This window comes from Furipterus horrens, unplaced genomic scaffold (assembly GCF_987537825.1).
Source record: "Furipterus horrens unplaced genomic scaffold, mFurHor1.1.pri manual_scaffold_6, whole genome shotgun sequence".
Classification (NCBI taxonomy): domain Eukaryota; kingdom Metazoa; phylum Chordata; class Mammalia; order Chiroptera; family Furipteridae; genus Furipterus; species Furipterus horrens.
The window spans coordinates 90819082-90943896 of record NW_028327176.1 but is presented as its reverse complement, the minus strand read 5'-3'; the positions used below and the strand labels follow the sequence as shown (position 1 = coordinate 90943896).

At 43.1% G+C, this 124815-nt stretch overlaps 1 protein-coding gene across 2 annotated transcripts; it reads right to left on the bottom strand.

The window, feature by feature from the left end:
• Window positions 1–19908: 19908 nt before the first annotated feature.
• TBC1D22B (TBC1 domain family member 22B) lies at window positions 19909–117478 on the bottom strand. Of its 2 annotated transcripts, none has more exons than XM_090282329.1 (13): window positions 117269–117478; window positions 83338–83394; window positions 74689–74996; window positions 72120–72299; window positions 71508–71578; window positions 69979–70107; window positions 68642–68707; window positions 65212–65326; window positions 47688–47794; window positions 47166–47241; window positions 44766–44893; window positions 44380–44475; window positions 19909–22385 (listed from the first exon to the last, which is right to left on the bottom strand). In XM_090282329.1, the coding sequence occupies exons 1-13, from the start codon at window positions 117322–117324 to the stop codon at window positions 22257–22259; spliced, it is 1518 nt and encodes a 505-aa protein (XP_090138455.1). In that variant the 5' UTR covers window positions 117325–117478; the 3' UTR covers window positions 19909–22256. The 2 variants fall into 2 exon arrangements, with proteins under 2 accessions (XP_090138455.1, XP_090138456.1); XM_090282330.1 differs by having other exon boundaries at window positions 47688–47832; window positions 65277–65326.
• Between the last annotated feature and the right edge of the window lie 7337 nt (window positions 117479–124815).

Sequence of the window (124815 nt, the reverse complement as noted above, 5' to 3'; positions counted from 1 at the left end):
TTTGCATGACCTTTTATTACTGGATTTTTTTTTTTTAATTAAATTTAGACTAGGCACCGGTTGGGTTCAGTAAGAGATGTGCTTGTAGCCAGCGGAATGTTGTTGCTTCTAGGCTCTCTCAGCTGACAATTCAAGGAAAAATATGTATGAATGAATATCTATGAATATGTATGTATGAATGTATATTATATGTATGTATGCAATAACATATACATACACACCTATTTCATTAAGTTAAATGTATGCATACTGACGTCTTACAACTCTAATGCACCTGGCACCCGGATCATTCTCGTCATTCCCCACCCCACCCCCATCCCATGCCCCCTTGCTTATCTGTAATCTTTCAGTCCAAGAGTGAGAAACCTGGCTGTCACCATCAGCCATACATTTACTTAACCATCATTTCCAGTATACGTGTATACGTAGTGGCTTTATAATTGTTAACCCGCACACCTGTGGGAAACAACTTTAACAACTGGAGTAGACTCTTATACGATCTTTTTTGCCTTTAGTCTTACAGAGCTCACTCCAGAGTTATTTAGGTCAGCACCCTTTTCCCCACCCCCTTCAGAGACGTTGTTTCATACCGTTAGATTCTTTTATCAAACTGTTGCATTCTGCGAGCGGCAGGACCCGCCCGCCCCCCACTACAGAGAATGGCGACTCCGCTGGGACCCTAGCCCCTGGTAGCAGGTTGACCTCCGTAAGAAGTGGGACTGTGCCCAGTTGCTGGGAAATCCTCTGCTTGACCACTAGGGGCATCAGCCGCTTAAACACACCTGGCAGGTGGGAAGGAAATGGGTCTGGGAAGGGGATAAACTCAGAAGGGGGAAGGATCACTTGAGTTTTGGGGCTGCGAACCATGGTATAGTGAGGACTGGCCAAGGAAGCCTATGTAGCTAGGATTGAGTGGGGAGCACCTGAGGTTTGGAGACCACAATTTGCAGCACCGGTTGGCAGAAGATAGGATCCCAAAACCTGCTTGTGAGATGGAGTTGTGGGTTTGAGTTTTGCTTGTATGTTCAGTTTGCCTGCATTCTTTTGGTCATAGCTTTAGGCCTATACATCCGGGCCAAAAAGGGCAGTTCTGTGCTGGCTCCTGGAGGGAGCCCACTGGGTAGGATTTTGGCAGATTGGAGCATGTACCGCCATAATCCAATGTCCAAGGAGGTATTGATTTGTTATTGTAATACTCGGTGGCCTGTGTATATTTTGGGTTGTGGGGAAAGGTGGCCCATGGATGGTTCCCTAGATTATTGTCATGCACTTGGAACAGTATTGCCAATGGTTGGGTAGATGGGATGAAATCTGTTACATCAATGCATTTGTGTCATTGCATAATAGGGTTTTGCCAGGGACAGAGAACTGCTTGATGGCACAGAGAAGGGAAATTGCCTCAAAACACATCCCGGACAGTAAGACACAAGAAGAAAAGAAGAATGAGAAAATAAACATTATTAATGCCCCGAACCCTAGAGACTCACGGCTGGTGGCAGGAGGACCTCCCCCATCACCACCCCCTCTGCTAGCTACTCCTGGAGTGGGGCTCACAGAGCCAACTCCTCCACCCCTGTATGATGAAGGACAAATCTACCCCTGAAGACCCATCAGGGCACCCAATTTGGCCAGGGAGCATCCCTACCCAGAGCAAGGCAGCTTCCTCTGAGGCATTATCACAGAGGTGGAGTAACTCAGCAAGGCCAGCCCGCTGGCTACTATTGGGCCCATACTCTCTTCTCCACTTCAGACTTACAGAATTGGAAGAATTCCAACCCTTCATATAGGGATGATCCTCAGAGAATGACAGATCTTATCACCTTCATTTATGCCACTCATCATCCAAACTGGGCAGATGTACAGGCTCTCCTTAACACCTTGTTAACTGCAGATTAAGAGCCGGCTGGTTATAAATAGGGCTAATGAAGTGGCCCAGCTTCTCCACCAAGAGAATCCTGATAGGACCCCCAACCCAGCTGGGGCAATTCCCTTGCCAGAGCCTTACTGGAACCCAAACGGAGGAGGCCTAGCCTTCCTGGAACACTGCAGAAAGTGTATGTATACTGGAAGGGCTAAAGAAAGGGATGCCCAGGCAAAAGAGCCTGAATATGCTACAGGCCCTTCAGTAAAAGCCAGATGAGGACACTTCTGGATTTTTAGAGAGGATCTACCAGGCATATAGGAAGCACACCGAAGCTGATCCGCAGGCACTGGAGAATGTGCGAGTGGTGAACACGACCTTTATTGGACAAAGTGACCCAGATATTAGAAGGAAAATCCAGAATTTAGATGGGCATTGGGAATGAATCCCTCTCAGCTGGTGGACAAAGCCTCTAAAGACTTCAACACCTGGGAAGCAAAGAAAAAGCAGGTCATGGTGTTCTTAGAAATAGGGTGATGAGACCAGAAAAAGAGGCGGGGCCCTAAAGGGAAAAAGAGAGGTCCACTAGGCCTGCCTATTGCAAGGAGGTGGGCCATTGGAGAAAGGAGTGCTCGAAGTTCAACAAGGAAAACAGAAATTAAAATCTTCACCAAGAAATGTTAATAAGGTGAGGGGAGCCTGATGATGAATGAGGAGGCCCAGGGGCTCCTTTGGAAAGATCCTGACCTATTACTATTTCTCCACAGGAGCCCTGGATACATTTAACAGTGGGGAACAAACCAATTGACTTCCTTGTAGATACAGGAGCTACATATTTGGTGTTGAATATGAAATTAACTAAGAAAAGTTCAGATGCAGTAATGGTTACTGGAGTGACTGAACAATTACAAAAACAGGTGTTCCTTCAACCCGTAGAGTGCCAGCTTAGGGACCAGAGGATTGTACCTAGTTTTCTCTACATGCCAGATTGTCCCATTCCATTGCTGGGCTGAGATTTACTCTGCAAATTGCATGCACAAATAACCTGAAAAGTAACAACTGTGTACAGAGGTCCGACTGGAACTTGTTCTCCAGCTCCAGGTGCTCCTGACTTGCCCCAAAGGTCCCAGACGTGAACTCTTCCAACCTGAGATCTATGAACAGGCTCAACTACTGTTCACCTTTGAAAGGCAGGACCCAGAAAAAAAAGCCATGCTTCACTGCTGCTGGACTGTGCTGCCACAAGGATTTAAGAACTCCCCAACTATATTTGGTGAAGTATTAGCCAAGGACTTAAGGGATATTCAGTTGAGATCAGAAGTTCTTCTGCAATATATAAATGACATATTGATAGCTAGCAACACCTACGGTGACTGTTCGTTCACCACCATCACTGTACTAAATCATAGGGCAAAGGGGGATATAAAGTGTCACCACGCAAGGCCCAGATTTGCAAACGGGGTGGCATACCTGGGATTTCCACTGCAAGAGGGCACTAGGAGCTTGAAGGCAGATAGAAAGCAAGCCATTGCTACACTAAAAATCCCAGAGAATCTAAGGCAGCTTCACGGGTTCTTGGGGATTACAGGTTCTGCCGAATTTGGATTCCAAACTTTGGATTTACAGCAAAACCATTGTGTGCTTCCTTGAAAGGCCTGGACTCTGAATCTTTCAAATGGACAAGATTGTCAGGCAGCATTTGATACCTTGAAGGAAAAGCTAGTTTTGGCTCCCACACTAGGATTGACCAATTTACAGAAGCCTTTCAAACTGTACAATCATGAAAGGTGGGGGATTGGACTGAGGTTACTAACTCAGACTCTGGGAAACATTCCCCTACCCACAGCCTATCTTTCAAAGAAGTAGCGGCTATCTGTGACATCTTACAGGAGACTGAGAAGTATACTTTCGGACAGCCTACTATGGCATTAATACCAGCCAGGTCCTAACGCTAGGAACAGAATGGAGGGTATTGGCTGATAGCAGGATGCATAGGGAAAAACCAGGCCATTCTGTTGGACAGCCCAAAGGTTACCTTGCAGACTACTACAACCTTGAATCTGGTTACTCTGCTCCCAGACACGGAGGGAAACTCAGCCCTCCAGCATGGCTGCTTGGAAATTTTTGAGCATTTATTGAAGCAGGCCGGATCTATTGGACTCACCTTTGGCAGCACCAGACTGGGCGCTGTACACAGATGGGAGCAGCTTCATGAACAATGGCCAATGATGAGCTGGGTACGCAGTAGACACCGTAGACAAGGTAATAGAAGCTCAAGCCCTTGCAGGGGGAACCTCAGCATAGAAGGCTGCCATTATGAGAGCCTTAGTACTACCCCATTGTCCTGGCTGGTTTTGGCTCAGTGGATTGAGCGTCGGCCTGCGAGCTAAGTGTCACTGGTTCGATCTTCCAGTCAGGGCACATCAGAGAAGGAAAACTCTGACTCCAAAAAACCTCCGCTGCCTTGTGGCATACCTCTTCAGGGGAACGGCTAAGGGAGTAAACCCCGACAGAAAATCCGGAGCCGGAGTCCCTAAGGCGGTTTGACGTTGTAGTCAACACCGGCAACTCCTGCGGCGCACCTGAAACCAAGCTGTATTGACTCCGTCTTTCCCTTGGACCCTTCAGCTGCGAAGAGAGGGGGAGTCTGCTGCATGGGCAACAGCAGACCCTCCATATCACCCTGCCCAGGCTCTGTAGCTTCAGCTTCACTGGAGAGGACACTCCAGCGTCATCGCAAGATGTCGATTCAACACGGGAGGAGACAGATACCGTGTCACTCCCGAGTCGGACTGCACAGCCATTCTCGGCGGTGCAGATAGAGTCTTAAGAAGCTACACCATCGTCTCTCAAGACGGACGGCTGCCGACGAGGGGATGAGTACTACCCCAGGGAGAGAAAATTAACATCCACACGGACTCCAAATATACCGCTCCCTTGGAGCGGTATGGAAAGAGAAAGTGTTACAGAACCCCTGGGCTGCTCCAATTGAAAACAAAACCCACAGGCTCTTTAGTTAGGGGCCGATTGCCGCCAAGACCAGAACTCTCAATACCAGAGTTTAGTGAAAAGAAAAAGAATTGTTTATTTAACAGTTATATAGATTTAGTTATTTGCGGATTTCTGTTGTTAAGTCTTATGTTCTTTAAAACACCCATAAACACATATCCTTGCCTCGCCCCTTACCAAACCAGGCTAGTTTTAGAAAAGTCAGAGAAACCCTTTCCCTACTTTCCAAACACAGTTCAGCTTTACCAGTAGCTGCCAGTTATTCAATCCTGACTGGGGAGACCTCGTCTGTGTTATGGGGTCCACCAGCTTTTAATCCAGAACCTCGTGGATTCTCAGCCTCCTTGTAAACTGTATAGTTAGTCCTTTTGTAATCCGCACAGTCAGTCTCAGCCTCAGTCAAATGCACATAGTCAGCCTCAGCCTCAGTCAAATCCACACAGTCCGCCTGGCTAAAATGTCTGCCGCTTATTTTTAAATCCCTGACTACGTCCTCTGATGCAGTGGGTGCGGTAACCAGTTCTGACCATTCACAGAACCTCACGCAGGCTCTGTGTGCTTTCTTCATATCATCCCCTGGTCCAAGTCTCCTCCCATCTACCTGAGGCTTTGGATGCCTTAAAGCCATTTTGCATAAAAAAGACAGTAGCCACCAGCCTCAGGCATGTGGAGGCATTCCAAAAGCTGCTTCCTTCTCCCCATCCCCCAGCTGCAAGCTCTGGGGTTTTTTTGGACTCCCCTGTTTCTGTAACAAAAGGACTCTTAACCTCCTCTTGCAGAGGAGATTTTACAATTGCTAGAGGCAGTGAATCGACTGGACCAGGTTGTCTTAATGCACTGCCCAAGACCATGAAGGGACTGTTCCCAAACAAGCCAGGGAAACCAAACTGCTGATAAAACAGCGAGACAAGCAGCTGGAGGGCTGCCACTCTCGGGGTTTTGATCCCCTGCTTGGACTCCTCAAAATTTAAACCTCATTACACTGAATGAGACGAGGAATGGGCCCATAGATGGGGATTCACTAACAATGATCCCAATTCCATAGGGAAGATCAACTCCCATGGTATATGATCTCACTCCCCAAAGCTCGGGAGTATCCCATCCACAAACACCTACATGAAGGAACTCATTATGGAAGGGGTGCTTTGATGGACCTCATTAGTGAAGAACCATTCAGAGGATCACCCAAGCCTGTCAGATAAGTGCCAGAAGCAATCCTAGGATGGAACACACCACAGTACAAAAGGGAGTAAATATTAAGGGTTATGCCCATATGAGGACTGACAGGTGGATTTTACACAAATGCCTAAAACAAAAGGAATTTCACATTTCTGTTAGTTTTTGTTGACACTTTTCTTGGATGAACAGAGGCATACCCTGCTAGAACTGAGAAGGTGACTGAAGCAGCAAGACTTTTACTTAAAGTGGTTCCTAGGTTTGGACTTCCTCACAGCATTCGAAGTGACAGTGACCATTGTTCACTTTGGAGATCTCCCAGAAGGTTGGACAGGCCCTGCAAATACAATGGAAACCACATGCACCTTGGAGACCTCAATCTACTATGGGAAAGACTGAGAAAATTAATCACACAATAAAGAAGACCGTGGCAAAAATATGCCAGGAAACACATTTGAAATGGGACCAGGCATTCCCAATTGCTTTGCTCCAAATTAGGGTGGCATCCAGAAGTGGGCTTAAGTTAAGCCCTTTTGAAATAGTGTATGGGAGACCCAGCACCCTTTTTAGATTTGGACTACAAGTCAAAAACTAAGCAATATGTGTAACATTTAGGACAAACACTAACCGTTCAGCACAAGTTTGCTCATTGCAGGTCTACCTACTATCTGACAAGACCTTGTACCTGTTCAGCCGGGAGACCAAGCCTTACTAAAATCTTGAAAGACTCAAGGCCCTGAACAGCAGCTAGCCGAACGATGGACTGGTCCCCATGACGTCCTACTGACAATGCACTCTTCTCTAAAGCCCGTGGGCATTAAGGCTTGGCTCTACCACACATGGATAAAGCGGGCACTGCCTGAGGAGGGTTTGAATCCTGCTGCTGTGGTGGCTGCTGAAAAGGACAGCTGGACCTGCACGCTGGCAGATTTGAAATTTCTCTTTGGGAGGAAACAGCGACCCCCAATGCAAAGTAACAATTTTCCTTAATTTATGTGCTTACAAATCTAGGGACTTCCGGTTGCTTGATACTGAGTTAGGGTATGGTCCTTCCCATTATTAAAAAGTACAAGAATATTGAAAGAGAGTTATATTTCTGATGAAAGTTGTAAAAGTTTCAAACTTGAAGAGAAACCTCAGTTCCTAGTTATTTTTTGCTTTCTGATCTTGAGGGAACTTGTTATTTTGTGTACATTGAGAATCCTGTCTCTACCTTTAGGCTGATGGGTAAGAGAATGCCTCTGCCATCTGGACCTAGGAAGGTCATCTGGGGCCAGTTAAGAGTCTGGCTGAAGCGAGAGAATGTCTCTACCACTGGGGCTTTGTGTTGTTTGGACCCTGTCAGGGTCGTTTGCAGTACCATTTGACTTGAGATAACATCTCTGCCATTTGGGCTTCCTGACATCTGGACCTAAGAAAGGTCATTTGTAGTACCAGTGGTCATCAGGTGCCAGTTAAGAGTCCAGCTGGGGTGAGAGAGCATGTTTCTGCCATGAGACCAGTTGCTGAGAGATCATGTCTCTGCGAAGAGACCAGTAGATGCTCTGGTAGGCAAGAGAATGCCTCTAACATTGGATCTTACTGCCATTTGGGACCTGGGAAAGGTTGTCTGTGTGGCCAGTTAAGTTAGTAAGACTGGTTGGTGTGAGACAAGGATCTAAAGCTAGTTCTAGTCCCTCATTTTTTTCTTCCTGCTGTTTTATTTCAGCTTTGAAAAGAAACTGAGGTTTCCAAGGGTTAAAACTTCACAGTAAGTTAGAATGTAAAGTACCTCAGCATCTGATGACATCACCAGAGGTGTTTAATTTGTAGACATGAAGTCAAATTGTCACTGCTTGATATCATTCCAGCAAAGGGCATGCAGCTGAATGTCTTCTCAAAAGACAGTCTTGCAGACTCAGAGATGGTGTAGGCCCCACTGGAGAAGCCCACCTGCATCGCTGCCTCCTAAGACTCAACAGTATGACTGAACTACATGTTGAATTGGTGAAGTATGGGGCAGCCTATTGGCTTCGTTTTGGAATTGCCCCCTAATGGTTTGGAAAGAAAAGGTCCAGAAGTGTTTAAGGGGGGAGTTGTAACAGTCCCTACTTTGGTTATTTAGTTAATGTGGTTCTGATTGTGCCTTCTCTCCTTCTTGTCAAATTTGTTGTCTCTGGAATACAACAAGATTGTCAACCTGTCCAGCAATGCCATCCTTTGGACATCATGTGCACCGCTTTCTAAGGACAAACAACAGACGTGAAACTTGCGAGATCCTCCCTCATGTGACTTCTCCAGACCCCCTTTTGTTAAGGACCTCTGGACAAAAGGATAGGTAGGACTACACCCTTGTCCAGCAGGAAGTAGTTACAGAAGAACAAGACCTTTGCCCATTTGCCCTTGCAAAACTACAAGTGTCCGGGAGGGAGGGGCACACCCCCCCGGAAATGGGGGAGGGGTTTGAACTGTGCATGTGTGCATCGACCCAGCAATGGCACTTGAGTTGCGTGATTGAAAAAAAAAAAGTGCATGGAAACTTGGCTCCTCCTTCTGAGGTCCCCTCCTTCCCAGCTGGGGCTGAAGGCCCTGGGCCCCAGACATTAGGGATGATAAGAGGGGAGGGAAGGAGGCTCCGGCCTGTTAGTGGTAGGCCTCATGCCTCAAAATTTACAATACAGTGAGGACCTGTCAGCTACAGGCCCTGAGCCCTTCTCCCAGTGGGGGCCTGTCAACGATCACCGGCACAGGCCTGTGCGTGGAAGTAGGAAGAGAACAGCCTGCCATGAGTAGGGGACCTGGAAACAGACTCCAAAAGATGCCCGAAACTAGACAGTGACTAAAGAGCAGCTAAGTCACCTACGTTTATGATACTTTTGGGTGGGAGAACAGGTTCCTGGTGCAACCTTAAACTGAGCTATCAGAGTGACAAACTGATTTTTCTTTGGATGTCTAAGAGGAAATGGACTTAGAGGCAGAAACTAGCCATTATTTCAAATTATATGAGTGTTACAAATATTTAAATAGCTATTTTTGTTTTTTTCCCTTTACCTTTGTTATGATTGTTAAATCAAAGATTCCTTTTTTTTCCACCAGACTCTGTCTCTGGAGATTTGCCTGGTAGGTGGCAAGCAGTAGGAACCCCCACCCCCTGCCCCACCGGTTGGGTTCAGTAAGAGGTGTGCTTGTAGCCAGTGGAATGTTGTTGCTTCTAGGCTCTCTCAGCTGACAATTCAAGGAAAAATATGTGTGAATGAATACTAACACCTCTCGTCGTCGTCGTCGTCGTCGTCGTCGGCAGCCGTCTGTCTCGAGAGACGATGGTGTAGCTTCTTAAGAGTCTATCTGCACGGCCGAGAATGGCTGTGCAGTCCGACTCGGGAGTGACATGGTATCTGTCTCCTCCCGTGTTGAATCGACATCTTGCGGTGACGCTGAAGCTACAGAGCCTGGGCAGGGTGATATGGAGGGCCAGCTGTTGCCCATGCAGCAGACCCCCCCTCTCTTCGCAGCTGAAGGGTCCAAGGGAAAGACGGAGTCAATACAGCTTGGCTTCAGGTGCGCCGCAGGAGTTGCCGGTGTTGACTACAACGTCGAACCGCCTTAGGGACTCTGGCTCCGGATTTTCTGTCGGGGTTTACTCCCTTAGCCTTTCCCCTGAAGAGGTATGCCGCAAGGCAGCGGAGGTTTTTTGGAGTCAGAGTTTTCCTTCTCTGACTAACACCTCTACATCTATGAATATTCATGTATGCACATACATGTATGCAATAACATACACATACACATATCTATTTCAATGAGTAAGTTAAATGTATGCATACTGACGTCTTACAACTCTAATGCACCTGGCACCCGGATCATTCTCGTCATTCCCCACCCCACCCCATTCCATGCCCCCTTGCTTATATATAATCTTTCAGTCCAAGAGTGAGAAACCTGACTGTCACCATCAGCCATACAGTTACTTAGCCATCATTTCCAGTATACATGTATACGTAGTGGCTTTATAATTGTTAACCCACACACTTGTGGGAAACAACTTTAACAACTGGAGTGGACTTCTTACGTGCAGGTCTTTTGCCTTTAGTGTTACAGAGCTCACTCAGTTCCAGAGTTCCTTAGGTCAGCACCCTTTTCCTAACCCCCTTCAGAGATGTTGTTTCATAGTTAGATTCTTTTGTCAAAGCCTGCATTCTATCTGGACCCCTTGACCTCTTAGATAATTTTTAAAATTTATTTATGCACATTAAGGTTCACTCTTCCTAATGTAAAGTTCTATGAGTTTTGGCATACGTGTAGTGTCAAGCATTATACTATCATAGAGAATCGTTCCAAGGCCCTAAAAAAATCCCTTGTGTTTCAACCAATTCAACCCCACCTCTAACCCACTCCCATATCTTGCTTGTTTTATTTAACAATATATCCTGGAGGTCATTCCATAGCAGTATATACATACATTCCTCCTTCCTCTTTACAGTTCTATATTACTCCATTGAGCAGATGTACCGTTGTTTTTAATCAGTCCTGTATTGATAAACAATTTGGTTCTTTCCAGTCTTTTGCTATCACAAATAGTCCTACAATGAGTTAGTAGGTACCAATTTTGAGTACCTACTATATGCTTTTTATATATTATCTTACGTAATCCTCACTACCATCCTGCAAAACATCCCTATTTACCTAAGAGAAACCTGAGATTACTGGGTTGCCCCAGGTCTCCTTACCATGAGCTTCTTAACGCTTATGTCTTGTTTTCTATAGTATTCCTGACATTTGTATTGAATGAATGAATGAAACTCTACTAGTAACTGGTAGTGCAGGGAACCAAAGCAAGGGTTCTGAGCCTGGGTCTACCCAGCCCCAAAGGCAGCACTCATTACCGTCTAACGGTTGTCTCTAAGCTGGAATGGCCATGCCCCAGGGAAAAAGAACAGGATGCAGAACAGGAAGTAGGGCGTTGCCCTATCTGTGGATTTGACACATGTCTCATTGCTTATACTCAACGAAAGTTAATTGAACAGAGCTAAGGAACGTGAGAAAGAGTTGGGAAGTGGGAAAGGAAAACAAGAGGAGGAAGCACAGGATGAGAAGGGAAGAGGGAGAGAAATATGGAAAGAAAATGTGGCAGATTATTTTCCAAGATGAGTACAACAAGATCACCCATCCCACATGCTCTTACAATGTGCCTTGACACTCCTCACGTTGTAAGATGGTGTCTATATTTCCTTCCCTTAAATCTAGGTAAGTATGAGACTCCAGTAGAAGTGATGCTATGTCATTCATTAAAGGTGATATAGCTGCCCTGGTTGGTGTGGTTTCAGTGGACTGAGCAATGGCCTGCAAACGAAAGGTCATTGGTTCAATTTTCAGTCAGGGCACGTGCCTGAGTTACGGGCCAGGTCTCTGGTTGGGGTACATGCGAGAGGTAACCGATTGGTTTTTCTTGCACGCTTACGTTTCTCACTCTTTCTCCCTCCTTACCTCCCCTAAAAATAAATAAAAACTTTAAAATAGCATTTCATTAAAAAAAAAAAAAAAAAAAGGATACAACTTCCACCTGGCCTTTTTGGGATGCTCTTGGAACCCAGGCACCATGAAGAAGTGAACACATGAAGAGGCCACATGTAGATATTCCAGCCAACAGCTCCAGCTGTGGCCTCAACTTCCTCCAGCATCATGCCAGACACAGGAATGAAGGTGCCCCTAGAAGATATTAGCAGCCTGATCATGAGTCACCCCAGCCTTTGAGTCTTTCCAGCTGATGAGGCCCAGACACTGTGGAGTAGATGCAGGTCACCCCTGTTGTGCCCCATCTGAGTTTCTGACCCACAGAGTCTGTGAGCATGATACAATGGTTGTGTTAAACCACTGTCTGGGGATAGTTTGTTGTGTAGCAATAAAGAACTGGAACAGGAAAAGTGGGGTGGGGGGCTTTTGAACAGTCATTGGTTGTCTGCTTTAATATTAGGGTTATACTAGCTGCTGTAATGTACAAACTCCACATTTCAATGGTTAACACAGTCGAAGTCTAGTTCTTACTCATGTAACGATTCATACAGTGTTTCTGGTTGGTGGACAGCCTTCCATGAAGTCATTTAGGAACTTGGACTACTGTCATCCTGTGGTTCCTCTGTTCTCCAGTGCCTAGAGTCTTTTGCATCCAGAAAGCAAAACAGGGAAGAGGCGCACTTGCTTGTCCTGGAAGTGACTTATGTTCCTACTCCTCACAGTTTATTGGCAAGAACTGGTCACACAGCCCCACCTAGATCCAGGGAAGGTTGGGAAATGTAGTCCCAGGCTGGCCAGCCAGTTCCCAGAAACAACTCTATACATACTATGGAAAAGGAAGCATGAATTTTGGCGGACAATTAGCTATCTCTGGAAGACTTTAGAACCCAAGTTAAAGAATTAAAATGATGGTCGTGACAAAGCTTTCCCTCCCTGGAATAGAGGTGGGGTAAAAGGATGAAGTACAAGTGATCACATTTTGCTCTCTGTGTGGTTTTGTGTGAGGCCTGCCCTTACGCAAGGCAGTGGTAAAACTAGAGGCCTCTGTAGCACGCACGGTAGTGAGGTGCGTGGGGTCTGGAGCCAGGGTGCCTGAGCTCAGATCCTTGCTCTGCTACTTACTAGATATGAGACCTTGAGCAAGTTACTTGACCTCTCCAAGCCTCAGTTTCCCCATCTGTAAGATGAGGGTGATGATAAAGATAGTGCTTAACTTATAGGATTGTTATGAGACTAATTTGGTTAATTCTATACTTGGTACATGGTAAGCACCCAATAATTGTTAGCTACTGTTGTAGAAGAATGGAGTGTCAGCTCCTGCAGAAGCCACCTCCCGTTGGCATCGACTCTCATCTTCCTACGCCTTTTTTATGTTCTCTTGTTGAAGAGACGTGAGTACAAGATGTTTTCTCTTCTTTAAACTGGCAAAGTTATAAAGTAGAAATCCCTTCAATCAATTTTAGATTCTCTTATTACCCATCTCTGAGCAAGATGGGTTTTTCAAAATGTGTAAACCAATTTCCTCGGTGAGCAAGGGTTGATCCACTTTGGGGGCATAGCTCTGCCAGTTGATTTGGAGTGTGACTTCCTCCTGTGTGAGGTTCAATAAGAGTGAGGCAGAACTTTTCATTGTTTTCAAAAGATTGAGCAGAGAGAAAGGGGTCTTGATGTAGCATCTCAAGCAGTTCTGTTGTTTTCCCTTAAGTACTCTCTAATCTTGAGATCACAGGGCAATTTCTAAGTACATTGTTGCACTGAGTCACCTTTGGGGTAGGGTGGGCAGCGAGGTATAGATGGAGTCTCCAGGCTCCGGGGTGATTGGTAGGAGGTAAAATCCCATATGAGGTGATGGGGGGGGCGGGGAGTGAGTGTGTTACAGAGAGAGGGATAGGGGATGGGGGATGGGGGATGGGGGAGGGGAGGTGGGGCTCATGGCTCCACATTCTCATTCATTCTACCTTTCTCTTACTCATTTATTCTATGACTATCTCTTCTCCACCCACACCCAAATTAAGACTCTATGCTGAAGTAATCAGGGAAAAAAAGATGTCTTTTATTTAACAGGAAATGTTTTAGAAAAACGGAAGGAAGTAGGTGAGGAGGGGAAAAAGGACCATCTGCTGTAGACAGATTTTGTGTTAAATGATATTTTATGGAAACATAGGGTTTCAAGTATAGAGTCAGAAAGATATTTCTTGTACCTTTAATCAAGTTTATTATATTTTAGAAGTACCTATAATGACTCATCAAGTTGATTATATTCTGGAGGTATCTGTAATCAGTAATTAAGGCAAATGTTTTAGAGGTACTTGAAATTAGTACTGTAGGAAACCACCTCATTTCTTTTTGGTTGGGGCCCTAGCTGTTTCTTTAGGCATTCACATCCTTTAACTTGCCAAGGATCAGCATCCAGTTCAAATATTTATTACCCATCAGATTTTATTGAGGAGCGGGAGGAGGAAGGAGGGAAGGCAAAAGGAAGAGAAAGCAGGCAGTAGGAATTAGACATCAATAATTACTTGTTTTCTTCTCACTGCAGAGTTAGCTTCGGGCTGTTTATATTTATATATAATACATGGAACCAAGTGCCTCATATAAAATTAGGCTTGGGGTGACTTACAATCGAACCACACCACTCTGAATTGGCTATTTTTAGACTATAAACACCAAAAACATCCCTAACTCAACTTACCTTTGTCCAGGACTAAGGAAAGGGGGTGGGGATGGGGGTGAGGGTGGGGGTGGGGGGTGGGAGTGTTTCTTACATGGAGAACCTTGAGTTCTATAACCTAGGTTTAATGCAATTCTCATCACATTTTGTGGACTCACATATACTGCACTGTCAGCTCTGGTATTTATTATTCAGGATTTGTTGAAATGTGCTTAAGTTTATTCCAGCTAGTAGCAGGCTTCTCTCTCCCATTTCAGTAATAATGTTTAGAGCTGTGTTTTTCAAACTCAGGTTAACATGCAGTAGAGTAAGTGTTGACCACACTTCTGAAAAATGGAGTGCAACAGAGCAGGTCAGTCAGGGGTCATCGCACACAGTGAGGGTTACACTGTCTGTGCACCGTTGCTCCTATTTGTGTGTGTGTGTTTGTTTGCTGTGCTCAATGCAAAATGTGGTTTTCTGCTGTAGGCTGGAGGATCCCTGATGCTAGACGAGATGGAGTGATCCCACTGCAGCCTCTCTCTGCCACTAAATACAACTAAAAATTCTGGTCAAAATACCACTATCTGATAACTCTGAAAAATAAACAAGCAGGCAAATGTGGGCGGGGGGGAAGAAGCTATCTGTATAGGGTGACTTTCTCAAATGTTTTTCTTCTTTTTCTCACAGCTTTTACCTGAGAGTGGCCCAGTTGGGGAGCTTCACAGTAGTCGAGGCAGCAAAAACTGAGGGACAAACCTGAAAGAAAACAACTCTTGTTTCCTCTCCTCTCCTCACAACACTCCCGACACCACATGTGTGTGTGTTTCCACACCAACCAACTCTCTAACTCTCCAGACACCAACTGTCCTACAGCTCAGTTCTGACACTAACCAGTGCAGACTCCACAGGTCAGCCCCACAAGACTCCCCCAACCCCCTTTCAAGGCCAGACACAAGTCTCAGGGTGTCACCTGTACTTCTGACCAACTGGCTACAAATTGGGGGTTCCCATAACCCCTTCCTCAGGTTGGATGATTTCCTATAACAGCTTACAGAACTCAGGGAAACAGTTATGGTTTGTTAGCAGGATGGAGAGGAACACAGCGCGTGGCCTAGAAGGTCTGAGCACAGCAGCTCTGTGCCTGTGGGGTCGACATGCAAGCCCCTCCATGCACATGGGGGTGTTCACCAACACAGATGCTCTCGGAACCTCCTTGGTAAGGGCTTTTTCATGGCGGCTTCATTATGTAGGCATCATTGGTTATTAACTCAATTCCCAACCTATCTCTCCTCCTCAGAGGATGGGGGGGGGTGACCTTTTTCTGATCATGGCTTGGTCTTTCACGGACCACCCTTATTCTGAAACAATCCAGGAGGTCGCCAAGAGTCCCCTCCTAGCATTCAGGGAATCCCAAGGGTTCAGGGAGTTTTATGTAAGGAGCTGAGGGCAGAGACCAAGTATATACTTCTTATTATGTCACAAATCCATCTCTCTGACTAGAGGACTTGGGAGTAAGAGTCCATGCAAGCCAGAGAGTTGGGACGGGGGGATTACAATTAAAATTTTTTTCTCTCTCCCAGACCTGTCCCAAGGGCAGGCCTGAATTATGGAGCTGTGGGTAGCAATACAGGCAAATTTTCAAGAGAAACCTGTCATTCTGGCTCACTGATGAGGAAACACAGCATCTATGAGCCAGAGTGCAGGGGGAATCCCAGAGAGAAGTCAGCAAGAGGAGGGGGTGCCCTAATTCTATGTAGGGCATGGCACAAGTTTTGCATGGTCAAAACAAACCCAAAGAGGCATGGCAAAACCTCTGAAAACTAAAATGGCATTGGAACAGTGGCTCACAGAAGATGAGACTGAACCTGCAGTTTGAACAGACTGCCTGCTAAAACAAAACAAAATCAACACTTTTTAGAGCAGGGGTCAGTAAAGATTTCATTAAGAGTCAGAGAGTAAATATAAAGCCACACACTCTATCACAACTATTCATTTCACTGTTGTGCCAAAGCAGCCATAAATGATATGTAAGTAAACAGGCATGGCAGTGTTCCAATAAAACTTTTTTTTTAATGCCAAAACCTGGGGAAATGAAACTTTATTTATAAAAACAGCAGGAAGGTTGGATTTGGCCCAAAGGCCACAGTTTGCTGACCTCTGCTCTAGAGGGTTTTAGTAAGACTCAGAGTCTCAGCCATTATATTCAAAATGTCCAGGATACACTCCAAAATTAACATACAAAGACCTAGGAAAATGTGATCAATTTTTATGAGACAAGATGATAGAAAGATGCCAACCCCAATATGATCAAGACTGGAATTACCAGACAAAGATTTAAAACATGTATTATAACTATACTTCATGAGGTAAAAGTAAACACACTTGAAATGAAGGGAAATGGAAATGGAAATGTTAGAACAATATCTAAAATTTAAAAAATCACTATAGGGGCTTAACAGTAAATGAAAATGACAGAAAAGGAGTTAATGAACTTGAAGATAAATGAAGAGAAAATAATCTAAAGAATGGGAAAAAAAAAAGACTGAAGAAATAAGTGAACAGAGACTTAGGGACTGTGGGGCCAACTTTCATATCATTGGAATCCCAAGGGAGCAATAAGAGATTGATGCAGGAAAAAAGAAGTATTTGAAGGAATAATAGCTAAAAGCCTCTCAAATTTGGTAAAAGACAAAAAATTATACATTTAATAAACTCAGTGAACCCCAAACAGTTAAATGCAAAAACAAACAAAAAATCTCCAAAACACACACACACACACACAAACAATATAATGCATACTCAGACATAAAATTAAACTTCTGAAACCCAAAGAAAAAAAATTCTTAATAGCAGTCTGAGAAACAATATGGTGGTTCTTCAGAATATTAAAAATAGAATTACCATATGATTCAACAAGAAGACTTCACGGTATAGACCCAAAAGAATTGAAAGCAGGGTCTCAAAAAGATATTTATATACTCACAGTCATAGCAGCATTGTTCACAACAGCCAAACATGGAAGTAAGCCAACTGACCATGAATAAATAAGTGGAAAACCAAAATGTGATGTGTACATACAATGGAATATTATCTAACCTTAAAAAAGGAAGAAAATTCTGATATACATGACAACATGGATGAACCTTGAGAACATATGCTAAATGAAATAAGCCAGACACAAAAAGACAAATACTATAGGATTCCATTTTATATGAGAGACCTAAAGTGGTCAAATTTTTGGAGACAGAAAGTAGAACGGCCACTGTCAAGGCTGGGGGGAGGGGAGAATAAGGAGCTGCCGTTCAATTGGTCCAGTTTCAGTTTTGCAAGATGAAGAGCTCTGGAGGGGGTGGTGATAGTTGCAAACAATGTGAATCTACTTAACATTACTGAACTGTATACTTAAAAATGATTACAATGGCAAATTTTGCCACAACTTCTTTAGAAAAGCAGTCTTAAGAAAAATGATGAACATGGAACAATGATTTTGATGACTCTGGATTTCTCATCAGAAACTGTCGAAGCAGGAAGACAGTGGAACATCTTTAAAGTGCCAGAAGAAAATAACTATATCCAGAAAAAATATATACAGGGATAAAGACAAAGTAAAGACAATTCTCAGATGAGGGAAAATCAAGAGAATGGTTAGCACACCTGCTCTGTGAGAAATACTCAAGAAAGTTTTTTTTAGGCTGAAGAGAAATAATAACATTGGAAAACTTAGGAAATGAAGGAGAAATCTAAGTGGTAAATGTATCCTCTTAAGTTCTTTTAAATATGTGTAACTACTGAGAGCAAAAATTGTAACAGTATCTGGTCAGATTTTCAATGTACGTCCACATAATTCATGTAAGAACTATAATATAAAAGAGGGTAAAATTTTCTATATGGTTGTAAGGCTTCTCCATTTTACTTGAAGAGATAAAATATTAGCTGTACATAGACTAACTGTTCTGATTCTGTGTTACTTTCATCTTTTTCATCAAGAGCCTACCAACCTCCAGACTGTCTCTGCAGAGCTGTAACTGTAGATGTAAGCAAAGCTGACCCTGCCCTTGTATGCCCCCTGGTTTCTTCGGAATTTCCATGTTCTGAACCTGACCTAACTAGTCTCAGCCAGCACCAAAACCTCATAATGATTAGTTGTATCCTGTAAATTTACGCAATGTAACCATAGAGAGTCCTATCAGTAAAAAGCCAGACTGGCAAAGCAACTGAGATAAATACCAAACTAGGTGCTAGAATTAATTGTAAGCAATTCCATTATAAGATCGCCAGGAGGTATCATCTCTTTGTCTTGTGGATCATTTGTAGTTCAGCTATACTATAAAACATTTACTCTATCATAAGTAACTTAATCTATAATAAATTGTTATAATTCTGGGTTGCCTATAATTGACTGCCTTGTTTTCTAGTCTCAAGATACCTCCTTGGTTCAGTGGTCACCATACCTTCACTCTTTCTTCAGAGAATCTCCAGCTGGAAATTGACCGTTGGAAGTCCCAAGAAGAGGTATCAAGGCCTCAGTTACTGGACTTTAATTTCTGACTCCAATTCTTAAAGCTTTACAAAGATGCTGGACATGCGAAGTCCAATCCAAGACAAGCCAAATGCTGTAAGCAAGAGGCAATTGCCTCAAGAAGCAAATGAGGTCACTATTTGAGTAATTTACCACTGTCATTTCACAGATGAGTACAAGCTGATGTGGGGCCTATTTAACTGGAACTGTAGAGATTTAGATTTGGATCCACTGTAGGGCAGAGTATGCCAGAATTTGTTTGCTAGCTGTTTTTTAAATCAATTTTATAATCATGATCAAGCATAATTCAGAAAAATGGTTGACTTCCTACATAAATGAAAAACAGAATTTTGAATGGATACTAATTCAGATTAGTTATTTTTTTCTACCAGCCTCAGGAACAATTAATGGCCTCAAGTCCAAATAATATCAAGTAGAAATACTGCCTGTGTTATGACAATGGTTGAATTCCAAGGTAAACTGTGAACAGTCACTCACATTTCAAAGTCAAATCCCCTCTATATGCTTACAGGAAAGTCTGGACTCTAATTTTCGACTCATTTCTTAAGTTCTTATTGTAGAGACTGCTGCCTGAATCCTAATATCTGTTCTCCCCTTTCTCCATAGTAATAGAATCCTGACTTTGAGCCAGGTATATGACTGCTTGGAACTGACTAGTCCTTCAGCCTCCCTTGCAACTAGGGGTGACCTCCCACGGGACTGAGCTTTGACTGTGAGGTGTAAGAGGAGGTGTTACAGGGCAGCTTCCTGGGACCTTCTTTACTGCACTGCTGGCACATGTCCTTTGTTCTTTTCTCTGTCCGGTCTTTAAAGCATCCTGTTGCTTGGAAAGTGGATGTAGCAGCTAGAGTGCTAGTTGTCATCTTGACCATGAAGACCTAGAGAAGTCCAGGCTCCTAAAGGTTTTGTGAAACACTCATCATACTAGCTCTGGGTCATCTACTTTTGGACATTTACGCGACGGAGAAGTAAATTCCCATGTTGTGTAAGCCAGTTATTTCTGGTTTCTGTTACATGTGTGGAATTTAATCCTAATGACTGAAACCAAGAAACACTCAAATGAATCCTAGGAAGCAGTTCCACATGAAGAAACCATTCCAACCTATACTGTATATAAAAATGCAGCCAGTTGCCTCTCTTGAGTCAGGTTGCTAAGAGAAAAACCAACCAAGAACCAAAACAAACAAACAAAATCTTTAATGAGGACCCTAAATGGAGGGCTAGTCTTCAAAGACTAGTTCTACATGGTTTGGTGGGAAAAGTGCGGTGCAGGCAAGCCAGAGGCCCATCCGCTGGATTTAGCCTCGGGTCGGACACTGAGGGTGTTGAACTAGATATCTTGTCCAGCACTAAATTCTCGTCCATCTTCTAACTCCATTCCATTATATACTCCTTTAAAATACATGAATCCATGTAACGTGCTTACCCCAGTGTCTGGCACACAGCAAGATCCTCTGTCAGCCACTAGGAACCACGTTACCACTCATTTTCATAGTTTCTAGTTCCGTTCCCAGGTGATGCTCCAGGAGGGTTGCTGATGTCCTCTGAGACTGCCTTTTGACCTTCTGCTGATGACCTCTCGCCTTACAGAAGAAGGCTCATCCCCCACACCTACTAGTACTAACAGGAAAAACCCAAGAAAAGGAGATGCCTCAGGTTCCAGGTTGCACAAATCCATGGGAGAAAAGCCAGCAGTGGAGGAGGAAATACACTATTTATTTACAATTCTTTCACTTTATCCACAATTTCCCATAAAACATAAAAACTAAAAAAATAAAACCACCACTTGGGAACACAAGTGTTTTTCTTCAGTCCAGCGGAGGACGGGCCACGAGCCCTCTCTGTGGAGGAGACTGAGGCACATGGAAGGGGAGGCGCAGGGTTAGGAAGAAGGCCTGAGAAACAGCTCCCGATGAGAAATGTAACATGCCTGCATGGAGGGGCCCCACTGGCAGGGAATCAAGGGTGTCACCCACTGGCGACACTGCTTGGCTTCCCAAGAAGATGACAGCTGCTTGCTACCATCCCCCACTTCTCCATTACCAAACACCAAAACTCAAACAAGGGTCACTCAGCTCATGAGCTGGGTGGGGTGTAGTTGTAACAGCGGGGACACTGGACGGATGTCTCTCTGAGAAGAGCCCAAAACCTCAGGGACCCACGAGAAACCGCTTTCCTTGGCACTGAGAGTCACAGCTTCTGTGTTGAATGCAATGCTGACTTAAAAATGTAAAAACAAAAGCCCTCCTCAGATTCTGGGGGATAGGCCGGTGCTAAAAACATGCAGAAGGTCTTCTGCCTCTGCGGTCCTCTCCCTGGGAGGCTGCTAGGGGTGAAAGGTGGGGAGCTTTGTCTGAAGACAGGAAGGAGCAGGGCAGATGCCCCACCAAGGGCCGGAGGGCAGTGGGAGGAGGGGGAAGAAAAACTCTGAGACACTGATGTTCGGGACGGCTGCCTCTGGTTTCAGAGCAGCTCCATCTGCTCAGTGATGCTCATGCTCGCAGACTCCCCGCTCACTTCCCTCCTAGGAGGGCACCCAGAAACCAACCTGGAAGTGCTGAAGCTGCCTCTCTGGCAACTTCACCTGTGCTAGTGACCTGGATTGCTTTCACATGTTGATGCACATTATAAATATAAAATCATATCTGCTACAAAGAGGACATATATTTGTACATCTTTACCCATATACATAATAACACAATTTACACATAATATCTTGGAGTGGGTCATCATGGAAAAAGGATTTGGAGAGGTAAAAAGTCCCTTCTCCCCCCCTGCCCTGATCCTTCTCAAGGGACGCTTGTATATTCAGTCACTGGGCCTTTCCCAGCTGACGGGGCTGGTCTGGACAAAGAAATACAGACAGGTAACTAAACATGGGGTGTGTATACCCACCCACGCACACAAACGCATGCTCACATACTGGTGACAAAAGGAAAAATAAAGTTCCTAGCCCTTGGGTGCAGGCCTCTCCCCAGAGTTATGAGCATCAGTGCCTCCTCCATCTGAATGATCTTAAAAGCTGCACCTCACTGGCTCAGTCCAGGGCAGAAGGTAAAAGGGCTAGGAACTGGGGACAGGGGAGAGGGGCCGGGAGTATTTTGAAATCATAAGGCGTTTTTTGACCTCTGATCAAATCAAACCAAGTCACAAAATGCAACAGTATCAGTTGGGGCTAGGAGGCAAGAGACAGCCAGTCCATGGAGGGACATATGAGTTAAGACCCTGAGCCTTCCCCTTCATTTGTCCAGTTTCTTTTAAAGGGGCAGACAACCCTGTACCTCCTTTTCAGTCCTCTCCCAGAGCTGGGCCCACCCGTGTGGCATGGAATACTGACAGAGGTCCAGGAGACCCATTCAGAGACATGAAGTGGTGGACAGGCACGCCAAAAAGTTAAGACCTGGGCGGCAGATGTGAGCTTTCTACAGCAGGAGTGGTTCCTGGTCGGGCTCCACGGCTTGCACAGTGGCCACAGTGATCAGATCGCCATCAGAGATGGGGCAGTCTGGGTCCCCAAGGGGAGACAGCACCTATCGGCGGTAGTGATTGGGGGCATCAGCAAACATGTACTTGAGTCTGTACGCCTCGGCGAGAAGCAGCCCGATCTCTTCGTTGCCCCAGTGTATCGTAGGTAGGTTTTGTAGCAGCATGAGGAGACCCTGGAAGGCAAGAAAGGACTTTCCTCATCCCAGGACTACAGAGCAAAGGAGCGGCAGGCCCTGGAAGAGCCCCCCCTTCTCTTGGGTCACACACCCCAAAGGTTGAGGCTCCTTCCTCCCAAGCAGTACATGGCCCTCGTTCACCTCCAGGAAGCCTTGAAAAGCCTCTGCTAATTCGCCAATCCATTAACACCTGCCTCTTAAAAAGCATTATAGAGAATGACAACAATAAATAAGGGTATTTAAAAAAGAAAAATAATCACTCATCATCAAATATCTCTAATTTTTAAGTATTCCTTTTTAGTCTTTTCACATGCAAATATCTTTAAATAGTTGTAATAATAATTAGAATTTTATGTGCTTTCAAATAATTTTTTACCAAATTTTCATGTTTTCCCATACAGCCTTCAAAAATTATATTCAATATTAGTATTCTGTCATGTGGCTATACCCTCATTTACTCAACCACTTCCCTTTTGTTAGTAACTTAATTTGCTTCCTTTAAAAAAACCCTTTACATCCTTCAGCATTTGACATTTTTCTCGCAATGCCAATGTTACTTGTAATCACCCTATTTATCCTCTGCTGTGTTCTCCAAAGTCCGTCCTCAAACTGCATGTCCAGCTTATTCCCACTGTTCCCAGCGTACATGCCTCATCCAGCCAGGTCCCTCTCAGCAAGATTTGCTTCTGCCTCCACGATTTAATTTACGTTGTTCCTTTCACTTGGAACACCTTCTCTTTTTCCTCCGCCTATCTAAATCCTATTCACTTTTCAAAGCACAGGTCCCTCAAACAGCTCCATGGAGACAGACTATTAAAAAGGATATTAGAATTAAAAATAAATGTGAGATTTTAGGTTCTCTTTGTCCTTTAGTTACCCATGCTACTATTGCCTCTGCTTCAACTTCTTTCTCTGTCTCTCTTCCTGAACTGGATATTCTTGCTATTTTTCTTATTATAAAAGTAATAGCAGCAAGACACAAACCCCAAAGGCATAAACAGACTGACAGATTGGATTACACATAATTCTGAAACCTTAATATATTGTCTTGGCTACAGGACACAAGTTTATATGATCTTAACCAATATAGGCCATGTCTATCAAAATCAGAAACACACTGGTGTGTGACCCAGGACTATGTCTGTGCCCCTCTCCTCAGGAAACAGTCACACTCCTGCACAAAGGTATTCACTGCATCACTGCTTCAAACAGTGGGAAGTGACACTAGAAAAGTCTCCGTCAGCATGGGAATCACTAGATAAACCATCGTTCTCTATGTCATGAAATATAAGGCAGCACCAATAACAAATAAAGTAGGACTCCATGTGCCAAGATGGAAGATAGCTATGACATTTTTTTAGGAGAAAAACAATATTAAGTTGCAGGAAAATACATATAATATGCTATCACTTAGGTAAATGGGAAAACACAATATACTTATAATTTATATATGCACACATGTACATAAAAACTTTAGGAGGCTAGGTGGTACACCGTTAATGGTGATTACTTTTCAGGATAGGGGACTTTCACTTTCTCATTATACTTCTCTTTCAATCCCTTTGTTTTCAATTTTTACAATAAAGTCTTTGTATATTACTTGTGACCGAACTCTTTCTTTTCCTGAGTAATATACATTCTGTGGAAGTGTTGCTTAGTAAAAAGTAAAAAAAGCAGAAAATAAGAACACTTATAACTTCATAATCAATAAGAAGCTATTTTTTAATGTCTTAGCGTATTTCCTTCTAGTCCTTTTTCTCTAGCTTTTACACAGTTAAAATATGTTCTTTATATAATTTTAATCTATTTGGCATTTATCATAAGCATGTCCTCTAATATTAAAAACTCCTTGTAGACTTCCGGCCAAGATGGAGGCCTAGACTGACACGTTCTCTCTCCCTCCACAACTAAGAAAGACTACAGTTAACACAAAACCAGAAATAACCAGAAGTTCCAGAAAACAAAGCTACATGGAAGTCTAATGTATGAAGTTATAAAGAAGTGGTGCTCGTCTGGACGGGTAGGTGGGGCGAAGTCGGGGCAGAGAGGTCAAGCTGTGCTGGCTGCAGCAGCAGCAGCGGTGACCAGCGGTAAGCACAGACACCTGTATTTAAGGGGAGGTGAGAAGCACTTGGGGAGCACCCCTAGCTACAGACCAAACCCATCAGCTTGTGATTCCAACACCGGGGAAGGCAGATCCCCATTGCCTTGGACTGTGAGGCCCAGAGGGCATGGGGACAGGGGAGGACGCTCGTGGTCTCTCAGTGGAGAGAGATCAGCAGGAATCCATCTCGGACCCTCGGACCCTCGCCCCCACGCATAGCGCCACAGTGTGGTGAGAAGGGTCGCCCAGTAGTGACGAGTGCACGGGGCTCTGCCCCCTATAGAATAGGAGGTGTGACAGCCCGGCCCAGGACGCAAAAAACTGCCAGGATGACAGGGATAATGATAGAGATCCCAATCACGCAGCTGACCAGGAAGCAAATACATGAATTAACGGATGAACAAACAGATAACCTTTCTGAGGCTCAGTTCAGAGCTATAGTTGTAAGGCAGCTTACAGAAATAACAGCGGGGCTTAATCAAGACAGGGAAGGAATGAAGACTAGTCCTGCTGAAATGAATGAAAACACATACAAAACAAGTGGTGAGGGAAGGAAAACCAGGGATCAAATCAACAAATCAGAACATAGGGAAGGAACAGTCAACCAGTGCAGAGAGAGGAAACAAAAAGTGAGGAAAATGAGGAAAAGCTCAGAAACCTCTGTGACAACTATAAGAGAGCGAACATTCGAATCATAGGGTTGCCAGAAGGTGAAGAAGAAGAACTAGAAATTGAAAAATTATGTGAAAAAATAATGAAGCAGAACTTCCCTAACTTGGGGAAGGAAATAGACTTACAGGTCCAGGAAGCACAGAGAGTGCCAAAAAAAAACTGGACCCAGAGAGAACCGCACCAAGACACATTATAGTCAAAATGTCAAAAATTAAAGATAAAAGAGAGAATCTTAAAAGCAGCAAGAGAGAAGAGAATTATGTACAAAGGGGTCCCAATTAGACTATCAGCTGATTTCTCAAAGGAGACTCTGCAGGCAAGAAGGGACTGGCAAGAAATATTCAAAGTAATGAAAAGCAAAAACCTACACCCACGATTACTCTATCCAGCGAAACTGTCATTCAGAATAGAAGGGCAGAGAAAGTGCTTCCAGGACAAAGTAAAACTGAAGGAGTTCATTAGATCCAAACCACTGCTATATGTGATGCTAAAGGGACTTGTTTAGAAGAAGGAGGACCAAAACTATGAACATTAAAATGAAAACTGCATCACGACAACCAAAACAGAAGCTAGGGAATAGAAACAAAGGCAGACTAAGTAGGCAACGAGAGTGGAAATAGAATTATGGGTATGGGGAACATTATGGGGGGAGGTCAGCAGGGAGGGGGAAAGGGAGAAAGGGAGGGAGATGATGCAGGAATTAAGAAGCATAGTAGGAGGGAGTGGAGTAGACAGGAAGATGTTGAGAAGAACTATATGTACAACCAATGGGCATGGACTAAGGGAGGGGGACAACTGGAGGGAGGGGGGGTCACTAGGTGGAGGGGAGCAGAGGGAAAAGAAATTGGGAAAACCGTAATAGCACAATCAATAAAACATTAAAAAAAAAAACCTCCTTGTAGACATTCTCAATGGCCAATTTTCCATGACGCAGATGTACCATAATTTATTCTACATCTTCCTGTTTTGAGCACTTAATTTTTTCTGGTTTTTCACTATAATGAAATTATAATGAACAGCCCTGTGCATAAAGCCATATTTTGAATTATTTCCTTGGGCAAAATTCCTAGGAATGAAATTACTGTGTCAAAGAGCATGAACATTTTAAAGTACTTAACACTCATCCAGAAAATGTGTTCCAGAAAAATGTTCATTTCCTGCCCTGACTGGCATGGCTCAGTTGGTTGAGCATCATCCTACAAAGCAAAAGGTCACCGGTTTGATTCCCAGTCAGGGCACATGCCTGTGTTGCAAGACAGGTCTCCGGTTGGGGGAATGCGAGAGACAACCAATCAATGTTTCTCTCCCTCTTAACCCTCCCATCCCCTCTCTTTAAAATAAAAAAATGAATGAATGAATTTTTTTTAAAAAAGCTCATTTCCCTACATCTCCACCAGCACTGAGTACTGTCATTAAACAAACTTTGTTAATTGTAACTCCTGTCCCTGCGATCTCTTAGTGACTAGGACTCAAAAGCCTTCAGTGAAAATGCTGGTGAACCCATCAAAGAACGTAAGAGAAAGCAAAATTCGACATGCTTCTCTATCCACCCATCTCTCCCATCATTTAAAAAAATGTTGTCCTTGGAAATATAATACCCTCCCTCATGAACTCTGATCTCTGGCCCCTTTGACTCCTCTTCTGCTTCCTGTGCCTTCCCCCAGATGCTCCCCAACCCCACCCAAACTGGAAAAGGTATCATCATTTTTTGCCAGCACCCTCTTCAGAGAGTCAGTCCACTTTTATTCTAACTTTGGCAGACTCTTTATTATAGAGGGCTAACCTTTTCTATACCTCGGACTCTGGCTATCTTAGAATAATGGTTTTAAATACATAAAATAAAATACATAGAATCACAAAGGAGACCAATTAAATTGAAATATAGTTATAAAAATATTTTTAAAACAAATGTGATATTACAATGTATGTACTTCATTTATTATTCTATAACAAGATCTAATGGCAAATTAAATAACTACCATAATTTCAAAGCAGTAATGAACATAATGTTACAATTAGTGACAAAGACAGGCACTACTAACATTACTGTATTTTGTTGCCTACACTCATTGTTGTAGAAAATGCTAACTTTGAATTAGGGGTCACTGAAAATAAAACTAATTGTTTTTTCCATTTACACCCAGGTTCTCCTGACGTCTAAATGTGGACACTAGGTCAAAACCCCTTGCTCTTTTTGTAGCTTGTCCTTCTCTTGATCTACACCATAAATAACAAAAACTCTTATATTCCCTCCAGAGTCTACTTTAACACTCAAGTGTCCACACTAACACTGTTATTAATTTTTTAAACTTAATTCATTCACTGGAAAACTTTCTCTTTTTCGCTTAAATCGCTTTTTGTTGGCATAGAATCTCATTCCCACTTTTAATAAACTCACTGGGTAAAGTCAAGTTGCTATCCTATTTCTTGACGACATACCTCACTGACTCAGAACCAGCCCCTGCCTTCCATAGTACGGGAGCTGAAGACATGACATTTGCTTAGACTCATCCAGAACATAAGTAAGATTTCAGGGCCCTGGAGACTCAATGAGATCCTTAAGGCTACAAGTGATCCCCTCACAGCCAGAGGTTCAGACCAGGCTGCAAGAGCTTAATCAAATGCAGGAGCTCTTAGAAACACATGGGCCCAACACTCTTTCCCGGAGTTTTGGTTTCTAAAGACTTGGGATGGAATCTGGCAACCCTCACCTTTCACAAACATCTCCAATGATTCCAACAGGCAACCTGGTTTGGGGTTACCACTGTAGGTATTAAAATGCTCTTGATGGAACAAAAGCACACTTGAGATCCCAAGGACACAGAGTGACCTTTCATTAGATAAGTTAAGGTAAATCTGTAAAACAAAATACCCTGCAACCAAGTTATTATTTTAATGTTTAAAAGTTTTTGCATAAGCATGTACTCATTGTAACATGTAAAAACTACAAAAGCAGGGGACATGATGTGTATCTATACTTTTTGACATTATAGAACATCCACCATATTTTGTAAAGTGATAGAGGTTACAAAACAAAGCATACAAAATGATTCCATGAACAATTACATATACACAATATTTATTTGTATTTATTCATATAGGTCTGCATAATGAAATGTCTGGAAGGAAATATATCACCTTTGGGACTTCTGGCCAAGATGGAGGTGTAGACAGACACACTGCATCCCCCTCCACAACCAAGAAGGAATACAACTACCTCAAAACTAGAAACAACCAGAAGTTCCAGAAAATCCAAGTGCATGGAAGTCCAGCAAACAAAGATATAAAGAAGAAATACTCATCCAGACAGGCAGGAGGGGTGGAGCCAGGGTGGAAAGGACATAATGTGGTGGAGAGAGCAGTGACAGCAGTGGCAGGCTGGCAGAAAGCACAGTCACACATTTTAAAAAGTCAGGAGGGACACCTGGGGAGCGTTCCCAGCTCCTCACTGGACCTCCCAGCTCACGGTCCCAGCACCATGGACAATAAAGCCTCATTGCTCCTGACTGTGCAAACCAGTGGGGGTTGGGGCGGAGGCAAAAACTGCTGGTCTCACAGCAAGTCCGCTTGTTTAAAGGGCCCCCATGGTCCTAGAATGTCCGCAGACCACTCACTCTGGGAACGACGGCCAGGGCAGCCACTAGAGGGGCACCAATCCAGTGCGGAAGTGGGAGAGGTGCCTGGAAAAGGGGCAAGTGCTGGGCAGGCAGCATTGTTCCCTCTCGGACCCCCTCCCCACATACAGCACCACAACGTGGTGAAACGGGTCACCCTGTACTGACGAATCCCTAAGGCTCCGCCCCTTACAATGTAACAGGAGCGACAGCTCTACCTGGAACGCAGAGACAAACAAAGGAGCCTGTCAGAATGAGGAGACAGAGAAGTATGGCCCGAAAAGGGGGAACGGATCAAGGTTCCAGTGGGAGAACTAAGTGATGAGATAGACAACATAACAGACGCAGAATTCAAAACACTGGTGATACAGATGCTCACAGGCTTGACAGATATGCTTGAGTATAGCAAACACATAAAAGAAGTGAAGGCTATGCTAAGTGAAACGAAGGAAAATCCACACAAAACCAGTGGTGAAGGGAAGAAAACCGGGGTTTCAAATCAATGACTTGGAATATAAGGAAGCAAAAAAGTCAATAAGCAAGAATTGAAAAAAACTTCCCAAATTTTGCGAAGGAGATGGACATACAGGTCCGGAAAGCATGAAGGGTCCCGGGCGAGCTGGACCCAGAGGGGACCACACTAGCATGCATCATGATTGAGATACCAAAGGTGAAAGATAAAGACAGAGTCCTAGGGGCAGCAACAGAGAGGCGGAGAATTGCTACAGGGGGGTTCCTATAGGACTATCAGCTGATTTCTCAGAGGACACTTTGCAGGCAGGAAGGGAAAGGCAACTTGCAACAAGGATTACTCTATCCAGCAAAGCTATCATTTGGAATGGAAGGGCAGATGAAGTGCTTCCCAGACAAGGTAAAGCTAAAGGAGTTCATCATTGCCAAGCCATTATTATATGAAATGTCAAAGGGACTTACTTAAGAAAAAGGAGATCAAAACTATGAACACTAAAATGACGACAAACTCACAACTATCAACAACTGAATCTAAAAAATAAAAACAAAATCCAACTAAGCAAACCAGAATAGGAACAGAATCATAAGTATGGGGATCATTTGGAGGGTTATCAGCTGGGAGAGGGGGGAGGAGGAGAAATGGAGAAATGGTGCAGGGATTAAGCAGCATAATCGGTTGGTATAAAATAGACAGGGGTAAGAATAATATAGGAAAGGGTGAAGCCAAAGGACTTATATGCATGACCCATGGACATGAACTAAGGGGGATGGGATTGCTGGAGGTAAGGGGGGTACTGGGCGGAGGGGAGCAAAGGGGAAAAAAATTGGAACTACTGCCAACAACATAATCAATAAAATATACTTAAAAATATATATATGTATCACCTTTGTGTGGTAAGATTTCAGGTACTGCCCTGGCTGGTGTGTTTCAATGGACTGAGTGCTGGCCTGGGAACTGAAAGGTCACTGGTTCAAATCCCTGTTGGGATACACGCCTGGGTTGTGGGCCGGGTCCCTGGTTGGGGGCATGGGAGAGGCAACCTACCAATGTTTTGCACATCAATGTTTCTCTCCCTCTTCCCTGCTTTCTAAAAATAAATAAATAAATAAATAAATAAATAAAATCTTTAAAAAAGAAAAAGATTTCAGGTATCTAATTTTCTTTCTACATATCGATATTTTCTAATTTTTCTATAATGGTGACACACACACAAAATTGATCTTTTTTTTCCACAAAGCAACAAAGGGATGATCTTTCTAGAAGAGAATATTCTTTGCTGGGATAGGGTCTACCTGTAATTTCCAATTCGAGCCTTGCTAGAAACCTCCCAGAATCCTGGAAATAATCTCCCTCTGGCCAAATTAACCTCCCCACCTTCCCCAAGGACAGTGAGGCTTAGGTATGAGGAACCACTCTGCCACCTGGTGGCTATGCCTAGGAATGCACCCACCATGGTCGGCAGCCGTCCGTCTCGAGAGACGATGGTGTAGCTTCTTAAGAGTCTATCTGCACCGCCGAGAATGGCTGTGCAGTCCGACTCGGGAGTGACACGGTATCTGTCTCCTCCCGTGTTGAATCGACATCTTGTGATGACGCTGGAGTGTCCTCTCCAGTGAAGCTGAAGCTACAGAGCCCGGGCAGGGTGATATGGAGGGTCTGCTGTTGCCCATGCAGCAGACCCCCCCTCTCTTCGCAGCTGAAGGGTCCAAGGGAAAGACGGAGTCAATACAGCTTGGCTTCAGGTGCGCCGCAGGAGTTGCCGGTGTTGACTACAACGTCAAACAGCTCCGGATTTTCTGTCGGGGTTTACTCCCTTAGCCTTTCCCCTGAAGAGGTATGCCGCAAGGCAGCGGAGGTTTTTTGGAGTCAGAGTTTTCCTTCTCTGATGTGCCCTGACTGGAAGATCGAACCAGCGACACTTAGCTCGCAGGCCCGACGCTCAATCCACTGAGCCAAACCAGCCAGGGGGACCCACCATGGTAGTGCTATAACAATGGAAAACCTGCCCAATATTGACAAATTTGAGAAAGAGATTAAGAGGTAGAAGCCAAATATTCATAGCTGAGAGAAGAAGGTGTTAGGCACAAATCAGGTGCTTTTATATAGAGGCAGAGAAGACACACTGCCTGGGCAGAGAATGATTGAACATTCATTACAAAGCCAGCGCACAGGAGCACTACGTAGGACACAGTCACATGAAACACAACAGCTTGTGGGGCAAGCAAAAGAGAGGGTTCCAAGTTAATGAAAAGGGGCAATGGCTCTCACAGAACAAAAGTTGGAAATGGTTGAAATAGTAAAATAGGACCTGGCAGGGGTACCTGCTGAAAACCCACAGATCACAAAGAAAAAGAAATATGGCAGAGGAGGAATTTGAGCTGTGTGTGCATGGGGCGGGGCGGGGGGGAGGGTACAATTAGATAAGGAGCAAAGGGAGAAGAAGGATAGTAGATAATAAGCAAAGAGACTTTGGTAAGGAAAAGGTTCAGGGAAAACCCATTAGAAAATGTCCAATAGAGGGAAGAATTGATAAAGAGTGAAGAGATCAAGGATAACAACCATTACAGTGGTAGTATCATTTACTAAGCGCTTAACTGCATACCAGACAAGCCCTAGATGCTTCACATTTAATTGTCACACCAACTCTAAGAGATACACATTAGGTCCATTTTACAGATGAGGAAACTGAGGCACAGAAGTTAAGAAAGTTGCCTAGGGTCAGTGAGTAGTGCTGGGCTGGGATTTGAACCCAGGCAATCTGTGAGTGAGAACTTGTACTCATAACCACTATTCTACATACTGCCTGCTTTGGAGTGAGAAGAAAACTAGGGCATAATGTAGAACGAACGAAAAGGAAAAAAAGTCATAGGAAAGGCTGTTTGAAGGAAATCTGAAAGAGTTGATTAATTTTACTCAGTGCTAAGAGTCAAGCACAACCAAAGATAGGACATATAATAACTGACAGCAAAATAACTTAAGGCCACATAAAATATATATTACTAAATAAGGTACTATGCGTAGAATCATTTAGTAATACTAGAACATTCTTTGAAAATGTAAAGTATATTCGGGCATGTAAAAATACTTTCTTATTTAAATAAATACTCTAAAACAAATCCTTCTTGTTTTGAGAATCAGTGAAAACGGAAAACAATTCCTCTGGTTTCAATTTTCAAAAACGTGTCCTTTAGGTAAACTTTTGAGAGTCACACCTCTTCATTGTTTCCCTAGCATCAAAGTACCCAGTGCATTTGGCAAGGTCCCCCTCAGAGAAAACCAATGGCCTTGATGGCTTGCTCTGTTTATGTGTCGAGGCATCATGTCCTCTCTCCCAGCAGCCTGCTTTCTGTAGATCTTCAGTTCTCAGGGCTCTCTGAACCCTTCTTCTGGGCAGGATTCAAATTGGCAATTTACTGGATATCTGTGAAGAGGGGGCCTGCATTTGGGCAGCATTCTACGATCTCACCCTTGAGTTCCTGCAAGAGTGGTGGGTGGATGCCATCTGGTTCAAGGGATGTATTTACATGTACAGGTATCCCCCATATAACACGGTGCTTCTATAACACGGTTTCGCTCTAACACGATATGACTACAGAAGATATCCAAGAATTGCTGGTAGAAGAAGAAACTGATGAAGCAGTTTTGGTGGAAATGACATCTGGAATGTGCCAAGATAACTTAGGGGACGATAGCACTGATGAAAATAAAGAAGTTAAACAGTTTACTCTAAAAAGCATAAAGAAAGACTTACTTAGCCAAACAGTTACAATCATATTTCTTAAATGAAGATCCTTGCACTGAAAGGAGCACAAAGTTTAAGAGAGAACTTCAGAAGTGTTTAGCACCATATAACGAAATTTATAAAGATATCTCAGCTAAAAGCAAGCAATCTAAAATAACAGATTTTTTGCAAAAGGTAGAGCATAGAAATCAAGATAATGCTGAAGAAAGTTCAGAGGATGAGGCTATCTTATCAAAAAGAAAACGCATTCAGTTAATGGAGCTTAGTAGTGACAAAGGAGCTTAGTGATGACAAAGAAAACATTACTTAATTCATATTAATATGTAATACTTTTGATGAAAATTGCTTTAATAAAGATATTTCTCTTAATTATAAAATAGTATGTTTTTTTTAATTTTTGGAACCTAACCCCCTTTTTGCACTAGTTCTTTGTTTCGTATAATACGGATTTACATAACGTGGCATTTGTTAGAAACCTAACAACCATGTTATATGAGGGTTACCTGTAGTTATTTAGGCTGGGAATATCCCACAGGCTTAGCACTGTTTCATTTAGTAACTCTGACCTGTCTCCTGCAAAAGACACTTTCAGAGTGGGAATCTCTCCAAGGTCGTCTTCAGTAATATGAAAGCAAAGGATTCTGAGGCCAGCTGCTACTTCGGTTTAGTCATCAGCTGGTCCCAATGACTTCCTTGTCAGTTTCCATTCTATGTAGTTAAAGGAATTTTGGTTATTGGTCCTTGGAGCCCCCTCGAAATCAGTTCTGAGACACCTGAGGCTTTGTTACCACCTGCCCTGGCATCTCTGTGGGGTCCCCTGCTCTTCTAGGCTCTCCCAGATGCTGTCCCAAGGTGACTTTTTAGACTGTAGGGTGATCAGGCATTTGCTCAGGCACCTGTTCTAATTTGGGCACACACTTTTCCTGGATGCATTGTTATAGTCAAATAGTTTCCAGGGTACCTGGGGGTTTCTTTATTCTATACAAATAGTTTTTATAAAATATAAACTAGGGATTTGTTATAAAATGCAAAATGTTAATTTCTCATCATCAGTGATTCAAGAAAAAACAATGGGTCCCTGGGTGGGGCTGGGGACTACAGCAGCTCCAGAGCGGGCCAACAGGCACGTTTGCAACCTCCAGCAGATGGCCATTCTGAGGGCAGCTGCCGCCTGCCCCTTATCTGTAAGCTTCTTGTTCACTGCATGCTTGGAGGCATGGGTCCCTGGGTAATGTGCATCTTGAAGTACTGGGGAAGGTTTCACAGAAGCTTGACCTTGACGGACAGGCCAGTAAGGGTGGCCATGCTGCAGCAAAGATGGTGGGTATGAAGGCTTTGGCCGCTGCGATCTCAGCTCGCTCACCTGAACCTGGACTTGCTCTACTACGTTCAGTTCTTCTGGCGTCAGTGGGTGCTCTGGGTCATCAACGGAGGAAATCAGATGGAAGAGCCCGTGCCTGTTCCAATGCTGCCAGGGACCCTCGCGCATGTGCTGGTGCTGCCAGGGCCCAGCTTGTGCCCATCACCCATGGTCACAGCCACTCCCTCAATGCTCAAGGATGAGCAGGTGAGCATTCTGCAGGGGGCCACCCACCCCCAGTCACAGAACCACTGCAAGCTGATACAAATTTCCCAGGCACTGTCTTCCTAAGTGCCTACAATTTGGCATAGCTTGTACTCTTCTAACTGTACGTTGAATTCTTGAGTTTTGGAGGTTATTTCCCTCCTCCCTCCCAGCAATCCCTTTTGTTTGGTTGTATTATGCGGTGGTGCACTGACCACAGAGGGCCTGCCACACTCACTCACAAACTCAATCACATTTCCTGTCCTGGGTTTGACACAGGGAAGTCTCCCCCAAAGTCTGAGTCCCACACTGGCTTCAATGGTGTACTCTGGGTGTTAGGAATAAAAACATGATTTCCAGTGACCTAGTTGTTTAGATTCCCTACCCTCATTTAACATTCCAGGCTTAGCCTTGGCCAGAGGGTGAAAGCTGCAACTCCACTCTCGTCGTCTATTTTTTTTTTTTATAATTTATTTATTTGTTTGTTTATTTTATTTTTAGAGAGAGGGAAAAGGAGAAAGAGAGGAAGAGAAACATCACTGTGTGGTTGCCTCTCACTCGCGCCCAAAACTGGGGACCTGACGTGCAACCCAGGCATGTGCCCTGACTGGGAATCGAACCAGCAACACTTGGCTCTCAGGCCAACGCTCAATCCACTGAGCCACAGCAGCCAGGGCTTGTTGCTTAGGTTTTGTTACTTGACCCTGGCATGTACACCCCTGAGAGGAGGCTGGATTCTGCAGTGGCACCAAGGCATCCCTCCTCATTCCATCTCCAAAGAGCTGGCAGTGCAGGTCCGGCCCGGACATCACTGGGGCAGGCTTTAGGGCTGGGGCTGTTGATGTGATAAATGAAGGGGGTACAAGTTTCCCTCTGTTTCAGAATCAAGCTCAATCTCCTCCCCATGGTCTTTTCCAATTCAGTCCAGGAAGCCCGTGCTCTCCCTTCACTCTTCTGACACTCCAGCCGCCCTGCCTTCTCCCTGCCTCCTTCCTCCCGGGCACCTCAGCCTCTTTCCCTTTCAGCGGCAAGGGGTGGCTCCTCTGTCAGGCTGGCCACAGCTGCAATGTCCTCTCCTCTAGCTCACCCTCAGAAAGCACCTAGCGAAGTGTGGGCCCAGGGCAAGGACTGAGAAGGCCTTGCTTTTGGGGGGTCCTACATCAGAGTGGGGACGGCAGGCCGCTCAGCTCTCACAGGCTCAGCCCCGCTCCCTTTGCTTGCCTCTCCTTTTAGGACCCACAGCAGCCCCAACAGGCTTCTTCAGGCTAAGCTGGGGGGAGAAGCCCCCTCCCTCTCTCCCTAGTGCACAACTGCACATGGAGGTCCTGATGTTATGAGTTAAAGTGCTTATTCCAAGGCCAGCATCGCTCTAGCTGGCCAGCACTGACGCTTCCCTTTAGCTAGGAAGATTGCCCACCATTACTGCTCCCATTCCCAGCACCCTCTGCAGCGTAACCCCTTGCACCGCCACCCCCACCCCCCACAGCCGATGGTTCTGTGACTGGCAGCTCTGAATCCTAGTGGTCACATGTTTCCCTTCAGACCCCCAAGTTGCCAATAATATCAAGACCCTCACTACCAAAACTCAAGTATTCAATACAGTCATTTACTCTTCAGCCTTTCCCTGTGAAAAAGAAGCTGTTATCCATTTTGATTTGGGTAACTTTTACAGGGTCAACTGTCTATTTCATAGGTGGGTTTCAGTGTTGTTGCACCCCCCCCCATCCACTTACTGAACCATGCGCCCTTCTATCATGCATCTTAAAAAACAAAACAAAACCTTTTAAATGCAAATAACATACAGTAGATCTTAATACAGCTGGATGACTTTTAAAAATATTTTATTTAGTTTTTAGAAAGAAGGGAAGGGAGGGAGAAAGAAAGGGAAAAAAACATCGATGTGTGAGAGAAACAATTGGTTGCCTCTTGCGTGCCCCCAGCTGGGGACCTGGCCCGCAACCCAGGCATGTGCCCTGACCGGGAATCAAACCAGTGACCTTTAGGTTCACAGGCCAGCGCTCAATCCACTGAGCCACACAAGCCAGGACTGGATGACTTTTTATATATGTAACCACCACCCAATCAAGATGAAGAACACTTCCTGTGCCATAGAAGACTCATGTTCCTCCCCAGTCAACATTCCCCAGCAACCACGGACCTGACCTAAACCATCAATTACTGTTGCCTGTTCTTGAACTTTACATACATGCTTTCCCACCACCTTATTTCCAAAGTTATCATAACACCTTTAAATATTTTTTAGTGGCAAAAATCTGGCTTAACCAGGGCTCCTTGGCGAAACAGCTAATACCAAGCCTAGAGTAAAGAAAATAACAAGATAAGCCTGGAACATCCCATGGTGCCAGAAAGTAAGGAAATACTTAAATATTCATTGGGGTCAAAAAGACACCAGAACCAACCTGAAGGAGCACTCAAGGCCTAAAGCTGGACAATCTGAATAGCAAAATAAATAATGACAGTGTTGGGAAACCCATAAAGTAAAATAAGTACTTATGAATCTTATATCGATGTAAATAAATACTTGAATAAGTAAATGGGAGAGAAGGAACATCTCTTCCTTAGAGTAGAATGCCAAGTAATGCGGAAGGAATGATGAAAATAGGAAATCACTATTAGGCAAACATCACAGTAATGACTGTTATAGGCAAGAGCCATTAACAGATGTTACGATTAGCAGGTAAAAAAATGATGGGAAACAGGGTAACTACATAGTCTCCAAGTGTCTCTCCAGAAGATATTTATTAATTACCAAGAAGAAAATACTAACTTTTCAGTGTGGGAAGCCCAGTAGACTGACCTAAACCAGTGATTTTCAAACTTTTTCAATGCGTGGCACACATAAATTAATTACTACAATTCTGGGACACACCAAAATATATTTTTGCCAATCTGACAAAAAAATAGGTATAATTTTGATTCATTCACACGAGACAGCTATACACCAAACGACCCTAAATTAAGAGGCATTCTACAAAATAATTAATCAGTACTCTTCAAACATGTTGAGAATTTTCTTTGTCATGAAAGACAAGGAAAGACTGAGGAACTATCCCAGATAAGGATCCTGGCCTAGAAAAAGGGCACTAATGCAAAAACTGGTAAAATCCAAACAAGGTCTGCAGATTAACAGCATTTTATCAATAACAACTGCTGGTTAATTTGAGGCACTGTATGTAAGATATAATATTCGGTTAATATGGGTGGGGTATATGGGAACTCTATTATTTTTGCAACATTTTTGTACTTGTAAAATCACCTCAAAATAAAAAGTTGAGAGACAGACAGACAGACAGAAGTCCTTTTAAAAACCTGGTGTGAGTGGAATCCCTCCTCCCCTGGCCCTTCCTAAATCTGATGTCCAGCCTTCAGCAGGCAGGTGGCTCTCTCAGGGCTGGGGCTAAGGACTTCGCAGACAGAGGCCCAGAGCCCCCGTCTGCCCCTGCGCCCTGCACTAGGTCCCAGTCAGCTGAGGTGATCATTAGAGCCCCTCCATTCCCAAAGATGTGTGCAGGGTGCTTTCGAGCCCCCTGGGCAGAAAGCACGAAAAGGCCTCAGAATGACACAGGCCCTCCTGGCAGTGGATGAAGAAAAACTCAGAGGCCAAAATGGTGGGAGATCAAAAGGAGAGCCTTAGAGGACTTTTTTTTCAGTTTTAAAACCACCCAATTCTGTTAAATATTTACTTTATGAAAAGAAGTCCTGCTAGCAATCGTCAGTAAGAAGGAAGGAGTGGTGAGAGGGTAGGGGAAATCTTGGGACGGGAAGGTGTGGGGGAGGGGAGACAGAGAGGAGAGGAGGAGGAGGAGGTGGAGGAGGAGGAGGAGGAAGAGGAGAACACAGATCCTTGCCTATGAGCAGCTACCAGGTAAGCACGGTTTCCTGGTCTCTACCACTTATTCCCTGGGTGACCTTGGCTTAGTTACTTAATCCTACCGTGACTCAATTTCCCCATATGTAAAATGGGGTATAATTATGGCCTACCTTGTGGGATTGTTCAAGCATTAAATGAATTAACACAGGTAAGCATTTAGAACAGTGCCTGGCACATTAAGTGTTAAGGATTAGTTATTATTAGCTTGAACCTTATGATATTGCCAATATTTGAACATTTTGACTTATAAAAACAATCTGATAAAATGTAATCTAACATGTGCCCTGGCTGCTGTGGCTCAGTGGATTGAGCGTCGGCCTGCGAGCCAAGTGTTGCTGGTTCGATTCCCAGTCAGGGCACATGACTAGGTTGCACGTCAGGTCCCCAGTTGGGGGCGCGAGTGAGATGCAACCACACAGTGAAAAAAAAAAAAATGTAACCTAACATTATCATCATTATTCTACGACACCAGCCCAGGCTGAGGGCCACAATTGCCGAGGCCTCCTCCACCATGGAACAGGATTGGCCCAGCTCTGCTGGAAGTTCTCATTTCAAGCAGCCCATGGCCCAGACGGCCAGGCCATTCTGCCCCTCCAGCAGCTGTGCACAGGCATGCCTCAGGTTCCCATGCCCAGAGGTCTCAGGAAGGAAGCCTGTTAATGTGATCCTCTTTTTGTCCATTTTGGTTGCCTCTCCCAGGCAACTGCTTTGTCAGGGAGAAGCAAGTGCCCATCCTGGGGGCTCTCGCCACAGCTGGGGCACTGCCTTTGCCCATGCACCCTCTGACTCCTCCTCTCCAGCCCCATTTGTTCATCCAGCGTGGCAGCTGCGCCCAGGGTTAGCCGAGCATGGTTTAGTCGGGTCAGCTAAAAAGCACTAAGAGTTGGGTTTCTAAATTCTGTCTTCACTTCACTGCTCCCCAGACTCAGGAGTATACTGCAGGGCTATTTGCACAGTACACCATTCTAACCAAGTCACATTGTAGTCATTTGTACAATCCCCATTATAGCCCTAGGAGGCAGGTAACTCTTAACCCCATTTAACAAGTAAGAAAACTGAGGTATCAAGTGCCAATTTACTTCTTAAGGTTGCACATCTAGAAAAGCAGCAAAACTAGGATTTGACCCTAAGCAGACCAGCTCCAGAGGCTGTGGCTTAATACTGCTGTTCTGCATAGTCCCCAGCTTTAGGAGAAGGCTCGCTGCTGCTTGGAGCTCTCCACTGGCTCCCCGCACAGCTGGCTCTTCCTGCTCTTTCCTGGTGATGAAGGGCTGGTCTGCTGAGACCGCCACAACTCTAACTTTCACCTCTGCAGCAACTTCATCTGTTTTCCTTTGAGCCACGGCAGCGTTCAGCACTGGCCTGTTTGGTTCTCTTGGATACTTATATTCATTCACAGCGCATCCTTTGCAGTGGTTTGATTACAGGAAGCCCTTTTCTCTGCAGAGGTCACAGGCCAGTATCTCACCATCTGACATGATGCTCTTGTGCCCTGTGCCATGCTTCTGTCTCCTCAAGAACACCTCCTGTCTATCCTAACACAGCTGGATCCATTTTTTTTCTTTTATTATTCACAGAATTATAGAGCTGTGGGGCTGGGAGGAGCTTTGCAGATTATCCAAGATTATCCAATTTCATTGTCTGTTCTATTTTGTCTATAAGAAAGAGGTGAGACTCCTCGTAGGACTGCAGTGTTACACACAGCAACAGACAAAAAGCTCCACTGTCATTCTGTAGGTTATTGCAGAAAGACCTTCAGTCCATCAGATAATCGAATATGCTACCCAGAAAGAACGTCACTATGTCTAACCCAGTTGTAAAGTCATAGACTATTATCCTATGCTCTGTCAATCCTGTGAATCGCTAAAAGCCATTCCAGGAAACCCCTCTACATCCCTGAGCTCATCTGAGAAACATTTTTATCACATATGACAAGGCCCTCTGAGCCTGGCTTATGGTAACTAAATTAGATCCCATGCTCTCAGTATGCTGCTCCACTTCAACCACGTTATCGAAGTTGATGGCTCACTGCAGCCCACGGCCGTGGCAGTGCCTTGTACTCACTTATACTGGGACATCACACGTGCTGCTTGTTGGCAGAGGCCATAGCTCTTTATCAGCTGCCTGCAGCCTTAGCACCACAGTTGGCATCTGCTCACAGAGGCCTGCTCTTTCCTTTTTCTTCCAAAGCTCTTACTTAGGCAGGTCGTTTCTGTCTTTCCATCTATTTGCTGAACAGGTTTCTGCCCACCTAACACCAGTCACGGAGTGGTCCTCCTCAGGGATCACATGGAGATGCTGCTGCTCTTGAGAACAGTTATCTTACTAGTTAGACCTTAGAAAAACACTCAGCCTTCCCTGGCTTTCTTCTGCCTGCTTTAAAAAAAATAGATGCCCAGGACTTCTGGCCAAGATGGAGGCGTAGACAGACAAGCTGTGTCTCCCTCCACAACTAAGAAAGAATAAAACTACCTCAAAACTAGAGGCAACTGAAGTTCCAGGGAATCGAGCTGCATGAAAGTCCAGCAAACAAGGGTGTGGGGAAGAAATACTCATCCAGACGGGTGGGAGGGGCAGGGCCAGGGCAGAGAGGACGCAGTGTGGTGGTGGCGGCAGCAGCAGCAGCAGGTTAGCGGAGAGCACAGTCACATGTTTTAAAAAGCCAGAGGCAGACCTGGGGAGCGTTCCTAGCTCCTCACCGGACCTCACAGCTCACGGTCCCAGCAACGGGGAAGGTCGAGCCTCATTGCTTCTGACTGTGCAGACCAGTGGGGGTTGGGGTGGAGGCAGAAACTGCTGGTCTCTCAGCAGAATCTGCTTGTTTAAAGGGCCCGCATGGTCCTAGAACACCCACAGACCCGCCCACTCTGGGAACCACGGCCAGGGCAGCAGCTGCAGAGGTGCCAGTCTGGTGCGGAAGCGGGAGAAGTGCCTAGAAAAGGGGCGAGTGCTGGGCAGGTGGCTTTGTTCCCTCTCGGGCCCCTCCACCACATACAGCGCCACAATATGGTGAAACAGGTCGCCCTGCACTGACGAATCCCTAAGGCTCAGCCCCTTACAATGTAACAGGAGCGACAGCTCTACCTGAAACACGGAGGCAAACAAACACAGGAGCCTGTCAGAACGAGGAGACAGAAAAGTACAGCACAAAAGGGGGAACGGATCCAGGTTCCAGTGGGAGCTAAGCGACAAGGAGATAGCCAGCCTCACAGATGAGGAGATATACGACCTAACAGACGCAGAATTCAAAACACTGGCTTGACAGATATGCTTGAGTTCGGCAAATGCATAAGGGAAGAAGTGAAGGCTATGCTAAGTGAAATGAAGAAAAATCCACAAGAAACCAATGGTAAAGGGAAGGAAACCGGGGTTCAAATCAATGATTTGGAACATAAGGAAGATAAAAACAATCAACCAGTGCAGAATGAGGAAGCAAGAATTGAAAAAAATGAGGAAAACTTCCCAAATTTTGCGAAGGAGATGGACATACAGGTCCGGGAAGCACAGAGGGTCCCGGGCAAGTTGGACCCAGAGGTGACCACACCAGGATGCATGATGACTGAGATGCCAAAGGTGAAAGATAAGACAGAGTCCTGGGGGCAGCAAGAGAGAGGCAGAGAGTTGCCTACAGGGGGGCGCCTATAGGACTATCAGCCAATTTCTCAGAGGACACTTTGCAGGCAGGAAGGGACTGGCAAGCAGTATTCAATGTGATGAAAGGCAGCCTGCAACCAGTATTACTCTATCCAGCAAAGCTATCATTTGGAATGGAAAGGCAGATGAAGTGCTTTCCAGACAAGGTAAAGCTAAAGGAGTTCACCATCACCAAGCCATTATTATATGAAATGTCAAAGGGACTTACTTAAGAAAAAGAAGATCAAAACTATGAACACTAAAATGACAACAAACTCACAACTATCAGCAACTGAATCTAAAAAATAAAAAGAAAACTCAACTAAGCAATCATAGGTATGGGGATCATTTGGAGGGTTATCATCTGGGAGGGGGCAGGGAGAGAAATGGGGATATGGTGCAGGGACTAAGAAGCATAATCAGTTGGTACAAAATAGACAGGGGGATGTTAAGAATAATATAGGAAAGGGTGAAGCCGAAGAACTTATATGCACAACCCATGGACAGGAACTAAGGGGGGTGTGATTGCTAGAGCGAAGGAGGGTACTGGGCAGAGGGGAGCAAAGGGGAAAAAAATTGGAACTACTGTAACAACATAATCAATAAAATATACTTTAAAAAATAAAAAAAAAGAAAGAAAAAAAAAATGGATGCCCATTTGGAAAAAACAACCCTCAGTCCAGAAATGTACAAAGCAGTAAAACAAAAGCTCACTACTGTCCCCAGAGATAACGACCATGAACAGCCTCTAGGCCTTTCTCTCTGCAGACTACAGAGTCTGGCAAGCTCTCTCCTCAGATCCATTTCCTATCCCCAAGCCTCTGGGAGCGGCTGCCTGGCATCCCACCACCTAACACGTGCCTCCCACCCTTCCCAGGCTTCCAGGATGCTGCACTCACAGGTCGCCCCCCTGCCTCCCTCGCTCTGTCTGTCTCTTCTCCCTGGCCTCTTCATGTAGCAGTGTGCCAGGGCTCAGGCTATCCCCGTCCCCTCCGCCTTAGCGATCTCAGCCACTATCTCGGCTTTAAGGAACATGGAGCTAAAGCTCCTAAACATGTATGCCCAGTCCAGAACTCTCTTTCAAATTCCAGACTCATGAGATTTATCTCTCTACCTTACAACTCCATCTGGATATCTAAATGGTAGTTAAAATTCAACATGCCTAAAACTGGACTCCAGATCTGCCTCCATAAACCTGCTCCTCCTGCAGCCTTCTTGTAAACTGTGCAGTCATACTGATTCATTCCTTTCTGTTATGCTTTATCCCCAATTCAAAAGGAATTCCTGTTGGCTCTACTTACAAAATATATCCAAGATCTAGCCACTTGTCACACCTCTATTGCCACCATCCAGATCCAAGCCACCCTCCTGCTCCCCCTGGAGGATTGCAGTAGTCTTCTGGGTAGTCTCCTGATTCCACCCTTGCCCCCACCCACAGTCTACATAGAAGCCAGAGCAATCTTTTAAAAATATGTCCGATAGTGCCCCTTTTCTGCTCAAGACCTTCTTATGGCTCTCCTTCCATTCAGAGAAAAAGTCAGAGTCCTTACATTGTCTACAAAGTCCTCTGTGATCTGGGTACCTTGTAAGTTTTCTGGCCTCGTCTCTTCCAACTCTTCTCCTGGACCAGTCTGCTCCAGGCCACACTGGCCCCCATCATGATTCCGCAAACAGCAGGCACGCTGCTGCTTTAAGGCCTTTGCACTGCGTGTTCCCTCTGCCTGGACTCTTCCCCAGATGACGGTGTGGCTGGCTCCCTCACCTTCCCCAAGCCTTTGCTCAAATGTCACCTTCATTTGGAACCGCAACCTACCCCTTCCCTACCACCTAATAATCCCTTTATCCTGCTCTACATTAGAAAATTTTTCTTATCATCCTCTAACATTCTTTTTAATTTCCTATGCTTTTATTTATTATAAATCTCTCCCCCAACTATTCAATAGAATATAAGCTCTATGAGGACAGAGACGTCTGTCTGTTTTACTTTCTAAATTTATCATGTGCTTTCAACAGTGTCCAGCACGTGGAAATGAACAAATGCTTGTCAGTGAATGGATGAGAGGCCTCTTGGGCCCGCCCAGCAGGTCTGCAGCAGCCTTTCAGGCACTAACACCCTTTCATACTGAAGAGCTCTGGGCTCCTAGGACTGCCTGCCAACTGGGAGTGGCAACCTCTACTGAGCACCCCTCTTCCCAGCCAGGTACCTGCTGTGGCACCTTCTGTCTGTTCTGCCTACTAATGAGTCAGCTCCCATTTTGATGCCCAGTCCCAGCCCAGGCTCAGCTCCTATCTACTCACCTGGAAGTCCTCCTCATCCAAGATCTCTTTCCTCCACTTGATCAAGAAAGCTGCACACACGTAGAGATGGAAGTGGGAGAACCCTTCTGGCTCAGACTGGGAAGGCAAAGAACAGAGTTAGGTCTCCGAGCCCCGACCAGCAGCTGGCTCCAGTCCTCTCGGGCCCAGTCCCTTTGCAAGGTGGGGATGCAGCACAGCACCCCTTTCACAGCTGGGCAAACACAGGCCTGGAAAGACTGAGCAGAGGCCCTGCCTGTGAGACCAAGGCAGACACAGAAGCAGAAAGGAGGTGGGGGGACTTCCAAGCAGTTGAACTCCACACCAGGGCAGGGAGAGGGCACCTCGGGGACAGCTTGGCGTGGAGGGGACAAGGGATCTCTTCGTACCTGGTATGTGTCCCACAGGCGGATGGTGCAGCGAAGGGGGAGCTCCCTCATAAGCAGGTTGTTCATCCAACGAAAGGCAAACTGTAGGTATTCAACCTCGTACCTCCTGAAGTGATTATGTACCTGCTCTGAAACGGGAAGCGTCATTGGCCCCGGGAGCACAACCTGGGGGATCAGACCCTGAAAAAGTCGCATGAGCTAAAAAGGCAGTTTCCGTTTCTTCCCCCCTAACCCTGGGGAAGCCAGAGGGGCCACACCAGCACTGACTGTCCTCCACGTTGGGTTCTACCATCTCACAGCAACGCTGCACACAGAACTATTTTTGTATCCCAGAGGAATGGTCTAGGCATCTCTTTTCCTTCACAGAGGTGCTGTAGCCACAAAACAGGGGACATAAGGCTCACTTGGCTGCCTGACCTTATTACTCATCAGAGAAGGAGCCAGAATGGAAAAGAACTGGGGGTCACCTAGGCCGCCCTCCTGACGGGGAGGACTTCCTCCTCAGCTACCCTGACAGATGGCAGTCAGCAGGGACTTCAACCCTGCCAGTGAAAGGGGTTCACTGACTCCACTCAAGGGCAGCCTCTCCCACAGAAGTATTGAGTGATTCACCAGAACGCGCTTCACTGTGTTCAATGGAAACTAGATCCCCTAGCTCCCACCCCTTGGTGTTTGCGTGGTATCCTGGAACAACCCCAAAACAAACCCCATCCCTGTTCTACTTTTGCCTTCCCAGACTGAACCAGAAGGGTTCTCCCACTTCCATCGCTGTGTGTGCAGTCTTTCAAATAATACTTAATAGAATTTCTTTATATCACTATCCTCCTCAGTTTCTAACCTATAAAATGGAGATAATGACTCACACCTTGGAAGGTTTGAGAGAAGATAAAATGAGAAAATAAAAGTGCTTACTTACAACAGCACCTGGCATGTGGTAAATACCTAATACAATTTTTGAAAGAATAACTATTAACAATGGTTATTTCTGGTGGGTAGAAATTAAAGAAGGGGAGGATTTTTACTTTGTATTTTGTGTTTTTCTGAACTGTTTAAATTTCTGCAATAACCATTACTTCTATAATTCAAAGGATAAAGATATACACACTGAAAAATCCACTGTGCTGAAGTTCTGTGCCTTTATTCATCAGGTACGTGTGAGGGCAGAAAACATGAGGCCAGGGCAGCCTGCGGCAGAAACCACAGCCTTTGGGGTGTCAGCCAGCTCAGCACCCCAGTCTGACAGCACGCACCCAGTACCGGAATCCAGGTGAGGGACGCCAGAGACCTAAATCAGGGCCCCGCCCTGAGGCTAACAGCTGTGTCAGGGTGATAAGAGAAAAAACATCCCACCTATCATGTAGAGGAAACAACTGAAAATAAGCAAATGAATGTGGAAGAGTGAAATCCTAAGTCATAAAAGGAAGCTGAAGTGAGCGGAACAAATCAGGGGAGGTTTCATGAAAAGAGAACCTGAGAAAAGAGAGAAAGATGTACAATTTCTGTATGGGAGGGAAGGCAAAGCTTAGCTAATGCAGAAAATCCACGATGGGGAAAACCAGGAAGTGAGATGTATTAGTTGGTGCAGTAGCTGCTGAAGTCCTAAGGAAGCCCTACAACTTAACTGGTGCTGCTGATCCCACGTAACGGACGTCGCTATTAGGCTCTATGTGTTCTTCATAACACCTAACTCTGACTTCTCTCCCTGGGCCTCAGTTTCTTCATTAGTCAAGCAGGGCTTCCTGAGTTGCCTTTTAGTTCTAACATTCCATGATTCCAAGCCAGAGCCAAGGAATTACTATAAGGCTCCCATTAACACAAAGACATTCTGTGCATGAAGAGACACCTGAGCAGGCCATGGGAGCTACGGGAAGTCCTGCTGGAGTATCAGCCAGACTTGAGGACCCTGTGTCAAGTCCAGGAGTCCCGAGTCCCATTCACCGCTTGAAGGACAAGGACAGGCTACCGAGTTGATGCTAAAAGCAATGGAGAGCCCCAGAAGGTTTGGGAGCAGAAGAGGGAGGTGCCCAGAACAACACTTTCAGAAAGATGCCGTTGTGTGGCAGGAGGCTGGAAGAGGAAAGGTTTGTAGGAGGCATGGCTGGCCCAGGGCAGTAGGTAGGAAAATGGAGAAGAAAGGGAGAATTTGAGGAGAGATGCTGAAAGAGAACTGATAGAACCTGGTGACAGAAAACTAAGGAGGAAAAATAATTTGAAATAACAGCAGAGTTCTCACCTCACCTCCTGTTGAGCGTTGGAAGGATACTGGTGCCACCAACAGCACAGAGTAAATCAGAAAGCATCAGTGCTTGGAAGGGGGCTGAGGGGCACCCACAGCATAACTTGCCCGCGTCAGAATCACACTGTGCTATTACTAGAGGACTCCCAGTCCTCCCAACCTACCATCAATCCGGCTGACAAGCTCTTCCAGCGCCTTGACCTTCTTCTGGATCCCTGGCTGTGCAAAGGTGTAGTTATCCTGCCAACAACACAGAGCTCAGGGTAAAAAGGGACTCAAAACAGTCATGCTACCACCTCATGAAGTCACAGAAACACGTTTACAAACACAAGCTGTTTTTCCGAAGCTGATGCCAGTATTTGGGGGAACAAAGAAATCTCCAGAACAGCAGAGTGTGGGAGAGCCGTCCTCTGCAGAGGCGAATGACATGACCCGTGTACACAGCAGCAGGAAGGAGCATGCTCTGATGACAAAGCCAGGGCAACACGGAGACTTCCCGAGACTCCAGGGGATGCTAGACCATTGCCTTTTGAAAGCTGTAAAGCTAACGAAAGAGTCAGAGATGGATGAACCAAAAAGGGGAGGTGCCATGCTAGGGGGCGGGGAGGCTGTCTGATGCAGTAAGGAACCCAAAGGCCTGCAGGAAGCCCTGGGCCTGGGCCACCCGCAGGGCAGAACCAGCTCACCTGGATGCCGTCCAGCAGCTTGCTCATGCACCAAAAGCTGTCAGCTTCAATACTTCGCAGCATGTCCTGAGACAAATTGGTCACATCAAAGTTCTCCACATCCTCTTCTGTAAAAGAAAAGGTGAAGAAAGTCCAGAGGTCTTCTCTAAAAAATGGAGAAAGACAGAGTCTTCAATTGGGCCCTTTAGGACAAGAGAGAGCCAGGCTAACCTGACGCCGAGGAACAGGGCCTGCCCTCCTCCCCTTGTCAGGGGAGCAAGCGAAACCCAGGAGAGTTCTTGAGAATCTCATTATAACACCGAACAGGCCATTTCTCACACCAAGTCTGCTGGGTCCAAAATATCTTTCTCTCCCTCTGCATTTGTTCATTCCATTTAAGAAAAAGATACTTCAGGTCTCATGTTCAATGAGCTATACACCCAGCCCCCTGGACATGGTCTGGAAAAATTATTTGATTTCAGAAATTCAGTGAGCTGTCTAGCACACTCATATGTAGTAAGAGCAACTGGGATCGGATAGCTCCCACAGCTCATTTTTAAAGGCAGAATCCCCAAATTCTGAGTAGGCAGGCCCACAGCCTCACCACACAGAAGTGGAGATGAGCGTGTGAAGGGAGACAGGCCAAACCTATGGTAACTGCTAGGGTTTAATTTCACTGAGCTGGTAGTTCCTAAGAAGGGGTGTGTAAAACATAAATCCTATAGGGTACTCAAGAAAAAAGGGGTTCCAGGGACAAACATGGTTAAGAAATGTTGCATTACATATCCTCACTTTGGAGATTCACAAAGGGCATAGCCAACAAAAAGATTTGAGATGCTAAAAAATTCTCCATTGAGTAAATCTGCTTAGGGGAAGGGACGGAGAAAGAGGGAGAGAAACGTCAATGTGAAACAGAAACATCGATTGGTTGCCTCTTGCATGCACCTCAACCGGGGACTGAACACACAATCCAGGCATGTGCCCTGATCGGGAATTGAACCCTCTTTATGGGACAACGCCCAACCAACCAAGTCACACCAGTCAGGGCATTGGACCTCTTTTAAAGAGGACCATCTATTAGCTCTCACAGAAACCCCATACTAAGTAACAGGAGTGAGAAGTCATCTGTCTGGTCTGAGATCCCAGTGGGAGAACATAAGGAGTCCTCTAGAAACCCGAAGAAGGAAAAGGCCATATGATGTTTCCTTCCTGTCGCAGAGGTGGAAGTACTAAGAAAGTCTCTCCTCACCTTACAGGACAGGCCACCCCAACACACAGGCTCCTGCATGCCTGTCAGAGGCCACATGTGCAAATGTTCAGGCCCTTCAGTTCTGCACCAAAGAGGCCTTCTCTCCTTAGACCCACAAGCCCTGTTTTGAAAACAGGAAATTCACTGCGATCCCTGGTGCTGCAGAGACACAGAGATCTGACAAAATGTATTCAGAATCCAGCACGTTCGTTTATGAGAATGATTACCAAGACCTACAACTGAATCTTCTTGAGACAACATGTAATAACAACTCTCAGATTCTCCTCTTGTATAAACAACATTTTAAAATGAACATGAAGGGCTGTAAAAACCCTTTTGGAGAAGGTGGGATGTTTTACCAGAAAAGCTATGACCCTGGAAACAATCTAAAATCCAACCTGAAGCAGAGACACATGTAAATGTATGTTAATACATGTAAAATGCTAACAAGGCCTGGCACACAGTAGGCACAATATAGTTTTAGATGTAGTTTATTAGGAATTTGTAATAACATGGAAAAGTATGTCACTGTGTTGAGGGAATAAACAAGGAATACATGTTTTATGGTACACTCTCAACTACCGTATATACAATACTTACGTGTGCTTACGTAAGCACAGTGGAAAGACAAACTATATCACGAGGTTTACAGGGCTCATTCCCGAGATGGTAGGTGACAGCCTTGGTTCCCACGCCATCCCCCCCTCCCCCCGCCCGCCTACAGCTGCCTGGGAGTTTCCCATGATAGTGGGGTGCATCAACTCAAGCTCTGTTTGGCCTTGATCAGCCCTAGACTTGCAGCTGCGAGATAACGACTGAATTCAATGGTTTCTTTTTTCTTCCTCCTATAAAACAGCCCCTCCTTCCCTAGGACCCCAGAGTCGGGCCATTCGCGGCACGGCTTCCTCCCCGCTTGCTAATTCCCTCAATAAACTTCTTTCCTTCTGCTCTCTGCCTCCTCATGGTTCTCTGAGTGACACCGTTCTTACAGTAGGGATCAAGGATTTTTATTTTCTTTAAGCTTTATTAGACTTTTCAAAATTTCTACAATAAGCATAATCTTTATAGTCAGGGAAAAAAGTTATATTATTTTAGAAAAAAATTGACTACACTTGCCTTTTATCACCAAAAAAACGAATAAAGATGATTTTCTAAAATAACACAAAGCTTGCAGAAACCAAGACTTCAGATAATAAATAAGGGTCCATTTAAGAAATTACACTGAGCAAAAAAAAGACCTTCTAAGAAATATCATCCTTCTTTTTCCCTAACTTAAACACTTTATTGTGTCATGTTTTCTGGGGATCTGGGGGACAGCCATATATATATATATACTATTAATTTAGTTAAATGATAGTGAGCTCTAAGACCCAACTCATAATCTTTCCTTTTCTTCTTGCTTTGTATTACTTCTCTAAGGCCCTTGCATGTGGCTGTACATACCTCGAGTTCACAGCCCCACACATGCCTCCCCCACTTGACGTACCTGCTCCCCAGGCACAGATGCCCAGGTGCCTTACTCCCACTGCCACAAACACACATCGAGAAAATGCTCCCTTCCACCAGGACGAGAACTGCTCTGGCCCACGGGCACTGCCAGACCACTCTCCAGGACCAGGCTCACAGCAGTGCATGAGGAAAGAGTGCCATTTCCTTTCTAGTGGCACAGCTGCTCACATGAACCGTCCCAGATGCTCCCTCATGAGAACAGCCTTGTAAGAAAAAAGTGAAACCCACAAGGCAGGTTCAGGGCAAAAACCACTCCCACTACTCAAGCATGTGCCCAAAGGAAAACCCAGTGCTCCATAATCACCTGAAGGGTCTTTTCCACCTTAGGTATTCTACAATTCCAGAACACTGCAGTGGAAATGTCACTGGAAAAGGACAGTAATAAAGAAAAGCCTGGGTCCCTGAGAACAATGGGGGAAACAGCTGCCATATCAGCCCTGGTGACCTGTGGTTTTTTGTCAGACAGAATAGTATGTGATTAGAAGCACAGACTCTGCAGCCAGACTGTATAGCTCAAATCCTGACTCCCTCAGTCACCAGTTATGTGGGCTTTGGGCAAATGGCTTTGCCTTCTGAGCCTCAATTCCTCATCTGTTAAAGAGGTAACTTCTTACCAGTGTCATAGGATAGTCCTGTATAAGGATTAAATAAGTTAATATATAAAAAAGCTAACCGGAGCTGGCACAAAATAAGCATTCAGTAAATGTCAGCTAGTGTTATTGTTATTAAATGAGGAATACATAAACTCCTAGCTTGTTTCAGCCTGTTTTTTAAACCAAATGTGCTGTGATGATATTGGTTAACAAGATTTATAGGTTTCAAGTGCAGACTTCTATGACACATGATCTGCATGTTGCACTGTGTGCCCATCCCCCAAAGTCACATCTCCATCACCATATATCCGGCCCCCTTTACCCTTTCCTGCCTGTCACCTTCCCTCCGGTAACCACTGCACTGTTGTCTGTGTCTGAGTTTTGCTTGTTTCTCTTGTTTGCTCATTTGTTACTTTCAGAGCCTCTGTTATTTTGGATTCCTGTTATCTGCAACCAAACCAAACCTAATTCCAGGATGTGCCTTAAAAATAAGTCAGTTTTTAAAGTTTCCATTTCCACCACGTGGTGTTAAGGAGAAGCTCTAACAACATGGGGTCTTAAGTTGGTTAAGGTGCCACCCTTGGTAGCTGTACCAATTTCAAACGTTTAGCTGCCTGTCCAGGGAGCAAGGGGACCCAGAGACAGGATGCTGAGCCCTCTCGGGGGCATCGATGTTCTGCCCTTACGCCAGGCCTGGCCTCGCTTTCGCAGACAGGGGGACAGCTTACCAGCACTTCAGAGAGTGGGGAGAGACTTTAGTTCTAGTGTTCTGCCTGCTGGGAGGATAAAATTCACCCGTCCAGTAAAAAAAAACTGTGAGCTGAGTGCAGCAGATAGGGAGGCCCAAATGCTCTCTGAAGGGCTTTATTCAGCATAAATAGTCTGTTCAGAAGGATCATTAAATGTTCCACTTGAGAAAATTCAACATATAATTGAGCTGGGATAGGAAACCATGCCAGCAACGTAGTCTCGAACGAGGAGTGTCTTCAGTTGTCCTTACAGACATGCAGCAGCCAGGACTCGGACTGGAGGGAAAGAGATTTTAGGGGTATTTTATGGCTATTTTAGGAGGCAAAACATCTAAAAAGAGAAAACCCAAAGCTCCTTATAAAATCAAATTGCCCACTCTGGGCTGGACAGAAATAAGCCCTTTTATTAGCTGACAAAATGGACTTGAGTTGTATCAAGTGTTTACTTTTCTGAGAACTCCAAGTCCTGGGTCTAAAATCAGCCTCATATATGCCTCAAGAACTTCTCAACAGCTTTGGGTTTTGCTTAAACTGACAAGAGTTACTTGTCCATTCATTGCTCTATGCATTTCCCGGGACTTGCTGGGTCAGAAAGACACGGCCTGCCTGGAAGTCACAGGAGGGTCCCAGGTACCAAACTGCAGATGGCTGTCTCTTATTCAAAGCTTCTGGCTTACCTGGTTCCTGTCTTTGCTTGACTGTTTGTTTTTTAAACTAAACTCATAGGAATACCTTACAGATTTTCTGAGCACAAAAGTAAATAAATTAAGAAAAGGAAAATATAATTTTTTTCAGCCACACATCTTAAGAACCTCATAAAACAGAAACGTAAATTTTTCATCCAAAAAACACAGTTTTAAGTATCAAGGAATTCATTTAACTACCTATATGTAATAATTTTTAAGTAGTTCAAGTGCCATAAAAATGTTTTGTTGGATATTAATCATTTAGTACTCTCAGGCAGGTATTTGATGGCAGCAGCTAAGACAAGGACCCCACTGAAAACCTTAGTCTGGAGGGCAGAGGGACATTGGCGAACCCCAGAAAAGTCACACCACCGCACAGAGAAGGGAGAGTAGCAGAGTTGGTCTCTCCCAGGGAGGAGGTCGCAGGAGACTTCTGAGGTTCCTACAGAGCAGAGACCCAGACAGCCCAAACTGTGTGAGAGGAGACGTGCTGTTTTAAAGACATAGAGCAGCAGCTGACCATGGAGCCCTTCCTGACACTGTGTCTGTCAATGAGGTCACTAATTAAAAGCGAAATATTAACTCAGAATGACACACAAACTCTCAGACTATCCACTACCCAGTGTGGGTAGCCTGGGTATTATGTGTGTCATGATACACTGGGTAAAATTAACTTAAAAAACCAACATACCACCATATTTTCCATATTTTCCACAGATTTCTGTATTACTTTTCTTTAGCAAACATTAGTGGCTGCTGGTTAACTTGGCCCCTTGGCACCGCCTGTAGGACCCCAGGTTATATGAGACCAAACTCTGTGAGTATTCAGGCTATGAGGGCAAGGAAAGGGCAGGTCCAGCACACACCTACCCTTCTAGGACGTGCCCAAGGACCACTCACCGAGGTAGGCAACATGTCATTGTGTTTGTGAAGCAGCTCTGGGAAGTCCAGGTCCCTCAATGCCAATGTCAGCTGCCCAGAAGGTCCTCATTCAGACATCTTGAATATGTTGGCTACCAGTTTCTTCCCTGTTATAATCTCTCACTTATTCTTGGGGTCAGATGAGAGTGAACAAGCAAGTGAGTAAGCATGCATATACCACCCGTGCCATGAGCCAGGGAGAGAGTGGGCTAGGTCTTATCTGAGAGGTGACAAGACCCTAGATAACTTACCTCCTACATGATAGGAAACTCAGCACTGGACATCCCACCAAATGCACACACGGCTCTCAAAAGTGTCAGCTGAAAGTAGCTTGCTCAGCACTCTGACTGGCTGTCTCCTTATATATGTCTACTGCTGGAAAGAGCCTCAGATTATCCTCAACTGCCTGTCACATATGAGGTTGCTTCATTGGTGAAGACGGGGGCCAGGAGGCATCTTGAGGAAAGGGTCAGAGTCCCCGGTAGGGTGAGCGCTAAAATATTCTGCATCAGCTCCACTCAGCAATTCCCTCCAAACCAATAGCACTAAAATAGAAAATGAAATATCCTTACTATATGATTCAATTTATATAAGGTTTAGAGATAGGTAAAACTAACTGACGTGTTAGAAGTCAGTGTAGTAGTTACCCTTGCTGGGGCAGAAGTGAGGGGCACTAGAAAGGGACCCGAGGGGACTTCTGCAATGCTGGAAATGTTCCATGCCCTGATACGGGCACCGGTTATTTAGGGGAAATTTACCAAGCTGTGCACAGTATGATATATGTACTTTTAAAAATATATATTTCACCCTGGCTGGTGTGGCTCAGTGGATTGAGTGCTGGCCTGTGAACCAAAAGGTCGCAGGTTCGATTCCTGGTCAGGGACCAGGGCATGTGTCTGGGTTGTGGGCCAGGTCCCCAGTTGAGGGTGTGTGAGAGGCGACTGATCACACATCATCAATGTTTCTCTTCCTCTCTTTCTCCCTCCCTTTCCCGCTCTCTGAAAATAAATAAATATTTTAAAAATATGTTATATTTCAATGTAAAGTTTACATTTATTTATTTTTATCCTCACCCAAGGACATGCTTATTGATTTTAGAGGGGGGAAAGGAGGAAGAAAGAGAGGGAGAGAAACATCAATGCAAGAGAGAAACATTGATTGGTTGCCTCTTGTACATGCCACAACCCAAGGACAGAATTTGCAACCTAAGTATGTGCCCTGGCCAGGAATCAAACCACAACCTTTCAGTTTATAGAACAATGCTTCAACCAACTGAGCCACACCAGCCAGGGATAAAGTTTACATTTTTAAAAGCAAAAAGGAATGTGCTCTTAAGACAATAATGAAACCCCACCATCAGTCTGTCCAATTTCATCTTTGGCCTCCACACCTCTCCAGACTAGGAAGAACAGGATGGCCAGGGCGGACACCACATGCAGAGTCAGATGCAAGAGAAGAATGAAGCCTCCTAGCAACTGAGAGCATGGAGCTGGAGCATAATCCACACCAGCCCAGGAGCAGACATGGCAGCAGGGCCATGATATCTGGGCATGTGGGTCTTTAATATTCCCTTCTTTCCTCTGAGAATGAGTGTTAACTATCCAAAGCTAACTGCACGGCCTGCCCCCTTGACTCAGTCAGGGCTCTGCTCAAAGATTGTCTTCTCAGGGTGACCCCAGCTCAGCACCCTGTTTAAAACCTGCTTATGTTCCCACTCCTGCTAACAGGGTACAGCTGTCCTATTTCCTGCTTCATTTTTCTCCATAGCACTTACCACAATCCAACAAATACCTATTTTTCTATTTATGTCTGTTTCTGCTCATCAGGATTTAAGCTGTAGGAAAGGCATTTCATTTTACATGTAATTTACACATAGTTGACTAAAGTGAACAGTTCTGTTTTGACACATGTATACATCTGTGCAAAAAATGGCCCCAGTCCAAATAGAGAACCTTTCCATCAACCCAGAGTTTCCATGCCTCTTCCCAGTCAATCTCCATCAGAATCAACCATTGTTCTGATTCTATTGCCATAGATAATTTTTAAACTATTTAAATGTAGTCATACAATGTGTACTTTTATTGTTCAACATAATGGTTTTTGAAGTGGTTTCTTTCATGCTGTTGCCTTTATCAGTAGTTTGTCCTTTCTTATTGCTGAGTACTTTTCCACTGTATGATTATCCATTCTCCTGTTAACAAATATTTAGATTGTTTACATTTTTTTTCTATATGAATATTCCTGCATAGCCTTTTAGGGAGCTAAGCTTTCAATTTTCCTTGAATAACTAGAAGCAAAAGGCACAGATTTTTGCCTACTCTGTTTATGGTCGTAACCCCAGTGCCTAGAGCAGTGCCTAAATACTTGCTGAGGAACGATGGTTCTCCATCTCCTTCCCTCAAAAGAGACAGAACTTTTGGCTGACTCAGCACAGTATCAGAACACTGTATGTAATTCACTGCCCTCCAGTGGCCAAGCCCAGTAAAGCCCTCATTCCTGGATATCTTGGAAGTTATCACAAGCTTTTCATTCACTTATCTAGATGTGTGGAATGCATATTTTGGGCACCAAAATGAAGGCACTGGGAATATAAAGACGTTTAAAATAGTCTCTGGCCTCAAAGAATCATACAGTCTGGTAGAGAGGGCAGGAGGGAACACAAACAATAAAGTGCTACAAACAAAATGGGGTGGCGGGGGCGGAGGGCGTCTTGGGGAAAGATTCCAGGACAAAGGGGAGTCTTAAAGGAGGCACAAATATTAGTCTAGGGGATAAAAGGATGGCTCAGAACAAGGCTTTTGATTTAAAATGCTGATGCCAGTTGCTGAGTTTAAGGGGTGAGGCAGGGCGTAGACCACCCAGGGCCTTGGACAAGCTAGAGAACTTGGACACTTGAACATGCAGCGATGAGGTGCTCCTGAAGGGTTTTAAGCAGAAGGCTGCAAGGACAAGTCTGTGTTCAAACGGTATGGAAGATGGGTCTGAAGGGGAGGAAATCGGAGACGGAAAAACACACGGCCATTTCAGCCATTCAGTCCTGACCTAGGGCAGTCGTAGGATGGAGAGGGAAACAGATTCAAGAAATAATCAGGACACAGAATCACCACAGCTTTGTAGCTGACTGGATATGAAAGACTGAGAAAAAGCAATCATGAACCATTCTTAACATTAAGTGACAGGAAATGCTGCTGAGGCAAAGGGGTGGCCAGGTATGGGGAGGGGATGAGTCAGTCCAACAATGATTCTCAGGAGATGAGCAGTAGCAAGGACTGCCAGCTGTCTACAAATGACTGTCCCCTTCTTCCTTGGTGACAGGACCCCTAAGGGTATTGGCCACCTAGGATACAAACTATTTTCCAGCCTTATTTGCAGGTAGTTATGGCCATAAGACTAAGTTCAGACAAGAGGCTCGAACCCAAACATCATGGACTTTGGAAGTGTCCTTAAACGAAGAAGCACGCCTTTCCCTCCCTCTCCTGGTCCTCACCTGCCGAGGCACAGCTGTGCCAAGTAGAACTCACAGCTGTGCAGGATCATGAGAAGAAGGCCACACTATGAGAATGGTACAGCGGCAAGAGGAAGGAGCCTGGGCCCCTGAATACAAGCCCTCTGCTACTTACCTCTGGACTTCTAATGTTGAGAGAAATTAGCTTTTTTGTCTTGCTTAAGGTACTGAAAGTGTTTGGGATTCCCTGTCACATGTAGCCCTTCCTTACTGATCATCTATGACAAGTGTACAGGTCACATGGGGAACTGGATGCATGAGTCAGAAATACAGGAAAGCCTTCCCTTTAGAGAGTTCCAGTGCTTCCTGCAGAAAAGAGGGAGTTATTTGATACTAGTGTTTCATTGGTAATGAAAGAAATCACCAAGCACTACTCTTCTTTTGAAAACAAGACATGTCCTAGCCCCACTCTCGTACGTAATTTCCTCACATGTGTCACTTAAGTAGTTGCTGTTCGCCAGTTTATTTTAATGATGGCCTACCAATTACTTTTGACCTTAATGTGTTCAGAGCCCGATCAATAACATTATCTAAGCCCTGATGGATGTGGCTTGGGTGACTGGGCATTGTCCCACAAAGTGAAATGTCACTGGTTTGATACCTAGCCAGGGCACACATCTGGTTTGGAGGTTTGGCCCCCAGTCAGGGTGTGTATGAGGCAACCAATTGCTGTATCTCTCACATCAATGTTTCTCTCCCTCTCTTTTTCCTCTCTTCCCCTCTCTCTAAAAATAAACAAATAAAATCTTTAATAATAATAATAATAATATCGTCTAAACCCAGAGACTTTGGAGATTAGAGACTGGAAGTATTCTGCGGTCTCAGAAATCACAGTCCAGAGACTGTATCTCCCCAGGGGTGACCCTCCAGCACTGTCATCCCTGGACCCAGACACAGTGGGCTTACCAGAGGACCCACTTCCGTATGAGCAGCTGGCTTCAGCAGATAAAGAAGCTGCTTGGGGGCTAGGCTAGTATGAACAACTTCTCTCTCAACTCAGGGGAAAGTCTGGATCTGTTTTCAATCATTTTACAAAAAATATGACACAAAGCATGAAGCAAGCTCAGGCACTAATCTATAAAGGTGATAGAGAATAATTGGGAGAGGACATAGGAGAGAGGACAAACAATGCCCAGGTGGCACATGGGTCCCACAGCTCTTGGTGGGACAGATCCTCCACCCCATTGCTCAGTAAGATGGGGTGGTGGGGGGAAGCTGCCTGGTGATAATGCCGAGGGCAACTGCTTGGCCTGTTCCCTGAAAGGATACCTGAGGCCTCTTCAACTAGGGAGTGTCATATCAAAGAGATCATAGCAAAAACCTTTTACAGTAGCTGCCTTTATTAGGATATGGCACCATTAGAGAAGGGGATAAAAGGATTATTACTCAGACAAAAGAATTATTCTTGAAGACCACAATGTTGTATTTATGTTCAAGAAAGGCCTTGAGACTGGAGAGAAATCTGTATGCTTTGTTTCTTTGAAACTTAATTTATATCCCTCAACTGATGAGCAGATGAAGTGTGATATATTCATACAGTTAAATATTATTGAATAAAAAGGAATGAAGTGCTGACACATGCTACAACATGGATGAAACTCAAAAATATGCTAACCTTTTGGTCATCTGACCTTGGCAAGTTAATTAACCTCTCTAATCCTCAGCTGGTTTACCTATAAAATGGGGATAATGAAAGTACCTACTTCACAGGATTATTGTGAGGCTCAAATAAAATAATAATTAACAAGGCTTTAGCCCACTCAAGGTAAGCATCCATATGTAAATAAATAAACTGTAACTATTTTTATTTTGTTGTTACTCCTCCAATTAAAGACTGATAACCATGCTCTTGGGTTAGACATCTGTAGATGGCTAAACCAGCCTGGATAAGACTTCTAAGTGTCAATTCTTGATGTTTTATCCACACCCTGTGTGCTGTAAAGACTGCATATTTAAGAGGTGGTCCGTTGTTCAGTAAAGTATCTCACTTGGATGCAAAGAATCACAGAGCTTAACGAGTAAATTAATAGAGACGCATGAACAATGTCCTAAAATGTCAAGGCCTTTGGGGATTTATCTGTCTTTACCTTATAGAAATATTCAAGAGAGTAAATACTATGTACTCTGTTTTAAGGATAATACTAAGAATTGAACTTTTATCTACTAGGATACTAAATTCCAAAGTTGTCTTTTAAAGACTAAGTCAGAACTTACTCTTAGGGTTTCCTGTCAGAAATGCTGTGTAATGATTATGTTTAGAAGACACAGCCTGATAATAAAAGTTCATTAAACATAAAAAATATGCTAAGTGAAAAAGTCAGACACAAAGACCACATATTGTATGATTCCATTTTTATGAAAAGTCCAGAAAAGGCATATCCAGAGACATAAAGTAGATTAGCGGTTGCCTAGGTGTAGAGGGGAAGGGGGATTTGGGGTTGATGGCTAAGGGGGTACAGGGTTTCTTTTGGGGGATAATATTCTAAAACTGATTGTAGTGATGGGTTATACAACTCTATTAGATATTCTGAAAACTATTAAATGGCATATTTAAAATATTTGTTTATTTATTTTTATCCTCACCCAAGGACATGTTTATTGATTTTAGAGAGGGAAAGGAAGGGGGAGAGAGAGGGAGAAAAACATCAATATGAGATAGAAACATTGATCAGTCGCCTCTTGCATGTGCCCTGACCTGGGACCAAATCTGCAGCCCAGGCATGTGCCCTGATCAGGAATCAAACCCACAACCTTTTGATTTATGGAACAATGCTCCAACCAACTGAGCCACGCTGGCCAGGGCTTGAACTGTATATTTTAAATGGGTGAGTTGTATGGTATATGAGTTACATCTCAATAAAGCTGCTACAAAAAAAAAAAAACATGGAACTTAATTTATAAATTTACTGCAACCCCAATAAAAATTCTAAAGAGCTCCCTACCTCATGATTTTGTCAAGTTGATTCTAAAGTTCATCTAGAAGAAGAGCCAGGACAACTTTTTAGAAAGGGTCATGAAAGAGATCAGCCCTGGAATAATAAAACATACTATAAAGCTCAAAAATCCAAGCCATGAGGTACTTGCATAGAAATGGAGATAAATGGGAAAGAAATAAGTAGAAATATGTAACAAAGTAACTTATATTATATCATGAAGAGGGATTCCACAGCAGTGAAGAAAGGATGTACTATTTATAAATGGTGTAGAAACAATGAACTATCCAGTTGAAACAGTAACTTAAAATCAAAACCTCCACCACACAGAACAATAATTTTCTAATAAAATTTAAAAAGCTAAATGTAGCCCTGACTGGTGTGGCTCAATTGGTTGGGTGTCATCCCGCAAAGTGAAAGGTCGCACATGCCTGGATTGTGGATTCAGTTCCTGGTCCAGGCGTGTGTGAGTGGCAATTGATTGATGTTTCTCTCCTACATTGATGTTCTTTCTCCCTTCCCCTCTTGCTAAAAATAAATAAAGTCTTAAAAAGAAAAGCTAAATGTAAATCCAAACCTACAAGACTATTAAAGGAAAACATGGGAGAGTACTTTTATAATATTGGGGTGGGGAAGGAAAGACTTCCTAAGCAAGATAACAAATCCAAAAGCCATAAAGAAGGAGTGTTTCCTCCTTGTCCTCCTCACACTTCGCAATGACTTGTTTAGTACTTGTTTGTGGACCACCCTCCTCCCACACCTCAATGGGAGGAGCTACAGGACAGGGCCCAAGTCTGTCAATTTAGTTGCTCTATCTCCTGGCACATAGTAGGAGCTCAATACATACTTGTTAAATGGAAAGATCTGACTATGTGAAAATTAGGAAGTTATACATGAGACACAATAGACAAAAAGACAAATGATCTGGGAGAAAAAAAAATATTAGGTTGAACCATGTAAAATTTCTGTGAGGACAGGTCAAAAGTGGTTGAATATTAGCATTTTCATGTGGTTCTGTTACAGAAACAGGGGAGTCCAAAAATCCCCAGAGTTTGCTGCTGGGGGATGGGGAGAAGTAAGCAGCTTTTCAAATGCTTCCACATGCCTGAGGCTGGTGGCTACTGTCTTTCTTATGCAAATGGATTTAATGCATCCAAAGCCTCAGGCAGATGGGAGGAGTCTTGAACCAGGGGACGGTATGGAAAGCACACAGAGCCTACGTAAGGTTCTGTGAATGGTCAGAACTGTTTGCAACGCCCACTGCGTCAGATGACGCAGTCAGGGATATATAAGCAGCTGCAGACATTTTAGCTCGGACTCTCTCTGGCTCTCGCTCCTGCTCTCACTCTGACTCTCTCTCTGGCGCGCTCACGCTCTGGCGCTCTGACTCTCACTCTCTCTCTCTCTCTCTCTCTCTCTCTCTCTCTCTCTCTCTCTCTCTCTCTCTCTCTCTCTCTCGCGTGCTAGCTCTCGGGCTCTCTCGCTCTCCCGCTCTCGTGTGCTCCCTCCATGTGGCTTGGAGAAGGGGTCTCCAGGCTGCTTTAAGAGGCTCTCGCCATGCAGTTTTGAGAAGGAGAGAAGATCCACGCAGTTTTCAGGAAGAAGACAGTTTGCAAGGAGGCTAAGAATCCAGGTGGTTCTGCATTGAGAGCTGGAGGGCACCACAGCACAGAAAGGACCTCCCCAATCAGATTGAATGATTGGCAGCTGCTGGTAAAGCTGAACTGTGTTTGGAAAGTAGGGGAACAGTTTCTCTGACTTTCCTAAAACTAGCCTGGTCTGGAAGGTGGGGAGGCAAGGATATGTGTTTGTGGGTGTTTTAAAGAGCATAAGACTTAATAACAGAAATCCGCAAATAACTAAATCTATATAACTGTTAAATAAACAATTCTTTTTCTTTTCACCAAACTCTGGTATTGAGAGTTATAATTTTGGCGGCGGGCAATCGGGCCCCTAACTAAAGAGCCCGTGGGTTTGTTTTTCAACTGGAGCAGCCCAGGGGTTCTGTAACAGTTCAACCTAATATTTTTAACACACGACACGTGAAGAATAAATATATCTAATCTACAAAAACCTCTCATAAAACAAGACCAAAAATAAATATGGAAACACAAACCATGGTGGTATATGTGCCAGACTGTTGTAATACAACTGGACCGAGAGGCCCAGTTTTGCTCAGGATGTGAAGAAAAATGCACTCAAACATCAGTGGTTGGAGTATAAACTGGTATAAACTTTTTTGAAGTGTAATTTAGTAGTACCTTTTTGGCATACTCTTGGGACTAGCAATTTCACTTCCAGGGACTCTCATTCAGAGATATATTTTAACTCAAATGAACAAGAAAAATATGTACAAGGATATTCACTGCAATGTTATTTATAACAGCTAAAAGTTGTAGACAGTTTAAATGTCATTCTGTAGAATTGTTAAATAAACTATAGTACAGTCTTATTATGAAAATAAATGTAATTGCTGAAAATAATAAGGTAGGGTAGATATGTGTGTCCAGACTTGGAAAGGTGGCCATATTTGTGAATTAAAATAAGCAGATACAGAAAAGTATGGATAGTTTGATACCACTTTTCCAAAAGCAACAAAGAAAAAAAAAAAAGCAGATCCATCCACATGCAGGAAAAGGTCTAAAGAGCACAAACCAAAAGGTCAAGAGTGGTAGTTATCTCTGGGGGGGTGGGCGGGGGGAGACAGTAATAACACTTATAAATTGTTTTGATTTTTTTTTTTATGAACATGTACTTCTGCAATTTTTTAAAGGCATGGAGCAATAAGAAATGTGCTTGCTACCTGCTTTGGAGCAGAGAATGGAGTAGAGGGAGCCATTAGAGGTCCAAGGACAAGGATCTGATGAGACACCACTGAGTAATATAAAGAGCACAGGCAATAAAATCAGAAGACTTGGGTTTGAGTTTCAAAAGCTCATTAAACCTCTGAGCCTTGGATTTCTCACCTATAAAATGGGTTGATACACTTACCTTAAAAAAGATATTGGGGCCTAGTAAATGAAACCAATTATATCAAAGTACTTTGCAAAGGCTAAAGTGCTTTTAAATATCAGGGTAATATTATTGCTTGGTATGGCGAAACCCTAGGTTGGAAATTGTAAAAATAAGGACTAACACTACCAAGTCCTAAGGGAAAGAAAGACAAATGGGAACTGATGAGATGTATCAACCAAGTGGAATGTGTGGACCCGATTTGGACACTGATTCAAATTGTTAAGATGTAGTTATAAGAATCAGGACAATTTAAATACTGTTGTATATGATATTCCATTAAGGAGCTATTATTACTTTTTAGATGTAATAATTGCATTACGGCTGTGCATTTCTTTAATCATTATGTTCTAGAGGTTCATATGGAAATAGTTATGGATGAAATGCTCTGATGCTTGATTAGCTCTAAATAACTCACAAAGATAAGGGGATGGAGAATGAATAGAGGTATAGATAAGACAAGACTGATTGTTGAAGTTGGGTGATAAGTATAAAGGGTTTCATAGTACTATTTTTTCTACTTTTACATATGCTTGAAACGTAACATAGTTAAAATTTTTGTAAAATCTGAGTGGGTGCCATCTTCCTAGATGTAGGAGAAGATAATCTGAAGTCTGTTGCAGGGGTGACACTGGGCACCACGGAGGCTTGGCACGAGAAGCCCGTGCCGCACTCACAAACACTGTGGGTCAGCAGTGCTTTCACTGTCAGCAGGTAGAACTGACAAACCGAATACCAAGATCAGAATACGTGGTGGGACTGATGGGGTTGAGGCAATAATGTGATGGACACCTTTAGAAAATAAAGAAAATTTTGGCACAAAATATAAATGGCAGCTAACAAGGTAATTAAATCCAACTAGAACAGCTGCTCAGGATTATTTTTAATTGGTGTAATACTGTTACCAAGATTTCATGCCAGCATTTAGACTTCAAATGTAGATTAATGAGTGAATTAATACCTTTCTAGGCTCATCCTTTAATACTGCTTTAGAAAAGTGCTATTGCAAGAAGCAGCCAAAAAAAAAAAAAAAAAAAAAAAAAAAAAATCCCAATAGATCAGCTGCACTGCTCTTAATAAAATTAAACACAAAGAATTAAGCTGTCTCTAAAAGTTGACCTATTAATGTGAGGGGAAATGAAAAGTCCTCTAGCAAAAGCTTTATTTATATGCTTTCAACAGTTGAATTTTCACTAGTCTCGCTTTTGCTTGGGATCACCTGGCAGAGTGGGCAAGAGTGACCTTCCACCCTTACTCCCAGTTCAGCCCTGATTGCTCTCACTTAAGGAGAACCAGGATTATGTCATTCAGTTGTCTTTCTTTTTGAAACTGCCTTATGAAAAACCAAAATATCATCCCATTAAGCCCCAAAGAAAACCTGAATGGGATGAATCAAGTGAGACATTTCTTAGCCTTCCCCTGCCAAGTGGACTCGAGTCCACTCCTCATGACCCTTCTACCCCCCCGCAATGGCTTCCTCCAAAAACCATAAAACGTACCTCTCCCCCACCTCCAAGTCTAAAAAAAAAAGGTTCTAGTCCTAGCCCTGTACTAATAAGAGGGCAGGGAATCTTATAACCCATCTGTGAAGTATAGAGTTAGATGGTTGGTTTCCTAAGACCCTTTTCAATGTTGATTCCCACATGAGCTTCTCTTTAAGAGAACAAAGCATCAGGCCATGACAGATGGGTTTTCCTCTGAATTTCTTAGTACAAGTGATTAAGGAAACCAAAAAAAAAGAAAAAGTGGAAGATTCTCAAATCTGTTTAAGATTGCCTAATTTAGGCCTGGCCAGGAGAGGAGGCTGGGGTTGCAAGAAAACCTAACTGCCACAGAGACATCCAATCTCTCCACCCAAAGTGACAAGAACCAATGGGGTAAGTAAGAGGTGAAGGAAGAGGGGAAGAAATCAAGGTGCTGGGGCTCTCCCTGGTCCATCCCATTACCTCCAATGTGAGCTGGATTCTGGTGCCACGACCTTTCCCCCCTACATGTCCACATCCTGTTCCGAGAAATAGCATGTAAACTAAAGTGGGGCAGCCGATCTGTTGTACAGTCTAAAATTCCAGCATCGTGGATGAGGGCCTGTGTTTCAGGCAAGTTCAAAATAATCCTAAAATGACCTTAAATAAATTATCAAATCATCTGTTTATGGAAGAACATATCAATTTGGCCATTATTGTGACAAAGCTGGTCTTTTTAGGTGAGATTTGTAACCATCTCAAGAGATAAATTCCAGGCTGCTTGCTACCTTAAAACAGGCTTAGCACTCTAAAGCCACTATCCTTTGTTAGCAAGACTTGCCTACTGGCTGCGCTCAGGAAAAACAAACAGACTGAAGATAAGAAAGAACAATAGCTTGTTCAACTTGGTACTCATGCTTCTTACCCACATATTCTGATAGGAAGACGACAAAGAACGGAGTGACCAGGTCATTAATTCCCTGGACATACCCACTGGCAGGGTGTCGGATGGCCCAAATAAATAGAATTCTTTCGAAGATCTAGGAAAGAAGGAAAGAAGACATAACTATTAAACTATGGGGATACATTCCCTCCCTCCATTTACCTACCTCACAATTCATCTCAGGGTTGCTGTAAAATTTGTAGGAAAAATTTTTTAAATACTATGAGATGAAGTATAGAAATATAAAAGGTTTCTAAGACACCAATGTTTTTAAGCAGAGGTAGATGCTTCTTGCCCTTTTATCTTTTCAGTATCTAGCCACTGTGATATCAAATTAGGAGAAGGAAAGGATGGCAACACACCGGCTCAGAAAAAGGTTCTCAATAGGTGTCACTGATTCAGGACACCATTTGCAGACACTGTTTCTCTAGTTCCCAGAGCAAGTATCAGAACATCTAAGTTCTGATACTTTTGCTAAATCTCTTTTTGTCATTACAGGATGTAGATAGGAAATACCTTCTCTACCACCCTCTCTTTTCTCCCTGCTGAGACGGAAGATCTAGTGACAGACAATAAATGCAGGAAGTCACTTCATATATCAGGATGCAACCCAGACACTTGCTGGGGACAGTGAGTTAAATAAACAAAATCCTATGGACTCCTGCAGCTGGAAACCTGAGAAAAGAGAAATCAGCCAGGTCCCCCAAGGAAGAGCTTCTGTGGTTAAGTATATTAGCCACAAAAGGCCAGAGGCTTAGAATGGGGAGAAAGAAGAGAACTTTATGGTCCCTTTACAGAGTCTGGCCCTGTCCCATTCAGCTACACTCCCCTCTGCTTTCATTAGGCTCTCTGAGCTTTTCCCCTATTCTCTGGCTTCATCCCGCCAACCACAACTCCAGGACTGCACATGGACTGCTCATGTCTCTGTGAACCACACAGAGGGTGACAGGTGTTGGTGACGTGCAGAGGGACAGGAAGTACAGGGCCACCATAGCACGTGGGCTTGCAGAGCCCTAAACAGTTGGCTCTGGGGGCAGAATGAAGAGGCCCTCTCAGAGGTCAGGCGGAGGGAAAGAAGAGCTCCCAGGGAGAACAGTAAAAAAGAAATGGCTGCATGGTTTTGGAGTTGAGTAGCTAGTGTAGGAGAGAAGAGAAGAATCTAAAGACACAATACAGGCCATTTCCCAGCCCCTTCCAGTTGGCAGAGAGCTAAGAAACATTCCCACTGTCAACACTCCTGCACTTCCAGGCCATGAGAACAATGCTGTCTGGAAGGAGCTGGTCTCTCTGCCTCCACTAGACTTGCCCACTTGTCCTCTGGGGCTGAGGGAAGGGCAGGGTGTCCTCATTTGTGTTAGACTCAACCCTCTAATGGGGGCTCGCCTACATTCTTTCCTCTCTGCTGCTGAATGACCCTCCCTCCCTTGAAACAGTAGGTCAAGCTAGACCCACCATGTCCAGGAAGATCCCAAGGATTCTCTACCCCACTCTGTCTCCTCACACCTCCTGTGGCCTGTGTTTGTCTGGATGTCTCTGTTAAAAGCTCCTCCAGGTCAGTCCTTCTGAAGGATTTACCAGGGCCTCTACTCCACACTCTCAGCCCCTTGTGAACATACAAAGCCTCGGTGACTGGCTTTAACAATGGCCAACAGCTAGCCATTCACAATTAGGACCTGCAATAATCCCTCTATAGGAAGGAAAAGGCACTGCAGACACACTCATGCTATACAAAAGAAGATGACAAAGAGATGGAAATTGAACAGTATCAAACCTGGTTACCCCTGGAGACCATGGAATCTTCACTACAGAAAAGGACTGGGATAATCTGCTCTTGCAGAGACAGGAGAAGAGGGTAATCCCTGAAGGTTTTTCTACACCTCTTCTACCGGTGTGGGTAACTCTGACTTACTATAGTTAATGCCGAAGTACCTTTCAGGTTTGCAAAGCAAGTCTTTCAGTATTCAGGGTTACTCAGTTCTCTGCTCCTTGGTTAGCATTTTACTCTGTTTAAGAGGACTAGAGTCTGCTAGATAAAACAGTGATTTGAGAAAAATTGAAAAGGCTACAGTTTGACTTTCCTTCTTTGTATTCAAAGAAGCCTTTTAAACAAACTACTTTCCCTGTCTCTAAATTTAGAGTAAACACGCAGAGGTAGAAGTATCTGAGCATCTCCAAGTTAAAATGAGGAAAAGCAGGGCTGGGTCAGTTGTAGGAAACCGTATGGAGACACAAAGGATCCTGAATGGATTGTTAGCTTCCTCTGAGCTGAACTCTTACAGGTAAAATAATGGTGTCACCCTCAAACCTTCTTTATGCTATTGGGAAGTCATGAGGGATCCACCAATAGAGACATCTATAATTGAACAGAATTATGAACATAACCTAAAGTCAATATAAATTATTTTGAACATTTTTACCACCATCCCTCCCCATTATGAGGATACCTGAAAGTACAATTCAAAGATCACTTAAACCCAGTGCCCCAGCGACTGTTGAGCTGTAAAGGCAATGCTTAATCTCCAGGAGTTTATAGTTACTGCTTGGGCAAAAGATAATAGTCCCCCTGCCACCTTCCATGTGCTTCCCTAATTTGTTAGGTCTCCAAGTATCACTACTAATTCAACTTCTGGGTATATACGCAGAATTTAAACCAGGGACTCAAACAGATATTTGCCTGCCCATGTTTATAGCAGCATTATTCACAATACCCAAAGGTGGGAGGAAGCAACCCAACTGTCCACTGACAGATGACTGGATCAACAACATGTATTATATACATATAATGAAACAGGATTCAGCCTTCAAAAAGAAGGATATTCTGACACATGCTATAACATGGAAGAACCTTGAAGATATTTATGCTAAGTGAAATAAGCTAGACACTAAAGAACAAATATTGTATGATCCCACTTTTTTGAGGTACTGAGAGTAGTCAAACTCAGAGAGAAAATAGAATGGTGGTTGCGGGGGAATACAGAGTTAGTTATTGTTTAATGTACTTAATAGCACTGAACTGTATAGTTAAAGATGGTTAAAATGGTAAATTTTGTTTCACATACTGACAATTTTTAAAAAGCATTATCCCAGCATGATAAAGTACAGCACACACAGGTCTAGGAATCCTAAGAAGTGGGCTTTAGTCTTTATTCTGTCATGAGGTATCCTAAGACTCTGGGCAAGTCCTTTAAAGTATCAGCACGACTCAGCCCATGGGTTTATTATGAAGATCAAGTGAGAATGCACAAGAAAGTGCTCTGAAGGGACCAAAGCTCCATATCTGCTTACAGGTATTATCACAATTATCTGTAAACCTGCCCGTGGTTGGAGAGAAGGCTCCCGCACTCATCCGTGCAGAACAGGTGTCACAGAGGTATGAGGGGAGGAGGCCAAGAATGTTAAGTACTTCCCTCACCTCCTGTACAAGTGGTTGCTGGAACAATGGAATGAGAGGATTCGTCCTTGGAATGTCAATGTGGATCTGAAAAAGAGAAGCCATGGCCAAAAACACAAATGCAAGTTTGTTCGAGAAGTTATCTTCTTAATAAGAAACAGGATCAAGGGAGTAAGAGTGCGAGCACAATTTATCTTTAGAAAGAATTAACTGACATACAAAAAAAAAAAAAAGTCTAGTTGAACCTACCTGTCCATCCGAAATACATTTACTGAACAGTGAGGAAACCTTCCCACAAAAAATCACCTATCTCAAAAAGCAATAGGTTTCACAACTAAGAGAATTACCTGCTTTTCCCTATTGCTCTGAAGTCTGTTTCACTCTGAGCTGGTGCTTCTTTAATAGGTATGATCAAAATGTGTATCCCTTTCCGAATCTTACTCACCAACAGTTTCCAGGAACTAAGAGAGCTCTGACAACCACAAAAACATGCCAGAATAAGGAACCAAGAAGGACCTGCTCATGAAGTCATGATACATAAGTGGGGAAACACCAGGGGAAGCTGACCTTCAGTAACTGGCACCAAAAGTTCTGGCTTCTGTTACCAAAAAGGTCACTACTGTTGTTTTTGGCCTTGGGATTAACAATCATAAGGACTGTGTCAGCAGTGGCTGGGCTTGCTGTAGACAGCTGCCTCTCCCAGTCTTTTCCCTCTTCTGCAACCACCAGACTCCTCTTCTCCTTCCCCCACTTTCCTGCAGGCTGTGGGGGCCACTATTTGTAATGATGCCAAGGCTGCTGATGGTGACAGCTCCTGCAGACAGACCAACAGACATGGGAGGCTGAACAGACACTGGTGTCACAGTCCTGAAGGACTGGACCACTCCTGAGTGAACACATCTTGCATCTTGTGTCCCACACCCCTACTACTCACAGTGAGGTCTGTGGAACAGTGTTGCTATCACCTGGGAGCTCATTAGACGTGAAGGTCTCACCCAAACCTACTGAATTAAAATCTACATTTTATCACAATCCCTAGGTGGGATTCCATCAAAATCCTAGGTGATTTGTATGTATATTAAATTTGAGAAGCACTGCCACTGGCCAGGAGGAAAAATCTATTTAAAATGGCTAAAATTAGAGCTACTGAATTAGAAAGAGGGGAAGCAGTTCAGGGAATAAATATTTTTTCCTAGACCCCCAATACCTGCTCTGCATACTCCCGGGAATAAATTTAATTCCTAATCAGTACACTATAGCCTAAAGACTTGGAAAACCTGCACCTAATAGTACTTCCAGGGCACATACCTTAAGATTATATGACAAGTAAGCAGAAGGGCAGCAGGTGATGACTGTACCTGTCTGTAGGTATCCTGGTGATGTTCCTCATTTCGAGAGTCATAATACTGCTCAATGAAGCCAAAATATTCCTCCCGCTTCCGCTGCAGGGTTAACTTCCTCCTCTCCTTGTTGGCTGGGAGATAGCCCTATAGACAGGACTGCTAGTCAGATGGGGACAGACAATGGTTGGATGAATCCTTAATTTTTATTTCAGCCTGAGCAGTGGCTTGGAAACTATCAAAGGAATGGAAGGAAAACTGCCAAGAGAAAAGGGTAGATCCCTTTTTGGTTTTGGCCACCCAGTGTCTGCCCCCTCCTCATTCAATGAGATCCACATGTGCACAGATGAACCAGGGCCAGCGTTCCCAGGGTTATGTACTCTTGTAGCCCTGTGCTGCGCTTGGAGCTTGTACTGCTGGTGAGCACCCCAGAGTTCCCAGCACTCCCAGAGCTGGCATGTAAAGCAGTGAATGTAGGTCAGTCGGAGAGAACTGGACTCAAGCCAAAACCTCTGAAGGCTGTGTGTGTGAAAGACAATACTTCTGAGAATCACAGGGAGACGCTAGTCTCTACAGCACATCTCAGTGATGTGTCATGTAAGCGTGTGTGGGTTACTCCTTCTTTTCCATGGTAACATTCAGAATTACCAGCATGGGAACCTGAATGGGATCTGTGACATAGTAGCTGCAACGTCCAGACACAGAACTTCTGGCAGCAGCCCCCTCCTCGCCGATGGGCCAGGTCAACTTTCATTCTTATCCCTCATCTAGGTCCCACTCTCAATTCTCACGTCTCCTGTTCTCCTTCCATTCTCACCAAATCTACTCTTCACAGCATTCGCACTTATTAGAAGTGGCAGAGGCCATGATTCACGGTTGCAGGATTAAGGGTGGGGAGCAGTCAGGAGAGAGACCCTTCCTCTCAGACATTTATGCAATACATTCCATAGTGAGTGCCTGCGGGCAGGGACTGTGGTTGATTCATTTTTGTACACCCTCCCAGCACCTGGCACCATGCCTGGCAAACAGCAGGCTCTCAATAAATCCTTGCGAGGTGAATGAATGAATTTTACAGGCTCAGAAAATCCAAGTATTCCTATCACAGTGGCTGGACAGTGCTCTGCACTCAGTGAAAGCAGGAATATGCAGGCTTCGGAGGGAGGCCCACTCATCAATTGTTTATAGTTGCAAGGTGGGTTTCAACCACTTTGGTTATTCTTACTGAAAAAGGAGTAAAGCACAGGGACTATAGGACTTGACTTAACAGGCACTGGGGCCACCGTGGCTCACTATATTCTTCCTCCCTGGTGTTGAGAATATGAGATTATGACTATGGGAACCAACTTGTGCTCTTCTACATATGCAGGGATAAACTCTCCAGAACATGTTTCTTTATGCACAGAAATAGGACTACGGCCTCACAGTTCTGTCATAGCCAGTAGGACTACAGCAGTCTCTGGAGTAAGACTACTGTGCTCAGACTAACCTCATCAGGGAAGAAGGGCTGTGTGAGGCTCACACTTCTCTACACAGTGGGTAGAACTCACCGACAGGAGTCTCCAGGTTACAGGTCGAACCTCCCTGGGAACCCCTGGCCAGCTACACTTTCTCAGTTCATCTGTAAACAGATAACAGCTTCGTTGGATTTAGCTCTTCCCACAACGCCCAAAAACAAACCTCCGCCAGCACTGCCTGATGCCTCCCACCGTTCAGGATGATCACTAGCATCACCATCACCACAACCACCACCACCAGCTACTAACAAGCACAGGGGAAAAGCCCAAAACAACAGCCCTGAGCAGCGAAGTGCCAAGGACACAGCTCTGTAGTAGGGATCCAGTCAGCTAGAGGTTAGAGTTAGAGGGGAAGAGAAAGACCAGTGGGTGTGGATTTCAATAAAGTCGCCTTGAGGTGGGGAGACCAAAGCCGGAATAATTGCACTATGGTCTACAGGCCACAGAATCCAGTCCCACCTAATTTGGTCCCTAATTTCTAGTAACATACTTCTGACTTAATACCTGCATGTCACTGCAATGGGCACCAGATCAGGAGATGCTGGAAAAGTAAAAGAAGGAAGAATAAAGAGCAATAGCTTCCAGGTCTCTGAGAATTCCAGTCACCAAGAGGTCCTATCTTGCCCGGAGCTCACAGGGACTCACCTAAGTCAGTGTTGTGGCTGGAGAGAAGCTGACGGAATTTTTCTAGGCGGGTTTTCTCTCGAACAGTCATCGGGGGTGCCCCAGAAGCATTCTGGTCTGAGATCCGGGCAACAAGGGGGATGATGGGTCGAAGAGGAAGTGACTGCTGTTTGTGGAGTGCATTCCTCAGGCATGTATCACCTGAGATAACGTGAAAGAGAAAGAGACAGGCTGTGTGAAGAGCATAGATTCTGAGAAACCTTAAACCTGACTGTTTAGTAGTCTCCCGCCCTAGCCCCAGCAGCATGCTTTGTGGGCTGCCAGAGGTGTCCAGCTGAGGGGCAGCAGTGGATGGAAACCCAACTGTGCTCCACTCTTCCACCCAAAGGACAGGCTGTGCTTTTTATTATACATACACAGCACCTTATGTGCTAACGGATACTCGGATGCTGCAGCAAGTCTGAGAACTTTTTTTGCAACTCCAGAGGGCAATCAATTGTATTCTTTCTACCAAAACTGGAACTCCTCTTGGTGCCTAATAATGAGTTTGGGGGCAACACAGTCTAAGGCCATGTTTGCCTTCTCTGTCCACATCACAGAGCACACAGGAAACAATGACACTATAAAGCACGCTGCAATACAAGGAGGTGGCTGCTCTCTGGAAGCCCCAACCCCACTCAGTAACCCCAGTGTGTCCTGCGTGGGGTGAGAAGCTCTGGCCTAAGGCAATCCCACTTTTGGTGGCTGCAGTTCCTCTGTGCTCCACATGTCTCACCAAATGAACCAGCTTTTAATTCTGCTGGGATATGACTAAATAACAGGAACACAGACACAAGCTGAATTCTACGCCTGGTTCTAGACATTTCTACACTAGATGGTAAGGTAGGAGAAATGAGCAGTATAGGGCTAACATTTATTGAGTGCTGGTCACATTTACATATTTCTCCTTTGATCCTTGCAACACATGGTGGGAATTTATTAATTTATTACTATCCTACAGATGAGGAAGCTACAGCTCAGAAAGGTTAAATAATTTGCAAGAGAGAGCCAAGGAGCCACCCTAGATCATTCTGACTCCAAAACCCTTATTTTATTACCCCAAACAAAACTCAGTTTTAAATTTTGACTGTCCTTTCATGACTGTTTCATATTCCTTATATATCAGAGACTTAAAAAGTATTAGTCACAAGATTTGAACAGTGACAACCAGCACAACTAGAAGGTTTAAAGAAACAAGTGCCACAGGGTACTTGGCTGGGATGCCTAGTGTAACATGAGGCCTAGAACATGCAGACCACACATTGCAGTGCTAAGGCCTGTGCACATCTAACAGCAGTGATTGACAGGCTGATGCTAACAAGATGGAACGTCATAAAGGGAAGGCTCTGGGTGGACCTGGCTGCACAGGGGCAGCTCACTGGGGATTGCAGAGGGGTCTTGTTCACACTGGAGACCCTTAATCACAGTGCACAGACACTGTCTGTAGCTGTGGCCCCCGGTCAATAAACACTAATGCCCACCTGTACAAGGCACCAGAGGTTCAAACTGGGGCCCAAATCATTGATGGAAAGTGACTGTGGAATGATTTCAAAGGCTATCCAGCCTAATTTCATGACCACATGGTTAGTCTGAAGCTGTGAAAGACGTTCTCCTAGAACATGAGCCAAGACACGCTCCAGGGCTCTGACATTCTACTTCCTTTTCACTCTTTACCAGCCAGTTGTTTTAACTTTCACTAGAATGACGGCACTTCCCTTCCCAGCTCAGAATAGCTGGCTTCCAAAAACCTTTTAGGGCAACATTAAATACACTAATACATGTGTTTTTTTGTTTTTGTTTTTTTTTAACAGTATTTAGAAATTTTATTCATTGCATTTATGCCTTTGTCCCTTTTTTTTAAGTACAGTGTTAACTTTACTATTTTTTTTTAATTTATTGTTTTTCTATTACAGTTGTCCCATGTTTAAAAGTATACACTGAGAGTTCCCAAATATCTGATAAAACCACCATCACTTCAACCAGCTATTGGAATCTCCTGAAGAGACACAGAAGGGACATCTCCTCCTGCTCCCCCAACCTGCCAGGCAGGGAGTGAGCTGTGACCCAAGGCCTTCAGACACGTGTTGCTCTGTGCCACAGGAACAGGAAAGAGACAACCTTATTTATGCTAGTGGCTGTTCCCCACAGCTGAGGAGGCCAACCAACAGTACCAAATGTTTGTGTACTTCAGCTAACAACCTTAAATATGTTAGTCAATATCCTTTAACCTGACCAGGCCTAAAACAACTGAAGCAATCAAACCACAAAAATTTCAGACCCCAGGATAGGGAAAGAAAAAAGAGATTGGCAGGCAACACCTGGGTGTCAGGAGGTGAAGCCCCAGCTCACAGGGCCGGCAGCTATCAAGGTGGGAGAAGCAAGTATAGCTTATGACCAGTAAGGCTCACTGATGTCACACCTTAGGCTTGAGCCTGCTTATTTACCATCCAATGGAAAAAATCTGAGTGATGCCATAAAGAAAAAATGTTTTTATTTAAAATGCACTCTGCTGAAAAGGCAGAGGCTATGGAGGCAAATGGGCTGAACTTACTGGAATTTCTGGACAGCTGGGCATCACTGCTGGACTTTATGACCTTGCAGCTGGCAGGAACGTCAGATGTTGTTGACTGGGACCGTTCTGGTTTCACCCTCAGCTTGCTGTGGTTTTCTAGGACTTGGGCTGCAGTTGCCAAAGCAACTTTTGAGTTCAGAGTTTGGAAAGAAGGGGAGGAAAAGTCCTCTTCCTCATCATCGCCAATGTCCCAAGCATCACTGGTATTCCGGGCAAACTCATGAAAACTGGAGGCCTTCTTATTCTTCAGAGGAACTGCATTGACTTTTGATCGTTCTTTAATGAAGCTTTAAGAAAGGAGACACCATTACCAAGGAATGGTCTGACACATCTCACCACTTGCTGTGATTTTTATAGTATTACAAACTATCTCATACACATTATCTTCCTCAAAGAAAAAACACTCATTATCTATTCCTCATCTAGATGCACCTGGACAGACATAGCAAAGACAGCAATGCTCACCAACTATTCCATGTGCTCCTCTATACTTCCCGGCTGCCAGGCAGTTAGGCAAGGCCACACGACTAACTCTGGTCAATGGGTTGAGAAGTGAGTCAATCACTTCCAAGTCCAAGTATAAAAGAGCAGATGTGAGTTCTCTATAAACTTTCTTCTACCGCAGTCACTGATGAGGCTCCTGATGGTGGTGCCTCCCTCAGCCTCGGTAACAGCTGAGCACTGGAGCATGGCCTGTCATCCACTCCCACCCGACCCCACGATAGGCATGTAGCATGAACATGAAACAAACCTTTGTGTGTCAATCCACTGAAATTTCAGGCTTAACCTGTTATGGCAACATAACCTAAACTGCTCCTTAGGCCATAAACTACTGGTAGAACAAGAAGCAACTTTAGGTAGACCAGATGAAGCATTAAACACTGAGTTCCGAAAGGAACAAGTCATCCTTTTTATTCTGTTAAAGTCCTTCTGCTGGCTGTGAGGAGACAGTCTTAGTCTGGTGCCACTGTGTCATAAGACTATTTTTTAACCAAGTGAGCACAGCCTCAGGACCAACATATTTGTAAGCAATAGGAGCTAGCTTAGAATTTAATTAGTAAGATTGTTTTAGCTTTCATCAAGTTTTTGTTTTTTAAGGTTACTTTCTATTTTTGGCAAACAGTATTGGTTTTTCATTTATAGAAATGATAAGATTTTTAAAACTAAATCTAATTGTGTAAACAAAAAGAGGTGTTAAAATGTATTTAGTAAAATAATAGTACAGAAAATGGCAAAAAAAAAAAGTCAGGATTTGGGGAACACTAGATTAACTCACTGAGGAAAGAGAGCCTAGTCCTAAGAGTTGTGTGGACCACCCCTACGTCCCTGAACTTTTCCTCCTATTCTGGTTCCACGGGACTATGTGGTCAGGGCATTTCTAACTCAGTCTTGTCTAGCATCCCTCTTACCACAAATAGGGAAGCAGAGAGTATAGCCTTGTAAGTAAGTTTACACATGGGGACTGGGATGCAATGGGTAAAAACATTAAAATGCCTACCTGCTTTCCCCAGGAAGGCAGGGCAATTCTAGAGTGAAAAGGCTCTACAAGAGGAGCTGAAGTTCCCTCATTTTCAAGAGATGTTTCTTCCTTTGGGTAGAAATGTGTGGTCTAATAATCCATCCCATTTCCCTAGATGAGCCTAATCCTTATCCTGAAAGGTAACTGTTATTAACATTGGAAAATACAGACTGGGAACTCATACAGCTCATCAGAATGTCCCTATAATTAACACCAAAAATGGAGTAAGCCCTGGCCGGCGTGGCTCAGTGGATTGAGTGCCGGCCTGTGAACCAAAGGGTCACCGGTTTGATTCGCAGTCAGGGCACATGCCTGGGTTGCGGGCCAGGTCCCCAGATGGCGGCGCACGAGAGGCAACCACACATTGATATTTCTCTCCCTCCCTTCTCCTCTCTCTGACAATGAATAAATAAATAAAATAAAAATTTTTTATAAAGTTTAAAAAAAAGAAAAAAAATGGAGTAAGATATCACTGAGGAATTATTTTTAAAAACTAGTTTCGAACAGAGTAAAGGAAAATACATCACATGACTACAAGAAAGAACACAACATTACAAGATGTGACAGCTCAAATGTGATGAAAACCAGATATCATTTTCCACCCAAAAAATTAGCAAAGATTTAAAGATGTACTCTCTTCAACTGACTGGAGTGTAGTGAGACTAGCTCTCTAATATTGCAGGTGGGGGTGTATGTTGTACAATCTTCTGGAAAACAATCTGGGAACATATGTACCGTGAGGCATAAAATGGTTCATTATCTTGGCACTCTCCCTCCCAGGGGCACACCTGTACTTTTCCCTTCCCCCTCTTGTTCCTCAACAGACATGCATCTCCTAAATTCTAAGGGTCCCCATAAGACTTGCAACCAGGGTAGCAATGGGCAGAAGCAGGTCATCCCAGGCTAATGCCCTGAACCTGTCCCTAAAGCCCCCTTTTCTCTGACTTCCCACTGAGCTAAGGCAGTGCAGCCTAGGCTCTCCCATTGCTTCTTCTATCCTAGGCCCTTCCTTGTCTCATTGTCCCCAGCTTTAATAAATGTATTCTCAATCATCAAAAAGAAAAAAACAAACAAACAAAAAAAACGTTCATCATCTCTCACTATAAGAACATAATCAGAAAGTCAAACAAAAATGATCTAAAACAGTTCCCGGTGTTATTGATTTTTGTTAAAAACTGCAAATAACATAAACCTCTAGATATTGGAAATGATGGATTAAATCAGCCACCAGATGAAATGTTATACTACCCGTGAAAATCACATCTTGAGAATGATCTAAAGAAAGTAAATACTGGAACCAAAATTATATCTTTTTAATTATGTTTTTTAAAAAGTGTATGCACAGAAAAGATTGGGAAGGAAATACATCAAAATGTTAACAGTGCTTATCTCTTGGTCTGCGGAATTATAGGTGATATTTAATTTCATTTTTACACTTCTCTTAATTATTCATGTTTTCTAAACTGAGCATATTATTTTTACTATCCAATGGAAAATGTTCTGTTGGCTTTCGTCAATCCCAAAGTAAGAATACTTATAAACCTACTGAATGAATAACTGGAAATGAACGAGAGCCCAAATCAAAGAAAATAAAACTAAGGCAATGCAGTGCAATTATCTGCATGTCAAAAATCCACTTGAGGGAGAAGGTGAATTACTCCTCTGCAGGCCTGCTGGGCTTCATGTTTGGACTCAGCACTATGGCTGCTTCTCCTCTGTAAAAGGGGACCAAGATCCAACCTGAAGTACACACTGCAGAGGCTCCACTGTCAGAACAAACAGGCAGATGTATAAGAAAGAGCTACCATCAATAAAATACTGCATAGGAGTATGTGGTTATTAGTGTTGTTTTCCTCCTTGGAGGCTAACGTACCTCAAGATTGCATGTAACAAATCCAACAGGTGATATGGAATACTTTGGATCACCAGATTAACTACCGTTTTTATTTTGTTCCTGGTTGATGTCTCCTAAATACCTTCTTTATATTTTGAGAATTCTTTAAATAAACCATCAAATCAAGAAGCTGAATTTTAACTCAGGTCAAAGAACTGACTGGATGCTGACAGTCTAACCTCGAGTTCAGCAGATATCACCCTGGACTGTATTACAACTCTGCACCAAGAGATGGGCCACGCTGAGGGTCAGGCTCTAACACATACTGAGCGTCCTCTACAAATGAAGGAGGTAAATTAGCTGAGTGCTGGGAACATACATGTTTGTTCTATATTTCTTTACACCTTTTTATGCATTTAAAGCATTTCATTATACTTTTTGAAGCAGAAGAAGATTCAATATAAGTGAACTAGATTAAGAATTGGAATTTACTCAAATAAAGGCTTTGCAAATATAAACTGGAAGGACACATTCCCACACAATGAGGAGGGAAGAAGGGGGCAAAGGCTGTCATTTCCTGTGACAGAAAGACAGGATATTCAAAGCAGACCACTTTGAGGCTGCTAGAAATTATTTTATGTATACCTACCCCATAAAACCCAAAACTCAACAAACCAGTTTAAAAAGTCAGCTCTGTCCTAAGAAAAGAGGCCTTTGTGGAGGAAGGGGCTTGTATCACCTGGAGCGGTAGGAGTCAGAGGACAGCATGAATGAGAGAGTGAAAGCCCCTGGTGTTCAGGTGAGATAAAGCAGAAAGATGCAGAGACCAGTTGTAGTGATTGGAAGATGTAAGGCTCTGAAGATTTTCCATGTTTATTAATTTTGTTCTCTCCAGCGGGGATAATATAAATTCCTATGTACATAATGGTTAACATATATTGGCTACTTACTAGGTGCCAGACTCTGTGCTAATATTTACATATACCCATTTTCTTATTAATGCTCATTCATAAATCTATAAGTCTATTATTATTATTCCTATTTACAGATGAGGAAACAGGCTGACTGAGGTCACGGGCAGGCAAGCAAAGTCTGGGCTCAAAGCCAGGTCCACCTGATTGCAGAGCCTGCATGCTCTCTAACCACTCTACCTAGAAAAACAGGAAGGGATGGTTGAGGCTCGGTAAGATCTGCAGCCCGGGAAGAGGAGTTACCACACAAACTGAGCGCATAGCAGCAGAGCTATATAATGTCTCCAAGTGTGCATGGCCGACAGCCCTAACTCTCTAGTCTTGTAGGAATTAACTTCCTGTCTACACAGAAAAGGCTGTGTATGTTGGTAGCCAGAATAGGAGGAAGTCACATCTAGGGACATGGTCCTTGGGGGAAAAATGTCTCTATTCCCTCTTCACCCCAGTAGTGCCAGTAAAAAAAAAGCAATCCAGGTAATTCTAGCTTGGGGTGCTTCATTTTAACACAGTCTCAACTAAGTTATACCTAATTCAAGATATAATAATAACACAGTGTGACTTGAAGTTTAACCAAAATTACTTAAATAGAACTATATCAAAGTTACAACCAAACTGGCCTCAGATAGACATCTTCACCATACCTCTTCACAACTGTATGCCAAATTAAGAGTTTACAAAGCATTTTCACAGATATGCATGTAATCCTCACAAGAACTCTCTGACCTGAGTCTTATTATTTCCTTTTTATGGATGAGGAAATTAAGGCTCCAAGAGGTTATTTGTCCAAGATCATAAAAGTAGTAAGTGGTAAAGAAAAATGGATTTCCAAAATGCAGGTGACACTAAAAACTCACAAAAACATAATAAATGGCACGTTGAAAGAAACTTAGTTATTTGGTGAATAACAACTTAAATGTTAACACAAACACCTACAGATATTTTGAAAAGGAGTGGCTACAGGTTATACTGGTTAGGAAACAAAAGATCAATCATTCTGTAATTTGACTAATACTACACTGTTTTACTGATATGGCCATTCACTCAATAGACTTATGACACAAATTTGTTTAGAAAAATAATGTTTGACATTGGAAAAGCATGTGAAGCCAGTGGGGAATTTAGTAACAGTCAAATTAATTCAGTCATCACGATAGCTAATATGGCTCTGTGTGAACCAGCCTTATAACTTGGAATGAGGGTATCAACTCAGAAAACAATAAATTTAGAAGCTTGTCATGTCATCAAGTCACTAATGGGGCTGCTCTGCAGTAACACTAGTTTTATCTGAGCTATAAAAATTACTGCAGGCAATATTATCACTAACGGTAATAACTTGGCAAATTGAAGCCAATATACACAGATGGGGAATGACTTACTTGCTTGTGCAGTTTAGATGATTGAAGACCCAATGAAAAGTTTCTGCTGTGATTGGGATTAACCACAGAGTAATTAATGACAGTCTGAAGTGGAACGATAATTGTGTAGTAGGGAAAGTAATAAAAATGTCCCAACAAAGGTACTAAAATAAGGGCAATAAATGTTTTATAGTAAGAATCTGGAATTGTAAAATGGTCCACTACAAACCTAGATGTTGTTCCATGTTGTGTTGTTGACTGTTAGCACCAAACCACTGTGTGCATGAAATGGGACACAATTTATTCAGTGACAATTATATTCCTTCCAAAATGCAGAGCTAAGTGACTACCTCTATTGAAAGTATGACGTACTTTCTGCAGAATGATCAGTGAAAACAGTCATTGTTTTGTATCATTAATAGGAAAACAAGAGCCCTGGCTGCTGTGGCTCAGTGGACTGAGCGTTGGCCTGCGAGCCAAGTGTCACTGGTTCGATTCCCAGTCAGGGCACATGATTAGGTTGCACGTCAGGTCCCCAGTTGGGGGTGCGAGTGAGAGGCAACCACACATTGATGTTTCTCTCCCTCTCTTTTTCCTTTCAACTCTCTCTAAAAATAAATAAATAAACAAACAAAAAGAATCAACCAATGAATGCATAAATAAGTGAAACAACAGTTTAATGTTTCTCTCTCTCCCTTCCCCTCTCTCTAAAAATCAATAAATAAATTTTTTAAAAAAATAGGAAAACAAAGAGTATATAAAGCTGGTCCTGGCAGTTTGGGATATGCTGATATTACAAAACCTAATACAGAATCAGAGAAAACTCTGTTGCTGACAGATGCAGACAAGGTATTGTGACTTCAACCCAAGTATAAAGTGGGATAGTACACCCCACTGCCTTATGTACAGGTAGACAGATTTAAATGTGAACCATTATTTATCAAAGGTCACTATAAAATATGCTGGAAATCAACAAATCCTGGCTGTGATGATTAAATTGTAAAGACCATGATGTCAGGGCACTGAGCTGGTTGGTGTCTGCAATTCTCTTGGTCTTTCCCTCAGGTTACAAGTTAGTTATTACAGTTCTCAGCATCTCAATTTCACACTACCGTATTCAAAAGCAGGAAACGTGAGTGGAGGAAAAAATAGGCTTTTTTCCCAAAATGATCTCTCTCTGATAAAAAAAAAAATATTTCCAAGAACCTTGCCTCAGGAAACTTTCTTATGTCTCACTGGCCAGAATCCATTAAATGAGCTCACCATAGACCAGTCACTGGGATTACCAAGGAATTATTCGTAAAAGGCTTAAACTAATCCTCTAAATAACCATCACCTGATTAATAGCTGAGCAGGAAGAAGCAGGGCCAGGGAGACTGTTGGGTTGGTAATCAACAGTGCCTGCTATACTAGCCAACTGACCAGATAGTCTGTTGTTGGTAAAACCCGGAAATAGAATTCATTCTACTTAATGGAAGCATCATGCAACTATCACAGAAAGCATGCTTCCCTTAAGAAAAGCTAATACAAGATCCAAAGTAAGAAACATTAAAGAAAAGTCACTGTCGCCCTGGCTGATGTGTGTGGCTCAGTGGACTGAGCACTGGACTGAGAACCAAAAGTTTGCTGGTTCGATTCCCTGACATGCCTGGGTTGCAGGCCAGGTCCCCAGTTAGGGGTGTGAGAAACACAACCAATTGCTGTGTCTCTCCCTCTCTTTCTCCTCTCTCTAAAAAGAAATAAATAAAATATTTTTTTCTAAAGGAAAAAAAGCCACTGTCTAAATAAATTAAGGATTACATTCCTTCACTCCACAGATGTTTACCCAGTGCCTACTATGTGCCATATGCTGTTCCAGGTACTAAGAGTATAGTGGTGAACAAAACAAAGTCACTGACCTCAAACACGTTATAGCCTAGTGGTTTCCAATATAAAAGTTGTGCATCTTACACAAAAGAATATCAGTCATATTTTCAAAGTAAGACTGTACCTTCTACATAGTGGCCAAACTGCAAAAAGAATGAGTTGGTAGAATTAAGAAAGTTCACAAGACATTAAGCTAAGTTATTTTAAAAATATTAAAATATTGGCAATGCATATTTGATATAGCACTTTTCTAGGTACTTAAAATACATTAGTGTACATTATCTTTACTTCCCCATTGTGAAGAAAGGGTGAATATTATTACAAAGTCCCCAGGAGGATGAGAACCTAGGTTTCCCACACCTCTCAAATCATCCAGCTTTCATTACAAACTATAGCTTTCATAGAAATAAGTCTCTAAGATTAAGTATACCCAAAGACAGAGGCCAAAGTTCTTAGAAAACGAGGTGGCAACCATCTCCTCATTGTGGCTGAGTGATGGCCCATTAGAGAAAGTTGTGATAAAGTGATAATTAGGGGTATGGATTTAACTAAGATCTCTGCTGTGTTTGAAAATAATTTATTAGAATTTTATTAAAGAAATAGCCTCCAGGAAGCTTTTAACTCTGTTGTATAGCTGGGTTTCCTTGAGTCAAAGAGAAAGAGGACTTGAAGAAAGCCAGCCCTACAGTCATATTCTATTTGCCCTCATTCTCAGAGTATACATGAAGAAAATGTGGCAGACATATCTACATTCAAAAGCAACAAGCCCCAGAAAACAGTAGTCTTGCTCAAAGGAGGTCCTCAATCATCCAAATTCAGGACGATATTTAAGCAATAAAGACCTTTTCACCAGGACTAAGAATCCAACACCAAATCATATATAAATCCTCTTCCTGTGTAGGGAAAAAAAAATTGGAGTTAATTTCCCACTTAGTAACAGACTGTTTAGAGGTAAGATTACTTCAGAAGAGAGCAGAGAAGGTAGAAAAGGTCAAAGTGGAAACTGTCATTTCAACAAAGGAGGGCAGGGCTCAGAGGTGATGGAATAAGTACCCACATGAAAGGAAAAACAACTTTACTTACTTTTTGGTGAGCCGAGGGTCTAGAGGAGGATGCTGTGCTCCATACACAGGCTGGATGCTAAAAGCAAGAAAAAAGGAAGAAGCAAATTGTCAGAACACTAAATATCTTGGGTGAGTACCATCTGCATCACAAAATTGGGAGGGACTTTGAGAAACAGATCACCTCTAAGAACAACTCCCAGCTCCAAAAGACAGCAACCTACTCTTTAAAAAAAAAAGTCTTTGAGAATGTGAGCTTTCAGTACTCTACATACCTGATGTCAGAAGTCCTATCTGTGACTTCCGGCCAAGATGGAGGCTTAGACGGACACGCTAGGTCTCCCTCTACAACTAGAGAGGAATACAACTACTTCAAAACAAAGGTAACTAGAAATTCCAGAAAATAAAACTACACGGAAGCCCAACATATGAAGTTATAAACCAGCGGTGCCATTCGGGCAGGTAAGAGTTAAAGAGGGCAGCGCTGTTTGCGGTTGCACCTGGAGCGGCGGGCGGCGAGGAATCCCGGCTGCGGTCAAGCCCCTGGCGGTGTGCGACCCCGGCGCTGGGGAGAGCGGCCGCCGCATCGCCTTGAACAGTGAGGCCCAGGGGGGCGGGAGGACGGATCCCGGTCTCCTAGCTGAATAACTGTGTGAATCCATCTTGGACCCCCGCCCCCAAAGAAAGCACCACAGGGCTGCGAAATAGGTCGCAGACAGGCGCCGGTCGCTGACTTGTGACGCGTACACAGGCACTGCCCCCGACAGCTGGCCCAAGAAAACAAAACGCATCTGTCAAAATGAGGCAGACAACTATAGAAATCGCGGTAGCACAGCTCACCAGGAAACAGATAGAGAACCTGACAGATGAACAGATAAGAAACCTGTCAGAGGCTCAGTTCTGGGCCATTGTTATCAGGTGGCTTACAGAATTCACAAAAGAGCAGGAAAAAGATAAGAAAGAAGCGAAAAACATTCATAACGAAAGGAACAAAACCACATGCGAGACAGATGGTGAGGAAAAAAAATCCAGAGTTCATTTCAACAAACTGGAATATGGAGAAGGAACAAGCAGTCAACCAATGCAGCGAGAGGAAATGGGAAGCAACAATGAGAGGATCAGAAACCTCTGGGACAGCTATAAAAGGCCCAACATAAGAATCATTGGTTTGCCAGAGAGCGAGGAAGATGAACTAGAACTTGAAAAATTGAGTGAAAATATAATAAAGGAGAACTTCCCAGACTTGGGGAAGGGAATAGACTTGCAGGTCCAGGAAGCAAGGAGAGTTCCCAAGAGACTGGACCCAGGGAGAACCACTCCAAGACACATTATAATCAAAATGTCAAAAATTAAAGATAAAGAGAGAATCTTAAAAGCAGCAAGAGAGAAGAAAAGAATTATGTACAAAGGGGTCCCAATTAGACTATCAGCTGACTTCTCAAGAGAGACCCTACAGGCAAGAAGGGACTGGCAAGAAATATTCAAAGTAATGAAAATCCAAAACCTACAACCACGAATACTCTATCCAGCGAAATTGTCATTCAGAATAGAAGGGCAGAGAAAGTGTTTCCAGGACAAAATAAAAATGAAAGAGTTCATTAGATCCAAACCACTGTTATATGAGATGTTAAAGGGACTGGTTTAAAAAACAGAAGCTAGGGAGATGAAACAAAGGCAAACTAAACAGGCAACGAGAGTGGAAAAGGAACTGTGGGTACGGGAAGCATATTGGGGGGAGGTCAACAGGGAGGGGGAGTGGGGAGAGGGTGGGAGATGATATAGGAATTGGGGATCATGGTAGGAGGGAATGGAATAGACGGAGAGAGGTTGGGAGGAACTGTATGCACAACTAATGGACATAATCTAAAAGGGGGGGACAACTGGAGGGAGGGGGGCCACCGGGTGGAGGGGAGCAGAGGGAAGGGAAATTGGCACAAATGTAATATTTTAATCAATAAAACACATTAAATCTGAAAAAAAAAAAAAAAAAAAGTCCTATCTGTAAAAAAGCAGCATGGAAAGATAACAGGCTTTAGCGCTGAAAAGCAGAGCTCACATGTCAGTTCTGGCATCCACTACCTCCATAAACTTGCACCAAATTACCTGACCACTTTGAACCTGTTTACTCATTTGTAAAATGGAAGTGTAATATCACCTATCCCAAAGGATCACTTGGGCTCAAAGACAATAGAACAATACTACATATCAAGGGAAGGTGATCCAAGGAACTTTCACACATTGCTGGTGGGGGTATAAAGTAATACAACCCAATCAAAAAAGTTTGGCCTATCAATGAAACAAAATGTATATATCCTAAGACCCAGTATTTTCACTCCCAAATATATAAAAGATATACATACATATGTGTACCAGGAGACATATATAAAGGTATTCATAGCATTATGGCTCCTTTTAGCCCCAAACCAGAGATAACCCAAGAGTCCATCAACAGAGAAATAAACTGTAGCATGTTCATATAATACAATACTACACAGCAACGTAAATATGAGTAGAGTTGCAAATAACAATGTGAATGAATCTTTAAAATGTCATGTTGAGCAAAAAAGAAATGAAAGATAAAAGAGTAAACACTGTATGATTCCATTTATATACAGTTCAAAAACTGGCATGGGATGGACTGGATGAAAAAACGTGAAAAGATAAGCCAAAGAATATACATGCATAACCCATGGACACAGACAGCAGGGTGGTGAGGGCCAGAGGGAAAGGAGGGCAGAGTCTAGGTGGAGGTGGGCAAAGTAGGGGGGAAATGGGGGACATCTATAATAGTGTCAACAATAAAAAAAAAAAAGAAACTGGCAAAACTGATTTCTAATTCAGGGATGCATCCATAGTGGTACCATCATAAAGAAAGCAGAGTGATTAACATGAAAGAATGTGGTTGTCTCAGGGGAAGTAGGGAGGTGTGATAAAGAACAGACACATGGGGGCATGTAGAGGGCTCACTTCTGGGGTGCTCATGTTGCGATTATTCATCAAGTTATCATATCACACAACTGTTTCGGGTACTTTTCTGTAATAGGTCATGCACACAAAAAAGTGACCCAAGAATAATTATATATCAAGCTAAACCTCTATTTAAGTACAAAGGTGACAAAAAACATGTTCCCACGTGTAAGAATTCAGGGAATATGGTCACAAGGGGGAAAACTTCAATTAATGTGATAAACATAGAAACTATGGCAAAGGACTGGTGGAGAGCATTTAATTACTTTTAACTTTAAGACAAGTCTTAACTTTGAAGCTTTATGGTTGCAGAAGAGAATGTAACAAAAAAGAAATGATCCAATTAAAAACGGGCAGAGGACCTGAACAGACATTTCTTCAAAGAGGACATACAGAGGGTCCATAGACATATGAAAAGATGCTAAACATCATTAATCATCAGAGAAATGCAAATTAAAATCACAATGAGATATCACCTCACACCAGTCAGAATGGCCATCATCAACAAAGCAACAAACAACAAGTGTTGGCGAAGATGTAGAGAAAAGGGGATCCTAGTGCACTGTTGGTGGGAATGCAGACTGGTGCAGCCACTATGGAAATCAGTATGGAGGTTCCTCAAAAAATTAAAAATGGAACTGTCTTATGACTCAGCGGTTCCACTTTTGGGTATTTATTTGAAGAAACTCAAAATACTAATTCAAAAAGATATATGCACCCCTAGGTTCACTGCAGCATTACTTACAATAGCCAAGATATGCAATCAACCCAAATACCCATCAGTAGACGAGTGGATAAAAAAGTTGTGGTACAGAGCTTCTGGTCAAGATGGAGGCATAGGTTGACATGCTTCACCTCCTCACAAAACCATTAAGATTTACAACTACCTCAAACAAAGAAAATAACCAGAACTGCCAGAAATTTGAACTTTATGGAAGCCCAACAACCAAAGACTTAAGAGAGAAGGGTTCACTTCCAGCCAAGATGGAGGTGTAAATACACACACTGTGTCTCCTCACAACTAAGAAGGAATTTATAACCACTTCAAAACTTTAAAAAACCCAGAAAATTGAAACTACAGGGAAGTTTAGCAAAGAAATAAAGAAGAAATAACCAGCCAGAAAGGTAGGAGGGGCGGAGCTGGGACAGAGAGAGGAGTGGAGCAGCGGCTAGGGGGGTGGGGGGCGGTGCTTGGCAGGCAGCTCGGCTAGACGCAGTGGCGACTGGCGGAGCGCGGCTAGCAGTAGCCGTGGCAGAAAACACAGTCATACAGTTTAAACCCGAGAAGCGATCCCAGCCCCAGACCAGACCGGGTAGCTTGTGGTTCCAGCACCAGGGAAAATACAGCCACGTTGCTTCTGACTGTGAAAGCAAGTGGGGATTGGGGCAGAGGAAGAAGCTACCAGTTTCGAAAAGGAGGCATCTTGCTTAATACGGGAAGGGGGAGAAATACCTGAAAAAGCAGCGGCAACCGGCACTGTTCCCTCTCAGACCCCTCCCCCACATACAGCACCAAAACGCGGTGAAACGGGTCACCAGCACTAACGAATATCTAAGGTTCTGCCCCTATAACATAACAGGTGCCACGGCCCTAGCCAAAGCACAGAGGCAAACACAGAAAGCTGCCAAGATGAGGAGACAGAGAAGTACAGCCCAGAAGGGGGTGGGTGAGAACAGGTCAAGGTCCCAGTGACACAACTAAGCAATGAGCAGACAACGAACCTAACAGATGAGGAGATAGCTAATCTAACAGATGCACAGTTTAAGGCATTGGTGATAAAGATGCTCACAGACTTGACAGAAAAGATTAAACAGGATGGGGAAAGAATGAAGCCTATCCTGGGTGAAATGAAGGAAAATCCACATGAAACAAGTGGTGAAGGAAAGGAAACCAGGGTTCAAATCAACAAATTGGAACATAAGGGAGAAATAAACGGTCAACCAGTACAGAAGGAGGAAATGAGAATTGAAAAAAATGAGAGGCTTAGAAACCTCTGGGACAGCTTTAAATGTGCCAACATCCAAATCATAGAGTTGTCAGAAAGTGAAGAGGGAGAGCAAGAAATTGAAAAATTATGTGAAAAAATAATGAAAGAAAACTTCCCTAATTTGGGGAAGGAAATGGACATATGAGTCCAGGAAGTACAGAGAGTCCCAAACAAACTAGACCCAGGAAGAACCACATCAAGACACATCATAATCAAAATGCCAAAGGTTAAGGATAAAGAGAGAATCTTAAAAGCAGCAAGAGAGAAGAGGAGAGTTCCCTAAAAAGGGGTACCTATAAGACTGTCAGCTGATTTCTCAAAAGAAACTTTGCAGGCAAGAAGGGACTGGCAGGAAGTATTCAAACTGATGTAAAGCAAGGCCCTACAACCAAGATTACTCTATCCAGCAAAGCTATCGTTTAGAATGGAAGGGCAGATAAAGTGCTTTCCAGACAAGGTAAAGCTGAAGAAGTTCATCATCACCAAGCCATTATTATATGAAATGTTAAAGGGACTTATAAGAAAAAGAATATCAAAACTATGAACATTAAAATGAAAACAGTATTATAACTATCAACAACAGAAGCTAGGGAATGGAAACAAAGTCAAACCAAGCAGAAAACCAGAGTGGGAACAGAATCATAGGTATCAGGAGCATGGGGGTGGGGGTTCAGCTGGGAGGGAGAAGAGGGGAGAGGGAGGGAAATGGTGCAGGAATTAAGAAGCGTAGTAGGAGGGTGAAGAGTGGACAGGGGGATGTTGAGAAGAGCTTATATGCATGACCCATGGACATGGATTGGGGTTGGGGGGCGACTGCTGAAGGGGGTGTTGCTGGGTGGAGGGGAGCAAAGGGAAAAGAAAGTGGGACAACTCTAACAGCATAATCAATAAGAGATAAATAAATAAATAAATAAATAAAGGGGAAGTGTTCAACCAGAGGGGTAGGAGGGGTAGAGCCAGGGAGCTGGGGCAGAGAGGATGGGTGTGTGGCAGTGGGCAGGGGCAAGGCAGAGGCTGCGACCAGACAGCTGAATGAGGGGTCTCACATTATAAAAACCTGGAGGGACACCAGGGGAGCAATCCCAGCCCCAGGCTAGACTGCACAGCTCATGATTCCAGTGTCAGGAAAAGAAAGCCTCATTGCTTTTGGCTGTGAAAACCAGAGGGGGTTGGGGTGGCAGAAGAAACTGCCGGTCTCTCAGGAGAGTCCATTTAGAGGACCCCCATGGTCCTAGAACTTAACGCAAACCCACCCACTCTGGGAACCATCACCAGGGCAACAGCTAGAGGGGTGCTAATCACATACAGGAAGCAGGTGAAGCAACTGGAAAAGGTGCAAGTACTGAGTAAGTGGCATTGTTCCCCTTCCGACCCCTTTCCCACATACAGCACCATAAGGAGGTGACATTGCTCACCCCTCACTGACAAATACTTAAGGCTCTGACCCTTACAATGTAACAAGTGGGGCAGCTCCACCTAATACACAGAGGCAAACATAGGGAGGCTGTCCAGTTGAGGAGTCAGGGAAGTATGGACCAAATGAAAGAACAGATAAAACTCCAGAAAAAGAACTAAATGAAAAGGAGAGAGCCAACCTATCATATACAGAGTTCAAAACACTGGTGACCAGGGTGCCCAGAGGAGTGACTGAGTATGGCCAGAAAAAAGAGGAAGAAGTGAAGGTTATAAAAAGTGAAATAAAGAAAAATATACAGGGGACCAACAATGACAGGAAGGAAGCCAGTATTCAAATCAATGATTTGGAACATAAAGAAGAAATAAACATTCAACGACAACAAAATAAAGAAACAAGAATTTTAAAAAAAGAAAGAAAATGAATGTTTAAGAAGACTTTGGGACATCTCCAAAAGTACCACCATCTGAATCATAGGGGTGCCAGAAGGAGAAGAGGAAGAGCAAGAAATTGAAAACTTATTTGAAAAAATGAAAGAAAACTTTCCTAATTTGGTGAAGGAAATAGACATACAAGTCCAGGAAGCACAGAGAATCCCAAGCAAGTTGGAGCCAGAGAGGACCATACCAACACACATCATAATTAAAATGCCAAAGGTTAAAGAGAAAGACAGAATCTTAAAAGCAGCAAGAAGAAAGCAGAGTTACCTACAAAGGAGTTCCCATAAGACTATAAGCTGATTTCTCAAAAAGAAACTTTGCAGGCAAGAAGGGACTGTCAACAAATATTCAAGTGAATGCAAAGCAAGGACCTACAACCAAGATTACTCTATCCAGCAAAGCTATCATTTAGAATGGAAGAGCAGATGAAGTGCTTCCTAGACAAGGTAAAGCTAAAAGAGCTCATCATCACTAAGCTCTTATTATATGAAATGTTAAAGGGACACATTTAAGAAAAAGAAGATCAAAACTATGACAACAAACTCACAACTATCAACTCAATCAAAAAAATAAAAACAAACTAAGCAAACAACCAGAACAGGAACAGAAACATAGGTATGGGGATCATTTGAAAGGTTATCAGCTGGGAGAGGGAAGGAGGAGTAATGGGGAAAAGGTGCAGGGATCAAGAAGCATAATTGGTAGGAATAAAATAGACAGGGGGATGTTAAGAATAATATAGGAAAGGGTGAAGCCAAAGAACTTACATGCACGACCCATGGATACGAACTAATGGGGGGGAGTTGCTGGAGGGAAGGGGGGTAGCAGGTGGAGATGGACAAAGAGGTAAAAATTGGAACAACTGTAATAACATAATCAATAAAATATACCTAAAAAAAAGTTGGGGTACATATATATATAATGGAATATTACTTGACCATAAAAGCAAATGAAATCTTACCATTTGCCAACAGCATGGATGGACCTAGAGGGTATTATGCTCAGTGAAATAAGTCAGACAGAGAAAGACAAATACCATATAACTTCACTACATGCAGAATCTAAAGAACAAAACTAATGGACTAGCAAGACAAAAAAGACACACAGATACAGAGAACATACTGATGGTTGCCAGATGGGAGGGGGTTAAGGGACTGAGTGAAAAAGGTGAAGGGATTAAGAAGTACAAATTGGTACTTACAAAGTAGTCATGGGGGTATAAAATACAGCATGGGGAATACAGTCAATAATATTTTAATAACTAAGTATGGTGCCAAGTTGGTACATGAAATATCAGAGTGATCACTGTAAATTATATGGTTGTCTAACCACTTTACCATACACCTGAAACTAATATAATATTAAATGTCAACAGTAATTGAAAAATAAAACATAAAAATATATTGCAATTATATACCAAAAAGAGAGAGAGAGAGAAGGTAAAAATAATGTAATTGGCAATTGTCAACGTGGGACAGAGGTAAAAGTAGACAAGTATGTACATTGATTTCCTCGTCTTTTACTGACAAGGCTCAAAAGACACTGAAGGCTAATAGCTCAAGTAATAGAGACATAAGTATGTTTTAAGATATAAAATAAACCTAAGAAAAATAACATAGCCAAATAAAAGCAGATGGGGAGAGGGCAGGAAATATAACTACTAATTTGATCATTGTTCATGTTAGGGAATCAACAGGTATTGTCTGAAGAAATATGGTATAAAGTTATACTGATAAACATAATTACTAAGATAAAAGGATAAGCCTGCCGAATTGACAAAATAGATACATGCACACCCCGTCTACTTCCCAAAGCAAGTACAGTCCTTACAGTGAAACATTTTTTAAAGAAAATATTAAAAATAGAACTAAGACCAAATAATGAATCATTCCAATAAATGTCATGGGCTGAACTTACCTAATAAAAGAAAAAGATTTTTTTTTTTACCATTTTATTTATTTATTTTTAGAAAGAGGGGAAGGGAGAGGGAAATAGAGAGAAACATGAATGTGTGGTTGCCTTTCGCACAGCCCCAATGGGGAACCTGGCCTGCAACCCAGGCATGTGCCCTGACTGGGAATCGAACCAGCGACACTTTGGTTCACAGGTCAGTACTCAATCCACTGAGTTACACCAGCCAGGGCTCAAGAAAAATAATTATTATTAACAGGAGACTTGTTAAGTAAATTACACTACACCTGTTAACATTCATTGAAAAAAGATGCAGAGCTTTATGCATAATACGCCAGTTTTTGTAAAAAACTTTAAAATAAAACATACCCACATATTCATATATAATCAGGTCTATGTACGTACTTATAAAGCATCTCTGAAAGAATACACAAGACACCAGTAGCAAGTGGTTTGGAAGGGAACTGGTTGACTGGAGGATCTGGCAGCAGTGATTTAGTTTTTACTGCAAACCTTTCTGTACCTCTCTGAATTAGTACCATGTGCATGTATCACCTTTTTAAGAAGTAAATTAAGTAATCTTAAAAGTGTTGGGAGGTTTTAAGGGGACAATATGTGAAAAGCCCTCTTAATACAATTCCTCTGGGTGATAATACTAGCAGGTAGTGAGGTAGATTCGCAAGTATTAGAATGCTACCCAGCAAACAGTACCCAGGAAATTGTTTTCTATCTCCCTTCCATTTTTGTAATTTATTCCTTACCCAACATTTAGAAAATACAAGGTTAGCATGTGCCTTATTTGACATAACAGATATGATCCAAAAGTTGCTTTTAAATAGAAATGTAGCCAATTCAATCATTTTCATGTTGATTTCTACTAAGATTCCAGAGGGAATGTTCTTGTGCACAGATCTTTAGTTATAGATATGCCTCTTACCTTTTTCGCTAGAAAAATCTCTACTCCCTAAACTTCTCTGTAAACAAACCATTCCATATCGTCGTCGGCAGCCGTCCGTCTCGAGAGACTATGGTGTAGCTTCTTAAGAGTCTATCTGCACCGCCGAGAATGGTTGTGCAGTCCGACTCGGGAGTGACACGGTATCTGTCTCCTCCCGTGTTGAATCGACATCTTGCGATGACACTGGAGTGTCCTCTCCAGTGAAGCTGAAGCTACAGAGCCTCGAGAGACGATGGTGTAGCTTCTTAAGAGTCTATCTGCACCGCCGAGAATGGCTGTGCAGTCCGACTCGGGAGTGACACGGTATCTGTCTCCTCCCGTGTTGAATCGACATCTTGCGATGACGCTGGAGTGTCCTCTCCAGTGAAGCTGAAGCTACAGAGCCTGGGCAGGGTGATATGGAGGGTCTGCTGTTGCCCATGCAGCAGACCCCCCCTCTCTTCGCAGCTGAAGGGTCCAAGGGAAAGACGGAGTCAATACAGCTTGGCTTCAGGTGCGCCGCAGGAGTTGCCGGTGTTGACTACAACGTCAAACAGCCTTAGGGACTCCGGCTCCGGATTTTCTGTCGGGGTTTACTCCCTTAGCCTTTCCCCTGAAGAGGTATGCCGCAAGGCAGCGGAGGTTTTTTTGGAATCAGAGTTTTCCTTCTCTGATGTGCCCTGACTGGAAGATCGAACCAGCGACACTTAGCTCGCAGGCCGACGCTCAATCCACTGAGCCAAACCAGCCAGGGGAGGAACCATTCCGTATACTACTACAGAAATACAAACAATGAGACTAATGTGTTTAGTTTCTTAGGCAGAGGAAATGATTAGGGTTAGGGATCAAAGAATAACGTAAAAGTCTGGCTTACAGAGAAAAGTCTGAGACAAAACAAAAATTAAAACAAACAAAAACACCAAAAGGGCCACTGATTTGTCTTTTAATATTTGCCAATACTCTAAGATGAGGGCACTTGAACTCTCCAAGTTCACAAGCCTCTTTGTGGTACAATATAAAGATCAGAGGATAAATTTCAAGAAGATGTCAACGGGCCAGTTAGGTTAGGTGAATGGACAGAAAAACAAGACCACTCTTATTTTTAGATCCTCAGATTCTCTCCTTAAAAGAGTATTAACACTTGCCAGTATCTATGCAGGGAAAAAAAAAAAAAAAAAAGCAATCTCAATTTCGAAGGCTTAAGGGCCAATGGCCATCAATACTATCCAAGAAAATCATAGTGGACTGTTTTTTTAAAGCTGTCAGCCGAATGTGCTAGCACAGCCAGAAAGACCATGATGAATGATAGCCTTCATTTGCAAAGGGATCAGAGCCCAAATGGAATTTGTTAACATATTCTTGAAACAAACAGTGCTGTATCTGTACCTGGAACATTCAGTATAACTAATCATTTTATTGAATCTCAGAAAGGACAGGCAAGAAGTCAAAAAGGGAAGAGAAACCAAGATGATCATAGAGATTAAATGAAGATAGAATAAAAACCTGGCAATTAAGATGCTCAGTTACTGAGATCCAAGATGGTAGAGGAGTAAGTGGAAGCTACATTCACGTCCTCCCAGGACCAATCTGGAATTACAACTTAATTGTGGAGAAACCATCCAGAATAAGCAACTGACTACTAGCTTATAACCACGGACAGACAGAAAGGCCGCTTCACAACGTGACTGGTGGGAAGTGCGGAGATATGAGAGGGCTGGCTGAGCTCCCGCGGGTGGCAGCTGAAGGGAGGAGAAACATCACAGCAGCTGGGGGTTCCCCCTGAGAAGGGTGGGGTCTAAACCCCCAGCTGGGCTTCCCAGTATATGACAACAGAGCAGAAAGTAAAATAACATCCAGCTGTGAAAAGTGCAAAGCCGCAGGGTTTTTTGCTGGCCTGAGAGAAACAGCTGGAGACAAAGAGCTCTTAAAGGGACCACGTACAAAAATATATTGGCACCCACTTACCCTGGGCTCAAGCAGAGGGAGGGCAGAGAGGACTAGAGATGTTTAAGGAGAATATGGGGCAGCGGCTTACAGGAGAACTGAGGGAGCAGTCGACTGGCCCCAGTGCTGACTCATTCCCCGTACTGTAGGCAGACCACTGCCCTCCAAGTGGCATCAGCCTGAGGGAAACCAATAACCTCACCTGCAGGAATTAATATGCTCCGCCCTCGGTGCCTAAGCCTGATGGCTGATCACAGATTGAATAGATTAACAACTAAAGGAGACAGAAAAAGGCAGTATATCTCTGGTAGTCTCGAACAGGCTGCCTAGGCCCAGATTGGGACATGATCTGATGCCACCAGGGGCAGAACCAGGAAGTAAAGAAAGTGCGTGCACCTCTAAAACAGTATACAAGATGTGGTGGAAGGAGTGACTTCTCAGTCAGCTAGCTGGAGGGAAGGATCCACCAAAAAGCAACACGACAACCAAAACCCAAGCACAACCAGACAGCCCAAATAAATGGCATAAAGTGTATCCCAAGAGCATCAAGTTCAAGAGATCAAGGAGACTGCACCACTGAATCCAATAGGTCTCCTACCACAGAAGGTCACAACATGAAGACAGGAAGTCAGAGCAGATCAATCTAAGAAGCAGAAACAAACAAGAAGAGTCACACAAAAATGGGGAGACAAAGAAACAACCCCCCATCAAAAGGAAAGGAGGAATCCCCAGAAAGAGTGCTAAATGAAATACAGGGAAGCAAACTATCAGACATGGAATTCAAAATAATGATTATAAGAAGCTCAATGAGCTCAGTGAGCTCAAAGAAAACTACAAAGAACTCCAGGGAAGCTATAAGGAACTTACTGAGAACTACAGCACCGTTAAAAAGGACATAGAAACTACCAATAAGAACCAGGAGGAAATGAAGAATACAATTTTTGAATTGAAGAACACAGCAGAAGGAATCAAAAGCAGGCTAGATAAAGCAGAAGACTGGATCAGCGAGCTGGTGGACAACAGAAAAAATTCCCAGATAGTGCAACAGAATGAAAAAAGACTAAAAAAGAATGAAGAGGGTTTAAGAGAGCTGCAGGACAACATGAAATGTAATAATATCCATATCATAGGAATACCAGAAGGAGAAGAAGAGGAGCAAGGGATAGTAAACTTGTTTGAAAAAGTAATGACAGAAAACTTCCCCAATGTGATGAGAGAAAAAGTCATGCAAGTCCAGGAAGCACAGAGGGTTCCAATAAATATGAACGCAAACAGGCCCACTCCAAGACACATCATAATTAAAATGGCAAAACTTAAAGACAAAGAGAGAATCCTAAAAGCAGCAAGAGAGAAACAGCTAATAACATACAAGGGAGCTCCGACAAGGCTATCATCAGATTTCTCAACAGAAACACTATAAGCCAGAAGGGAATGGCAAAAAAAAATATTCCAAGCAATGAAAACCAAAGGCCTACAACCATGACTACTCTACCCAGCAAGGCTCTCATTCAAAATGGAAGGTGAAATAAGGAGTTTCTCAGACAAAAGAAGGCTAAAAGAATACATCTCCACCAAATCAGCATTGCAAGAGATGCTAAAACGTCTGCTTTAAGAAGATGAAGAAATGGACAGAGACAGAGAGGAATACAGGTACAAAGGGGGAAATGACAATGAATAAGCACCTATCACTAATAACCTTAAAGGTAAATGGATTAAATGCACCAGTCAAAAGACATAGGGTAGCTGAATGAATTAGAAAGCATGACCCACATATACCCTGTCTACAAGAGACCCACCTCAGAAAAAAATATATATACACAGACTGAAAGTGAAGGGATGGAAAAAAAGTATTTCATGAAAATGGACATGAAAAAAAGCTGGGGTATCAGAAAAAAAAAGATTTCACAACAAAGGCCATAACAAGAGACAAAGAAGGACATTTCATAACACTTAAGGGAACAAGCCATCAAGAAGATATAACCCTGTGGACTTCCGGCCAAGATGGAGGCTTAGACGGACACGCTAAGTCTCCCTCTACAACTAGAGAGGAATACAACTACTTCAAAACAAAGGATAACTAGAAATTCCAGAAAATAAAACTACACGGAAGCCCAACATATGAAGTTATAAACCAGCGGTGCCATTCGGGCAGGTAAGAGTTAAAGAGGGCAAAGCTGTTTGCGGAGCGGCGGGGCGGCGAAAAATCCCGGCGGCAGTTAAGCCCCTGGCAGTGCGCGACCCCAGCGCTGGGGAGAGCGGCCACCGCATCGCCTTGAACAGTGAGGCCCAGGGGGGCGGGAGGACGGATCCCGGTCTCCTAGCTGAATAACTGTGTGAATCCATTTTGGACCCCCGCCCCCAAAGAAAGAAAGCACCACAGGGCTGCAAAATAGGTCGCAGACAGGCGCCGGTCGCTGACTTGTGACGCGTACACAGGCACTGCCCCCGACAGCCGGCCCAAGAAAACAAAACGCATCTGTCAAAATGTGGCAGACAACTATAGAAATCCCGGTGACACAGCTCACCAGGCAGCAGATAGAGAACCTGACAGATGAACAGATAAGAAACCTGTCAGAGGCTCAGTTCTGGGCCATTGTTATCAGGTGGCTTACAGAATTCACAAAAGAGCAGGAAAAAGATAAGAAAGAAGTGAAAAACTTTCATAACGAAAGGAACAAAACCGCATACGAGACAGATGGTGAGGGAAAAAAATCCAGAGTTCATTTCAACAAACTGGAATATGGAGAAGGAACAAGCAGTCAACCAATGCAGCGAGAGGAAATGGGAAGCAACAATGAGAGGATCAGAAACCTCTGGGACAGCTATAAAAGGCCCAACATAAGAATCATTGGTTTGCCAGAGAATGAGGAAGATGAACTAGAACTTGAAAAATTGAGTGAAAATATAATAAAGGAGAACTTCCCAGACTTGGGGAAGGGAATAGACTTGCAGGTCCAGGAAGCAAGGAGAGTTCCCAAGAGACTGGACCCAGGGAGAACCACTCCAAGACACATTATAATCAAAATGTCAAAAATTAAAGATAAAGAGAGAATCTTAAAAGCAGCAAGAGAGAAGAAAAGAATTATGTACAAAGGGGTCCCAATTAGACTATCAGCAGACTTCTCAAGGGAAACCCTACAGGCAAGAAGGGACTGGCAAGAAATATTCAAAGTAATGAAAATCCAAAACCTACAACCACGAATACTCTATCCAGCGAAATTGTCATTCAGAATAGAAGGACAGAGAAAGTGTTTCCAGGACAAAATAAAACTGAAAGAGTTCATTAGATCCAAACCACTGTTATATGAGATGTTAAAGGGACTGGTTTAAAAAACAGAAGCTAAGGAGATGAAACAAAGGCAAACTAAATAGGCAACGAGAGTGGAAAAGGAACTGTGGGTACGGGAAGCATATTGGGGGGAGGTCAACAGGGAGGGGGAGTGGGGAAAGGGAGGGAGATGATATAGGAATTGGGGATCAAGGTAGGAGGGAATGGAATAGACGGAGAGAGGTTGGGAGGAACTGTATGCACAACTAATGGACATAATCTAAAAGGGGGGGACAGCTGGAGGGAGGGGGGCCACCGGGTGGAGGGGAGCAGAAGGAAGGGAAATTGGCACAAATGTAATATTTTAATCAATAAAACACATTAAATCTGAAAAAAAAAAAAAAAAGACTGCATGAGAAAAACTTGCTTGAAAGAGGAGCGAAGGCATCCTTTCTTTTTTTTTTTTTAATATGCTTTATTGATTATGCTGTTACAGTTGTCCCAATTTCTTTTCCCTTTGTTCCCTCCACCCAGTGACCTCCCTCTCTCCAGTTGTCCCCGACTCTTAGTCCATGCCCATTGGTTGTGCATACAGTTCTTCTCAACATCTTCCTGTCTACCCCATTCCCTCCTACTACGCTTCTTAATTCCTGTACCGTCTCCCACCCTTTCTCCCTTTCCCCCTCCTCCCTGATGACCTCCCTCCATAATGTTCCCCATACCTATAATTCTTTTCCCCCCTCTTGTTGCCTAGTTTGCCTTTGTTTTGGTTCCCTAGCTTCTGTTGTTGGTTGACAGCAGAGCTTGTGAGAAGCATTGGGTGGAGTCGAATTGGCCTCCAAGATCTGACCTCAAACCTGGTGATCCAAATATTCTACATGAGTCACTTGTTGACAGAAAGACCATTATATTCCCACCTCTGCACATAAAACTGGGTCTCATGAAGCAATTTGTGAAAGCTTTGCCAACGGAAGGACACTGTTTCAAGTATCCATTTTGGCATTTCCTAGCCTGTCATTTGAAAAGATAAAATACCTTAATGTGTATGTTTGGTACAGAACTTTACTACTTGTACACAATTTGACTTACAGTAACAATATATAGCCTTTATGTGAATAAACTAATTCTAAATAAATAGTATATTCAAGTAATTTTTTCTTTATTTTCCTTTGTACATTTTGTATGATTTTTGGGACAAAGGGAGGGTATTCTTTACCTTAAAAAGTTGATGTGTTAGAGAAAAACTGGGTTCATTTTTGGATTCAGATGCCAAAAGTTATTCAAAAACAAGTTTCAGATATAACTCAACGAAAATTGTGTTCCCCAGTGTTATTTAATAGCATGTTATTCAGTCTCCATAAATTTGAATGTTTTTGAGTTTTTTTCTTGAGATTGATTTCTAGTTTCAAGCCATTGTGATCTGAGAAGATCTTGATATAATTTCAATTTTCTTTAATTTGTTGAGGCTTGTTTTGTATCCTATCATGTGGTAGTCTATCTTTGAAAATGTTCCATGTGCATTTGAAAATATGTTATTTTGCTTCTGTGGGGTAAAAGGTTATATATATCAATTAAGTCCATTTGATCTAGAGTGTTGTTCAGTGCTACAATATCCTTGGTGTTTCTTTGCTCAGATCTTTTCATTGTTGACAATCGGGTGTTAAAGCCCTTTACTATGAGTGTGTTGCTGTCGATACCCTTCTTGAAGTCTTCCAAGATTTTTCTTATATATTTGGGTGCTCTTATGTTGGGTGCATATATGTTTACAAGGGTTATATCTTCTATTTTTTTTTTCAGATTTAATGTGTTTTATTGATTAAAATATTACATTTGTGCCAATTTCCCTTCCCTCTGCTCCCCTCCACCCAGTGGCCCCCCTCCCTCCAGCTGTCCCCCCCTTTTAGATTATGTCCATTAGTTGTGCATACAGTTCCTCCCAACCTCTCTCCGTCTATTCCATTCCCTCCTACCTTGATCCCCAATTCCTATATCATCTCCCTCCCTTTCCCCACTCCCCCTCCCTGTTGACCTCCCCCCAATATGCTTCCCGTACCCACAGTTCCTTTTCCACTCTCGTTGCCTATTTAGTTTGCCTTTGTTTCATCTCCTTAGCTTCTGTTTTTTAAACCAGTCCCTTTAACATCTCATATAACAGTGGTTTGGATCTAATGAACTCTTTCAGTTTTATTTTGTCCTGGAAACACTTTCTCTGTCCTTCTATTCTGAATGACAATTTCGCTGGATAGAGTATTCGTGGTTGTAGGTTTTGGATTTTCATTACTTTGAATATTTCTTGCCAGTCCCTTCTTGCCTGTAGGGTTTCCCTTGAGAAGTCTGCTGATAGTCTAATTGGGACCCCTTTGTACATAATTCTTTTCTTCTCTCTTGCTGCTTTTAAGATTCTCTCTTTATCTTTAATTTTTGACATTTTGATTATAATGTGTCTTGGAGTGGTTCTCCCTGGGTCCAGTCTCTTGGGAACTCTCCTTGCTTCCTGGACCTGCAAGTCTATTCCCTTCCCCAAGTCTGGGAAGTTCTCCTTTATTATATTTTCACTCAATTTTTCAAGTTCTAGTTCATCTTCCTCATTCTCTGGCAAACCAATGATTCTTATGTTGGGCCTTTTATAGCTGTCCCAGAGGTTTCTGATCCTCTCATTGTTGCTTCCCATTTCCTCTCGCTGCATTGGTTGACTGCTTGTTCCTTCTCCATATTCCAGTTTGTTGAAATGAACTCTGGATTTTTTTTCCTCACCATCTGTCTCGCATGTGGTTTTGTTCCTTTCGTTATGAAAGTTTTTCGCTTCTTTCTTATCTTTTTCCTGCTCTTTTGTGAATTCTGTAAGCCACCTGATAACAATGGCCCAGAACTGAGCCTCTGACAGGTTTCTTATCTGTTCATCTGTCAGGTTCTCTATCTGCTGCCTGGTGAGCTGTGTCACCGGGATTTCTATAGTTGTCTGCCACATTTTGACAGATGCGTTTTGTTTTCTTGGGCCGGCTGTCGGGGGCAGTGCCTGTGTACGCGTCACAAGTCAGCGACCGGCGCCTGTCTGCGACCTATTTTGCAGCCCTGTGGTGCTTTCTTTCTTTGGGGGCGGGGGTCCAAAATGGATTCACACAGTTATTCAGCTAGGAGACCGGGATCCGTCCTCCCGCCCCCCTGGGCCTCACTGTTCAAGGCGATGCGGTGGCCGCTCTCCCCAGCGCTGGGGTCGCGCACTGCCAGGGGCTTAACTGCCGCCGGGATTTTTCGCCGCCCCGCCGCTCCGCAAACAGCTTTGCCCTCTTTAACTCTTACCTGCCCGAATGGCACCGCTGGTTTATAACTTCATATGTTGGGCTTCCGTGTAGTTTTATTTTCTGGAATTTCTAGTTATCCTTTGTTTTGAAGTAGTTGTATTCCTCTCTAGTTGTAGAGGGAGACTTAGCGTGTCCGTCTAAGCCTCCATCTTGGCCCTCTCATGCAGTCTTGATGCCAGGAGTTCTGCAGCCTTTTTGGATAGTCCCAAATCTCGTGCCAAACCATTCAACTCATACTGATCAAATCCCTTACGAACTGAGTCGTCTTCAATTTCAAAATCTTCATCGTTGCTGTCACTTAGTTCTTCACCATACTCCTGTTTTTCGGAAGAGGGTAGTTCAATGAAAACTGGCACTGGGATTTCAGCTGAATGAGGCACTGGGCGTATAGCTTACAGTGGACTAGGACACTCTATTTTACATTTATTTTTCTTGTTATATCCTGACGTTTTCACTATACAAAAGTAGCAATCACTTGAATAACCTCTGGGCTCTTGCCAAACCATAGGTATACCAAATGACAATTTAATCACGTGTTCCCTTCGTCCACATCGTAAACTCTCGACACACTGCTTTGCACACCTTGTGAGGGCCCAATACTTACCTTGATCACCAAGTTTTATTTTAAAATGTGCAAAAAAGGTTGCCTGACAAATGTGGTGATGTTTGTCCTTTGACTGGGAATGGTGAAACTGCCACAGATAGAACAAACGAATCAGAGTTGTTCAGGCACCTACTATGAGAAATAGGAGAGGCAGACACGATGTGAAGGAAATAAGTATGTATGTAAATAAAAAAATAAATTCTGCTAACTCCTTGTATACAGACAAGAACTCGGACTACACTTCACAATACGATTCACTATATAGAGCGGCACACAACCTCTCACCACACTGTCTCATGTGTAGCTGAATAGCATAGACAAGCATGAATCTGTCGTCACTGGTCTCCAAGATCATCCCCTACCCCTCCCCACCTGAGGGAGGTTTGCTCTCAGCCAATAGGAGAACACTACTGCTTCCCTCGATCCAGGCTCGATACAGCCTAGAGTGGTCCCATTAAGATAAGCTGCACAGAAAAAACTTGACATGATAGAAAAAAACTGCAGTTTTGAAATCAGCATGCCTATTTAAGTCTAAAGCAGCTGAAAAATCGAACTCAACAGGAATTGTTATAAACTGTTCCCCTGTGTAATGAATGGGTTAACAATGACATCAAGGAAGAAATAAAAAAGTTTCTGGAAACAAATGAAACTGAACACACACCAGCCCCAAACCTATGGGACAGAGTGAAGGCAGTCCTGATAGGGAAGTTCATAGTAATACAGGCCTCCCTAAAAAGGATAGAAGAATCTCAAATAAACAACTTAACCCTACAGCTACAAGAACTAGAGGAACAACAACAAAGCCCAAAGCAAGTAGAAGGAAGGAAATCATCAAGATCAGAGTAGAATTAAATGACATAGAGACTAAAAGAACAATTCAAAGGACTGATAAAACCAGGAGCTGGTTCTTTGAAAAGATAAGCAAAATCGACAAGCCTTAAACAGACTCATTCAGAAAAAAAGAGAGAAGACCCAAATAAATAAAATCAGAAACAAAAGAGGAGAAATCATAACTGATACCACAGAAATACAGAGAATTGTAAGAAATTACTACATGACAAGAAATTTGAGGATCTGGGTGAAATGGACAAATTTCTGGAAACATACAATCTTCCAAAACTGATCAAGAAGAAGCAGAAAACCTAAATAAACTGACAACAGCTCGTGAAATTGAAGCCATAACAAAAAAACTCCCAGCACACAAAAGCCCTGGACCAGATGGCTTCACGGGAGAATTTTACAAAACATTTAAGGATCTAACTCCTATCCCTCTCAAACTATTCCAAAAAATCCAAGAGTACGGAAGACTCCCAAACTCTTTCTATGAAGTCAGTATTATCCTGATTTCAAAACCAGGTCAAGACACAACAAAGAAAGAAAACTACAGGCCAATATCATTGATGAACATAGATGCTAAAATCCTCAACAAAATATTGGCAAACCAGATCCAGCAATACATTAAAAAGATCATACACCACAATCCAGTGGGATTCATCCCAGGGATGCAAGGATGGTATAATATTTGCAAATCAATACATGTAATACACCACATAAACAAAATTAAAGAAAAAAATCACATGATCATATCAATAGATGCTGAAAAAGCATTTGCTAAAGTTCAGCACCCATTTATGATAAAAAACACTCAACAAACTGGGAATAGAGGGAGCATACCTCAACATAATAAAGGCCATATACAAGAAATCTACCGCCAACATCATACTCATGGGCAAAAACTAAAAGCTTTCCTCCTAAGGTCAGGAAGAAGACAAGTATGTCCACTCTCTCCACTTCTGTTCAACATAGTTTTGGAAGTTCTAGCCACAGCTATCAGACAAGAAAAAGAAATAAAAGGCATATGGATTGGAAAGAAGGAAGTAAAACTCATTATTTGTAGAAGACATGATACTGTACATAGAAAACCCTATAGACTCCTCCACCAAAAACCTACTCGACCTGATAAATGAATTTGGCAAAATAGCAGGGTACAAAAACAATATTCAGAAATCAAAGGCATTTCTGTACACCAACAATGAAATATCAGACAAAGAAACTAGAAAAAATCCCATTTACTATAGCAACAGGAAAAATAAAGTACTTAGGAATAAACTTAACCAAGGAGATGAAAAACCTGTACTCGGAAAACTACAGAACACTGAAGAAAGAAATTAAGGAAGATACAAATAAATGGAAGCATATACCATGTTCAAGGATGGGAAGAATCAACATCATTAAAATGTCCATAGTACCCATAGCAATTTACAGATTCAATGCAATCTCTATTAAAATACCAATGACATATTTCACAGACCTAGAACGAATACTTCAAAAATTTATATGGAACCAAAAACAACCCCAAATAGCCTCAGCAATCTTGAGAAAAAGGAACAAAGTAGGAGAAATCACAACACCTGATATCAAACTATATTACAAGGCCATGGTAATCAAAACAGTATAGTACTGGCATAAGAACAGACATATAAACCAATGGAACATGATAAAGAGTCCAGAAATAAACCCAGGTCTCTATGGTCAATTAATATTTGAAAAAGGGGGAAGGAGCATAAAATGGAGTAAAAATAGTCTCTTCAACAAATGGTGTTGGGAGAACTGGACAGGGACATGCAAAAAAATGAAACTAGACCATCAACTTACACCATACACCAGAATAAACTCAAGATGAATAAAAGACTTAAATGTAAGACATGACATCATAAAAGTCATAAAAAAAATAGGCAGTAAAATCTCAGATATCCCACACAGCAATATTTTTGCCAATATATCTCCCAGAGCAAGGGAAATAAAGGAAAGAATAAGCCAATGGGACTACACCAAACTAAAAAGTGTCTGCTCAGACTTCCAGCCAAGAAGGAGGCCTAGACAGACAAGTTGCGTCTCCCTCCACAACTAAGAAGAAATACAACTACCTCAAACTAGAAACAACCAGAAGTTCCAGAAAATCAAACTGCATGGAAGTCCAAAAAGCAAAGATATAAAAAAGAGATACTCATCCAGACAGGTAGGAGGGGCAGAGCCGGGTTGGAGAGGACATGGTGTGGTGGTGGTGGCAACGGCAGGCCAGCAGAAAATGCAGTCACACATTTTAAAAAGTCAGAAGGGACACCTGGGGAGCGTTCCCAGCTCCTCACCAGACCCAGCAGCTCACAGTCCCAGCACCGGGGAAAATCAAGCCTCATTGCTCTGATTGTGCAAACCAGTGGGGGTTGGGGCGGAGGCAGAAATTGCCAGTCTCTCAATAGCATCCGCTTATTTAAAGGGTCCCCACAGTCCTAAAACATCCACAGACCCACCCACTCTGGGAGCAACAGCCAGGGCAACAGTTAGAGGTGCTATGGAAGCAAGAGAAGTGCCTAGAAAAGGGGAGAGTGCTGAGGGGGTGGCATTGTTCCCTCTCGGACCCCTCCCCCACATTCAGCACCACAATGTGGTGAACCAGGTAGCCCTGTGCTGACGAATCCCTAAGACTCTGCCCCTTACAATGTAACAGGAGCGACAGCTCTACCTAACACACACAGGCAAACAAACACAGGATGCCTGTCAGAATGAGGAGACAGAGAAGTATGGCCCAAAAGGGAGAATGGATCAAGGTTTCAGTGGGAGAACTAAGCAACGAGGAGATAACCAAGCTAACAGATGAGGAGATAAACAACCTAACAGAAGCAGAATTCAAAACACTGATGATAAAAATACTCACAGGCTTGACAGATATGCTTTAGTACGGCAAACGCATAAGAGAAGAAGTGAAGGCTATGCTAAGTGAAATGAAGGAAGAGCCACACAAAACCAATGGTGAAGGGAAGAAAACCGGGGTTCAAATCAATGATTTGGAAAATAAGGAAGAAAAAAAAAAAAAAGTCAACCAGTACAGAATGAGGAAACAAGAATTTTTAAAAATGTAGGAGAGGCTTGGGAACCTCTGGGACAACTTTCAACGTGCCAACATCTGAATCATGGGGGTGCCAGAAGGAGAAGAGGAAGAGCAAGAAATTGAAAACTTATGTGAAAAAATGGAGGAAAACTTCCCAAATTTGGTGAAGGAAATAGACATACAAATCCAGGAAGCACGGAGAGTCACGGGTGAGCTGGACCCAGAGGGGACCACACCAAGACACATCATGATTAAAATGCCAAAGGTGAAAGATAAAGAGAGAATCCTAAAAGCAGCAAAAGAGATGCAGAGAGTTGCCTACAAAGGGGCGTCTATAAGACTATAAACTGATTTCTCAAAAGACACTTTGCAGACAAGAAGGGACTGGCAAGAAGTATTCAATGTGATGAAAAGCAACCTACAACCAGATTACTCTATCCAGCAAAGCTATCATTTAGAATGGAAGGGCAGATGAAGTGCTTCCCAGAGAAGATAAAGCTAAAAGAGTTCCCCATCACCAAGCCATTATTATATGAGATGTCAAAGGGACTTACTTAAGATAAAGATCAGAACTATGAACACTAAAATGACAACAAACTCACAGCTATCAACAACTGAATCTAAAAAATGAAAACAAAATCCAACTAAGCAAACCAGAATAGGAACAGAATCATAGGTATGGGGATCATTTGGAGGGTTATCAGCTGGGAGGGGGAATGGGGAGAAATGGGGAAATGGTTCAGGGAATAAGAAGCATATCAGTTGGTACAAAATAGACAGGGGGAAGTTAAGAATAATATAGGAAAGGGTGAAACCAAAGAACTTATATGCACGACCCATGGACATAAACTAAGGGAAATGGGATTGCTGGAGGGAAGGGGGGTACTGGGCAGAGGGAAGCACAGGGGGAAATAATTGGAACTAATGTAACAACATAATCAATAGAATATACTTAAAAAAAAAAAAGTTTCTGGGCCCTGGCTGAAGTGGCTCAGTGGATTGAGCATCAGCCTGCGAGCCAAGTGTAGCTGGTTCGATTCCCAGTCAGGGCATGTTACTAGGTTGCACGTCAGGTCCCCAGTTGGGAGCGCGAGTGAGAGACAACCACACAGTGATGTTTCTCTCCCTCTCTTCTCCTTTCCCCTCTCTCTAAAAAAAATAAAATAAATAAACAAACAAACAAAAAAGTTTCTGCTCAGTGAAAGAAAATATCAGCAAGATGAAAAGGGAACCAACCGTATAGAAAAACGTATTTGCCAATGATACCTCAGACAAGGGTTTGATCTCCAAAATACATAAAGAACTTATAAGACTCAACACCCAGAAGACAGACAATCCAATTTAAAAATGGGCAAAGGACCTGAACAAACACTTCTCCAAAGAGGACATACAGATGGCCCACAGGCATATGAAAGAATGCTCAACATCACTAGCCATCAGAGAGATGCAAATTAAAACCACAATGAAATAACACCTCACATGGTCAGAATGGCCATCAATAACAAATCAACAAACAACAAGTGCTGCGAGGAGGTGGAGAAAAGGGAACTCTAGTGCACTGTTGGTGGGAATGCAGACGGGTGCAGCCCCTGTGGAAAATAGTATGGAATTTCCTCAAAAAACTAAAAACGGAACTGCCTTTTGATCCCACAATTCCACTGCTAGGATTATACCCAAAGAATCCTGAAACACCAATTCAGAAGAACCTATGAAACCATATGTCCATAGCAGCGCTATTTACAATAGCCAAGTGCTGGAAACAGCCCAAGTGTCCATCACTGGATGTCGTCGTCGGCAGCCGTCCGTCTCGAGAGACGATGGCGTAGCTTCTTGAGAGTCTATCTGCACCAGCGAGAATGGCTGTGCAGTCCGACTCGGGAGTGACAATCCCTGCCGCACTTGTTACAGGTGAAGGCAGATGGCCGTTGTTGCTGCTGTTGACGCTGCTTCCGCCTCGATCTTTTCTGGGCCGCCTCCTCGTTGCGCGCAGCCTCTGCGCGTGACGTGCCTTGCCTGACCGCGAGCCTCCAGGCTAGGCAGTCGTCTGCTTGAACTTCCCATGTGTTGAGATTGATGGAGCATTGTGTCATGTCCTTTTTGCAGATGTCTTTGAACCGCAGTTTTGGGCGCCCTGTCATCCTCTGGCCTTCTGCTAGCTCGCCGTAGAGGAGGTCTTTGGGAATACGGCCTGCATCCATTCTTTTGACATGGCCGAGCCACCTGAGGCGTCTCTCACTAAGAACTGCATGCAAACTGCTCATGTTGGCTCGCTTCAGCACCTCGGTGTTGGGGACCTTATCCTGCCAGGCAACATGCAGGACGCATCGCAGGCACCTCATGTGGAAGCTGTTGAGTTTCCTTTCGTGCCTTGCGTAGGTGGTCCACGTCTCGCTGCCACAGAGGAGAGTGCTGAGTACGCAGGCTTGGTAGATGCGCAGTCTGGTGTTCTCAGTGAGGCTGGAATTGTTCCACGCTCGCCGGTTCAGTTTGGCCATAACTGTGGCTGCCCTGGCGATTCTCCGATTGACCTCCAAGTCGACTGACAGAGAGCTCGAGATGGTGGACCCAAGGTAAGTGAAATCGTTGACAACCTCCAGGGTGTATCCGTCGATGGTGATGCATGGGGGAGTCCCCGTGCCTTGAGCCATAACGTTCATCACTGGATGAGTGGGTCAAAAAACTGTGGTACATTTACATGATGGAATTCTATGCAGCAGAAAGAAAGAAGGAACTCCTGCCATTTGCAACAACATGGATGGAACTGGAGAGTATTACGTTAGCGAAATAAGCCAGGCGGCAAAAGAAAAATACCATATGATCTCACCTAATACAGGAACCTAATAACAAAACAAATGAGCAAAATAGAATCAGAGGCATGGAAACAAGGAACAGACTTGTCTCCTTTGGTCAAAGGAGACGGGAGAGGGAGAGTAGGAGGGAAAGAAGGGGAAGGATCTAGTCAAGGAACTAATTTAAATGTCCCATGGACATGGACAACAGGGTGGGTATTGACTGTGGGAGAGGGGTGAGGTGGGCGAGACAGGGGAGAGCAATGGGAAAAGACGGGACAACTGTAATAGAACGACAATAAAAAAATGGGAAACAAAAAATAAAGATGCTCAACTTCCTGGCATTTATAATTTACCTATCCCATCTCTAACCTTCCAAATCCAAACTCAACTCTAGAGCACGCTGGTTGCCATTCCACCTTCCAAACATACCTAAGTTACTAAATCGGGCTCTTCTCCCTACTCCCTGTTCAAAACTGTATCCATCCTAAAACATTTCCTTCAAATTCCACATCCCCAACTCCCCCCACCATGAGACTTTCTCTGACCTACACCAGCATCTACTAATCCATGCCTTCTCCTATTCCTTAAACAAATAAATCAGGGCTTATATTGCTTTTAAAAAAATAAACTGTTTTTAGCCGTTGCTGGTGTGGCTCAGTGGATCAAGTGCCAGCCTGTGAACCAAAGGGTTGATGGTTCAATTCCCAGTCAGGGAACATGCCTGAATTTTGGCCAGGTCCCCCGTTGGGGGCATGTGAGAAGCGACCGATTAATGTAGCTCACACATTGATGTTTCTCTTCCTCTCTTTCTCCCTCCCTTCCCTTCTCTCTAAAAATAAATAAATAAAATCTTTTAAAAAATAAAAATAACTTTAAAAAAATAAACTAGGTTTACATCATAATACAAGGCTGTTTATGTTCAACACCTACACAAGCTTTAAGACATTATGGAGTTGAAGCCTCAGAGACCCCCTCCCTTCCTTCCTAGGAACATATTTTATTGAATCTGGCATTTTTCACCTTCATTTTTTGTATTTACATTTTTATTTTCTATGTATAGTATTGTTTTTCGTGTTTTTAAAACTATATAAATGGCACCACACTGTAGATATTGCGTTTTTTGGCTGTAAGTCATAAATGTTACCATAAATATTACTTAATTTCATAGTTAGCTGTCTAATCTCCCCAACACAAATTTTAAAAACATATGCTCCAAAAAATTATAAAAATCATTTAATTCAAATTTTCAAACACAAATAAAAGTACAGAGAAAACTATAACAAAATCCAAGAACACCCATTACTCTGATTTAACAAATGTTAACATTCATCACATTTTTTTGTAAGAAATTGGAGCATTAGAGAGAGACTACTGAAGTCCCAATGGCAGTCCTCAGTCCCATTTCTCTTTCTCCCCATGAGATAACCACTATTCTAAAGTGGCTATGAAATCTTCCCCATCTGTCTTTATACTTTCACATATATTCATGTATCCATAAACAACATACTTTTTAATGTTTTAAAATTTCACATAAAAAACTGTATACTGCCAAAGAACTTATATGCACGACCCATGGACATGAACTAAGGTGGGGTGGGATTGCTAAAGGGAAGGGGGGTACTGGGAGGAGGGGAGCAAAGGGGGGAAAAGTTGGAACTACTGTAACATAATCAATAAAATATACTTAAAACAAAACAAAACTGTATACTGTACATATAGTTCTACAAACTTGATTTTCTCACTCAACAATGTGTGTTCACCCAGCTCCACATGTAAGTTTTTCTGATTACAAAAGTAACATATGCTTAGTGGAAAAACCAGAAAGTTGCTTATACACAGCATTCTCACTAGGGGAAGCCACCGTTTCAAGCCAATTTTCACCTTCTACATGTCTTTGTCTGTAATCCCCTCACCACCTGGCACTTAACAAAACTTAATGAGTGAAGATTGGAACGCTACAAAACCCAGGTCTGTTTTAAGCTGACTCTTGTTTTGCTGCACCTAAAAACTATAGGCAAACATGCTGCATCTCAGAGAAATCACATTGCCAATGCAAAGAAAAGAACGTACGGAATGTGCTGCAACGGAGAAAAAAGAAGTGAAAATCCTGGTCAACCTCTGTCATTCTTTTTAATAAAATCAACATCACAGAATGTATTGGCATAGCTGGTTCAGGAAGCTGGAACAGTGCAAAAACCTTGGTAGGAAAGATCAACAGATGTTTGCTTAACGCTGACAACGGAGCTAAAGCAAATACGGGACTAGAGCTATCCAATTTAAAGCCAAACGAGCTGGTAACTGATTCAGGTTCACACACCGATTTGATGGAAGTCTTCCAGACAGGAGGATCTACACTGCTTTAGTGATAATTTAGTATCTTCACTTTATTAATAAAACATTTCCAAGCTAAGAACAGGGTGTAATGCACCTGCCCAGACAGACTGGTACCATTACCCCGAATCTATCAGATTCATTAATGTTACGAAAAATGACCAAACAACAGAGAAGACTCCTATTTAATTCAAGTGATTAGACACTTTTCTCAACTTCATTTAATGCTAAAAAGAGTTCCTTGACTTTAACAAACACTTTTGCTTAAAAAGAGGAAGAAGCCCTCCCCAGAAAGATAGGAAATAAGACTGTGGGAAATGAGCTAGGCTCTGGCTTACACTTGTCTCTCCTATTCCAAGTCTCATCCACATCTTTTCACTGGAGGTGTCCACATCCTTGAACTGGATGAGGTGCTTTGACAGAGGGTGTCTTAATCACAGCAAAGGCTGAGTGAAGGAGAAAGCAGTAGTAGAGAGAGAGCATGGACCAGGAGTCAAGAAATCTGCAGTGTGATTTGAGGTCAGTCATTACCCCTCTGGCCACAGCTTCCTCACCAGAAGTGATCTTGAGTCAATTCCATACAAAATTCTACAATTTCATGACACTCAGATGTTCAGCAGCACCAGCAAGTCACTACTTTCCAAGACAGAAAAGCTTACCATCAGCACCCCCCACCCATCTACTCTTACCTATGAATCATGCCTGGTGTAAGTGACAGAACAAGAGAAATATCCAATAGCATGAGTTGGAATTGGTTAAGTTAAAGCTTAATACTCAACTTCAGAACTGGTAAGAGCCTTAGTGCTCACTTAATCCAAACGTCTTATTTCACGGAGAAGGAAACTGAGCATGGAGTTTTTAAGTATTCTGTCTTAACACTTGGCTTTTTCCCTAAGGCTATCATACCACAATCTTACCTGACTACCTAAGCCAGAAGCCTGGGAATAACACCTCCTTGGTTCCCCCTTCTCCCTCACTCGCCAAATCCAATGATTTACCAAGTCCTGTAGATATTCTCAAACTTGACCTCTACTAGCCATTGCCATTGCCCTAGTCCAAGCCAACATGGCCTCTCCCTCTACTGATTGCATTAGCCCCCTAACTATACTCACTCTGATCCCCAGCAGGGATGCAGCAGTGGGTGAAAGAGATGGGAAGGGTACCTCAAGTGTTTGGAAATGTGTAAATGTATATGGGAAGGGTAATGGTCTCAATAACTGGTGGGCTTCCTATCATTTAGTGGGCAAGCGCCAGAGATGTAAAACATTCTACAGTACAGTACAACCCAGAATTCACCCACTCAAAACAGCAACTGTTGATCCTCACCCCTAACTTTGAAAACACTGGTCCAAGCCATTTTCCTCAGGACAGCCAGAATGATATTTTTATAAATGCAAATCCGACTGTGTCTCATCTCCCATCAACTTTTTAATGGCATCCCACTGCTCTTAGGATAAAGATCAAAGTCCATAACTTGGCCTATCTTTCCAACCATGAAGGGCCTGGAAGACTCAGAGACTTTGGGCCGGTTTCCAACTACAAAAGAGAGGTTTACAGAGGGGCAAGAAGAGAAGCAGGAAAACCAATGAGGAGTCTATAGCAGTCATCTAGACAGGAGAGGACTCAGACTAATCTATATGGCAGTATGGATAGAAGTGGTAAAAACAGCTCAGACTTGGGATGTACTTGAAGAGCCAACAGGACTTGCTGATGATTTGGATGTGGCAGGAAGGGAAAGAGAAGAATCAAAAACATTAGGAAATGGGTCTAAGGAACCTGGTGAACGGTGGGGCTATTAAGTGAGACGGAAAGAATAGCTTTGCAGGAGTGGACAGATGTGGAAATCAAGAGTTCTATTTGGATGTGTCAAGTGTGAGATGCATTAATCATTCAAGATCCATATGGCAAAAGCCCCCAGCACTAGAAATCAGGTTTCTTCCAATCAATTCAGGACTGTTTTCTCAGAGGTTCTCAAAGTGCAGCTCCCAGATTAGCAGCAGCAGTATCACTTGGGAACTTCTTAGAAGCGCAGCTTCTCAGGTCCCCTCTTACAACTTCTGAATCTGAAACTCTGAAGTGGGGCCTGGGAATCTACATTTTAACAAGCCTTCCTGGGGAGTCACTCAAGTTTGAGAACCATTGCTCAAAATCACACTTCTCATAGCTGAAGAACGCCTGATGCCACAGCTGACCCACATTAGGCTTCTTTGTGCCTCCATAAACCCTCTGCTTAGTTAAATAAGTGGTATTTTTTTTTCCACCCAGTACTCATTGAAGGCTCCAGACTCACCACTGATCAATTTTTTTCAATTCCAGTTTCAGAAACTAAAGCAAGGGGGAGAAACAAATAAAAATAGGAGATTCTGTGATTACACCTATCATTTTCATAACAGCTAATATTATTGAGCACCTCCTATGTACTTTCTATGCATTATCTCAACCCTCATAATAGCCTTATAGGTTAGATACTCTGTTCCTGTTTTATAGATGAAGAGACTGAGGCATGAAGAGGTTAAGTAACTTACTCAAGGTCACGCAGCTAGAAAGTAGCAGAGCTCGGATTTGAACCTAGGCCGTCAGGTCCAGAGCCAGCATCTTTTTTTTTTGAGATATAATTGACATAAACATTGTGAAAGTTTAAGGTGTACAATGTGTTGGCTTGATACATTTATAGATTGCAATTGATTACCACCAAAGTGTTAGCTAACACCTCTATCACATAATTTACCACATAATATATCACATAATTATCATTTCTTTTTTTGTAGTGAGAACAATTAAGATCTAGTCTCTTAGCAACTTTTAAGTTTTGTTGACTATAATCACTATGCTGTGCATCAGACCTCCAGGATTTATTTATCTACTAGCTGCAAGTTTCCACATGATACATACTGTCTCCTCTCTTCCTAGGCATTCATACAAGGACTATCTGATCTATTAAGTACACTGGGCTCTTATGAATACTGAGAGAACTTAAAAGGAGGTTTAATTCCATCAAGTTACGATATGATCCAGCAATTCCACTCCTTCATATACTCAAAAGAATAGGAAACATACATCCACACAAAAACCTGCCCGTGAATTTCATAGCATTATTCATAATAACCCAAAAGTGGAAACAACCCAAATGTCCATCAGCTGATGAATGGATAAGCAAAACAAGGTATAGCCATACAATGGAGTACTACTTAGCTGTAAAAAGGAATGAAATACTGATACATGATACAACATGATGAGCCTTGAAAACATGCTTAATAAAAGAAACCAAAAAAGCTCTCATATCACATTATTCCATTTATATGAAATGTCCAGAATAGGTAAATCTATACAAACAGAAAGATTAGTTATTGCCAGGAGCAGCAGATGGGGAGTAACTACTAATGGATATGAGTTTTCTTTTTGGGGTGATAAAAATGTTCTGAAATTAGTGGTGATGGTTATACAAAACCATCTATAGATGAATAAACTAAGTATCTACTGAACAGTGGATGAATTTTTATGTAGAATGTGAATTATATCTCAATAAAGATGTTTTGTTTTGTTTTTTAAAAAGGATGTTTAATTAATTGTGAACTTAGGCTATTTTGCTAAATAAAATTCCTACTTGTTGTCATTAAAGTTGCTAGATCACGATCAAAGAAACTGAAAGTAACCTGCCATCACTTTGAATTTTTACCTTTCAGTTTTCAAAGAACAGTAAACTAGTTTCACTTCTAGGTTGTAATGGACCTAGACACAGTCATCTGTGTCATTTTACCACCCAGGAGAAAGTTTTTCTTCACTAAGATCCAAAGAGTACAAATGCAAAAATTCTATTCTTGAGAAAAATGCCCTAATATTTTCCTTAAGTCAAAGCACTTACTACCTTGCCCTGGCTGGTGTGGCTCAGTGGATTAAACGCCAGCCTGAGAACCCAAAAAGGTTGCCGGTTCAATTCCAGTTGGGGCACATGCCTGAGTTGCAGGCCAGGTGCCCAATTGCGACACGGAAGAGGCAGCTGATTGATGTTTCTTTCACAAATCAATGTTTCTCTCCCTCCCTCTCTTCCCCTCTCTCCAAAAATAAATAAATAAAATCTTTAAAAAAAAAACACTATCTAAAAGTAAGTAACCAGAGGCTCCTCTGGCTTCCTTGCTAAAAGCATACAACTAAACACTACATCTCTTCAACAAGCAAGTACTAAAAACTACTATGAATTGTGGCTACATTTTAATGCCTTAAGATAAACAATGAATATAAATACCTAGTACTGGGGTAAGGATCTGAGAAACATTCTTTTAAATGTTTACTTGCTCTAATTATAACAGTAATACTAATAATTGGACTTATTGAACAAATATTGTATACTATACTAAATAAACACTGCCCTTGGCTCTTTACAAATAGGATGTTTCATTTGTGTTCATAGTAACCCTGAGGAAAGTATTTTAATCCTTATTTCATAGATAAGGAAACTGAAGCCTAGAGAGATTGAGTAAATCACTTGTGTTTGATCACACAGGTAAGAGTCCAAATAAAACCCCAAGTATTTCTGAACTCAAATAATCTCTTCTCTATCCCTCTATATTCCTTTTCAAAATGAAAAATGAAGCCAGAAACTTGAAGAAACTTAAGAGACCACCCCTTTTCTATCTTACAAAAGTAGTGCTTTGAAAAGATGACTATTCCTATAGTCCCAAAGAGGAAATAAAGAAAACAAAAGATTGTTAACAAAGAGGAAATATATTAACCAAAAGATTGTTAATAACAACCAGCAGTCAATAGGCACAAAATGTCATGCCATGCCCCACATCTCATACACTGTTTCCTGATTTAACAGTTTCCCATGTATTCTGCTTATAATCTGAGGATATCAAAATTTAATGATCTCATTATGGGAAACCCCAGAGAACACCAGTTAGTGAAACTGGAGAGCTCACTAGACCAGGAAGGAAAAGGAATCAGTTGGCAGGAAGTGGTGTTTATCTAAAAACATAAAAATCTTTAGCATTAATATTAACACTGTAATTCCACAGCACTTTAATTTGAAGTATCTCTACATTCCTTTTCATTATGTTAATACTGTATTACTAAAACCTGATTACCACTCTATTCTAATAGAATCCTAAATAAAATAAGACCGCTATATAGCCACCACTGACCTTCACTGCTCTATTGATATATGAGATATATACATGCCGCAGTTCAACAGATTATCCCAGACTCAATTAGAAAAGGTAGCATGTGGGGCACAACCAAACATGAATTTCATCACCAGGTAGAATCTAGCTAGCAGAAATCTTAAATTCACAATTGAAACATGCACTCATCCTTACTCTTCTCAGGACTCTGCCCAAACCAAATTGAAACTGTAAACCAACAACAGATTGGTGGACGTACAATTAATTGCTAAGCATACACCCAAAAAAATTTTTATAAGTAGCGCAGAAGGTCTGCTATCCAACCAAACAACTGAAGAATGAAAAAAATTAGTGCATGAAAAAAAATTTTTGCATAAAAACAACATTACAACTCATGGAGAGAAGTAGTTGTTTGGGGTTGAACAAAGCCTTAAAAAATGCTAAAGAAATAACCTCGATTCTTGGGTCACCCTGTAATAATTCATAATGGGAAAGGGCCAACTCAAGATGAAATAAGGTCGAGCTTGAGAATTTTCCTCATTTTTCCTGTTCCCCCCGCAGACAGTCCCAAGCTCCCAGCAGAGCCTTGTGGGAGTCCAGGAAAAAAAGATGCTGAGCTGGAGGAGCATCCTCGTGCAAACAACCACCTGTGCGTGATGGAGACCCCCATGAGGGACTTCTGTTTAAAGTGAGAAGCAGGTCTGGGGATGGTCCTCTTAACCCAGGACGTACAATGAATACTCACCCAACTCCACCGTCCCTCACGCCCGGACTCTCTGGCCACCTCCTGCTGAGAGCAGCCGCCCCCCCCCCCCGAGCCCTCCGCCCCCAGACCCCGGTCTGCTCCCCCAGCCATCCCCAAAGCGCATTGCCTGCTCCTCTACCTGACAGCTGCCCTGCCAACCGCCAAGCAGTCCTAACTCCCCCAGCCCAGGTTGCCTGAAATAGCCTTCGGGGGTAGGTGGCGCCCCAGGCCCGCAGGATTTAGGGCTTAGGATCAGGAAGGGTTTGTCCAATCCCTTTCACTCTCAGCGTCCTAGGCTCACCTCCCCGGCAGCTTGGCGCTCCTCTTCCAAAATTGCTTGCTGTTCTCGGCGGCCATTGCTCTGGCCCAGGGAAGGCCTTCTAGGCGGGGCAGGGGGAGGGGGTACGCGGCGAGATGCCCCCAGGACCCCGCAGTCAGAAGGCCAACCCAGGCCGCTTCCCGGCCGCCGGTCAACGGCTCCCAGACCCTGGAAGTGCCATCTTGGATGTGGGCATTCCCCCCCTTCCCCATCCACCGCCGCTGTCATTGGTGGGCGGCCAGGCCGTAGTCGGACGAACCAATCAAGAGCCGGAATCCTGCAGGCCGCTGAAGCCGAACGATCACGTCAGAGGCTGGGCACACAGGTGGACCGGGAAGGCGGTGCTTGGACGGCAGGGAGGCGGGGCTGAAAGTTCCTCACCCCGAGAAGGGAATAAGTAGGTAAAGGACCTATGGGAAGTAGGAAAGGGTATTGTTTTTTGCGGGGGGGTGAGGGGAGGATGAGGTTCTTGCATCTAATATTGTTTGGAAAGAGAACATATGTATTATATACATAAATCTTGACCTAAAAGTAAGGGTCCATGTGTTGTGTGAAGCCCATTTCTAACATCTAACTCGACGACTCTCTGGTTATTACCCTTTGCTTTCCCTTTTCGTTTGGAACTGGGGTTTTTTGTTTGTTTAGTGGGTTGGGTTGTTTGTTTGTTTGTTTGTTTGTTTGATTGTTTTAAATCTGTGAAGGAAGATCAATAGGGATCCTATAGCCCGCGGTTGGTAACTGTTCAACACGTGAATAACGGTTGCTTCATAAGTCTTTTTCTCCTCTGTTAATTGAACACTGTCGAAGAACTTGTGCTGTAAGTAAATTGGAATGATCTAATTCGTTTCAACCAGTAACTGTTACTTTCTGACTATGAGAACCAAATGCTGACAAATAATATTTAGGAAATGTTCTTATTTTATCCAACCAATTCAGACTCCTAAGTAACGTTTCTTGCGAGAACATGTATATCTCCATCGCATGAATCACAAAGATTAAGAATATACCCCCAAACAGGCTTAATTTATCTTATTAATTTATTATAAATCTTTCACTCTTGAATTTATTTTCATTTCAGTTTTGACTCAGAATAAGATTTAATATGAGCATTTTGAATCCTTTGAATGTCTTGACTTTTTTTTTTTTTGCTCTTTTTGAGTTTCTCTGGTTTTATACAACAGTGATTAGGGGGGTGGGCAGGAAGCACACATCAGTCCAGGGTAGTTTTCATCCCAACAAGGGACTGTTGAAGTGGGCTTCTTGGCCCCCACCACTGTTTACTGCTACCACGTGTCCTTTTACGTACGGGAGAATACTTAAGGACCCCCTGTCTAAAGAATGACCTTTTTTTATATGCCTTCCAATGGTGTCTTTCTACATAGACATTCAAGCTTCTTTTGCCCCCTAATTTCACAATCATGGGATTGTATGAAAAGGGCTAGTTTTACTTTCTCTGGACCTTTCATGCTTTTATAGATTTCATCTTATCTTGTCTCAGATAGTCAACTTTTATGGGCATTTAATCCATCAAATAAGAGCTCCTCTTATCCTTTTAACCTTATCTTCTTCATCATTTTAGCTGCCTTTCTTTAGCTGTTCTTTTTCTTACAATGCAGTGACCATAACTAAACTCCAAGAGGGCTTTCCTGAAGTTTTGTTAAAGCTGGTGTTTTATCTTTATTCTGGACAGACAGAACTTTTACTGGCATTTTGGACTATATAAGAGCTGATGTCTTGAAGGGATAATATATGGTGACTTTCGGGTCCCTTTTCTTGGTTGCAACCGGCAGTTCAGAGTTCAGAGTTGTCTCCCCCTGTTGTGAGCTATCTTACACTTGTCCGTGTGGCAAGTCACCTGTCACTTTCCAGTCTACTCACATAGCTTTAGCAATGTTCCCAAATGTTCCAGAGGAGCTCCCTATTAACTCGGTATTTCACATGTGGAAAGCAGAATATAATTTGTGTACCTAGAAATGTCTCAGTGTTCCTTTTTCTTAATTGTTTATGAAATGTTAAGTAACACGTATCTCCTAGGGATGCTGTTAACATTGTTCAACCCAGAGAAGCCCTATTATTTCTATTCTTTATTTTCTCTATCTATGCCAGTTTCCCATCCAACATTTTAAAAATTCACTCCAGCCATCTAGCAATAACTTATTAAATAGTCTTTATTAGGGAAGTGGAGATTGTTGGGACCTTTCTCACCACCAGTACTACTTGGCCTGTCTGCTTCCACTCCGGTCCCCTTGTAATATATACCCCACACAGCAGCCAGAGAGAGCCTTTCAAATCCTCAGTCAGATTACATCACTCTTCTAGGCCCAATATCTTGAAATGGCTCCATCACACTTGGCATAAAATCCAAACTGCTTAAAGACCCTACATGATTTTTTTCCAATTTCTTCCCTGTTTAATCTGTCTACTCCAACCATACTCATTGGCATTTTTGCTATACCTTAAGCTCTCCAAGCATGTTCCTACCTCAAGACCTTTGCATTAGCCATTTCCTCTGCTTGGAATTCTCCCAAATATTGGATGATTTTATTTTATTCAAGTATATTCCCAAATGTGTTCTCTTTGGGGAGTTCTTCCCTGACCACCCATCTTAATTGGTGGACTCTGCCACTCTTTTATTTTTTTTTTAAAGCACTATCACTGCCTGCTGTATTACATACTTGTGTGTTGTCCATCTCCATCCCCTAGAATGTAAACTTCACTAAGGCAGGGACGTTGTCTGTTTTGTTCTCTGCTATAACCACAGCACCTGGAATAGTACTTGGCATATGGTAGGTGCTTGGTATTTATTGAATGGGAGAATAAAGAATATAAACTATTGTTGTCTTTTGGTTCTATGTTGTTCTTACCCATCTTTTGTTGGAAAAGATGATAGAAAACATTTTCCAGCCCCCAGTAGTATGTATTCACTTTACCAAAGATTCTATAAGCTTGCCTATACTCTTAGTGGAAGAATAGTCCTCCTCTCTTGGGAAAGATTGTCCTTTTCAAACCCCTTTGTAGCTTTAGAGGAATGAACCTGTACCTGGCATGATGAGGGAAGGAAGCCACCCACCTAGCCAGGAGATGAATGGAATCAACCCTGTTCATCAAAGCGGTGTTAGCTGTGGCAGCAGCCAGATCACCCTCACACCAAACTCTGCCCTGCTAGAGGTAAACTTGATTGATTTAAGGTTCCCAAAGAGTCCTTGGAGCACTATTGATGGAGGTTTTAGAGGTAGGCATTTACTGGATCACTAGATTAGTGATTCTTACCTGGATATCATGTTAAAAGCCTATATTCTGATTCAGTACATCTAGGGTAGAGCCTACAATTCTGCATTTCTAACAAGCTGCAGGTAACACTGATACTGCTGATCTGTGGACCTCACTTGGTAGATCTGCTGTTACTAGAACAGTATGGCCTGTGATCCTTGAATTTATCTCAAGAGTTTGATTATTTTTAAACTTTAAGTAGAAGATTCTCAATGTTGTCTGCCTTCAAATGATTACTTTTCCTCCCTTAACTTCATATTCGCTCAAAGGAGAGTAAAACAACTTAGAGTAGGGCACAGCAGAGTGAAGGGGACGAGGTATGCATGGTTGAACTGGACCCAAAAGAGGAGGGTGTATTCCAATTCTTAGAGAAAGTTCTATGGAAGAGATAAGCCCTGAAACATGCAGGAAAAGAAAAACCTGAAGAACAGTAGGAAGGAAATTTCAGAGCAGGAGCTCCATGGAAAAGATAGAAATCAAGAAAAAAGCCTTTGGACTTAGTTACAACAGTTACTTAGTTACTGCAGACTTTAACCTCAGCAAGGGAGTGGAGTGGACCCTGTGGTGAGAGAAAGGATTAAGAAATTAGAGCAAGAAGCAGTTCTCACAATGCACTGCAGAAAGTTGGACCCCCCAGGGGGATGGGTCAAGCTGGGATCTAAGAGCAAGAGAGCTTTTTTGATACCTAAGCAACCACTAGAAAGAGCCAAATGAGAGAGATCACTTGTATGATAGAAGGCAAAGGATAAGCAAAAAGACTGACGAAGCATGAAATTATTGGAATGAAAACAGGAAGGAGAAAGTGGTTAGAGTTGGAAATGTGGGCGAACAGAGGGAAGGTTAAGAGTTTCTTTCTTAGGAATTTATTCTAAGAAAATAAGTCCAAAGGAGGGGGTGAGGCTCTGTGTATAAAGATGCTCCTTACCTCATAACCAATAAAAACAGAAATGAAAAGAATGTGAAGTTTTCAGCATGAAGAAGTAGTTACACAAATTGTGGTGTGTAGTTTGTAAACTTGAACCATGCTATGCCATTAAAATGTGTAAATTTGAATGCTACATAGCTCATCAACAAAGTTTATGAACTGATGTATGGGGTGAGGAAGCAGAGTTCACAATGTCTGCTAATTTCCATAAAAAATATATGAGTTTTGTCAAAGAAGAAAACATGAAAAATTTAAGCAGATTTTGTTAGATGGTAGAATTATACATTTTCTTTATTTCTGGAATTTTTCTATAATTCTGCTTTTTAAAATTTTATGAACTATATGACACACAATAAACCAGGGGCTCTCAAACTTTTTCTATAAAGGGTCAGATTGTAAATATTTTCAGCTTTGCAAACTGTACAATCTCTTTTACAACTACTCAACTCTGCTGTTGTAGCATGAGAGCAGCCATAGACAATATGAAAATAAATTGGCATGGCTGTGATCCAATGAAACATTATTGGTGGACATGAAAATTTTACGTAATTTTCACATCTCATGAAATATTCTTTCAGTTTTTTAAGTATATTTTATTAATTATGTTGTTGCAGTAGTCCCAATGTTTTCCCCTTTGCTCCCCTCCACCCAATACCCCCCTTCCCTCCAGCAATCCCACCTCCCTTAGTTCATGTCCATGGGTCGTGCATATAAGTTCTTTGGCTTCACCCTTTCCTATATTATTCTTAACTTTCCCCTGTCTACTTTGTACCAACCAATTATGCTTCTTAATCCCTGCACCAATTCCCCATTTCTCCCCCTTCCACCTCCCAGCTGATAACCCTCCAAATGATCCCCATATCTATGATTCTGTTTCTATTCTGGTTTGCTTAGTTGGATTTTGTTTTTATTTTTTAGATTCAGTTGTTGATAGTTGTGAGTTTGTTGTCATTTTAATGTTCATAGTTTTGATCTTCTTTTTCTTAAATAAGTCCTTTTAACATTTCACTTAATAATGGCTTGGTGATGATGAGCTCTTTTAGCTTTACCTTGTCTGGGAAGCACTTCATCTGCCCTTCCATTCTAAATGATAGCTTTGCTGGATACAGTAATTTGGTTGTAGGTCCTTGCTTTTCATCACTTTGAATACTTCTTTCCAGTCCCTTCTTGCCTGCAAAGTTTCTTTTGAGAAAGAAACTTTTGAGGCACCCTTTGTAGGTAACTCTCTGCTTTTCTCTTGCTGCTTTTAAGATTCTCTCTTTATCTTGAACTTTTGGCATTTTATTTATGATGTGTCTTGGTGTGGCCCTCCTTGGGTCTAGCTTGTTTGGGACTCTCTGTGCTTCCTGGACTTGTATGTCTATTTCCTTTGCCAAATTAGGGAAGTTTTTCTTCATTGTTTTTTCACATAAGCTTTCAATTTCTTGCTCTTCCTCTTCTCATTCTGGTGTCCCTATAACTAGATGTTGGCATGTTTAAAGTTGTTGCAGAGGTTCCTAAGCCTCTCCTCATTTTTTTCAATTCTTGTTTCCTCATTCCGTACTGTTTGACTGTTGTTGTTTTTCTCCTTATATTCCAAATCATTGATTTGAACCCCAGTTTCCTTCCCTTCACCATTGATTTTGTGTGGATTTTCCTTCATTTCATTTAGCATAGCCTTCACTTCTTCCCTTATGTGTTTGCCCTACTTAAGCATATCTGTCAAGCCTGTGAGCATCTGTATCACCAGTGTTTTGAACTCTATGTTAGGTTGACTATCCCCTTGTCACTTAGTTCTCCCACTGGAACCTTGATCTGTTCCTTCTTTTGGGCCTTACTTTCCTGTCTCCTCATCTTGACAGGCATCTGTGTTTGTTTACCTCTGTTTTAGGTAGAGCTGTCGCACCTGTTACAGTGTAAGGGTCAGGGCCCTAAGTATTCGTCATATGGGCGACCTGTTTCACCACATTGTAGCGCTGTATGTGGGGGATGGGTCTGACAGGGAACAATGCCACTTGCTCAGCACTCACCCCTTTTCCAGGCACTTCTCCCACTTCTGTATGAGACTGGCACCTCTCTAGCTGTTGCGTTGGCTGTCCTTCCCGGAGTAGGTGGGTCTGCAGACATTCTAGGACCACTGAGGCTCTTTAAACAAGTGGACTCTGCTGAGAAACCTGCAGTTTCTTCCTCCCCCCACCCCCAACTGCCACTGGTTTGCACAGTCAGAAGCAATGAGGCTTTATTTTCCCCGGTGCTGGGACTGTGAGCTGTGTGGTCTGGTCTGGTGCTCAGAGCACTCACTAGGTGTCCCTCCCTACTTCTTAAAAGGTATGACTGTGCTTTCCGCAGGCCTGCCACTGCTACCACCGCCGCTGCTGCCACCACCACCACTGCACCGTGTCCTCTCCGCCCATCCTACCTCTCTGGATGCAGGTATACCTTTGTTCGTTGTGCTTCCATGCAGCTTGATTTTTCTGGAACTTCTGGTTGTCTCTAGTATTGAGGTAGTTGTGTTCCTTCTTAGTCGTGGAGGGAGACACAGCGTGTCTGTGTAGGCCTCCTCTCATTCTCCATTATTTTTCAACAATTAAAATATTTAAAAACAAGCCCTGGCTGCTGTGGCTCAGTGGATTGAGCGTCGGCCTGCAAGTCAAGTGTCACTGGTTTGATTCCCAGTCAGGGCACATTACTAGGTTGCATGTCAGGTCCCTAGTTGGGGGCGTGAGTGAGAGGCAACCACACAGTGATATTTCTCTCCCTCTCTTTCTCCTTTCCCCTCTCTCTAAAAATAAAATAAATAAACAAACAAACAAATATTTTAAAAATGTTAAAAAATATATAGGTAAAAACATTCTTAGCTAACAGGTCATACAAAAAGAGATTTGGCTTTAAGGTGGCAGTTTGCCAACCCCTAAAGAATGAATAATAAATAACATATAAGAATAAGGTTAAGAAACAACAAAACCTTATGATACAATTAAAGACCCCTTTTAGCCCTCCTTGATTCCCTTCCCTTCCCTCTCTATAGTGGAAGCCTCGATCCTGATTTATGTGCTCAGCATTCACATGCATGTTGCTGACTTTTACAACATATGTGTGTATCCCTAAACAACATGTTTTTCATGTTTTGAAACTTTAAAATAGCATCACACTGTACATATGCTTCAGCAAATGGCTTTTTTCATTCAGCACGCTGTTGATACATAGACCTCTAGTTTACTCAGTGAGATAGAAATATAGACAGGGAGAACCTGCTGATTTCTTTAAAAGGGTAAAGTCAAGGGAGGTGCTAGATCCCAGTGGATCACTAGTCCTTATTGGGTTTTGCCTCAGTGAAGTGAAGTTTAGATATATT

Excerpts from the sequence above, each read along its gene's own strand:
- TBC1D22B (XM_090282329.1), bottom strand. The coding sequence starts at position 117,324 with ATGGCCGCCGAGAACAGCAAGCAATTTTGGAAGAGGAGCGCCAAGCTG. Across the intron at positions 83,395-117,268 it reads AGCGCCAAGCTGCCGGGGAG|CATCCAGCCTGTGTATGGAG; the intron begins GTGAGCCTAGGA and ends TCTTGCTTTTAG. Across the intron at positions 71,579-72,119 it reads CAGCCACAACACTGACTTAG|ATGAACTGAGAAAGTGTAGC; the intron begins GTGAGTCCCTGT and ends ATCTGTTTACAG.